The following is a 144,179-nucleotide window of genomic DNA, read 5'->3' as shown; positions in this document are numbered from 1 at the left end:
AAATGGTCAAGATGTAAACAAAGTCATTTAGCATGGTTTGGTGTAAAACCTTACGTTATGAAGAAGCTGACCGCTTCTTGAAACCCGACATCTAAAGAGTTTATTGTCTCTAAAAACTCCCTCTCGGAAAGCTGTTACACCAAAACACTTCGGTTTACCATAGGTTTGAGAAGCTTTTGGCCTATAATGGATGTACATCAATCCACGGTTTGACAAATTGCCTACAAATGGAGAAAATCCAGGATGGCTGCTACTCTCAATAGGAGCGAGCATTCTGTTAAGATCACTCCAAGAGTCCTGAATGAGGTGAGGAAACGACCCAAGGGTATCAGCCAAAGTTAAGCACAGTGACAGGAGCATCCTGGTTAGTTTAGCTAGGCTGTGTTTGTCCATAAGGCTACGTTCACATTGCAAGCCTCAGTAATCAATTCCCATGTTTAGCTCAAATCATATTTGACTATCTTGATGTCTTATATTTATAAATTTAAGTCTTATTGACATGTGATCTCTCTGTAATGTGAACGAATCTGTCCCTGAAATGACACGTTCACAACGATACCTGTGCACGTTGCTTCCGTTGCTTCCAGAGACCAGCAACCAGCTTCCCAGAACCAGCTTGCTGAAGGAGGGTGGACGTGCTGGTGAGGAAAGCCCCTATCAATGTGGAGAGCTCATTCATGAGGTTTTTCAATTTGACCTTCGGTTTAGTTTTCTGACCTTCAATTTTGGTCTCTCCCCTTTCATCAGACCCTGTCTGGTGTGACTGGTGTAGCAGGGATGGCTGCTGAGTGATCAGACTGTCCTATATAGACTTTGGCCTCCGTCAATAATCGTCCTACGCTCATACATACAGGCCATGAAGCCGCGTAAAGTTCCGATTTGACCGTTTACATTCGGATATGTATCCGATCTGGGATCTAGGATCTAGGATGGTGTTGTATCCGATCTAGGATCTAGAATGGTGTTGTATCAGATCTAGGATGATGTCGTATCCGATCTAGGATCTAGGAGGGTGTTGTATCTGATCTAGGATCTAGGATGGTGTTGTATCCGATCTAGGATCTAGAATGGTGTTGTATCCAATCTAGGATGTAGGGTGGTGTTGTATCCAATTTAGGATGATGTCGTATCCGATCTAGAAACTAGGATGGTGTTGTATCCGATCTAGGATCTAGGATGGTGTTGTATCCGATCTAGGATCTAGAATGGTGTTGTATCCGATCTAGGATCTAGGGTGGTGTTGTATCCGATCTAGGATGATGTCGTATCTGATCTAGGATCTAGGGTGGTGTTGTATCCGATCTAGGATGATGTCGTATCTGATCTAGGATCTAGAATGGTGTTGTATCCGATCTAGGATCTAGAATGGTATTGTATCCAATCTAGGATCTAGAATGGTGTTGTATCAGATCTAGGATCTAGAATGGTGTTGTATCTGATCTAGGATCTAGGATGGTGTTGTATCCGATCTAGGATCTAGAATGGTGTTGTATCCAATCTAGGATCTAGAATGGTGTTGTATCAGATCTAGGATCTAGAATGGTGTTGTATCTGATCTAGAATCTAGGATGTTGTTGTATCTGATCTAGGATCTAGGATGGTGTTGTATCTGATCTAGGATCTAGGATGGTGTTGTATCTGATCTAGGATCTAGAATGGTGTTGTATCCGATCTAGGATCTAGGATGGTGTTGTATCCGATCTAGGATCTAGGATGATGTTGGTCCACTGTGTTTTCTGAGGCCCAAGGTCAATGGAAGTTTTAGAGCCCTTCATGCTTCCTGCTGCTGACCAACTTTATGGAGATGCAGATTTCATTTTCCAACAGGACTTGGCACCTGCACACAGTGTCAAAGCTACCAGTACCTGGTTTAAGGACCATGATATCCTTGTTCTTAACTGGCCAGCAAACTCGCCTGACCTTAACCCCATAGAAAATCTATGGGATATCGTGAAGAGGAAGACGCAATACGCCAGACCCAACAATACAGAAGAGCTGAGGGCCAATATCAGAGCTACCTGGGCTCTCATAACACCTGAGCAGTGTGTCCCAGACTGATCGACTCCATGCCACGCCACATTGCTGCAGTAATCCAGGAGCCCCAACTAAGTATTGAGTGCTGTACATGCTCATACTTTTCATGTTCATATTTTTTATTTGTCCAACATTTCTAAAAATCCTTTTTTTTGTATTGGTCTTAAGTAATATTCTAATTTTCTGAGATACTGAATTTGGGGTTTTCACTAGTTGTCAGTTTTAACCATCAAAATTAAAAGAAATAAAAAACTTGAAATATATCAGTCTGTGTGTAATGAATGAATATAATATACAAGTTTCACTTTTTGAATGGAATTACTGAAAAAAATCAACATTTTCATTATATTTTAATTTTATGACAGATTCAAACCTGGACCAATTCTGAGCTTGATTGCAATCAGACCAGATTTGATTAGTAATCTAATGACATTCTGATAATTCATTTGAGTTTACCTGATTTCCTTGAGTTTATTTGCAAGCTTGTTTAGCTAAGACAGGGCCAAAGTGCCATGGGAGTGTAAAAAATGCTAAGCGCTAACGTCACTTCTTGGCAAGGCATGAGCATCTCCATCACTCATCCACTGTGTGACAAGAAGGAAAGATTTCCGTGGATATCTTTTCATATTTCGTAGGATCTTTTCATACTTTTAGGGATTTTGACATATGCTCAGAGATATCTTTCCACTTTTTCCAGAGTTTAGCGTTTCAGCGACACTGCCAGAGCAAATGACTCACAGAAGACTGAGTTTAGCGCAGAAGCACAGGAGGATTTGTAAGGAGATGCAGTTATCAACATGCTGATGTTTACCAAGCCATGACCATACATACGTGTGTGTGTGTGTGTGTGTTGGGGGTGAAAAAGTGGAAAAGAGTGTGTTATCTGTTGATCCCCCCGCAGGAGCTTCTCCCACCTGCGTCTTATCACTAAAAACTCAGCGCTATCTGGATTCCTTTTGTTTAATTGCACAAGCTTATGGATGCAAGAAGTACCACTATGACAGGCAAATCCTGTGTGTGTGTGTGTGTGTGCACTTGTGCACATTTCACAAGATCATAATCTCATTTTAGACGACTTGAGAAAATCCATCTCCATCTCTTTCGCTCTCTCTCTGTCACACACACACACACACACACACACACACACACACACATATATATATATATATAGAGAGAGAGAGAGACAACACTCTAAATGTAGGTATTGTGATATACACTGAGGTGGAGCTACAGTTTCTCATTAGGGTTGAATATTAATAACACTCTAAATGTAGGTATTGTGATATACACTGAGGTGAAGCTACAGTTTCTCATTAGGGTGAATATTAATAACACTCTAAATGTAGGTATTGTGATATACACTGAGGTGGAGCTACAGTTTCTCATTAGGGGTGAATATTAATAACACTCTAAATGTAGGTATTGTGATATACACTGAGGTGGAGCTACAGTTTCTCTTTAGGGACATGTGTGAAATGAGTGTGTGTATTTGTGTATATACATAATCTCTGCTTTATCGGTGTGTGTATGAGTATTCTATGCAGTGCTGTAATTGGATAGGTGTGTGATATATGTGCGGAGAGTGATGATAATGATCTGTGTGTACGAGTGTGTGAGGGAGATAAGTGTATGAAAGATAAAATCATTGGCTTGTATGATGTATGATGGCTTATCATATACACACACTCACACATACACATACAACACTCCTGCTACAAGATCCTCATATGTTTGTGTATAAACACCGCAAGTAAATGAAACATTTATTTATGTACATATCTAATATCTAATGTAGCAATGACAGCAAGTTTAGTTGTTTATGTTTAGTTTAAGCAGGCAAACTTTATAAGATTTACAAGATTTATAGTTACATGATTAAGTAATAACGAGCTGTTCTTGAGCTGCCATATTGTAGGTGTAACAATAATAAACACATTAATGCACATGCAGTACCTCCCAATGGCATAACAGTGCTGCACCATGGGCCATTGTAGCCAGAGGGGAACAATGACTCCAGCAATCGACGAGCCACTGTTAACCTCTATGATGGACACCTTCCATCACCCTAACACAGTCAGTCCATGCCACTACATCTCGAGCAAAGGGTGGTTATTCCCACTGTTGAGTAGGTGGTCATAATATTCTGCTATGACTCTGCATATGAACCAATAGACCAATAGAAATGCTCCAAAATGACTTGTAATCAAATCTTTTTAAACTGACTTTCACTGAAAGTTAAGAAGGTGTTCCTTGTCCTGTAAAGATGCCAATTTGGAGCTACAAGGTTTTTGCACAACAGAAACAATATACACAAATGTGTAAGTGTATGACTGAATGCCTCTTGCTCAGTTCATTATTACTGTAGGTGGCCTCAAAATAATATAGCAAATGTACTATAACACACACACACACAAACACACACACACACACACACACTTTAACGCCTTTCACCTGCTCTCTTACCCACACACACTCAGTCATTGTCTTCTTAGTACTTAGTCAAGATCTCCTGGTCATTTGCTTACATACAGACACACACACACTTGTGTATGTGCGAGTGTGTTTACCTGCTATTGTTAGGTGTCAGTGAGGCGGCTCAGGCAAAGTGAGGGTCCCTGATAGATGTGTATCGTCATCTGTGGACCACCAGAAAAGTGCCAAAAGAGAGGAGAAGGGAAAAAAAAGGGAATGACTGAAAGAAGTGTAGATAAGCCAGAACGAACGAGTCAGAGAGAGAGAGAGAGAGAGAAAGAGAGTGAGAAACCATTATAGTTCTCTGTTGTCTTTGCAATAAGTTGCCATATTAATAAAACTACATGCACTGCAGATTCATACTGGATTCAAATCACTACTCACTTTTTACAGTCAGATGATAAAATACTACACAGCATGCAGATTCATCCTGAATTAAAATCACTTCACAAATTACAGCCAAAATATATAAATGACCTTCACTGCAGATTCATACTGGATTAAAATTACTTCACAAATTACTGCCAGACTATATAAATTAACTTCACTGCAGATTCATACTGGTATGAAATTACTTCTCAATTATTACATTCAGACTATATAAACTACCTTCACTGCAGATTCATACTGGATTAAAATCACTACACAAGTATTACAGTCACACTGTATGAACTATACGCACTGCGGATTCATACTGGATTTAACTCACCCCACATTTATTACTACAAACACTGCAGATTCATACTGGATTATAACTCACCCCACAGTTATTACTACAAACACTGCAGATTCATACTGGATTAAACTCACCCCACAGTTATTACTACAAGCACTGCAGATTTATACTGGATTAAACTCTCTCCACATTTATTACTACAAGCACTGCAGATTCATACTAGATTAAACTCACCGCACATTTATTACTACAAACACTGCAGATTCATACTGGATTAAACTCACCACACATTTATTCTACAAACACTGCAGATTCATATTGGATTAAACTCACTCCACAATTATTACTACAATTATTCATACTGGATTAAACTCACTCCACAATTCCACAATTATTACTACAAACACTGCAGATTCACACTGGATTAAACTCACTTCACAATTATTACTACAAACACTGCAGATTCATACTGGATTAAACTCACTCCACAATTATTACATTCACATTGTATAAACTACATGCACTGTGGATTCTGAACACTGTGGAGGAGTAAAATGAACAATTCTAAATTAAAACAAAACATAACTACTAACAATTAGAGAGACTATAACAACTACATAGGATACAGATTCATACTGGATTAAACTCACTCCACAATTATCACAGTCAAGCTGCATGAAGTACATGCACCACAGATTCATACTGAATTGAAATCACTCCACATCTATCTACAGACTATATAAACAACATGCACCACAGATTCATACTGGATTAAAAAGTGCTTTTATAGTAAACTGTTATTACTGCAAAAACTACAGTTGCTGCTGTATGAATGAATGAAAAAGATTCATACTGGATTACAGTCCATTCACAGTCATCACTACCAGACTTTAAAAAGAAAACACATACTGCACATTCACTGTCAGACTGTGAAAACCACACACACGGCAGATTCCTACTGCAGATTCACTAAACGAACTGGTCTCGTCACTAACCACTCAAACTAATCCAGCTCCAGCAGGGCTTGTGAAGCGCTCAGGAGTCAGAAAGAGCTGCTGTAGTGTGTGTGAAGGCCAAAGCACTTTTACCCCTCTGCTACAGTGACCCTCATTCAGCAGCTTTTGAACAGGGTTGTTGAGTGTCAAATGCTCGCTAAACATTGCTAATGGATCTCTCATGCTGCTTAGAGAGGGGTCACTGCCGAAGCTCTACTTAGTGGCCACACACTTGTCTGTGTGTTATAATGACCGTCTGCGACCCGTGACCTTCGACTCTTAGGTCTAATGTGTTGGGCTATGTGCTAGCTTGACAGCTGTGTACAGTGGCAATAAAAAAATTGAAGAGAATGTCTTCTTCTGTTGATGATATGAAGGCGATGATATTCCGCCCCCTGTTAAACTTCAATGGTTTAGACACAGCTTCAGTTTTTAAAATGGTACTGATTTATTGAAAAAAAAAAAAAACAGTAATTGTAAAAAAGGGTGTGGATGGGGGGTAGTGGGAAACTCTTAATTATAAGAGCAGTGGTGAGTATCTTCTTAGATACCTGTATCAGGGTGAACGTTGGTCTGTAGAGTGACGTTAGTTTGGGATTGTTTGGGAATCTGTCATCCATGTTTGTATTTTCAGAAGTGGAGCGGCGTCAGCCCTGTTTGCTACGTTTAGGGTGAAAGACTGACCCTTAGCATACCTGAAGAAGTATGTGTGTGTGTTTACCTAAAGCCATTAAGAAGTCTAATCTGTTCTAGGAAGATCCTCTTTGCAGAAAGACAATGCTGTACCATGAAGAACAGCAACTTAAAAAAAATAAAAAAGAAACAAACATAAGCCAAAGATGTTTCAACAAACCTCTGGACAAAATGTTAGCAAACAATCTGAGTGCCGACCAATCAGATATGTTGACATGTGATGCGGAAATGGATATCGTCACACCCATAGTAAAGTTACATGGTGAAGGATTAACACTTGAACACACACCAACCATTTATTAACGAGACCTTTCTGTATTTTTAAATACAGGCCCCAAAAAGTGGCGGGCAGCGGGTGAAGGAAGTGATCCGGCTATCACTGAAATGCAGTGTTAACGTCTCTAAAACAAGCACACTCAGTTCTTTATGTTGAAATGATTAACCTGAAGTTAAACCAAACAGAAACTGGAACCCTCCTGCCAAAATCTCTCCATACTGTTCCACGTTAGTGACATAAAAAAAGAGAGAAAGGATGGGGTACAGCCAGTGCTTTCCAAAAAGGCTATAAAAGGAACAAGCTGGATGTAGTGGTGAGCAATATGATGATATTTTATTGAAATCGTAATAAATGGTGTTATCTAAGTACAAGACAGTGCATGGTGGACATTTTCAGTGCTTAAAGAACACTGATCAACTGCACTTTTCATCCCAGAGAGTGTAATTAGTGCTGTTTGATTGGATGAAATGCAGCAGATGTTGAATATAAGCCACTGTACTCAGTATAGGAGAGTATCTGAATAGCAGTTTTTAAGAATCTGCTTTTAAGAATCATTTTAAAATATCGCAACAATATATAAGAGCCAAAGAGAAGACCCAAATGTGGAAACTGAAAAAAAAAGAAGTGTGAGACGTGGAAAACCATCCAACAAGTAGTTTTTATACACTTCACAGAAGCAGGTTTCTCTTGCCTTTAACCCCCTTTCCACAGGCCCTCAAGTGACTTCCATTTCAAAGTCCTTCTGTAGTTGCTGCATTTACTTGATAAGTAGTGAATGTGTTCAGTGTCAGAAACTGAAACTCCTTTTGAACAAACATGTGGGTAGGGATGCGGGAAGCTGCATATCTTATTATTTCCTATAATAATAAAAAAGACAAAAACAATAATTATCACTGATCCAACCCCCTTCAAACTGCTCTGAATGAGTGCAGGGGAAAAAAAACACAGCGCATCCAACAAGAACAAAAGCAGACAGAGGTTAACCACCTAGAACAACCCAGAACTTTATCATGCGTGATAGACGGTTTGCTAGCTCAGTAGCTAGCATGCTAATAAAAAGACACTCCTTTTAATGAGCGAGTGACTCAGCTATTTTATGGAGCACTCATTACTGACACAGGCCGTTTACGCTTGGTTACTTCATGTGACTAGTATCTGTATTGAATCCCGATAACATACATTTTTATTTGGTAGTCAAATGTGTCTCCGGTTAGTCAGACTGCAATCCGATTGCTGTGTGGGGTTGCTGTATGCAAATTCGCTTATTATGCAGAAATTATAACTGGTGTTTCAGTTGTACTTTTAGGGGTTTTGGTTGTTAAATGTGTCTTGGAGAGACGGATGCATTTACACTGTCTTAGACCACCTCCTGAAGTGGTTTGGGTGATCAGATTTGTATCTGTATTAAAGATACAAATCACTCTTGGGTGTGTTTACTCATGCATTGTTATGTTGCCTGGCCTCATTCAGATATAATCTTGGTACTCGAAACTCATGAGGTGACCAGCTGTAAATGGGGTCTTATTTGGGCATGCACTGCTTGTTTAATGACCAGAGAAAAGCATTGCCAAAATTACAGGAGTCCATGCCCAATGTCATCCAGGGCTGTGGAGTAGTGGAACTGACTGGAGCTCCAGCTAGTATCTCTATATGTTTTAGTGTATTTAGTGTAGTGAACAAATCATCCGTCTGGAGTTGGTCATCATCATCCATTATCATGTGTAAGACTTAAAGAGGCTGTTATTGTACATTTACATTTATGGCATTTAGCTGATGCTCTTATCCAGAGCAACTTATAAGGTAACTCGTATTACAGAGGTGGGTCAATGTAGAGTTAGGAGTCTTGCCCAAGGACTCTTATTGGTATAGCGCAGCATAGTCACCCAGCCCGGGAATCGAACCCCAGTCTCCCACATGGTGTGGTAGCTCCGTGGCAGGTAGACTGGTTGTGTTATCTGTTGCACCACACCAACCACATTATTGCAGCAACGGGAAACAAACCCACTATTATTTCCCTCGATTTATAAAGCAACTCTGGAAGAGTAGATGTCTACAAACTTTTGGACAAACAGTGTATGTAATGGGAAGGGTTTTGACAGCATAAGCCTAGGAACATTAAAAGTTAACCTCTGTAAATGCTGAACTGTTAAAAATCCGCAGTCTGGCTAAGATAGCAGTCAACTCTACGAGTTTGCATAGCTATCCAAAAAGCTAACTGCATCCGCCCTTTACCAGAAATCTGTCCGAATGACACCGTGCCCTTCACATATTTTGTGCCACGTCAGGACGGAGCATAATAGGTTTTAATAGAACATGAGGAAACATTTCGAGATGGCAACAAGCATGAACAACAAAACGTGTGACCGTTACAGATAAAGGAGTGTAGACGTAGTCTTGGAGAAATACAGAAAAAAAAAGAAGACAAAGAGATAAAGAGGAAAAAGAGAGCTATCAGATGTGAGAGGTGGAAAAAGAAAGAGAGAGACAGGGACATCAGTGTGTTTCATCTCACTATCTCCTCTTTAGTGTTATGGGAAAAGATGCTTCTCTTTCTCACTCATAGACAATAACAACTTCCAAATACTGCACCGCAACAGATCCTGATAGAGAGGTGTAGTGATACTCCCTCTTATCACACAGCTGCCAGCCAGATTACAGCCATCACACTTGCAAAGGCAGGTACAGATAAAAGTAGAGAGTGCTTGTTGTGCCTAGACAAGCAAAACCGCATGCAAACGTCTCTCTTTTACAAAGCAGAACTCCTGGGAAAGTTTAATGCTGTCTGCCAGATTTGCTTGTTTTCTGTTACAAATTCAGACTGAGGGGCCTAATCCTCAGAGATAATCAGAACCTTGGTTAGAAATGTTCAGAGTTTACAGGGGAACACCACCGAATGTTCAAACATTTTGCATAATTCAGGGGTTGAGCTTCTTTGTAGAGCAAGCTACCTATTTGACATTCTTCACAGTGGTGGTGATAGGAACTAGGAAATATAGTACTATAAATTATAGTAAATTAAATTAAATGAAATTAAACTTCACTCCACCATGAATGGATTTAAAAAAATATGTTGTAGTTGTCAGCCCCTCTGTATCGTGCCCTCCCCCGGGGCGATTCCGAGCCGCCTCCCACAGGCTCACAGAAGGACTTACGTTGTGTTTCTGTTTGATTTAATAATTCGGTTCAGTGTCGTGATTCATGTTCCTGTGTTTGATTCCAGCTCTCATGTCTTGTTTAGTTAATGTGTTTCACCTGAGACGGGGGGGAGTACTTAAGGAGCTCGGTTACTGAGCTTCTCGCCGAGAATTGTAGGTTCAGAGCCTCGAGGTAGCATGTTTAGGCCAGTTTGGTTCACAGTTCAGGTCCACTAGCAAACCTTGCTTCTAGCGTCGAGTTTTGCGAGGCACCTTCGCTTGCTCCCTGGATATATCCGCGACTCTCGCTCCAGCTAGGCGACCCTCTTCGGCTTTGCGTCTCCAGGTTTGGTCGGCCTAGCCATTTAGGGTTCAGTGGCTGGTTCCCCAGCTCTCTCTCACCAGCTCACTTAGCTCAGCTCCCAGAGCCCCCCCCCCCACCCGGTCTCAGGTGTGCTTTTGTGCTCGCCCGTTTGGTTGTTGAGTTTACATTGTTTAACTATTTAGTCCCTTTAGTTGCTGCATTGTTTGCTTCATTTACCCTATGTGTTGTACCCTTTTTTGCTAATAAAAGTACTTGCATTGGATCCATCTCTGCGGTGATCCTCTCTCTCGGTGTCTGGCCTAACCAGCCATGACAGAAGTTCAAGATATTTTTCCAAAATGTTGATAAAACAATGTCTCATGCATTAAGCAGTGTATTCATAACCATTTTCATACAATAACTTTTTTAATGAATCTTTTAGAGGCATAAAACCCTTGAGACACCCTGAACAGTTCTTTAGAACAGAGAATTTCACACCAAAACCATTTACATTTAAGGAGTTTATCTGATGCTCTTGTCCAGAGCAACGTACAAGGTTACTGGTATTGAGGTGTGCCAATGCAGTGTTAGGAGTCTTGTCCAATGACTCTCATTGGTGTAGTGCAGCATAGTCACCCAGAGCGGGAATCCAACCCACATGGTGAGGTAGCTCACTGGCCATGAGTGGTGTTATCTGTTGCGACACTCCAATCACTCTGAATGTCTTTGTTTTCGGCATCTTAACTGTTTCATTATGCCAGGAATTGGTGGATTCCCCCCTAATAGAATGTGTGTGAGCAAATAGCGCAAGTAGCGCTAAGACACGTTTGCAAATGACTCATTCTAAGTTCAAGTCCTTTGAGTTCTATCTATTTCTGGTGTTCTACCCCTTTTGTCCAATCTAAATCTCCCATCTTCTCCAGATTTGCAGACATGTGGGCTTAACATGAGCTTCACTGAGAAAGTCCACATTGCTGTTGGGCATGTCTCATTCTGCCATTCATCTAGGCTAACGTACGTTTTGATGCAGACCTTAGCAGAGTTTGCTTGTGGAATCACTCAGCAATTGGAGGAATATAATAAAAAAAGGCTTCTCCAGTGTGAGTAATATACAAATCATGTGCAGATTTTTATGTCTGCCATAGAAGTCAGTTGATTTAACTCCCCTCCTATTAGCGCTTTTATATGCTCGTAGCTCTGAAGCCTCGTAGATTTGACGTAATGAAATTGATGGCCATTGTCATTGAAACTGGGTACTATGGGTCCAGAGTCCAGAGATTTACATTGGACCTAAAAATGATGGTTGTCTGGGGGTGCCCTGAGGATCAGTCTGAGAACCACTGGCCTAATTCCACCTTAAAGAGAAACTACATTGTAAACTGACTGGCTTGAATGCTTGCTTTATTGACCCAAATGCAACAGGCCCCATCAGTAACAACAGTAGCTCTGGAAAACCACAAAAGAAAGCATATATAACTAAAGAAACAAAAAAAAGACAAATCTTGGATTGTCAGTGTGCCTATTAGTAGTGTGTGCCTATTTGCACCCATACAAATTTGTTCCTGTGTTAAACAAATGAGTCTTTGTGTGTATCCTGTTGAACTGGATACATGTTGTTTTGTTAAAGGTGTGTGTTCGTCACACCTGGTCACGCTCAGAAGCGTCTGACCGCAGTCAGGAGCCTGAGTGTCTGAGGTAGAGCTCATATCTATGCAGCCATGCACAACCTTCTCTGAAACGAATGTGAACACATCTGTTACTGTCTGTCTCCCTCTGTTCCCTCTGGCAAGCTTTGACTTTTAGGTATGTTAAAGCCTACAGTCCAGTGGTCAACATCACCCTAATCTGGTGGGCTGACTGATATTATCTTTCATAGCTGATAATCTTTCATACTGAACATATACTGGTTATACTGGCAGATGAAATCATCTTAAATGTAGTTTTTCTATTTGAAAACTGTTGGAAAGTATTTTGCAGGATTCATTCATTTTTAATTAGGAAATATTTCATTTGCAGGTCATTTTATTTAGAGAAAGTGACTAACTGGAGGCCAATTAGGCTCATGTCAAGTCATAGGTTCTCAGCATAGTTTCTTAAAATATGCAAAACTGGTTTTCAGTGGAAAAAGACTAACTCCTAGGCTAGATTTAAGATAAACTGCTCTTGCAAAGATGTAGTTTTATGCAGTGTAGATAAACACTCGCCATGTACATTAAGGAATGGAAATAACATCAGAAAGCTGAGGTTACAATAGGCACAGCTAAACAGCTGAACATGTAGCATGATCTGAGGATCTTCAGTTTTTGCTGAAGCACACAGTTGGTAGGCTCAGGATTTGGTGCCAACAGCATGAATCTATTGACCCAACCTGCCGTGTGTCAACAGTCCAGGCTGGCAGAGGTGGTGTAATGTTGATAGAAATGTTTTCTTGGCACACTTTGGGCCTTCATGACCACAGTTTAGCCATCTTCTTTTGGCATTTTTCACCATAATAATGCACCATGTCACAAAGCATATGTCTCTCAAACTGGCTTCATGAACATGACAGTGAGTTCTTTTGTTTTTCAATTTTCCTCCCAGTCATCAGACCTGAATCCAATAGAAAACAAGATGTGGTAGAACGGGAGATTCATGGCATGAAAGTGTTCCAGACATTTCATGATTAAATCATGTCCACATTAGGCAAAATCTCCAAGAAATGTTCCCAAGATCTTGTAAAAATCATGCCATGAAGAACTGACTCTAGAATCTACCCAAAACTTAAGCCATGGCAACAACTTCATAAGTCGTGGCCACTACCTAGAATTTCGTTCCCACACTCTATTAAGTAGTGGCAACGACTTATTAAGTTGCTCCCGTTCCTTACTAATTTGTTGCCATGACTTAATTATCTCGACCCCATGCCTTACTAAGTTATGGCCGCAACTTGCATATCTCATTCCCACACCTTACTAAGATGTTGCCATGACTTAATTATCTCGTCTCCATGCTTTGCTAAATCATTTCCATGACTTAATTATCTTGTCTCTATGCCTTCCTAAGTTGTGGCCACAACTTAATTATTTCTTTCCCACACGTTACTAAGCAGTGGCCACAACTTAATTATCTCATTCCCATACCTTACCATACCCATACCTTACCATTAAGTTACCATGACTTAATTATCTTATTCCCACATCTTAGTATATTGTTTCCATGACTTAATGATCTCATTCCCACACTAAGTTGTTGCCATGACCTACTTTTACTTAATTATGTGGAACGTCACCAGGCTCTGTATCAGACACTTATCAAACCACATTATTTTATTACTTTACTTTAGCGCACATGAGCATGTAGTGAGTAATGCATTGGAGGTGTATAATGCATAATGCTAATTAACGCTAATTATTTCTCATTGATGTTTTAAGGACAGTTTATTTATTTATTTATTTATTGATAAGGTTTCATTAAATCCTAATCTATGAAAGGTCAGTAGCTAATGCACATTTTCACTACTTGCATCTCAACAGTAGAGCTTGAAGCATGAACACTTTTATACGTCCAGCTGAAATATTGTTATGTGTTTATTGTGTATGTATGTATGTGTGTGTGTGTGTGTGTGTGTGTGTGTGTTTTGTAGAAATACAGAAAAGAGTGTCTTCACTCAGTCGAACACCTGTAGTGTATTCAAAGCCCAAAACGTGAAAGCAGTTGTGAAGAACTGAAATAGAGATAGATAACTATGACTGGGGCTGATAACTCTGCCTGTTTTAGTCTATTGAGCTGGATGGAGTCCGCAGCGTTGGCTGATTTTGCGCTGATAAGAACTTCAGATGAATTTTGGACAGCAGCCACTGAGGACCCCCCACTCACCTGAACGAGTAGGTCCTGTTTCATCTCTGTTCTCTTTCCTCTTGCTCTCTTTCTCTTTCTCTCTCTCTCTACTTTAAGCTAGAAGAAAAACACAAGTGTTAGAAGAGCTTCTGACAGCTTTGGTAACTGTGCAAGCAAAGCTGAGTGAAATAAAACACACGCCAAACAAAGCAAAACCACTATGTGGGTGAGCTTTCATACATCAGCCAAACTTCAGACAAACACATAAAATCCCATGATCCATGTTTTTCCTGAACTCTTCCTTTGTCCACAACTTCAAAGCAAGGAAGGCTGCAGGAGCTGCATGTAATAATAACAATAATTATCATCATCATCATCATGAAATACTGCAAAAAGTCTAATCATCTTCTGTGTAGAAGTTATTCTCTAAATGGTTAAACGGTAAATGTAAAACGTAAAATGTAAAATTCAAGTAAAATGTCTTGAACAATCATTTTCACATCACAGTTTTTTAAATTCACATCAGTCCACAGCATGAAAGACATGTTCATTCTCCAAAAACACATTTTTCCACCTCAAGCATGAAATCTTTTTCAATATTAGACTTTTTATTCAGACATATGAGCCATATTTGCCACAAAATGTGATTTTGCATGACAGAGCGGCTCGGTTGAGCTCGACTGACCATGTCTAACATGAAAAATTACAATACAAACAATGTAAAGAACCACAGAACTTTTTTATTCCCATAAAAGCAACAATTCATTATTTCAACAATACAAAACAAAAGAGTGTGATGGGGTGGTGAGAACTAAGGGATGCATGCAAATCCTAATCTAATGTTCTTATGCTCTTAACAGAGCATTAGGTTAATTTAGGTTAGGTTAAGGTTAGAATTAGGTTGAGGTGATTCAAGGTTAAATTCAAAACAATGATGCTAGCCTACAAAGCCAAGAATGGACCACCCCTTACATACTTGATGCCAATGGTCAAAAAACGATCAGTACCAAAAGTCTTTTGAGCTTTAAGTATGGCTCGGCTTGACCCTTCATCCTTCAAGATCTACGGAAGACAAGCACCCAGACATTTTTGTGTCCTGGCACTGAAGTGGTGAAATGAACTATCCCTGGGTGTCCGAACAGTCTTCAAACGCTGACTGAAGACCCACCTCTTCCAAGAGTACTTGGGCGAAGTGTAGTGACGAGTATTATGGTCTCCATACTGACATTAAAATTTAGTAATATCTAAGCTTAGAAGTGTCTTTTGGATTCTAACTAGCTAACTAGCTAAGGGTATTTTTGGAGTAAACAGTGAAGCACTTTTGCAAGTCGCTCTGGATAAAAGAGTCTGCTAAATGCCCTGAATACAAATGTGAATGGTTAGGTTTAGGTTAGGTTAAGATTAGAATTAGGTTTAGGTGTAGTAGGCTACATTTAGGATTAGATGTAGGTTTAGATTAAGTTGAAGTTAGGTTAAGGTTAGAATTAGGTTAAGGTGTAGGTTAGGTTAGGGTCAGGTTAGGTTTGGGTTAGAATTAGGTTAGGGTCAGGTTAGGTTTGGGTTAGAATTAGGTTAAGGTGTAGGTTAGGTTAGGGTCAGGTTAGGTTTGGGTTAGAATTAGGTTAAGGTGTAGGTTAGGTTAGGGTCAGGTTAGGTTTGGGTTAGAATTAGGTTAGGGTCAGGTTAGGTTTGGGTTAGAATTAGGTTAAGGTGTAGGTTAGGTTAGGGTCAGGTTAGGTTTGGGTTAGAATTAGGTTAAGGTGTAGGTTAGGTTAGGGTCAGGTTAGGTTTGGGTTAGAATTAGGTTAGGGTCAGGTTAGGTTTGGGTTAGAATTAGGTTAAGGTGTAGGTTAGGTTAGGGTCAGGTTAGGTTTGGGTTAGAATTAGGTTAAGGTGTAGGTTAGGTTAGGGTCAGGTTAGGTTTGGGTTAGAATTAGGTTAAGGTGTAGGTTAGGTTAAGTTCAGCTTAGGTTTGGGTTAGATTAGATAGATTAGGTTTAGTTGTAATAGGTTAAGTTTAAAATCTAAACAGTAAAATGTTTAGAAAAGGTTTGGTTTAAAACATATTTGGTGATAATTTAGATGCAAATGTTACGCTGGTCAAAATGAAGATGTGGAAATTGTTCTGATAATGTTCTGATAAAAACTAATAACAATAATATATTACTCTTTAGGAAATAATAATTTTTTTAAAACCCTGTTAACAAGAACACGAAATAATAGCTTCAAGCTTTGGAACCACTCTTTCTTGTGCTTAATGGATCTCATTAAGTGTTATGGACATAAATGCTGAATTGCAAAAAAAAAATTCTAAAAAGGGTTCCACTGTTGTTACAAATCAAAGACCAAATTTCAGTCCCAATGATTTTTATTATAAAAATGCTGAAAGATTATTCAACATATTTCTAGTCATACGTTCATGTTTAAACTACATGACCAACAACGTAAATTACAGGAACGAGGAATGGAATTCTGGAGCTGCCGGTGGGGCAATCAGTGTAATAGTAAGAAACAAAGGTAACCAGCAACATTAAGGACATTGACCCACTAACAAAACAAACACAACATGTACGCAGACAGTACTGCCTGCAGAAGTCAGCTAGAGGAGCTACAGGAGTGTGTGAATAAAGACAGGAGGAGGAGGAGGAGGAGGAGGAGGAGGAGGAACAGGAGAACAGAGAAAAGATAAAGAAAGAAAGAACCGGAGAACATGTGGTAAGGGTTGTCATAGTTTGGCTTTGCCACAGGGCAGGATTAGCGTAAGAGGACATTTAACACACTCAAGTGTCTCCATTCAGCACACACACAAAGGGTAACCATGAGAACATGTGTATGTGTAGTAATAATATGTCCCACATGGTTTCTATATGTTGTGGCTGTCATTCAAAAAAAATTGTGAACTTTTTGACAGAATGTGAATCCTGCTGGTCCTGTCAACATTTTAGCAGATACCATTTCTAATGAATGTATACAGTCGCAGATTGTACAGATGTGCAAATGCACACACAGAGCTTGTCTAGTCCCCGTAGAGAAGTACTGCCAATAGAATAGGACACCCTGGAACAAATAGACATGAACCTATTGGCACCATGCCCAATTCCAGGTGTGGGCTAGAGGGGTATCAAAGCCACTCAGCATAGCAAGTGGAACCCTGCATCCTGACCTCACTAATGCTCTTGTTGCTGAATGCAATCAAATCCTCACAGCAATGCTCCGAAATGTGCAGTGAAGACAGTTACTCCAACATAAGCAGGATAAAGACTTTTTTATACTCTTGATTTTGGAAGAAACAATGGATTAGCAGGTCTTCATCAATATAGTGTATAACAGCAATAACACATTAATAACAGGTCCCTTGTAACAGGTCCCTTGTATACTATATATCTATGACACATTTTCATGATACTTTTTAAGTGAAAATATGTTTATATATTTCCTGCACTGCCCAATTTCTAAATTACAATTTATTGAAAAAAACAAAACAAATTTGATGTGTTACTTTTGCGCAGATAAAATAATTGTTTTGATTATTGATATTATTGAGATCTTATCACACATAATAATATATACATATCACACATTTTTTTAACCTATGTAAGTATTTATACATATAAACTAGTAATAACAATGTAACCACTAAATAATTATATATAATGCATAGTAGTCATTTTCTAACTTTAATTTTGCAGCCATTTCAGCTTTAAAATAAATAAGCAGCTTATGTAGAATACCAGGAGCCTTTCCGTTACAGATGAGGCCTGTATTAACAGATGCCAAGCAAGTGTTTGTCTCATATTCACAGTATACTATTTCAGCACAAATGTGTCAGTGTAATTTGATGATATAAAGGTGTTGTTTTGACACGTCTCTGGCGGAGATGCAGGCAGTTCTTTCACTACAGCTCAAATGTACAAACTCACAGGTGTCATATTGAGCTTGAGAAAGCTTTATACAAGCCCTGTAAACATCTTCCCACGTTCTTCACCCCTGCCTGCTCCCCCATACACTGAAACTTTTAGCCCGCAGAGTGAGCCAGCAAAGGTCAGGTCAGGGTCAGTTAGGAGCCAGAGGTCACAGCAAAATGAGAGGGCAGGAGAGTGTGGTGTTGAGGAAAAAGCGAGAAAACTAAAGGGAAAAGGCCACAAAGAAGAGATTAGCGGCGCTCTGAAGTGAGAGAACATTCGCCGGAGCCGATGTTTTCATTGTGCGTCTCTTTAAAAGCTCAGACATGTAAGAGGCTACAGGGGGCCATTAAGACTTTAGAGCTTTATTTTGTTTTTGTTAGTTTTAATTGATAGGTAGTGTGGCGATGATGCATGTCTGAAGGACTTTAACACACCGTTCTTGAGCAGGCCACTGTGTACCGAAAGTACCTTCTATAAAGAAGTGCCTTATTCAGGACATTCTCTGAGTTTCTTTACATTAAACTAGCAGTAAACAGGGGAGTTCCCAGGCTCAGTTCACGCCCAGCAAGCACTTAATAGGGGAACACTATACTAATAACAGGTAGGGTCTCCTTTAGCTCTCAAAACAGCCTCAATTCCTCATGGCATGAATTTCACAAGATGTTGGAAACATTCTTTGGGATTCTGGTCTATGTTGGCATCACTGCTCACACTAAATTCCTGCAGGTATTCAGATCTAGTGACTAGGAAGACCACTGAACTCGTGGTCATGTTCATTAAACCAGTTGCGGGAAGCAGCCGTCATGCGGGAAGCAGCCGTTAGAAGATAAGGTAAAGGTGAATTGTGGTCATGAAGGGAGGCACATGGTTAGCAACAATACTCAAATGGGCTGTGGCATTCAAGTGATGGCTGTGAGGAGTTCATGCTGTTAGTGCCAAATGTAGACCAGGCTACATTTTTTTAGTCTTCATCTGTCCAGCATTGGCAATATTTTGTCCACCGCAGCTCCAGCTTTCAGACAGAAATGGAACCCGACATGGTCTTTCTGCTGTTGTAGCCCATCTACCTCAGGGTTTGATGTGTTGTACATTCTTAGATGCAATTTCACTGCTTGTGTTTCCGTCTGCAGGGCTGCTGCTCACTGGATGATTTTCTTTATTACATTATTCTGAACTGAAACATGAATGTTTAGATGGCAAATACAACTTTTTCATTAGATTTTTGCGTTTTGTGTTTATGAATTGAAATGGCCAGTCGCTCCATCATCATCATCATCATCATTATCCATCAATATCCATCATTTACATCTAGCTCGAGTTTACTTTGAGGAGAAATTCTCATTTACAGTGTAGCCCAGAGCCACAGGGAGGATTAAAAAAATTATAAACAAATAACAACATATTACGAAAGTAGAGCTCAATAAATAAATAAACAAATAACAGAAATTATGAATAACCTGAAAACAATTACATAACAATTACATAATAATAATAAAAATAGCACACACTCTTCTCCAAAAATAGCAAACACACTTCTCTTCTGACTTACAAAAGTGCGTCACTGTTTACTCCTTAGCCAGTTTGTGTAGACTAGGATACAAAAGATACCTCCAAGCTTAGATACTACTAAGTTCAAAAGTCAGTATTTAACTAATACAGTTACAAACAGAACCAAACCATCAGGATGGATCAGCTGGGTCTCAGCAACCAGAACTTTTTAACAAATGTCAAAAGGATTAGTTTGCTTTCTGCAAAAAAAAACAAAAACAGAATGAACAGTTGGTTTAAATTTTAGTTTTAATCCAAAATGTGATGCAATAAAATTGTAATGAAATACAATAATTTTTTTTTCTTGCTGTATTTGTTGCATAATGGCCTTAACTGTTAGAATAAATAAGCTTTTCTCTATGAAATGTACAGTAGTTGCTCAATCAAGACATGTTTAGCCTCTGAATTTTGCTTCTTTCGTTTTCCACTGGAGCTACGAGGCTAACTGTATGTCTGAACAGCCACACACTCACCTCACGCATACACACTCACAAGTGTGTGGAGCTGTTCACTAGTCTCTAATAGACTTGCGTAAAGGCTTATTGACACTGTATGACACACTGTTATCTACGAACATGACTGAAGTATGGAGCAAAGCTAAAAACGGGAGTGTCATTCATCTTCAAGCCTGAAATTTGTCTGCAATTTTATTCATTTGCATCAGAAAAGCACATTTCAGACACCAAACACATCTCAGCTAAATGACTACATTTAGGGTGAGGAAGAGGATGCTCTGTAAATTTGTAAAATTTTCCACCAAAATATTTCTTGAAAGCTGCTTTTCCAGAGATTTAACTTTAGGCTAACGACAAGAGACAATAATGCTTTGTCTCTCTGATTATTTAGATCACTTTATGCAGCGGCACCTGAAAGGCTTTTGCCTGAATGAACGATTTAACCTGCTTTTGTGCTTTGTGTGTAGAGAAGGAGACAAAAACTCTGCTAGTTTGCCCCTTTGATTCAGTCTTACAGGCTGTCTAACACAAGAAACAGAGGCCAGTCCTCCAGCAGGGTTATTCTAGCCATGCTGAGTGTGTTTTTTTAGCCCCCAAATCCCAGAGAGCATGGCATTGTCCCATTAACGTGCGTGGCTAGCTCCGACTAGCAGGGTGCTTCGGACCCCTCACTGATGGAGAACAGACTGATCACCGCAGGGGTTCAATTGTACACACATCCAGAGGGAAGGAGAAGAAAAGCCTGAAAGGAAGTCCCTTTTTTTTTTTACAAACCTACATCTGACTGTCTGAATGTGAGCTGACGAACCTGTTTCCTAAATTGAAGGTTCTGCTGCAGAAATGACTGTTTATATGCCTAAAGAGAAAGAGAAGGTGAGAGATATACAGAAGGGAAAGAAACCTGTTGTTGTTGTTTTTTTAATCAGAGAGTGAAACAGGGCGTTTGTTTGGAGAAGCCTGTGGGGTTAATGGTGGTGTTGGTCAGGTAAATCACACACCTTTGAGCTCTTTGGACGTTGCAGATATTCTCCAGTGAAAGTGGGGGAAGACTCAGAACGCTGGAGGGAGACTGTGTTGGTTGTATTTAAAAACACATGCAACCCCTGCCTTACAGGACATATTAGCTTCATGTTACAATGAAAAATAAATATACTTCCAGGAGGATAATGTCGTTAGAACTGCATTTATATATATATATATATATATATATATATATATATATATATATATATATATAAATGTATACATAGGGTAGAAATTCTACACCACCTTAGATAATTAATGTAGTGGTGCTGAAAGTTACAAAATATCCAAACTTGCAGAGACCAAGGCCTCGTAACTCCCTGTTAGTGATCATGATTGGCTACAGCTTCTCTGTGCCCACATAAAAAAGGGTTAATTTGACAGTATTTATTGGATTGACCAGCACACAATACAATATCCAAGGTCCAAAGAGCTCAGCGCAGATCTGCGAAGGATGATCATAGAATTATAAAAGTCAGGAATGTCTCTGGGAGTCCAAGATCGTCAGTTCAAACAATTGTATGTAAATACACCCTCAGCTGAGTGGAAATTGGTTTGGATGGTCAAGAACAACCCAAGAATTAATAAAGGCACCAGTGTCACTGTATTTAGTCAAGTGAGTTGTCGTCATGGACTGCTACACACCAACGCTTTAGGTTTGCAGCCAACCAAGTACATGGACACAGAAAAAGCCTTGGAGGAAGGTTTTATGGTCTGCGTAGTACCGATGCATTAAAATCAGGCTGACCAATCAGAGCTCCGCTGTCATGGTTGCAGATCAAACAAATGAGCATCAAGGTGGCGGCAGAAAAGCTTATCTGGTTCTTAGCAGAACACAAAAGCTTATATGAGAAACATCAACTATACAAATATATATGTTATAGGCATGAAAAATGTGGACGTTATATAAAATATATGGTGGAAAGCAAAGCTGTAAGGTGGAGAATGGCAGTGAGAATTTTACAGTGACTTTGTGTAGCTATTTTTCAGCTGTTTGTCGAGGTGTGCCCTAGAACCGAGAACTATAGTTTCCCTTGCTTATGAACACTCATGTGAATGAGGGAAGTTAAAGAGAGCAGAAACAGGCAGAAGAAAAAGAGTGAAAAGAGAGAAAAAAAGAGTGGATGTTTATGAAACAGCAAAAACTGGTCAGAATTGGTGTGAAGGTTAAAAATCACATCCGTTTTTTAATCTGAAATAATAGTACTGGTGTAAATAGATCTTAGAGGTGAGATATTTAACCCTAAAAACACTTTTAGGGCTGTTTTACTGTCACTGGAACTGTTTACATTGCAAAAAGTGAAGGGAATGCTAAAAAAAGGAAGACTAGCTCAGAATTCTTCAGCATAACCTCAAACTATCAGCTAGATGGTTGAAACTTGAACAGAACTGGCTGTTCCAACAGGAAAATGCCAGCAAACACATCAAGGGTGGCTGTGGAATGACTAAAGCAGGCTAACATTGAGCTTTTGGACAGGCCTTCTCAACAGTCCGACCTCAACCCTATTGACAATTTGTGAACAGTGCCCTAAAAATCTGGCCTACACTGTAAAAAACAAAGCTGCTACAAAAGGTTCTTTGAGCGATGCCGTTGAAGGATCACTTTTGGTTGTAGTAGAGATGTGACCATTAAACTGATGAAGAACCTTTACATCAAGCAAGTTTTTGGGGTCTTTTAAAGGTTCCTCAAACTCTTCACACACATCTCTATGACAAACACCAAAAAGTGGTTCTTCTATGGCATCAGTCAAAGAACCATTAGTAGCATCTTTATTTTTAAGATTGTATGCCAGAATATTTTATTGAACTCTACCAATTCTGCTAAGACGAGCGTTCAAATATCCAACCAGAATTCTACCAAAAGCATGATGGTTGGCCACCACCAACAGTGTCTGGCTAAGTGACTTTTAACCAAACGTTAGAAGTACAGTATGTGGGCTTCAAGTGGCTCAGCAGAGTTGGGGTGCTCTCTCCGGGCCCCTCTCTCCTCTCATAAAGTGATGTCAGCTGCAATGCTGCGATAAGCGATGTCAGCAGCTGGCAATGACGCATCGTCAGCAGATTGAAAACAGGAGTGTCAGAGGAGCCTTCTAGTGTCGTCTTCTAGTGTCTGGAGCATTGCTAGTGCTAAAGGAAATCACGAACAGTGTGTACATTAAAAAAATCCAAACTCCAATTTCTTTTTTTTTTTCCTATTAAAACTCAATATTGACATTGCATTCATGTCCATGGTGAGTGTATGTACACTCATCATGTTAGTATACCTATATTAAGGTACAGGATTTGCCAATGTAAGATCATATAAGATCTGCTCATCATATGTCAATCCATTAATCAAACAGCACACACAGACACACACACACACACCACCCACATTTAATCTTACACATATCTATCTCTCGTTTTCTCCTGCTCCCAGCATGCTCCCACACCCTGTTGTTTATTTTAACTCTAGCATGTCTGCCCAGGCCCTGTGCACCAGCGTCAGAACACATTCTGTTTATTATTGATAATACAAATGCCCCTATGACTAGGAATCAAAATTGGAATCGTAATCTTTCCCTCACATCTCTTTGCTACAGCACTGCATGGGACACTGATGCTCGTCTAAATAGTCCAACACCACCGGAATGAGTCAAACTCTTCGAGACATTTCATTAAAACTTCATTAATGGCAGAGCTTATGGATTTTACGTTCGCAATTGTGGGCTTTTGGCCACAGTAGCAGGAGCCACTTACAGAACAACAGGATCAATTAAGAGAGGAAGAGTCTCCTCCAGATTTCTCCACTAATCCCTCCTTCCTCTCTTTTCTCTCATTGTCTCTGTACTCGTCCTCTTAAGAGGATTTCCACACGTTTGTCCCGTGCCTATTAAATCACTTCCTACTCAACACAGCGCTGGCAAATTAAACACTGACTAGCCTAAGAGTTCAATGACTAATCCAGATCTTGGCCGAAACAACATTTTTTAGTTGATTTTATGGAAGCCATCTCATGTGTGTGACATTTTCATCTCTTGATCTCAAATAAATCTTTACACTCAACCTTAAAACGTACATTTTTGAACAATTCCTCACCTACTGGAGCAAATATGGACTTCATTTTGCAAACAATTCAACATCTCACATTAATTCCAGACTTCAAATGATCTGAATCTGAGCAAATCTGTTGTGGAAGTAAAGTTTGATGCCAGAAGCTGTTAGCAGCAGCAGCAGCAGCAGCAGTTGTAAAGCCTAATCCTCACTGCTCTTCAAGTGCTAAGTAATCTGATAGCTCAAAGAGCACAGAGAGCCTTAGTAATTGGAGTGAGCTTAGCGTAATGGGCCGTGAGAAAAGCCTTTGACAAATCACTAGTATGGATCTTTAAATATCTAAGAGTTTTTGGCACTGGGTCAATAAGTGGTCAGGACAGGGCAGAGGAAAGGAGTACTTCATTATTCACACTCTACTTACCGACATTCTTAAATATAGAATTAACCACTTATAACCATAGGGGTCTCAAGGGCATAGTAAGTTTGGCATGGGGGGGGCATTTGCTACTATGAATCAAAACCGACCCCGTCCCCATGAGATATTAGGGGATACTAAAATAATTATGATAAAATCAGATGACAAAACAATTGACGTTAAGATTAACACTGGGAAAGTTCAAGCTAAAAGACATGACTAACATTGATGTTAGACAGTGAGGCTGTGTCCCAAACAACACATTTTATAAACGTAGAACTACATACTACACTACTAAAAGCACTGTTAACGGTGGGGTATTTATTTATTATTTATCTATACAATGTAGTGCAGCAGTAACAATACTCAACGTTCCAGAGCACAGTAAATGTTAAGGTTAGCAATTCCCAAACCCTTCTAGTTTGTCACCTTAACAAAGTGTTTACACAAGTCGTTTCCACAGCTATAATGAGCCATCGTTGCTATTCATTGTTCTTGTACTGAAGTTCAAAACTGGTGAAAGCTAACTTTACAAAATCCGATGCTCTGCCGAAAGCAGCTTTCCATTAAAGCTGGTGATTAGACACACGACCAAACTGCTTATTAAGGCAGATAATTAGGGTAATGAATTATTTAGTGTACATACTGAATCATTTGTTGTGTATACTGGATATGTATATACTGAACCACATGACCTCACATAGAAACGATCAAATAGATTGATTGTTTCAGTCCAAAAATACGACCTATTTGGACCTAGATGTTTTTTCATCTGTTTTTTCAACTTTTTCCTCTTTTTGGAGATTAAATAATGACTGGACTGAAATTACTGGAGAAACAGTAAGGATTTAGGTTACAGTTAGGTTTAGGTGTAGATTAAGGTGTAGGTTTAAGTGTAGATTCAGGTGCAGGTTACGATTAGGTTTAGATGTAGATTCAGGTGCAGGTTACGATTAGGTTTAGGTGTAGATTAAGGTGTAGGTTAAGGTTTGTAAGGTAAGGTTAGGTTCCTTTGAGCCTCAAGTATGGCTCGGCTTGACCCGCCATCCCTCAAAATCCACCAAAGACAAGCGTCCAGGCTTTTTTCTGTCCTGCACCAAAGTGGTGGAACAAGCTTCCCCTGGCTGTCCGAACGGCAGAGTCACTCGCTGTCTTCAAACGCAGACTGAAGACCCACCTCTTCAGAGAATACTTGGAAGAATAGCAGAGTACTATGGTCACCTTATTGTCTTGTGTTTAGTAATGTGTAAGCTTAGAGGTATCTTTGAATTATTAGTCTATTCTAACTAGCTGAGGTTTTTCTTGGGTAAATAGCAAAGCACATTTGTAAGTCGCTCTGGATAAGAGCTTCTGCTAAATACCTTAAATGTAAATGTTAGGTTTAGGTGTAGATTAAGATGTAGGTTTAGGTGTAGGTTTATGTGTAAATGAAGGTGTAGGTTAAGGTTACGTTAAGATTAGGTGTAGATGTAGATTAAGGTGTAGTTTTAGGTTTTTACTTTGTTGCAATAAATTTGAATTTTGAAGAGTAGATACTGAATAATTCCATAGTAGATACTAAATAATTCATAGTGGATACTAAATAATTCATAGTAGACACTGAATAATTCATAGTAGATACTGAATAATTCCATAGTAGATACTGAATAATTCTGTAGTAGATACTGAGTAATTCCATAGTAGATACGGAATAATTCTATAGTGTATACGAAATAATTCCATAGTAAATATTAAATAATCCATAGTAGATTCTGAATAATTCCATAGTAGATACTGAATAATTCTATAGTAGAAACTGAATAATTCTATAGTAGAAACTGAATAATTCTATAGTAAATATTAAATAATCCATAGTAGATTCTGAATAATTACATGGTAGATACAGAATAATCCATAGTAAATGTTGAATAATTAAAAGTAGATACTGAATAATTCAATAGTAGATGCTGGAAACCTGACAGTAAAAACTAAATAATTGACATTAGACATAAAAATGCATAGCAGATATGTCATCGTTTATAGTTGTTACTGAATAATTCAGAAAAAAACTGAATTATTGACCCTTGTTAAATATAAGCATGAAGAACCACATTTTTCAAAGGTCATAGTATTTCCTTGAACTAAACATCATTATAAGCTTGTAAGCTGAGTTGTTAAAAGATGAAATTCCACAAATGAGATCAGATGTGATTTCTCTGACACAGTTCCTGATAGTGGGTGATAGAGAAACTAACAATGAATACAAGATAAGATTCATAACAGTGAGTACAAAAGCTATAAGGAGAAAAATGATGAAGATCTCCTTTCTGGACTGTAGATCAGACTTTCTTTGTTCTGTCATGTGTAGAAACTGCCTGATAAGTAGCCTTCAGAGTAACATCAAACAACAGGGTATTGAAAGATAGCACTGACAGCAGTGAGGTGTAGGCTTACAGGAAGATTAAAATTGATTCAGATACCCTGGTTTTGGGATTGCAGAAACAAATGCGATTTTAATAATATTCTATAAAGTATGCACTTATATGATTAAGATTTGAAGATTATCAATTTACAGTTTAGTAGTTTTTGTTTCATTACATTATATTCGTCCCTAGAGAATCGTGTTTCCTCTAAACGTAGGTTGTTTTACAAGACGAAACAAATGAATGTGGAAGTTTTCAGTGTGAGAATAAATGATTCTCTGCAGATAGTGAGTAATCTACAGTAGATACTGAATATTTTCTAATATATGTAAAATAATAAACTGTGGTGACTGAACAGTTCATTGAGGTTACTAAATGGTCCATTGTAGATGCTGAATATTTCACTGTAATACTGAAAGATTCATTGTAGATGTTTTCTGCTCTACAGTAAAATAAAATACACCATGAGCTGCAATCACTTCCTACAGTCAGCGCCTCTTACACTAGCCCCAACAGAGCCTGTAACTGGATATGTGGAGGAAGAAAATGCCCAGAATGAGAGAGGAGGAGCACAACACTGCCATTTAATCCTAAAACAATGCAACAATTCATTCTGAATTCAGTCTTCTTCTCTTTCATTTCAGCACATTTACAGCACTTCCATTATAGATTAATTAACGTCTTTAGAGCTTCAGGATAACCATATGTCCTCGTTTTCCTGGACAATTCTTCTATTTTGGAACCTAAAAAACATGTATGACCAGGATTTCACATTGATTATTCATCAGCCCCACCAACCTGTATCTACATTAAACCACTGGTTCAAATGTTTCCCACCACAGCCTGAAAATGCAAAAAGGTAAAGGTAAATAAACCCAAATTGCCATGGTTCTAAATTTAGGCCTGTTTGAAGACACTCTAACTCTAAGATGCTTGTTTGTCTTTAGTGTCTTCTTTAGGTTTTAGCTCCAAAGTAGAGCATTTGCTGCATTTGCTCTACTTTTTAAGCCTGCTGGATCGTGATCTGTGGAGCTAGGCTCTCTATATAGGGATATAAAATAAAATAAAGATTTACACATAGGTTAAATGACATTGCAGCTGTCCTAAATGACTGATTGAGTCTGTTGCACAAGACCTTTTGAGAGCTGTGTAAAACTGCATAACCAGTGTCATGTGAGTATGAAGTCCTGTATAATTACTCCACGGCTCTATGCTTCTTTCACCTACACTTGTCAGCAAATGCACGTGCACAGCTATATTATTGCCAGCGGTGTAAAGGTGAATTGCACTCCCTAACTGTAGGTGGAGCCCATGAGCAGATATAAATACCAATTCTCACACACTGCTGCTTTAAAGACCTAAGTTGATGCAGATTGGCATGAACTTTGTCCTGTACACTGAGATTACAGCTTAGATTCTGCCCTCTTGTCTGATTTTGTGCTTCAGTTTCGTTTCACCCATAAAACTGTGGGCAGATTTTACATGCCATCTCTATCACCTAATCTATATGCTTGTCTCTGGATGTGTACAGGTTTCAGCTCATGTTGAGGTAGAGTTATCAGAGTTTATCTGTGAGTGTAGGTTAATCAGAGACCTATCTGGGTGGATGTGTGCTGTGGTGTTCTGTGCATTCTTCATCATGCTACTCGCATCCCAGATATTCAGATCCTATCTCTCTTCTGCACTTTCTGAAGGGAAAAAGGGCCTAGAAGTATTTCTGCTGAGCTTGTACACATGACTCTGATTTACAATATTATAATATACAAATTGTAATATACAATATTCAAGTGTTGTGCAAAAGTTTTGGAACCTCTGGCCAAATATTGGCTGCTGTAAATGCTTAAGCTAGTAAACGGAGACCTCATTTCCAAAAGGCATACAATTAAAGATGACACATTTCTTTAATATTATAAGCAAAAAAAAACTTCTTACAGTTCCATCTTCTACAGTTTCAAAATTATTTCAAAAAAAGGAAAAGGGCACAAATTAAAATTCTGGACTCAGTAACACTCTCTCTGGTGAGTATCTCAGTTTGTAGATGCTTTTTGTCTGAGGATTTTCAACCACTCCTTCTGCAAAAGGTTTCTAGTTCTGTGATACTATTGGACCGGCTTGCTGCACTGCTGTTTTTTATGGTTGATCCCTGGATGTTCGATGAGCTTAAGGTCAGAGGACTATGAGGGCCATGGCAAAACCTTCAGCTTTTGTCTCTTAAAGTAGTCCACTGTGGATTTTGGGAAGTGTGGATGATCATAACTGTAGAAGCTGTAGAAGCAATCCTCTTTTCATCTTCAGCATTTTCAACCCCTTACGCTCTGTGATTTTTATTATCACTAAACAGAAACTTCATGCAAAACAGTACAAACTGGCTGAGTTGTTCATAAGTTATAACCGTGGAAGAAAAAGCCAGGAGCCATCAGTTGTTCAGAGGAGTTTATGAGGTTTAAGATGGTGTGATTTTTGCTTCCTCAACTGCTGGTGTTTAACTGAATCCATTACTTCCTTTGCCAGTGAAACGTTCCCCATGTCACTGGCTGCAACACAAGCACAAAGCATGATCAATCAAACCCAGTGCTGAACAGTTGGAGAGGTGTTCTTTTCATGAAATTGTGCCCCTGTTTTTCTCCTAACATACCTTTGCTTATTGTGTCCAGAAAAGCTTGTCTAGCTATGATAACTTTATCAGTCCACAGGACATGTTTCCAAAGTTTGTAAGGGCTCGGTTCGATGTTTAGAGTTCAAATCTCGTGTGGTGCCCAAACCTTTGTATGGTGCTCCTTTTTAGTTCTAAAATTGTGCAAAACAGATATAATGCCCTAATACTGCTTAAACCATTAAAAACAATGCATCATTTTTTACTTTTTTATTTAAAATCTGTAAATCTTACATTTAAAATCATTTCATTTTCTACTCACAATTATTATCAATAACAGACATTTTGGCCACATTCTGCCCAAACATTGGATGCTAATCAGCATTGAGTTTAATGACTCCAGAATATTATGATTAATCCACAATGATTATGAACATTTTAGTTTTGTTAGAACAAGCTGATTTGCATGTGTTTCAACAGATTTGTGCAAAAAGACATTTGAAGCTAAATGTATACTTTTTTTGCATATTGCAATAATTTGCAATAAATTGTTTTCTTTAGCGTTTTCACCAAATAAGCAGCATCTGTCACCTGGTGTCCCCCAGCTTGGGAGGAGGGATTGTTCCCTTTGAGCTGAAATGATAGTCGTTTCCCCAGAGTGGTCCTTTAGTGAAGCCCTGCAGGGGTGATTAGGGGTTAACGAGCAAAACCGTGTGTTTACTGTCCTACATAACAATAAACAAAGTACAGGTAACAGTAGCAAGCTGTTCTCTTTTCATTCAAGAGTTCAACAGCAGCAAACAGGTCTTTAATTTAATGGACAACAATTTCTTCAGTAAGGACTTAAAACACTAATTGTGCCAAAACTTGCTGGAGCAGCTGTACTGAGCCTAAGGTCACCTTGGTCACTTGTCCAATGCCAAGCATGGATCTCAAGGGTATAAAGCCTCTCAACACTGGGCTTTGGAGCAGTGGAACTGCGTTTTGTAGTACCTTTGGCCCCCTGTAGTACCTTTTGGTACAGATTGGAGTGCAAGAACTAATTAACCAACATCTGACTTCAGTAATGCTTTAATGGCTGAATCCATTAAAATCCTCCTCACATCAATGTTCCAACATCCAGTGCAAAGCCTCCCCAGACAAGTTGGGGCTGTTACTGCAGCATATGGTGGGCAAATTTCTTATTAATACCCTTGATTTCAGAAGAAACGGTGTATGAGTAGGCAGCAACAAGCTTTTGAACATACAGTAGATTTATTGGTATGTATGTGTTCAGGTTTCTTGGAGTACTTAAGCTTGATGCATTAGGACATATTTTCTCATTTCTGAATTTAAAAAACAGAAAGATCTGATCTGATTCTGAGAAAACATCCAGCCCAGTTCTGGAACAGGATTCCCTGGGCACATGAAATCAAGATAGCTTAAGTATGTAAAAGCAAAGGAAGGGTTCATGATGAACATACCACATTGACTGTCAAACATAGTGGATGCACTGTTATGGCACGGGCATGTATGGCCAGTGGAACCTGGTCACTGACATTTATTGATGATTTGACTGTTTGAATGATTTGAATGCTATCACATCTCCACAATAATGTACCAGCATCTAGCACAGAGCCTTCCCAGAAGCCTTCTCATTTACTGACTTACTGCACTTAATGCAGAGATCTGGAAAGCAGGTATCAGCACTGGACTGGTTTCAGGACTGGAGCTCAGCTAAGTAAAAAAAACAATCAAACCCAAGGTAGCTGAAATTAGACACAATTTTAGCAATGAAGGGCTTCATATTTAACAACCAGCCCGTAATCAACCTGGTTCTCCAAACACACTGCTACTGTCCTATAATGTGCTTTGACACTTGTAAAGCATCCTTGCCAATAACGTTAGAGAGAGGAAAGAGAGAGAGAGGAGGGGATAAGAATGTCTTTTGTGTGCAGAGGGAACAAGTGTGTGAAAAGGCCTGAGAAAAGAGAAAGGTGTGTGTGCAGGTAGTGTGTAATTAACAGCTCACAGGTCACAGCAGGTAACCAGAGGATTACAGCTTCATTACCGTAACCACAACCACTGCAGTTACCCCTCAATAACACAGTAAAACACACAGCCCAGGGGCATAAGGCTGGTTTCAGAAGGGTGGGAGGGGGGGTAAGATAAGATAAGCTAGTGTTAAGTTAGTGTTAATGCGAGCTAATGTAAGCCAAATATGTCACCCCATTTTGCCCAGCATCAAATCCCTGCTTTCTTTTGTGCTTCATAATTTTGAATATTTTAAACTGTAATGGCACTCAGTAATTGGGTGCATATTCCTAGAACCAGTGTGACTATGGGAAAGGGGGTAGCACAATTTTGCAAGTTGATGAAGAATAATCTCAGAAATTAACTAATAAACCAGTTCACTGCTGGGTTTGGTCTGCTTCCTTATTATATTGTGGCAGGTTAAAGAGACAAAGGGTCTGGAGTTGATTCCAAGTGTTGAATTTGCATTTGTTAGCCTTCATTGGAGAGCTCATTAAGCAGTGCAAAGAGGTGTTAATTGCAAGTAAAGGAGGCCATCAATAGGCTGAAAAATCAGAACAGACAAAACTTTAGGAATGGGCAAATCATCAACTCATTCTTAAGAAGAAAAAATGCATTGGCCAGCTCAGCAACACCAAAACCCCTGGAAGAACACAGAAGACAATTAAAATATATGATTGCAGACTACTTTCTTTGGTAAAGTAAAACCACTATACAACATCTGGTCAAGCCAAAAGCTCTCTCATAGAGCTACACATGTCATGGTCAGAGATGGGAGTGGCTTTTCGATTTACGCACTGCCGTCACCTCCAAAATGTCATGATGATAAACATCTTATAACCCACTTGTAGTAATAAAGAACTTTTAGTTTGCTAATTAGTAGCTATATGTTACCACCATGTATCTGCGCTATAGGCTGATTCTGCCAGATGTGTTGCACCGCATCTGAGTCTTTTAGCTTTGGTTTGAGGTCTGAGGTTTGCCACAGACTTGAATGACCCAAGGTATCTGTGCTATGCATGACTAAACTAAACACCTCCTCGAGTAGCTCCATACTTAAAGAAAACAAAATGAAAAAATATTTTTCCCACAGGATATGACAAAAAAATTACCCACATGTCAATTTTCATGGGATTAATATAACACAAGGTTCTTTTTACGGCTCATTTTGCAGAAGGAAAAAGGCACCAGAATCTTTACTGACACAGGAGCACTGACATGGTGCATTTGTACGGGACTAAAATCACTGAGGAACTCAGGTAATAATTACAATACCTCACCTCCCCATGTAAAACGAATGCCATCCAAACAGGGCTACAATCAGGAGACACCTTCATAAATATAAAAACAGTGTTTACATTAAGATGGAAAGCACTAGTGCTCCTCAAGAACTGAAAGATCAAACCAGATTGTACTAATAGAACTCAGTTTTGGAACACAATTCTTTGGACAGATAAAACATGCCAAACATGGTGGAGGCACTGTTGTGAAATTGGCATGTAAACTAATCAGCCATAACTTTACCACCACTGACAGGAAAAGTGTAAAAACATTGACGATTTTTATCTACAGTGGCATCTGTCAAGAGATGGAATATATTAGGCAGCAAGTGAACAGTCTGTTCTTGAAGGTGATAAAGGTGTTAAAAGCAGGACAAATGGGCAAGTATCTTGGTGCCAGTTACAACAGGACGCTTTCAGAGTCCATGCCTTGAATGGTCTCGAATGGTGGTTGGTGGTGGTTGGTGTGGCACAACAGTAGCACAATAGTTAACACGCTACCTGCCAGTAAGCTACCATACCATGTGGGAGACTGGGGTTTGATTCCCGGTCTGGATGACTATGCTGCGCTACACCAATAAGAGTCCTTGGGCAAGACTCCGAACATTGTTTCACATAAATGTGAAATGTGAAAATCACTAAGATGTGGTGGCACAACAATGATCTATTGGGCAGGTGGTGCTAATGTCATGACTGATCAGTAAATGGCTGCCAATGGAACAAGTTTACCGGTGTTAATAGGTCATATAACTATTGATAGAGGCAGCGGGATGAATTCTAAAGTGCTTTCTGCTCAGATTCAGTCAAATACTGCAAAACAGGCACTTCACACTACGACCCAGGTGGATAACAACCCAAAACATACATCGAAAGCAACTCAAGAGCATTATAAGGCAAAGAAATTAAATGTTCTTAATGGTCAGAGTCACTTGACCTTCAACCCATTTGAGCAGCCCTGTAATTACTGAGGATAAAACTAAAGGCTGAAAGACCCACAAACAAGGTACAGCTGAAGGCGGCTGCAGTAAATGCCTGGCAGTACATCTCAAGAAAAAGAAACTCAGCATTGGTGATGTTCAAGACTTTGCACCACTCCTTATATTTATAATTATGTTAGTTTGTCCAATTACTTTCAAACAGTGAAAATGGAAGGACTGGGACAGGGACTAAGGCTGTAATTTGAAATGGTTAACGATGCAATACCTTTGATAACCCACTTTAATTGAAGAACAATTACAAAAGAAGCACTGTCCAAATACTTATGGACCTGGTTGTAGGCCTACATTTGAAATGGAGCTAATGTCTAATCTGGTTTAAATGGAAATGGGTGTAGCAACACCATGGAAATGGCTTATATGAGGTGACACACGTAAATGGGTGTAGTGTAAACAAGGAAATGGGTGCTGCATAAGCATGACAACTGATGTAGTGCAACCATGGAAATGAGTGTAGCGTAACCATGGAAATGAGTTTTTATCAATCAACCTATGCCATGCATTTCATTTCTATTATCATGATAGTTAGAAGAATTACATTATTCTACATGGTAGAAGAATGAGGATTGGGAAAAGAGCAGGGAAGGATGAGGTGTGTGAGGGGGGCAGAGAGGAGAGTGGTGTGTTGTGCATGGCGCCTGATGATGGTTCATTACCACACACACACACACACACATGCAGGTGTGGGCCATGCAGGTGCCTTCTTACTGCAGTGGGTGGCAGAGTGTGTGTAAGGATATAGGAGCAGCTGAGCGTGAACTTCTCCCAGCAGACCACTAAACACACCGTCAGCCAAGCTCGTATAAACAAACACACTCAGTGCTCACACACTGGAACGAGAGATGCGTTCAGTTCAGTGCTCCATTCAAACGTGTGCATCGCAATCGCTCACATTATTATAACGGGTTGCCTTTGCTGTATTTTGACAACATGTCGATGTCTTCCATTCATGCGGAAATCCATACATTTCAATTCAGTGCATTACTTTTAATTTAAATAAAAAAAAAGATGATTAATTATTCCTTAATAATACACGCCACACCAGCACAGCTGCTTTCTTTAGGCTCACTAGTATTGTGCACTAGAGCTGTGCTGACATAACACATTTGGTCCATTTTCAACCATTTGCCACATGTATAATAGCATTATGGAGAATTAGAATTTCTTGCTCTTGAGCTCCCCCTACGTAATTTGCACTTTGGTCCACCTCTACTTGCTTTACACGTTCATTTCTGGACAAGCTGAGAGATAAAGAACCTCCACTGTAGGAAGTGTGTACAGTGCCTATAGAAAGTATTCAGTAGTAATTACTTTTATAACTGAACAACATCACAAAAAAACATATATAACAATATTGCATAAATATTCACGCCCTTTAAAGTGACTGGCCTAATTGAACAGAGGTCCAGGCAATTGGTGCTAGCAGTCTCTCAGTTAGTTAAATGAAGATTGTGGTTAGAGCACCAGGCTACTGATGACAGGGTTGTGGGTTTTATATCCCCGTGCTCAGCAAACTGTCCCTGTTGAGCCCATGAACAAGGCCCTTAACCCCCCTGCCCACTGCTCCGGGCACATGCTGTAGCAACAGTAGCATCACAATGATTTTGTCACTGTGTTTGCATGTTTGATGGGTGAAAGGCAGAGGCCAAATTCCATCTGTGTCTGATACAAATGGTTAATATGGTTGTCTTGTCTTAAATGTGTCTTGACTGATAGAATAGTAGTAGTATAAAGACGCCAGTCTGAAAGGTCCAGTCACTGTTAATCAGTCTTCCTCTCTACAGATAGACCATAGAGACAAATTAACAATCCATGGAACTATGGTATAAGTATACCATATAATCAGGGGATGGATAAAAAAAAACCAAGACACTTATGATGACTCTGAAAGAGGGCCCAAAAACTGTAACGACAAGAGACCTCCTGAGATTCCTAAGAGGGGTAACCTTTATTCACATTGTAAAATCCTGCAAAATTCTGTGTTTAAGAAAGCTTCCACACAAGGATAGACTGAGTTTATAAAAACAAGGTTTCAGATATTTCACTTTTTTTTTTTTCACTTTTTCAATTTTTTTTGTTGAACTAACTGTTTCTACTTTCCAGTAAAGGCTTTCTACTAGAATTTGATGCATTGTTGTGAGGATCTGATTGCGTACAGCAACAAGAGCATTTGTGATGTCAGGATGTCGGATGTCAAACATATGTCAAAAGCACTGGATGGAGCACCATCCATCATTTTCAGAGAACACCCCACTGCTCCACAGCTCAATGCTGGGAGCTTTATACCCCTCTAGCCTTTGCCTGGCATAAGGCATGGCCAATAGGTTCATATTTATCTGTTGCTGAGAGTCCTATTTTATTGTCAATGTTTTTCTACAGAGGCCAGACAAGCTGTGTGTTTGCATTTGCATATCCGTGTCAGTAATGTGTGCTTACTTAACTTAGTAGATGAATGCTTTCATTAGAAGGGGCGTTCACAAACATTTGAACATGTAGTGAATGTACATGAAAACCAATACCATCTACATATCTTTGCAGTAGAACTCACAAAGCACTGAGCATAAAATCAGCTTTTATAGAGGAGAAATGAGCATGAGATGAAAACAGGGGAGCAGTGAACAACGCCCTCTGGTGGCTACATCCACCCAGAGCTGTGACACTATGAGTCTAATAGACTGAACTCTACAAAAGGGCTTCTTCAGCGTTATTAATTGAAGACAATGGTTTTATATAAAAGTATGACTCAGGAAAGAGTAACACTGCTGTGCCTGATACCCTGTACTGGCAGATACGTCTCTCAGAGATACGTTTAATTCCAATGTAAACCGCATACAAACTGATGTCCAGTTACTACATGTTTTTGACCAGCATAGAGTATTTAGGTATGTGTTATTATGCAGGTCTCAGTGTTCAGTGCTGGAGATTTCTTACTGGTTTGTTTGAAACTGGCCTCTAGTTGCAGCCTCACACAGATTCTTTTTTGAAGATAATAAAAGAAATTAAATTGAGTATAGAAATGGCCAGGAACTATTCAGAGTGTAAAGGGATTGCTATAAAGTAGTAATGAAAAAGTAGTGGGTTGAATTAAGTGAAATAAAAAATGTGATTAAAAAAGGGAAGACAATCTTATCCATACTGACGTCTCCCTTTCTGCTGCACTTATGGTAACAGGCTGAGGTGATAAAGCCATTATACAGATAACAGAGAAGCACAGTGACTCTTTCATCTCACACTCCGGGTCAACTCCGAACACAATCACAGAAAGGTTTATGACAGTAGTCTTGTGTAAAATGTGTCTGTCAGTAATGTTATTAAAGTTGACGAATACACACACAGAGAACACTGGAGCTCTATTATGAATAAACACATACAGCCACACTGATATAATGAATTTGAAATTGACTTTACAGTGTGTGTGAGTGTGAGGAATACAATTTATAACAATACCACCATTACTGGCAAAAGTCATTCAGTGAGAAGTCAACACTTTGGTTTGTTATTAGTATTTCTTGCTCCTGGGCTCCTCCTACCTAAAGGACACACTTTTCACATGCATTTCTGGGCAAGTTGAGAAATACAAAATAATCACTGAAAGTGTTAGAAGCGTACAGACTGAAGCACTGTCCTGCCCACTTCACCACTTCAGTTACAGTCATGTAAAAAGTTAATACACACCCTGAAAACACCCCCTTTGTCTTTTTTTATATGGTTTTTTGATCATCATTTTGAGGAGATTGAAGTAATATAACTAAACCAACAACTGAAGAAATTAGATTATTTTCCTGTGAAGAGAAAGATAGGCCATATTCATTACTACTTCAGATGCCTGCATCAGTTGCAGATGATTAGAACATGATTAGAGAGGATTGTGGGGAGCCTGTCTTATTTAAACTTCAGACATGAAGTTTGGTTTGCTCTCGATTGTTGACTTAAGTTTTATGACGATCCCCAAAGTTTTCTGCAGCCTTCAGAAAGAAAGTTGTAGATGCAGATGAGTATTTTTAAACAAGGAAGGGATTTGAAAAGATATCAGAACACTTAGAAATCTGCCGTTCCACTTTCTGTTAAATAATTTACAAGTGCAACAACTGCCAACATGACCAGGTCAGACTATCTTACCGAGTTCAGACTACAAAATGCATAAAGAAGTCTCCAACAATCCTAAAATGTCCTTAACAGAATCTACAGGTAGCTCTTGCCACAGCTGAAGTCAAAGTACAACATCTACCATCATCTACCAACCACATTTGATATCATGGGAGGTGTGCATGAAGGAAACTTTTGCTGTAAAAACAAAAACATCAGAGCATGACTAAAGCTTTCCAGAGGACACCTAGACCAAGACCAGGACATCTGGAACAATGTGCTTTGTGTGAATCCAAAGCTGAAGTATTTGGACACAGGAACAGAGGACATGTGGCGTAAACCTGACACTAAACAGCACTTGAGCTCAAGAACCCATATTAACTGTGAAGCATGGAAGTGGAAATGTCATGGTTTGGAGCTGCTTGTCTGCACTATGCTCTGGAGAGCTCTCCAATATAGAATTCACTAGGAATTCTTTACTGTATCAGACAGGGCTTCAGGATAATGTGAGGCCATCTATCTAAAAAAACTAAAGCTAAAACATCACACAGCTGCATGGAGGAGTAGGAAAACTTTCTCTCAGCTGATGTCAGAGACTGGTAGATCATTATAGGAAACATCTAAATGAAGTTATTCCAGCCAATGGGAGTAAATACTAGCCATTAAGGCATAGTGTCCTATTTTTTCCTCAGAAAGAAATTGCTTTTCCATTAATTACATATTATAAATGATTTTAGACACAACTGTACATAGTGCAGCTAGCAGCATGCAGAGCCTGGAGTGTCAAGGATAATGCCACTATTACTGTTACAGTCACTGGAGCATCACAGTGATTTTGAAGCTGCTATTTGAAGGTAAAAATGCTACATAATGTTGTTTTAAAACACAATTTTTTTTGTACATTGTTAAATTGCACTAGTTTAGTCCCTCATAGATGTAAGAAGGTAGGCTACTATTATGGCAGACATTGGTGTGTGTACCTAGTGCTTGATTATGAGTGCGTTATTGGAGCTTATAAAGATGTAGTGAGATAATGAGTAACCCGTGTCACTGTGAGTTATTTAGTAATTGTATTAGTGTTCCTATTATCATTACTTATCTTTGCAAGTTGGAAGTACTAGTAAAAAAGCTGAGCTCACCCCTATGGTTACATTGTACGGCCAAAGGTATACAATTTCCATCTCTGTTGGCGCAATGCTAAAACTGGTCTTGTCACATGCACTGCTGTCTGATTGGAGTTTTAGCATAACCTTTGAGTTTAGCAATATTCTCACTCACAGATGAATCTGTGTAATCACATGCACTTAAATGTCCTTCTATAAGTCTAAGGGTCATAGATCATGGCCCACTGCAGGTGAAAGATCTACCCCAAATCTCCTGCCATAATGGAATTAACTTATCGTAGCGGAGATCATTTGATCTCCCGTCTGTAGACACAGGAGTGCAGTGATAAGAGAGTGACCTTTCCTATTCTCTAAATGGTAAGTAAACCCGTGAGAAGCAATTAGCAGTTTATGTGCAAGGAGGTATAAAGACCCCAGCATTGAGCTGTGGAGCAGTGGAACTTTGCTCTCTGGAATAATGAGGATGGGATGAGGTGGGATGGTGATCATCCAATATCCTGACCTCACTAACGCTCTTGTCACTGAGTGCAATCAATTCTTCACAGGAATGCTTCAAAATCTTGTAGATGAGTTGTTTTTTGACCAAAATGATCCAACATTAAATATAGTATTGTTGGTAAAAGCATGTCTACCTCTCAAAGTAGTCACATACAGGGAGGGGACGTCCAGCAAGAATCACTCCAAGGGTAGTGAATGATATCACGGGGTCATCTACAGGTCTACAGTAATGTCAAGAATGGTGGAGGTAGTGTTAAGGCTTGGATGCACCGTTTTGCTTCTGGAATTAGTTGCTATGCATTACTGATGATGTAACTCATAATGGTAGAAGCAGTTTGATGATGTCAGTGGAGTCGCCGGCTTCATGCAATTATTGGTAGCAAATTTTAATTGTAATTTACTTTATTTTACAATTAGCCTATCTGCTCCAATACTTTTGCTCAACTATAAATTAGGTTGCCTGACACCAAGGCTTCCATATTCTAAGTTGTTTAAATCATCTAAATGTAAATATGATAAATTAAAATCTGAAATGATTATGTATCGTCTCATATTCTTTGTTTGACCTCAAATGCAAATGTCTTCTGTGTACAGCAAAGACAAAACAACAGGCCTTACCATTCCAATACTTTTAGACTCAGTACAGACCATTGTCCTAAATGATTCTCTTGATGTTCGAACGTCATGTAGATCATATAGATCTTTTCATTTAGATCAGTGCCCTGAAAATAACTGGCTCTCGTACAACTATCAATAGAGCATTGGGCAATGTTAGGGTTGAATCCAGGGTGTAGTTTGGCACTGTTTTATCTTTATACACTCCACCACACACTGAATGTGACCTAAGCTGAAAGTGACCACATCATCAGCTGGATAACAGACAGAGATAAAGGTCCTCACTGGGATTATAAAAGGAGGGAGAGAGATCCAACATCTTCACGAGTCAACTCTCACTCTCTCTCTCTCCATATTACACCCTGTCTCTTGCTCTAAGCCAGCAAAAATGGCGTTTAATGGCACATGGAAAATCGACCGCAGTGAGAACTACGACAAGTTCATGGAGCAAATGGGTAAGCGATGTACTTCAGGTCGAAGAACTCTATCTCTTTAATAGTCAGGCAAAAAAACAGGAAATGGTTATAATAGTCAGTTATTACATTTTCTATGGCATATTATTATTATTATTATTACTACAGAACAGTGTTCTACAATTACTAATACTACTATATATATATATATATATATATATATATATATATATATGTACATATATGAATATATAAACTTGTATGGAACCTTGGAAGGAACTAAATAGAACTATGTGTGTTTGGTTCAATATACATACAGTAGATTTGATGTTTATTTGTTTGTGTCACAAACTACCATTTTGATCAATACAGTCATCCATCTCAGTGTGGTTTTATGTTTCTTTTGATTAAACAAATCAATAAGATGTGTTTCCAAAGTAATGTGACTTCTGAATATGCCACTATCAGAGTGCATACAACAATAAAGACAGCATCAGATGCTATTATAGTGCATCCAACAATAAGGGCTGCAGTGATCTAAAACCCAGTAGCAAATAGAAAGCTTCAGTTTCATATACTGATCCATTTTACTAGGACCAACATGGACATGTCTCTCACTCCCTACTCTGAGGACAGATTTTAATCAGTTAAAGGAGACGCACGTATACATTCTAAAAGGACTGTTGGTGGAATGTTAGGTAACATTTGGAGATTACAGAGTTAAGAGCTCACATTAATTATATAAACATATGACTCATTGGGTTTGCAGGCAGGGATTTGCTAAAGGAAGAACTGTTCTGTATTGTTTTGCACTTTGTTCAGCTGCATGTATGCAGAATGAAGTTCTCACTGATCTAAACTATAGATTACAGTAAAATATGCAAGTGATGCATTGAATTTACTTGATATATTTGAAATAGATGTGTAGTTTTTAACAAGACAGGAATATGTTGCTGAGAACTGGAATTACAATTACTAATAAATACTGTATATATAGTGTATGTGTGAAATATGTACTTGTGTCACCATACTTGTGTGGACTGGAGGTGCTTGCATAAATATTTTTTTTTATTATTCTTTATTTGCTGGTTGTTAGAATGTTCTCTGTCTACATGAAGTTATCTTTAAGAAATAGTAACAAAGAAAAATCCCTATTAATAGTAGTAGCAGCAGTTCATACAAGTAATACATGTTCTATGTGTGTGTGTGTGTGTTTGTCTGTTTGTGTGTGTGTGCAGGTGTTAATATAATGAAAAGGAAGCTGGCAGAGCATGACAACCTAAAGCTTATCATCGAGCAGAACGGAGACAAGTTCACCATTAAAGAGTCCAGCACATTCAGGACTAAAGACATTGAGTTCACTCTCGGAGTCCAGTTCGAATATTCTCTCGCTGATGGAACCGAAGTGACCGTAAGTGTAACTAATCAATCATCATTACAGTCTTCTATTCAAATATGCTGCCATGAAAAAGCGATGGATTAAAAAGCACCGGCAAGATAAGATTTCTTCATAATAAAATAATAAAAGTGGTGAAACCATCTGTCCTCAAAGAGATTCAGTTTAGATATGATTCTTTATGAATTAGTTCAATGCAGGATGAATCTCATGTTGCACACCAATAGAATTTGATTGAATTATTATTAGGAAAACAAATGTAACAAATAAATTGCAAAGCAATTGGCCCAAAACAGCATTAGGGTATTATTATAAAAATAATTATTATAACTATTCTAAAACTATTCTAACTATTCTACTCTATAACTATTCTATTCTAGATGCAAATAAATCAGTCATTAAATTAGTTTGCTTAGCATTTCTTCTTCTTCTTCTTCTTCTTCTTTTATTATTATTATTAGTATTATTATGTATGTATGTGCCAAACACAGGTGTTTGTGTCCTATGTGAAGTGTACACTTAAGGTGTGTGTTTGCACCTCAGGGAACTTGGGTGACGGAGGGAGACACATTGAAGGGAACTTTCACCCGGAAGGACAATGGCAAAGTCATGACCACCACCAGAGCGATAGTGGGAGGAGAGCTGGTACAGGTGAGAGTCAAATGTGCTATATATCCAAATGTTTGTGGACACTCCTTCAAATGAATGCATTAATGTGTGGATGTGCAAGTGCACACACACACATTCATCTTGTCAGTTCCCTGTAGAGAAGTCAGGCTTCTGGATGATCCACTGATGATCCAAAATGATCCAACGTTGAATATATTACTGTTGGTGGAAGCATGTCAACCTCTAGGAATGGTCACATACAGGCAGTATAACCGCATTGCTAATTGGATGATATGTCTGATATGTCTACATTAGCTTACCCAGAGCACATAAGCTAAAGCATTTGTAATATTTATTCTGTGAATTTCTATAAGCGTTACATGAAAGTTTGTTTTAGTCTAACACTTAAAAGATATTGTTAACCCCGCACAAATGTAGCACAAATGTATCGGAAACTCACCTAAAACTATTGATTTGCCTCGCTAAGATGAACCAAAACAAGTGTCATTGCATGCACTGAATGCAACTTGCCTGAAACTGCTGCTGCCATGAAACTGCGTCTCTGCAGTCAGCTAGTATTGGTAGCTAGTAGCTAACTCCAGCTAAGTCTGCAAACTAAAAGTAGCTCATATTAGATAAGTTTTCTAATTAAAAATAGCTGCACCAGCTAAGTGTGCTAACTGAAAATAGTTAACATCTGATGACTGAATATGACTAATGCTAGCTAATTCTGATAACTGTCCCACTGTTTTGCGTTGTTCTGAGGGAATGGCTAGACTTCTTCTTGCTCTCTGTCTATGGAGTAAAAGGCTGCGACACTGCTACCATTGTAAAAAAATAAATCTATATATATATATACAAGACTGTTGAATGGCTTTGAAAATATAGAACAGCCCTGAACAGCCCTTATAAACGATTTGATTTGATTCGATTTTGATTCATCAGGAAATTATTCTGTTAATCATTTTTGCTCTTAATGCACTATTTCTTTTATTATAATAATAACGGGCAAATCTTTGACCTCGTAATCATCGCAACAATCCAATTTGATTGTGGTTCTCAAACAAGCGCTAGAGTACACCAGCCTGTCTGGACAAACTACTATATATATATATATTAAGAGTTATTATCATTATGCACATTAAAATTCATTCTTATTCGACAAACGTGTTTTACTGTAAGCACACCACATAGTATGTAGACTGTTGAATGGCTTTGTAAATATAGAACAGCTCTGTGTTATTATTGATTTATCATTATGTGGAGGAGAATTATGGACCCAACAATGACTGAAGTTCAAAATTTTAAGAAGCATCTGTGCTCCCTACTATTATATTCTCTGATTTAGCCACTTTACTAATTCTGTCAGTATAAGAATTTCTAAATGTTCCTTATTAGAGGTTTTTTTTTTTTTGTTTCCCTACACAGATGTACAACTACGAAGGAGTGGATGCCAAGAGGTTCTTCAAGAAGGCGTAAAGCAAGTGGACGTTATTGTTGTGAACTGTTGTGTTGCAAATAAATGTGTTGATATTTGACTTTATCTGGTTATTGTCCTTTTCTCACACATGTATTTTTTATATGTAAAATAGAACTATAAAGCTGTTTGAGTTTTTAGCACATGGGTTAATTTAACATTAATTAATAGTCAAGCTAAGTTTTTTAACATAAGAACCATATACTGTATATTATTAATGTATATGCTAAGAGTACATTTTACATTCTACTCTCTACCTGAAGAGGGTGCTCTATCACAAGACTTTACTGCTTTAGGAAAAGAAAACAGTTGTATGTTTTGTAAAAGTTGCCTAATTTCAGTTTGATTCAGCATAAATGAATCAAAACAGAACAGTGGTTGATTATCACCAAGTCATGAGACACTCTATTACATTTCTTACAGTTGATAACAGTGACTTTCAGACCTCTGAATTAGTCACATTGGCCTCTGAAGTGGACATAAGTCTCATACCTAAGTCAAGCACAATTCATGCATTCTATTAAAATCCTACTGTAGTGTTAAGAGGACATCCCTGGCTTTCTAGTAATGCCTCAGTTTTGGTAGCGTGACATTTTATGACAACAAGAGGGGGCAAGTGATCAGTTTTTGTAGATATTGGGATCCAGCTCATAAAGAGCAATTTGTTCAAAGTCCTCTAAACTTCAATTTAGTGAGAGCTGAGAAACATACAGTCATTTTAACCCTTTTAAACACAGCTTTTATTCAATGTCCTCTGTTATGGACAACAGGACTTACTAACTCTGATTTGTAACCAGCCTCCATACTTTAAAAAGCAGATGGCTGAGTGAGGCAGTAGGGGTTTTACTCAGAGTTGTGGACGTGGAGTCAGAGTTAGAGCTGCCAGGAGATGTGGAGGTGGAGGAGGGCTAGACAGCAGAGCACAAAGTTGAAAGGTCAGAGAAGGACCTCTTAGCTTTCTAGGAGCATGAGCAACAACAAAGTGATGACAGCCACCATGCCTTATGGATAAAATGCAATGTGCAAGCTAGAGCTCTGAGCTTTATTGGTCTGACAGTGTCCAGAAAGGGACATTAGGTCCATTTTTAGTTTGTTTTACACACACACACACACTGGAAAACTGGTGCTGATTTTTAAAGGAAATCTTTTGACGTCCAAATATGTTTTCTTCATCTAACTGGTTTTAATGTTCATAAAAAGCAAAAATCCACTTAAAAACGTATTTAATACCATTACCTCTACATTTTGAGCTCAAGCAAGGTCCAATGTTCACTGCACCTGCAACACTGACGTATAATGAAAAAATAAACAAATGACGATTTTAAAAAGAAAAAAATGCTGTAATGTTTCTTTAAACCACAATACTAATCATTTCAGCAGGTTAAGAAGAACAATGGCCATTTACAAAATACTTTGATGTTTTGTAACTACAAATGACATTATTACAGCTTGAATCAACATATATGAATCAAATTAATCAAAGTATTCAGAGAGTTAAAACAGGACTGTGTTTGGTTATCACCAAGTCATGAGATATGCTGTCACACTTCTTACTGTTGGTTACAGCGACTTTCAGACATTTGGATTCTGAGAGAATAAGAGAAAGAATCAAATTGAGAATCTTTTAAAGAGCAATTCTTTCGATATTCAGAGTTGGTTTGGTGTGAAACGATTCACTTTAGTAGTGACCTAAAGTTTAAGGGAGTAAATTAGAGGCAAATCTGAAAAAACAATATTTCTTGGCAGGCTATATTGCCTCACAATGTCATTATTCAATAAATAATAAGCATTTTAAAAATAGGGCATTAAAGTTCAACATCTGGTAACATTCCTCACCACTGTAAATAGTTCTGACTCTGTATGTTTCCAGAGAATTTCACACAAAACTCACTCTGCAATATTAATTCTAAAAGGTTTTTGGTTGTCTGTAGTTCATTTTCAAGTTGTGTATACAAAAAAAAAGCCAACATGTGTAGCTAGTTTCATACGATTACTGAGTAACTGTCTAGAAGAACCATGCAACCTAAGGCCTGCAGGGGAGGAGGTACTCATTTGAGCCATCCTCCTATCGTGCCTAAAAAGGAGAGGTAGCAAAAATTAAGCAAGTTTCACGTACTAACCAGCCAAACTTTTACATTTTTAAGATTAATACACAGTACATACTTTATACAATCAGTGTTCAGCATGCCCACTCCCGTGATGATGAATCCATGCAAAGTAACTCATGAAATACGCAGCTTTCAGAGAAAGAAAGTGGAATTTAAAACCTGCATTATCATATTTAGGCTGCTAGGCCTGTGTTTGTGGTTCTAATGATCAATGATTTGTTTCTGACTCAAATCCATTAACATTTTAAAGCATTACTAAAATATCTCATTCCAGAGACACCAGAAGAACACAATGCATACTGGTTTCCTAGTTGTAAATAGCTCTATTAAAGACAAAGAAAACATGGCCTCCCTGTGGAGTAAATCACAGCTAGAGAGGGTAATGTTTCAGCGGTGAGGTAACTCTAACACACACACACACACACACACACACACACACACACACACACACACACACACACAGATTTCTAATCTAATTTTACTTTTTCTGAAACGCCGGCGTTCTTGAGCAGCGCTGTAATGCTCTTCTGACAGATCAGGAACAAAGTGAGGCTATTTATTCTCACACAGAGAATAATAACCCAAAAAGTACAGCACAGAGTGTTTCTACAGATTACACACACACACACATACATGCATACAGTCACCCTTGTTCACAACCAAATACACACTCGGGGTTTAAATCTCAGATCTGATGAATGATTTGATTTGATTCAATTGAATTTTGATTCTTTAGGAAATGATTCTGTTCATCATTTTTCACTAAATACCAGGTCAAAATCTCTAATTTCACCATTTAAACAACATGCCACATTGAATGCAGGGGGAAAGACCAGCAAAACAATCCACTCTTAATGCACTATTTCTTTTATTATAATAATAACGGGCAAATCTTTGACCTCGTAATCATCACAACGATCCAATTTGATTGTGGTTCTCAAACAAGCGCTAGAGTACACCAGCCTGTCTGGACAAACTACTGGAATTTACACAATTAAATCATTACATTCATTCTTTTTAACCATTTGACAACAGGTGCAAGAAAATAGTAGGGATCTGAGCCAGTGTATAAGGGACTGGTCTGATCAAGGCATACTTTAATCCTTGTCTTGTCTTGTCTTGTCTTAATGGTCAAAAATGACCCGCCATCATGTTTAACAGCAGAGAAAATGCCCTAAATGATCTTTTTTTCAGACTTTTTTGACCTAGAGTGACCTAAACATTAAAGAAAGTTCAACTGGACTTTCATTAAAAGCTGTACACCACTATGGTAAATACATCGTCTTAGGGTCATTTAGGCTCTTAGATCTTTTTGAATCCTTTCTCAGTCTCATCTGCATCTACCACCTTCTTTCTAAAGGCCTCCGAGAGCTCTTTTTGGATCTGACCATACACCTTCAATATATTGCACAATGCTCTGATGCATTTACACCCCTAATACACACACACATACACACTAAGGAGATACACACATGCCAACAACACCCTTATAAATTCTCTTGTCAGAAGCACGTCTGCATTTTCAACGTGACAAAAGTTCACGCTACTTTAATTCATCCCGTAATGCTTTGCGGCATGCTGGTGGCCGGCTCCAGTGGGAGTCACATGACCAGGACATGAAGATTGTGGCTTAGGATCCCCTGTGTACGGATCTGAATGCGAGTGTGTGTGTGTGTGTGTGCACGCTCCCTCTCAACCCCTGAGGTTTTTGTCCTCCAGAGAGAGAGAGAGAGACTTATTACAGCAGAAGGGCAAGAAGAGGGCAGAGAGAGAGAGAGAGAGAGAGAGAGAGAGAGGGAAAGTGAGAAGGACAGGAGAAGAGAGGGGGAAAGGAAGGTGAAGAGAGAGAGAGAGAGAGTGAGAGATAGAGAGAAAGTGAGAAGGACAGGAGAAGAGAGGGGAAAAGGAAGGTGGAGAGAGAGAGTGTGTGTGTGTGAGAGAGAGAGAGAGGTGTGAAAGAGAGAAAGGTGTGAAAGATGGATGGATTATCACACATTCAAAAGAGGGAAAAACAGGTCCTCTGCAGCAAAACTCGCACAGGGATCTTACCTTAAAAGACTTGAATAAAAATCAGAGCGAACAGAAAAACAAATAGATGGGCATCATCTATTTTTCCAGAGCTTTCAACTGGATTTGGTTTATATAAAAAATCACTTTTATTGTTTTTTTTTTCCCTCAAAAAGACATTCCATACAGTATCTTCTGGCAAAACACACTCGAAACAAAAGTCTTACGGAAGATCAGATGTTAATATTACATTATCCACATACACTGAAGAAAACGAACAACTAAAAAAAAAAAAGAACCATGCCACAAGCATGCACCAAAAACAATGGCTTCAGTATTGAGTTCGACTCCAGCTCACACATTCTGAGGACCAGACAGCTTTTTGAAGTATTTCACTTTGTCGTCCTAACGCAAGGACCACAATAGCATCAGAAGAGGGAGAGACGTATGAAGTTATTTTTAGACTTTAAAAACACTGCATTGGATTTTTTTTCTTTTAGATCCAGAAATATATGACACCCTTCAACCTTTAAAAAGAGAATTTTTCTATAATAGGAGAAAAGGAAGGCATGCTATTAAAGATGAATCACATTCACAATACCTGGGCCATCAATATTCAGCTCTAACCCTTAGAAATCACAGTTATTACTGGCGATAACAAAACTATGCTGACATTTTTTACAAATTAATTCTGACTCGTAGCTCAGTGTGTAACGTCTGTGGCAAGTGCAGATTCGAAACTCTCCATATTCCACCATTTATGTCTGCAAGTAGAGGAGAAGATATTTTATTATCAATCTGATAAAGTTATTGGTAAACTTATTGGTGTCCTGTCTTACTTTGAAGAATGAAGAATTACACTTCACATAAGTCCAATGTTTTTCCTTTTTCTTTTTACACTGACATTGACCAAAACATCAAAATCTGCTGGAAAAACAGTACAAAACTAGACCCCTGTTTCATTCTTAGGAGAAAACTTGAGCGACTGTAACATGAAAGTATGGGCAACTAAAACAAAGGAGTTCTGTGGGGACGATTAGTTAAAGTGTGAATGTAAATTCGTGTCCAAGTAACATAAAACCTGTGTTTTTGAATGTATTTTGACATATCTGTTGCTTTTTGTTGTATCTGTTAAATACTGTACCACCAAATAGAGGCCCCACTCTATTATAAATACATTTCTACCTAATTCTATTTACAACAGAATGACCTTGATTGTTCTAGCAACTTTCCAATACCACATAGCGCTTGGCCCCCTATGATTGCGACATACAATGCAATTTGTACATGACAACTAAGCTCTCACAGCGCTACCAATAGTTCTAAAAATCTATGTGCTCGGTTGCACGTTTAAGTCTAAGTCATAACTGGACTTCTATGGTTTAAAGGAAAAATATTTCATGGTGTTTTTACAGTAGTAAAGTCTATAAATGCCTAAAGGAAAGAGAACTCTGGAATAAAAAACAGACATATACATTGGGGGTCAATAAAGTAACTTGATGAACCTCCAAAAAAAATAGCTGTCAACAACAAAATTGTCACACTTTACAACATCCAATACTATTACATAATCAGTATGATGCCATGATAAGGCCAGTAACAAACAGGTTTGATTATCAGAACCAGATAAAAAAATTGTACCATGCAGTTATTGTCTGAAAAAAAGTAAGGTTTGTTTTTACTATAATTCTCTGCTGTGCTACATTGTTCGTTTCAAAGGGTTTGGGGGCACCCTCAAATTGAAAATGTTATGAGAGAGACAACAGAGATACATTATCCATGCCCCTCCCACAGCAGGTTCTATCATAGCTATTGTTTCGAGGCTGGACAAGCTTTACAGAACACTTGTAGAAATAGTATTAAATCCTAATATGAAACTGTAGCTCCATCTCAGTGTATATCACAATACCCACATTTAGAGTCTTATTAATATTCAACCCTAATGAGAAACTGTAGCTCAACCTCAGTGTATATCACAATACCTACATTTAGAGTGTTATTAATATTCAACCTAATGAGAAACTGTAGCTCCACCTCAGTGTATATCACAATACCTACATTTAGAGTGTTATTAATATTCAACCTAATGAGAAACTGTAGCTCCACCTCAGTGTATATCACAATACCTACATTTAGAGTGTTATTAATATTCAACCCTAATGAGAAACTGTAGCTCCACCTTAGTGTATATCACAATACCTACATTTAGAGTGTTATTAATATTAAACCCTAATAAGAAATTGTAGCTCCTCCTCAGTGTATATCACAATACTTACATTTAGAGCGTTATTAATATTCACCCCTAATGACAAACTGTAGCTCCACCTCAGTTTATATACATTTAGTGTTATTAATAGTTATAGCACCACCTCACATCTTTATTAGAGTTAGGTATTGTGATATAAACTGAGGTGGACCTACAGTTTCTCATTAGGGTTGAACTGTATTATGGAAAGCCTGTCTATGAAAAGCTTGTTAGCATTCTGTAATGCTTGTCCAAACTCAGAACAGTACGTACATCAGAACACATTCGTGGACAGACGCCGGATAGCTCAATTGGGCGAAATGCCCTAACAGCAGAATAGAGTACACATTCAAAGTCATTGAAAAGAAATCCTTGCACACGCAATGGACGACATCAGCAAACACACAGCACTGAAAACATTCACTTGATTACAAAAATACTTCTGTATTTTTCTTCAAAATATCTAAAAATGTACAGCGTCATCATAATTTCTGCGAGTCATGCGTCAACTTGATCAGAAGTTTCTCGATATAATCCATCTTATCAATGTTTGGATAGCAACAACAACATTAACAATAATAATGATAATAATATTAATAATAATAATGATGATGATAAAGATAAAGATAATATGATTAATACACAACCACAACATTTCAATAAAAGGAGTCCCACATTTCATCTGCATTATTGTGGCATCGCTGCATGCTCGTTCAAGATGTCATGGTCACACGCAAACATGTATTTAGTACAAGACTGTACTAAACAGCTTCCTAAGCATGAATATTAACCCCTTAAACCCTACAGGCCTGCAAGTGGGCCTTAACTTTTATTAAAGTATCCATGCTCTGCCTACAACTGTGTACTTTCATAGCAGCTAATGCAAGTTTCAAAAGGCTTTACAGAACATTGGGGAAAATTTTGCTAAAATATTATTATATATTATTAATATATTGCTAAAATATGTGAATTACTGACTCTAAACCACTGCTACATTCATTTAAAGTCATTAAACCATGTAAAGTTTCAAGATTAAAATGCTACCCTATAAACCTGGGCTGTGTTGTGCCTATCCAAAACCACCAAGCAGTTTGGAAATGACTCAATCAATAGGAAAGTACTTCTGAAGGGAAGTCTGCACCGATTAGGAATACAGTTGTGTAAGCCAGTGTTACTGAGCAATTAGTTTTATCAACCACAGCAAAACCTCAGCTGTAGCAGAATAACAGGCTACGAGCTAAATAGCCGTCCTTGCCATTGTAGCTGCTTCAGGTACTTATTAGCTCAAGTCTCAAACCATTCTGTCCTGAAAGTGTGACACATATAAAGTAAATATTCTAAATAAATAGTGCTAATAACACTTGCACTTAAAATGTGTTTATTTTGGTAAAAGCTTGGCTGTGCACTACCCTTTCCTACCTCCTGGGTTTTTGCCAGTGCTCTGTTTAGCTTTTCAAACCTCTTAATATTTGCTGAAAAGTAATAGCTTTGTAGGCAGAGCACAAATATGTCATCTATATATTTGTCAATCTAACAACTGGATAACTTACATATGAGTTTCACAGTGGATTCGGAACAATTTGTAGTACTCACTTGATATTAACAGCTGAATAATTATTATAATTAAAGGGGTTACTTTCTGTCTAACCGTGCAAACCTGCAGTTATTTGATCATATAGTACAAATGTTTATCTCCACAGGCGGCACAGATTAAGTGATTTCAGACCATGTGTGTACTCCTTTGATTAAAATGTTAGTGGTGTAACAGTAGAAAAGAGGAGAGCAGGGCGGAGGGGGGTTGTGTGATGGAGGCAGAGGTGGTCTTGATTTGCCCTGTAGCCCAGGGGGGCATGGTGTTCACCTGAGGAAAAAGAGAGATAGTTCCCATGTCACATTTTTCTTGGGATTTAGGACACTTCAAAACAAGAATAAACAAAGGGTTTATATTTAAGGCATTTAGCAGACACTTTTATCCAGAGAGACTTACAAAAGTGCTTCACTGTTTACTGAGAAAATAGCCTTAACCTTCAAAGATGCCTTAGCTTAGATACTACTAAATACAAAAGTCAGTATGGAGACCACAATACTCGACATTACACTTCGCCCAAATACTCTCGGAAGAGGTGGGTCTTCAGTCTGTGTTTGAAGACAGTTCGGACACCCAGGGGAAGTTCGTTCCACCACTTCAATGCCAGGACAGAAAAAAGCCTGTATGTCTTCCATGGACTTTAAGGGATGGTGGGTCAAGCCGTGTCGTACTTGAAGCTCAATGGGCTCTTGGTACTGATAGACCTTTGAAAATCCATTCTTGGCTTCGTAGCCAACACCAGGCTTTTAAATTTGGTAAAGAGAACTGGCTTCCTGTTTAGTCGCGAAATGCACTAAAAGCCATCTAAATATTTATATGATTTTTCTGTGGTTTCATGTGCATATTTTGTTGTTACACATTGATTTATTTTGCTGCCGTATAAGAAAAAAAAAAGGTGCTTTGATCAACAACTATTACAAAAGTGTAATAAACAGCAGCCAAAATAGACTATATCCTTTACATTATTCTTTATGGAACCACAATGGCCTCACGTCTATGGCCTTACTCAAAGAACCCTTGGTAGCACCTTCTTTCTTAAGAGTCTATGGTTGGAGTATTTGTCACAAATACAATATATGAAGATCAGGAAACAGGATCAGTTTCTGTACTGAAACCTAAAACTGAAGGAGAAGAGTTGCAATACAAAAGAGCCCAAGAAAAACAAGACTAAATGCTCACCTGTGGTCCATGACTGAAGAAAGTGAGTCTGGAGACCCCTGGTTTGGACTTGTGGGAGGACAGGAAGAAAGAGTAAGAAAGAGAAAGACAGAGAGAAAAAGAGAGAATGTGGGAGGGGGATACAGGTGGGGGCAGCTCGATCAAGGCCATCCATGGCCACCATCACACATAAGGAACCTTAAGGAAGGAGGAAAAACAACTGTTTAATGTCTGTATTAATTGCTTCACACTTAAAAAGATGAGGTTCTTCTTCGGTTTCTGGAGAGCCATGGCAACTCATAGAAACACTTCAAATATGATGTCTATGATAAAAAACCATGGAAAACCTATTTGTACATGGTTCTTCAGAACGGGTTCCACTGTTGTTCTGAGAAAAGTAAGGGCAAATGAGATGGGAATGCTTTTTGAGAGGTTCTTTATATAAGAATATTAAACATATTCCATCAGAAACATAACACATCAACAACATGTCAGTGCAGTAGCAGCAGTGAAGCATCTGAAAACACTGAGGTAAACATCTTGAAGATGTTCTCCTGATGCATTAGTAGACTTTATGTGACTTTCATTAAACAAAAACCTAACCCTAACCCTGGTCCTAATCCCTAACCTTAACCTCAATCCAAATGTAATCCTAACCATCATCCTGGACCTAATCCTAAACCCTCATCTTAGACTTAACCTTAACCTCAACCCAAAACCTAATACTAACCCTCACCCTGGCCCATTAATCTCAACAAAATTAATACAGTTAAGCTCCAGTTCCAGACTGGTGTCAGCAGCAGCTAGTAGAGGATGTTGAGATGGTCTGTATTAGAGCTTTTAGATGATCAGTGATTTCTCAGGTGAACGTCTATAGATCTGAACTTGGACAACTGAATTCAGCAGACTTCATTTATGCAGTTAATTGAAAGTCTATTGATAGTCTACTGAATGTATTTAGATGTTTCACTGCTGCTTCATCATTGATATGTTGTTGATGTGTTCCTGAGAGTCTGATGGTTGGTGTAGCGCAACAGATAACACCGCCACTTGCCACTGAGCTACCACACCATGTGGGAGACTGGGGTTCGATTCCCGGTCTGAGTGAATATGCTGCGCTACACCAATAAGAGTCCTTGGGCAAGACTCCTAACACTACATTGACCCACCTCTGTAATATGAGTAACCTTGTAAGTCGCTCTGGATAGGAAAAAAAAGAGCCACTCAAAATAAAGTGTCACCATGAAGAGAACATATGTTAATGTTTTAATTTAATGAATTATACAACTTTCATTTGTAGCCATGGGCTGAAATGATGATCCAACTCTCCCTTTTTAACAATCAATAAAGTTCAAAGACAAAAACCCTGCAGCAGACGATCCATACAGTAAAGACAGCAGAGCTAATTTACTTTAAGCCTAAACTGTAGAGGTTCAGCAAACAGCTTTGATTTTTACACTTCAGCCAAACACTGACCTCATCACACAACTGATAATACCACAGACTGAACTTAAGGTCCCCAGGGCATCAGAACAAGTGACAACTGCTCCAGAGCCAACAGGTCTCACAACTCTTGGATGACTTTGTACAGAGCTTCCAACTTCCAGATGAAAATAGAAGCCCCTCTGCTCTGTGTTATTGGCTGTTTGGTTCCCATGGAGGAGGGAATTTCCTGTTCCCCTCCAGGGTCAGCCTAGGTTGTTCTCACACTGACTCAGAGCAGGAGGTCTACACAGATGTGCAAACAGAAATAGGACCAAATTTTACTTGGGGAAGGTCTACCAGCTCAACACGGTTTTCCAGATTCACAGATAACCTGTATAAGTTTAGCTAAGTTTAGCTTAGGCCGCAATAAATTAAGTAAGGTCATTTCAGGAGGTTTGCAGAGCATGCATGTTTAGGGTTAGTTAAACACATACAGTATATGGTTATGCACGGGGGTCAAAAATGTAGGTCCTATTTTAGACTCTTTCTTCTACAATCAAAGTATGAAAACTTTTGGTGCTGTGGTACATTTAGAAAGTACCTCACAAACAATGCACCCTGTTAATTTATCAGTAGCATTTTATGAATCTGCATTTTTACAGAATTTTGAATCTGGCAACCCCTTTGGAGCAAGAAGTGGCCAGTTATTTAGCTGTACGAGCAATTTTACTGCAATGGCTTTTCTCAAACTTGGGGTTAGGATTGCAGAGGCTTTGAAACCCCTTTCTTTCCATGACCAAATGCCTCATTTTAACAAACAAATAATATATATAAATATATATATATATGAATTTTTGTGCTATTTATTTGCCTATTTTTTAATTATTCTGCCTGTACAGACGACAGCGTGTGCATTCAAATATGACAAAGATTGATTTTTATTGATATACGCAGCCAGTGGTCAATAACATCTCTCTGTGTGAAGCTGTATATCCTGTCTGAAGTCGTCACTGACGTTTCCATGAAAAAACCCTCCAGTACGGTTCACTGGGTGCAGGGACACAACTTGTTCTGACCAACTCCACTGAGCAAAGCTAGCCTCCTCCAGCAGCACCCTCCACATTTCAGTCAATTCTGCTTCAAGCATCAGAATCAGTCAGTGCATAAACATACTCAGCTCCGGTCTCCACAGGCTTTCTGCCTCCATTGCTGGTTTAGTTCAGGTTATTTCACCAGGGTTAATATGTCACTGCCTACCTGCATCCTACAGTCTTGCTGGAGAAATGTCAACTGACTTCTGTTTCATTTGCAACATAGAAAGCACAAAAAAGCAAAGTAATTTGAAAGTAAATGTTTCAAATTGATGTATAAGAACGTGATAAAAAAGGGCAAATTATTAGGCATTTTTCTACGTTGCCTGCAGTATTTAACGTAAACAAATCATTTGACTGAAGTAGTTACTTTACAATAAGGCTCATCTCTACAGATGCTGGAAAAGATTCAGAAATAGTTCTTAAATGAATACATGAAAGCTTCATCCGCCTCAGTGTCATTAAACTATCTGCTAACTAATCTAAACACAAGAAGACTGTGCTCCACCTGCCCTCTGCCACCTGCCAGAAGACCTAAAATGATTTCTTGCCCAGAAATCTTAATGATTTGGATAATTTTCAATCAAAACATTTAATCTATCAGGTTTAAAAGATAAATAACTGTGAGAAATAACTGTTAAATTAACAGTATTCTAGCGTTGTAAAAAATATATAGATTTATGGTTTAATACTGTTTTTATAAATAAAGGATATATCTACAATCCACAATAGCAGTTTCTTCAAGTAAAGAACTAAAGGAGTCAATAACATGCCCCTCTAGGGCTACAGAGCACGCGAAGGGTGGAGCTAATCCCTTAACACTCATTGAGTTAATCAGGATCTGTTGGTGTTCAGTGTTACTTTAACACTTTCTGAGATAATTGTAATACTGGGAATTTAATTAGGGATGCACCGATCTGGCTTTTTCAGTTCCCGATACCGATATTGCATATCGGCCGATACCCGATACCAGTCCGATACCATTGCTGAATTAATAAACCATATATCTCACCACGTGGGAGAGACTTAAGGCATTGACCTAAACATTACTTTAGATAATATAACAAATTAACACATAGATTTAAATGAACTCAATTGCCATTTATCACTTTATTTACTTGCACATTTAGTGCAGTCTTACACCAACAAATTAAAGTGAAAGGATCGGTTCCATGAATCGGTCTAATTATCCAATACCCGACCCAGCTAATTGTGCTTTAACACAGTTTCTTTGCTGATGGGAAGTAAACCAAAACTAAGATAACTCTAACTAGGATTGAACAATTCAATTATTTATGAGGATGGATGAAAATCAAGAACTTGAACAGGAGTGATTGCCGAGGCAAAATTAGTTTTACTGTAGAGGGGCATTTTTTAAACAGTGTATGTAGTATTGTGTAAAAAAGAAATCCTTCAGTCTCAGTTCAGTTCAAGATGATTCGCAATTTCACTTCCTTTTTGTGTTTCTGTCTATTCAGAAAGGGGGGTTCGTTGTCGTAGTAGGGGGATTCACTGTAGCGTTCACTGCTGTAGGAGCTGAGTAGGCATGTTTACAAGAGAATTGATTACATTTTTGTTTTGGCCTTTGAAACTTTAATGGCCATTTTTGCATGAGGCACCTGATGATATCTGACAATGTTAACATGAATCTGTATATATGTAGGTAGCCAGAGCTAAGCATGAGCCGTCTTGCTCGTAAACAAGGAGGGCAGCACTAACAAAGCTATGTTAACATGAATCTGTATCTGACAATGTTAACATGAATCTGTATATATGTAGGTAGCCAGAGCTAAGCATGAGTCGTCTTGCTCGTAAACAAGGAGGGCAGCACTAACAAGGCTATTCAAGGGGAAAAAAATCCCTGGCTTTGGGCCCCAACCCCTCAAAACACACCTACATATGCACACACACTATTTTTTTCATATATTACATAGTTTTTTACTATATTACTATATTACAACACCATAGTCTTTTAGTATAGAGTAGTAGTAATCAGGAAACACTGGATTATTAAATATTCAGATATAAAATTTTATCAATACAACTCAGCACAGGTCTCTATATATTATAATACATTTATATATGATTATATATGTATCCCATATTATTTATATATACATAATATCCAACCACTCACAGCTATCTCTAGCACTGACATGGCAACAACCAAAACAACTGTCTAGTCGTGTCTCAGCACTGTCTCTGTACTGTCTGACTAATGTAAAGGATTATTTTGTCTTCCTCTTTTTATTAATGTATTATTTTACCATTTCCGGAGCCATTTGAAATTAGACTATGGGCATCCAGGAGGTGCTGGGTGATAGTAGAGCCATTTTACCTCGATTACGATTAATGAAGGATTATATATGCTGCTTGGGTTGCTCATTTGGCTTGCTTGGCTTGTTTGAGTTCTCCTCCATGTGGCTTCCATGTCGCAGACTGGACGGGGTGGCGTAACATGGCAAAAATGTATTAACGTAATTAAAAAAGAATCAAAATAATCGTCATGACCAAGATTATGTTCATTAGAGCCATATTGTACTGACAGTACTGGCAGTACTTCTCTATATGGACTAGTCAGGCTGTGTGTGTGCATTTGCATATCTGTGACAGCACCTAAAGTAACTGGATATATTCATTAGAAGTGGTGTCCACAAACATTTGAATTAAAAAAGAATCAAAATAATCGGCATGACCAAGATTACGTCAATTAGAGGTTCTGAATGCCAGCTTCAGTTCATTTTTCGATTGTACTGCCCAGCCCTACATCTACGCTCTAATGCGAAAACCTCTGAACAGAGACTTTCCATTCAGTTCTCCAAAATGGCAAGTAGCCCCCTCAGATTCACTGCCTGTTCCTTTTGACATTATACACATTTGTTTGTTTTTCCAGAGAGAAAAGATTTTCAGGTTATTTCTTTGTATCATGTTCACCGTGTAATAGCCTTAACCTCCATGTCAGGGAAAACAGTTTTGCTCTTTTTTATTTATTTATTTATTTTTTAACAAAGCACTTTACAGAATTGGGACATGCTCTGTTGGTTCTGTAGGTTAGAACTTTATTAATCTGGACATTGTTTGTTCTAAAAATGAACATAAACAAACTATCACACACAGCGGGAGGGAGAGAGCAGCTGTCTTTAGCTTAGAACATGAGACATGAAAGATTGAGAGAGAGAGAGAGAGAGAGAGCACTTCTTCCTTATTAGAGGACCTCAGCTGAGAATAATAACCCCCTGCCTACACACACAAACACCTAACCTTCCCTCTCAGTTATGGCCGATGCAGGGGTTCGGCAGGAACTGCTTGGTTACTCAGGCCATTGGCCAATAATCCCCATGGCAGAATTTACACGTGCGCACATACACACACATACACACACACACACACACACACACACATCAGATGAGAGTGTATATACTACCCTTGCATGCAGTTCAGTGGGCACGGCTCACAGTCAAAGGCTGTCTACATGTATTAAGAAGTGTGTGGGTGTGTGGACAAAAGTATTGGGACACGTGCTTATTCATTACTGGGTATTAACACATAAGCATGCATCCTGCTTTTGTTGGTGTAACTGTTTCTACTGTCTAAGAAAGTCAGTGCTCCAAAGCACAATGCAGGGGGGCTTTATACCCTTATAGTGTGTGCCTTTGCACATCAGTGACAACAGTTCAAGTAGCGGAATACATTACATTCGAGGGGGTGCCCACAAACATTTGGACATACGGTGTACTCTGACTGTTAGGGGTGTAAGAATGCAGCAGAAATTTGAGAGTGGAATTCTGATACTTATATTTTATAGAGTACAATTATAATTAATATTGGAATTATATAAACATCAAAGCAGCACCGATCAGCACCCCACTCTAGCCTCACTCCTCCTGCCTCTTTTTTTATGCAAACTGTGTTCAAAATATTGTAGGAATATTGAATTGTGGGTCAAACAGTGGCCAGTGGAGTGCATCTTCAAACCCCTACTGATTATAAGTGGACAGTAAGCCTGGGTTAAACAAGGCATTTGCAGCCAGCATTTATTGCAGGCCTGAGCTGAGCCACATATAGTGATCCATAAAGAATGGGAGTCAAATGAGTCCCAGGAACAAACTGAAATCCTTAATAATCTCAGACGTGACTGAGGCCTCTGCCCTAACACACTACAGTCAGGTTCTGAGAGTGTGCAGTCAATTAAGGGCACATTGCAATGCAATACAACCCCATCTGGCTTTTAAGTTTATTACAGATGGCACCACATGGACAGTGTTTACAGTGAGTACCTTCATAGCAAGGGTATGTAGTTCATACTAATCACTACAGTCTCCTTTAGGGACTATGAGTTCTTCATGTATGAAGAATGTTAAACAAAGCAAACTGAGTCATGATGACCTCCATAGCTCAACACTGAGTCAGATCCATTAAGCCCTATGCTACACTTGTGCCCATGTCTACCCACAGTAGTCTAAATCATCCGCCAGCTGGTTCATAATCCTTATTAGGCCCGTCGCCGCTGGCTGGCACCCCTGCTGTTAGCAACACTAGCCTATTCTCATTTCTACACACCCCGACTGCTCCCCAACGAGTAGAAACTGCTTTTTTAGACTGACACATAGCCTTGCTGTGTGATACATTGTCAATACTTTATAGACAATGCCGATTATAAATACCAAGTTGATACGAAGACTTTTTATTATATTAATAATTACAGTGTTGAATTGTCACATGCCTACTATTGATCTCAGCAGAGATACAAAAAACAAATAAATTGAAATACACAAAGTTGGTAGTCTGGTATGCTTGTCAGTAAAGTTATTGATATGTTGGTTAGAAGAACACAGAAGAACACAGGTTTGCTTGCTGACTCATGCATTTATTATAACGGTATAATAGTATTTTACACACTTTTACTGCCCCGATAAAAAGCTTTACAGTTTTTCTGTTTCTTTTGTGTAGTACTTTACATGCCATGCTATTTCAGTATTTTATGAGCATGTATTAGCCTTTTACTTATTTGCTTAATTTGACATATTTTTTGTTGTTATTTTTGTTTTATCTGTTTATTGTTACTTATTTCATCATGTTTATCCCTGTGTTGTCTTGTTTTCTGCTGTTTTTCCTGTGTTAGCTTTGGCCTCATGCATTAATCCACATGCAAGAGTATTTCTACATCTGTCAAGGGTTAGTTTCTGCCAGTTCTCAGTATAAGACGTCCTTATTTTGAATGGATGTGCTTATTGTCATTAGATTCTGTCATTAGTTTTGTTGAAACGAGGCCCTATTACTTTTGCTTGTGCCCTGCCTTCAATCCTCCTCAAACATTATGACATATTAACTATTAAATCTACTATTTATTAAGTATTTACTACGAATTGTTGTTGTCTATTTTAGAAGTGGAGATGAGGTTGGGTCTTATTAAGTCAATTGCATTACAATACTATTGCAATACTATTGTTTTCTTTTTAAAAAGGTGGTTTGTGGAGGTTTACCGTTTACAATACTGCGTAAGGTTCTCTCTGGGTCATTCCAGGAAGCATGCACCTAAATGAACTGAAATATTACATGATCCTGGGACATATTAGGAAGATAATGAGCTATTAAATTTGCAAACTGGTCGGCAATGCCCAAACCCCAGCCTTCCTATCATATAGCTGAACCAACAGGGTGGCTCTCGGGTCAGTGTGAAAATCACTCAAATCTAAACGGCCCCTCCCACCCGTCTCTAGAGAAATATCCAGTTTCAGCTTGTTTATCCCATCGACATGGCGACAAGCTGTCTCCCCCAGCGACATTTCCTGGTGCTCCCTGCAAATACGTCCTCTGTGACCACGGCCCCTGTTCCTAAAGTTTGAAGTGCTCTGAAACATGAAAGTGACCAGTCCGCTTTATAAATACAAACAAACAACAAACTGAAACAACCTTTGCTACATTTAGATTTTGAATTAAGTAACTGGAAGTCCAGGAAATGCTCAAATCTTTCCATAACGTCGTCGTGAGCGGCATTCCCCTTCTGGCTCTAAAACAGTATTCTGAATTTGGTATTCCGAACATAAACAAAAAGAGTCCAACTGGCTATTTATAAAAGCGATTGCATGCAAGGGCATGATCTTAATCTTGGAAAAGGTCAGGCATACAAACAGTCACGTTAAAACAAAGCAAGAAGAGAAACACTACAGCAAACAAGATGAAACGGTATATAAGCAGAATCAATGCTGTTTGTCCAGATGCAGGTTTATGGCTACAACAATTTAAAGCATTGTGTCTAGAATAACGAGAAATACTGCTGTAAGCGGCAATCATGGGGTTCATGCACCTCTGTTGCTATTGCAATTACTGTTATACTGCCTGCTAAACTTCCACCACCACTAATGTTTGCAAGCTGTTTAGGTAGTATACATAAGCAAATGTGCTGCAAATGAAAGTATTACTTGTATTTGTGTCTAGAGCTGTGAAATATGATGACATTTATCGTGATGAACTAAATCACAAATAATAAATTTGATATGTCTAGTACACTAACTACAGTGTGTCTTTAAAAAAAAAAGAGAGAGCATGATGTAGTGGCACTCTCCAGTGTGTGAAAAATACTCATATGGTACTTTCCAAATGTCATCACTAGTTCTTTTTTGTGTATTCCAACTTACCAGATGTCAGAAAAAAGATAGTATTGAGATTTATGCCATATCAACCACGCATATTTCAATTGATTTTGTAAAACCAGTTCTATGACAAATACCTTAATTCCTGTAGATCTTAGTTAGATGAGGTTTGACATCACTGGTGTTGCTCTTTTTTAAACAATGTAAGGGATAATGTAATTGTGGTGAATAGGGAAAGCAAGAGCTTAGAGTCTGCCTGAAGCCTCAGTGAAAGGGGCAAAGATCAGACACAGCTCTTCATGAGTGATATTTAAGGACACTAGTTTACCTGGGACTGGCAGAATGTACATTACATGTTCTGAGGCTCCAGAAAAAAACATAAGAGTGTCTTTACGTCAAAAGTAAGTTTTTTTTAACCTTGTCTATGGCATTGCACCATGTAAGAGTGTAGTGCATTTATGATGTATGTATTTATGTAATTCTAAGTGTTTCTAAGAGTTTCGGTAGAATTCTAAAAAAAAAAAAGCAGAAATTATACCAACCAAAGAATGGCTGAGGGGAAGTGTGTGGGTGTGTATGACGATTAGCCAGATTAGCCAGAGAAATGGGTGGTGTATTATCTGATAAGGGAGGCCAAACCACTCTGTCTGGACTGGCACCACTGTATTTCAAACTATGTGCACATGGCTAAGAATGTGCAGGGCTTTGGAGAGTACATCTGTATGTGTGTGTGTGTGTGTGTCTTCAAGCAGGGGACCCACACATCCAAACAAACACACACACACACACACACACACACATTCTACCAATCCTTTCCCTACAGAACCAAAGAACAAGTCTCTTCCTGTCTACTTATCCATTTCAACCCAAGGGATAAGTGGCTTAAGTGTGGGTGTGTGAGTGTGTATGAGAAAAAGCAGCACAGTACCACATCTCCTTAAGCCATGTACACCATATGGACACCCGTTTTAATGAATGCATTCAGCTACTTTAAGTTGCACCCATTGCTGACGCAGATGTGCAAATGCACACATAGTGTTTGTTTAGTCCCTATAGAGAAGTACTGCCAATAGAACAGGACTCTCTGAAAAAGATAGACAGCATTGAGCTATGGAGCAGTGGAACTGTGTTTTCTGGAATGATGGTGCTCCTCCATCTAATATTTTTGGGATGAGTTTGGGGAGAGTTGCATTCAGCTACACTCTAGTAGCTAAATGCAATCAAATCCTCACAGCAATGCTACAGAATCGAGACTAGTCAGGTCTTCCCTGGACAGTAGAGACAGTTACTCCAACAAAACCAGAATCAACTCTTTTTTTAAAAATACCCTGTATTCTAAAAGAAACAATGAATAATCAGGTGTCCCAATACTTTTGTCCATGTAGTGTAGCTGTAAACACAGGTCAACTAAAGTTCCCTAATCTCCCTAATCTAACATCCTATAAATTCCAGCTCTACCTAGTCCACATGTCTATGACAAGTCTGCACAACCCTCCACCACCCCATCACCTCCCCTTTAACCCTGTCATCTATCATTCCTGGCTCCACACACCAGAGGGAGGGGGGGGGCAGGCTTCCTATCACAAAGCAAAAGTCACTCGAACTCCAGCCCAAAATATTCTATCTTCATCTTTTTTCCTCTCTCTCTTTCTCTCTCTCGCTTTCTCTCTCTCTCTCTCTGTCTCGCTTACTAAGTGTTAGCTGGCTGTCAGGCATTGTTAGCAGTAGCAGGTATGAGTGCATTCAGCTTTGCTCTTGAATGTGTGCTTGTGTGTGTACTTGTGTGTGTGTGTGTATGTTTGGGTGTGCTATCTAGGTGCTAACTCATAGCCTGCAGTGGGCCTGGACCCTGTGTTAGATTCAAACACGCTTGATGCTCCAATACTGCCAAACAAAGACAAGAAGCACTGTCCCCCCCACCCTCAACACAGACACACGCACAAAGGCGGAAGAGCTACAACTGTATTCCAAATGTAGTGCTCCATATTCACTTAGGGAATTTACTACAGGTGTGTATGTGAACACTGTGCAGGACACATTCATCTGTGTGCATGTATGCTTGAATGTGTGTGTGTGTCTAATTCTCTTACTCACACAGATTTCAGCAGAACTGCCTGGACTTCCAGCCCTGAGCATCTGCAGGAGGGAGCCAACGGATCTGAATTCGGGACAAAAAGTGATACAATGTGTTATAATAAAAGTTCAATAATAAACTTTTACCATTTTTACATCAATAGATTTTACATCAATAGATTTTACATCAGCAGCTGATCACATATGTTCAGCAAAGCCCCACCGTACACAAGGCTGACCCAACAACAACAGATAAACATGATCATGACGAGTACAACTGATCTAGCCATGCTCTGCAGTGACTGCTGTGAGGTCGGACAAACTTTGGGCAGTCTAATGAAAAGGTGTAGCTCAGTTTTTGTAGAGTTCTGCTTGGTTCTGTTCGGTTTAGTTTCATTCAAGTCCACCGTATCAACTGTTAAGCATGGTAGGGGTAGCATCATGCTCTGTTTTGGCTGTTTTGGGAGTGTGGATGGAATAATGAAGAAGGAGAACTACCTCAGAGTTCTTCAGCATAACCTCAAACCAAGACCAAATTGACCAGGACACTGACATTTAACATTACATTTACATTTAAGGCATTTAGCAGACGCTTTTATCCAGAGTGACTTACAAAAGTGCTTTGTTATTTACCCAAGAAAAACCTTAGCTAGTTAGAATAGACTTATAATTCAAAGATACCTCTAAGTTTAATCACTACTAAACACAAGTCAGTAAGGAGACAATAATTCTCTACTCTTCGTCCAAGTACTCTCGGAAAAGGGTCTGCGTTGGAAGACAGTCAGCGACTGTCAGGGGAAGTTCGTTCCACCACTTTGGTGCAGGACAGAAAAAAGCCTGGATGGTTGTCTTCTGTGGATTTTGAGGGATGGCGGGTTGAGCCGGGCCGTACTTGAAGCTGGAAGGGCTCTTGGTGCGGATCGGCTTTTGACCATTGCCATCAAGTACGGAGGGGCTGGTCTGTTCTTGGCTTTGTAGGCCAGCGTCAGGGTTTTGATTTCAGTGCATTTCACAGCTGAATACATATATAGCACTTTTCCACCTAAGTAGAAATGCACCCACTGCGTCAGTGCTTACAGTATATTTAACTAAAACAAGTAAAATCAGGTAATATAAGATTATGAGTACAGAAAGGAAAGGGAGAATAATTGGATTACAAACTGATATCTTATACAGTCCAGAGTCCCGCTTAATTCCCCTGTGTGTATATTTATATCAGGTAGTACAGCTTCAAAGGCACTTCAGCTAATCACCATCTACAACTCAGGCTAGCCATTTTATCATCTCTGTCAAATCGAAATCGACCCCCTCGTATTTCTTTCCCCATTTTGTGATGGAAGGATCTCACATTTCTCTCCTCTCGCGCCCCCACACTCTCAGAAATATCTCACTTTTCACTCCCCCTCTGCCCCCTCTCTTCTCCCTCTCCGAGTGCAGATCGATATGAACCCACTTCAGAGTAAGTCAATTGAGTAGAGGGTTGGTGTAATATCTGGGTCATGGCTGTGTGGGGTTTTAATGGCGTAAAGCCCCGACACACAATCACTAGAAATACACTCATCTTTGGGGAAGGTGACACCACGTATGGATCATTTAGAGAATTAACCCCTTAACGCTCAACGGCTTGTTACACACAAAGGCGTATTACTCAGTAACTACAGGGACAAACAGGTGGGGCTATTCTATGTAATAACACTGGTGGTCCATAGGCTGTTTAAGGGGTTAATCTTTCTAGGTTCCACCCACAAATCTGTATTGTTATATAAACTAAGGTGGAGCTACAGTATCTCATTAGGGTTGAATATTGATAACACTCTAAATGTAGGTGTTGTGATATACACTGAGGTGGAGCTACAGTCACTCATTAGTTTTGAATAATAACGCTCTAAATGTAGGTAATATACAGCCTCTCCTTAGGGTTCATTGGGATCAGCATTATTTAAAGGTTGTCCAGTGTCACAACAGCAAATACAAAACAGCTTCTTAATCCCAATGCTATAAAGGCCTGACATTACACAGTTATGCAACTGATTCAAAAAATATTTGCGTGCTGAATCAGGTGTGTTAGATGAGGAGAAAATTCATCTAGACCACTGTAATTCATCTAGTTGACAACTCAATGCTTTAATTTATATCTTTATATCTGTGAATTAGCTTTTTTATTTTTGCAATTATGCAGTGGTTAAGACTGAGATTAAGATACATCTGCAAATGAAAGTGTGGACCATGTTGCTAATAAGTCTGTCTTCTATTAAGTCTCTCTATAAGTCTTTTTTCTATTATTCATGTGGACCAGTCCTACAAAGCACTAGATAATGAGCAGTAAGGTAGATACAACATGGAAGAAGTCAATTTGTCAACTTTTTAACCTTGTCCTAGCAGCAAGCACAGCACATGCTACAACACTGCAGTTATAATCAACTGGCGTTTACCCCAGCTGTGAGCGTTAAAGAGCCATGCACTACACAACGTTTTGCTGATGTCCCCTCTTAACTAGATGGACAAGAAGTATCTTATCAATGAGGTGGAGAAAAAAGGGACCTCTTTAACTCTTCGTTAACAGTAGAGTACTTTATAGTAGAAAATATAAAGTACTGTGAAAATCAAAATCAAAGCTCCCTATCTGGGCATGTGTTTATTTGCTATTTGCTGTTTAATGAACATTAATGAACAACCCTGTGTTCATTAAAACATCTTTTCTGTTCTTATTTATAAATACCTCACAAGATCTAAACTACTATCTTCAAAATGAGAAATTCTTGTTATTGTTTTTACTGTATTTATGTTTACTTGCATCTGTTCTATGGTAATATACTGTTTTCACAACAGACACACTCTGATTGCTTGGAAATATGATTTTAAATAATTAGTTAAGATGCCTTAAACATCTGCATAGTATTCAACATAGTATACCATACCATAAAATTGCACAATACTGCAAAAAATCATTTATATTGAACATAATGTTGCCACTCATTTTGTAGTGGAAATCTTGTAAACAAATCTATAAATTGACTGGATAGGTGATTGGTTACGTGACAGACTGGATGTGCCTAGTATATATATCCTGAAAGCTTGCTGTGATGTTTGTTGTAAACGTCAGACCTTTTGCTTCACTAAGCACATTTCTCAGCCTAGAAAGCACAACAACATGTAGTTCATGGGGCGCGAAAGACGTAGGAAATAAAGGTTTAAGGTCTGAACATCTGCCATTGAAGGTTCCCAATAAGTAAATCGGTACATCAGGGTGGAGTGTGGGTTGCAATATTCCAAAAAGGTGTGCCAGTGAGTTCAAGGTGGGGTTAAGTGCACCTGGGGTAGTATATGTGCAGATGAGATATGGTGGGGGAGGGGATCAGTGTTTCTAGAAGGGCGAGAGGCATTTGCAACAGAGGAGATGTGAAGGTGAGTTATGAGGAGGGTGCCTAGTGTGGATTACCAGTGAAAGATATGCATTAGTGTGTCCGAAGGCCTAGCCCCGCTACCCTTGGGAAACATGCGCAAGTGACAGTACATTCATTTAAATCACAATGGCAATGGATAACCATGAAAAGAATTTCACATGAGAAACTTTGTTTCAACGCAACTTTGACATGCAAATCCAACAGCAGGACTGTTTTAGCTGTGCTGACCTCTGAAGAGGCAGGGTCTTATAGCAGCGCTGAAGTTCTAATTTTAGCAGCATGTAGACGTTTTATATAATTCAAGCACAGCATGCAGTCAGTTAGGAAGTGGATCAGAAGGTATAATTATCTTGTCTTTTGTTAGTAGTTATCTGCTTATTGTAGGTGAGTTTGTCTGCTAGCCTGCTCTCATACAAATTACATGCATACTATATAAAAATGCTAAAGCTAGCAGTGTACGTCAAACCACGAAACAAACCAACTTACACACTGTTTCACTCAGCGCCTATGTGCAATGAGGTAGGCAACCAGTGGGGAGGTCTTCGAACAAATGCTACAGTGATTAGGACCAATCGCGAACAGGGGGAGGTCTCAGAACACAGTGATACAGTAATTAGGACCAATCACAATAAGGGAGTGGTCAACAAACAAATATTGCAGTGTTTAAGACCAATCACGGTCAGTGGGAGGTCTCCGAACAAATGCTAAAATGATTAGGACCAATCACGGTCAAGGGGAGGTCTCAGAACAAATGCTACAGTGATTAGGACCAATCGCGATCAGGGGGAGGTCTCAGAACACAGAGCTACAGTGATTAGGAACCAATCACAATCAGGGGGTGGTCAACGAACAAATATTGCAGTGTTTAAAACCAATCACGGTCAGGGGGAGGTATCTGAACAAATGCTACAGTGATTAGGACCAATTGCGGTCAGGTGGAGGTCTCTGAACAAATGCTGCAGTGAGGTATGCAACCAGTGGGGAGGTCTCCGAACAAATGCTACAGTGATTAGGACCAATCGCGAACAGGGGGAGGTCTTCAAACACAGTGATACAGTAATTAGGACCAATCATAATCAGGGGGTGGTCAACGAACAAATATTGCAGTGTTTAAGACCAATCACGGTCAGGGGGAGGTCTCCGAACAAATGCTAAAATGATTAGGACCAATCACGGTCAAGGGGAGGTCTCTGAACAAATGCTGCCGTGATTAGGACTAATTGCAATCAGGGGGAGGTCTCAGAACACAGAGCTACAGTGATTAGGACCAATTGTGGTCAGGGGGAGGTCTCAGAACAAATTCTACAGTGATTAGGACCAATTGCGGTCAGGGGGAGGTCTCTGAACAAATGCTACAGTGATTAGGACCAATCACGATCAGGGGAGGTCTCAGAACAAATATTACAGTGATACAGTGATAAGGCCTACTCACAAGGAGAACAGCACAACTGTAGCGTGACTTTGGTTTCGGGGAGTGCAGAGGGAAGAGGAGTGAGGTGAGGGAACCTGCACATGAGGTGAGAGAGGAGTGTGTATGCTCAGGTGTGTGTTACCTGAGCGTGCAGAGAGGAGGGATAGGTGAAAGCGGGTGGTAGAGCGGGTGACAGCTCTGCGGGGTACAGTGGGTACGATGCCCACACGTCAGGGCTGCTGGGATACAGACCAGGCACTGTCAGCTCATCTGGAAACACAACATAACAGAAACAACACTAAGACACACACACACTAGAACACATACACACATATATATATATATATATATATATATATATATATATATACACACTGCACAGAGTGTCCTTGTGCTAGAAGAGAAGAAACTGCCTACTTGCTTAGTTTCAAATTATTTGATCACACAAATGACGACCTGGAGAGTCCTGGGGATATGGCGCATATCATGATTCAGGGGTCACAATTCAGTATATTGCATACAATTCAATTAAATTAAATTAGCAATGCTCGGGTATATAAAACACTTCTTCTGCATAAAATCTGAGTAAAATAAAAGTTTATTTTTTATGCATCAGATCAGTGAGATCTGAAGACAGAGTGAACCATTGTCTGCCAACGATCTTTACAAGTAAACCAACCCAACAAAATGAAAATGAATCAATTAAACCTAAACTGAGGGGCATTTTTTTAATGAAACTGAGGAAACAGTAGGTTCCCATCCTACAGAGTAAAAACGTACAAATCCATCAATTAAAATGTACGAGATGCGTTACTGGCAGAATGCTTTAAAAAGACAGAAAGCTTTAGATTTGACTGATACCTGAAGCTAATATCTCAATATATTTTTACAGAATTTTTTCATTTTCATGTACATGAAAGAAATCAGATTTCAGCATCGGCCCACTATTCCCATATCGCTGCATCCCCACTTCCAACTTCTGCTTAAATCTCTAAATTAGGTTACACACAGGTAGCTTGATTTCAGAAGAAACAATGAATGAGCAAGTGTCCCAAAACTTCTGTCCATAGTGCGTGCATTATGTACTATTATACATGTCATTAAGGATCCTCTTGCAAAGCATTCTTATCTGAAATAATTACCAGGAAATAAAATACACAGATTACAAGGATCTCCCTGTAATCACTGGCACGTTAATCTCTCAGATTGGTCTCTTATTACGTCATGCTCTTCAGTAATGGTTTCCTTCCATAGATTCGCACTGGGACCATGAGGGGCGTTTTTCTTTGCAGAGGCAGATTTAAGATAAGACAGGTTTGGTCACTTAACAGGAATGCATACCCAGCACAATCCACAGCAGGAATGTGTGTCTGTCAGCGGACAGCGAACGTAACCCGCACTCGAGACTAACAAACACCCTGCTTTCAAATGTTTGGTGAAGCATTCAGATCTCCGTCTAAAACATAAAGAGCAGGCCCTCGCATTCCACACCGTCACATGTGCCGTGCTCAGGAGAAAATTGCTGGAAAGATTAGACTATTTCACAACTTCTGGACAACGGTGTCAGTTACTAAGAAAACATCTGGTAAGAAACGTTTACATTTGTGGCATCTGGCTGACCCTTTTATCCAGAGAGACTTACATTAGAATCATGTTACACAGAAACATTAACTAGAACCCAATCTAGAACTTCATCTTTCCTAATATTTACAAAAATAAAGGTGCAAAAAGAACTCTTTGGAGCAATGAGAGGAAAGAACCACCTTCGGTTCCCTAAAAAATCTTCACAGTCCAACTTCATGTATGTGTACATGTATGTGCATAAAACTTCATCAATAGATATTCATTTAATTTATACAAAATATCATTGCTGTCACGCGAAAACCTTGTATTTAAAAAAGCCAACTTTTTAAAAATCATTTTGCAGCATTTCTATTGGTCAATTCATCATGAAATTTGAGCACAATATAAAGAACAGCTGCCAGATTCACATTATGTTAAAAAGTGAAGAAATGGAAATACAAGATTTTTTGTCAGACAATGATGATATTGTAGGTGAGTAGTAGGGATGCACTGATTTGAAAACTGTGGGCCGATCATGTGCATATCTGTGTATGCCGATACATAACCATTAATAAAATGTAGAAATCGGGACTAAATCCACCTTTGTAGAGAGTTTCAGTAAGCGCAGTTCGAAAATACCTCTTCAAATGTCCGCTTCCGGTCTCAGACAAATCTAAACATCTGTTAGTTGACACACATCTGCTGAAAGGTCCTTTAGTAAACCAAAAGTGGTTCATCAATCAATCAATCCAACATGCATAAATCCAAAGGATACAAATATAACAACCATGTTTGTAACAGAGATGTGTGTGTGTCATTTCTTCTATTAGGGCTGTATATTTGCAAGAACCTGGCAATACAATATGTACAGGAATTACGATTTAATATATTGTGATACTGTAAGCAAGACGATATATTGCTTTTATCAATATATTGCTGCTATCGAGCGGCCTGGGTTTAAACACAGTGGCACTGACAGTGGCGCACCTGTGTTTTCTGTTGCCAAGATAGCGATACACCAGATATTTACCTGAACACACCTCTTTTTGAGACCACCACGCCCATCGTTGTAGATGTATTTGCAAGCACCGCTGCTATTTAAACGACACAGGCGGAAGGCGTGAAAATAGGCGGTTGGCGGGGTGTAAGATAGCAATTAGCATCGCAACGCGTTATTTTTTAAACTGGTATAAAATTTGTTAGTTGTAAAAGATATAATATGAAACATATATTAAACCCATAACGCAGCAAGTCGTATTACACACTGAGGTGTATTATTTAGTAACTACACCTCTGGGGTCTGGGATTCTTTGAGATTCTTTGTCGAAGTTTATTATAACACTTTCAGCCTGCTGGTGGGCCATAGGCTTTTTTTTTAATGTGCAGTGAAGAACCTTTTGTTCTATCTCATTATAAAGTTACTATTTTGGAGATACGTAGGTTAAGTGATATAAAACAGTCAGTGCAGTGATGCTTTTGTACAAGCGACCTCATACAAAATACAGAGAGTCTTCCTTACAATCAGTACCCACATCTCTGCCAAATCCAACAGACCAGTAACACTAATACGCTGATTATGGGGCCCTACACAGGACGCTTTGTGGGGTCCACTGACGCACACACCCACATGGTGGATGTTATCAGTGATACTGGAGGTGCTTGTTTTTCTGTGCTTGTAACTCACAGGGGTCCCTGCTGATGAAGGGTGGTCCAGGGCTCTGTTGAGAGGGAGGGGGGTTGGGTGTCCCCACCAGTTTGTTCTTGGCCATCTTGGTGTTGGCCTTGGCGAACTCCAGCCGCAAAGTCTGTGGGATTTCCGGGTCGAAGCGAACTCCCTACAGAAGAAGAAGAAAAACTCTCTTGAGCGAAAATAACATGATCCACAGATGCTCATTTTCTCAGCAGTTAAAAAAAATCAAGACTACTTATATAATACTAGGCAATTACATCACTCAGCTGAGTTAAGTCAATCCTTTAATCTGTTAATTCATTTTATTTAACTCAAAACTGTGTACTGTATGTTACTTGTGAAATTAAATTAAGCATAACTACACTACAAATGTGACAATATGTTATTCACCCTTTGTTAAATGTTTGCAAACCTTTAGTATAGTTGTGTCTGAATATTTCACATTTCTGTGCAATTTATTTGCTTTGAGATCAGTGTGAAACTGCATTAAGAGCCAAATTTTATTAAAATGACCACTTAACAACAACTCTGGACTCCATAAGACTTTTGTTAGGTATATGACACCTCTGAAGAAATTTGAGTCCTGTATATTGCAAGGTCGTATTCCTTGAACCACTTGGTAGGAGAACTTGGTAGGTGCTAACCATGCATACTGGAAACACCCCACAAGACCTGCCCGAGAGAAGACATCTACTTAACTTAAAATCTCAAGAACTGACTGTTGACTTGACAGGTGTCTTTGTAATAGTGGTGCCCAAATGTTATTCACTTCACCTGTCAGTTTTAATGTTATGGCTGATCATTGTATGCGAAATAAAAAAGTCAATAAGTAATGACATACTAATACTAAAGTTCTACTACTTAGAATTGTATTGAGAGACTTGTCCAACTAAGTAAGATAATACAGCTCCAGAAAAAAATAAGAGACCAGTCTACATTATCAGTTTCTCTGGTTTTACTAGTTATAGGCAGTGTGTTTAAGGGAAATTAACGTGTGTGTTGAATTTCATAAACCAAGGAAAACATTTCCCCTAAATTCCAAATAAAAATATTGCTATTTAGAGCATTTATTTTGCAGAAATGACAACTGCTCAAAAACAACTGCTCAAACAATGCAAAGAAATGATCGTGATAATTATAATGTAGAAAAGCTATTATTCAAATTTAAACAGCACAGTATTAATATTTGAACTTTGAGAGCATTCAGAAATCACTATGGTGAAATAACCTTGACTGCAAATCACAGCTTTCATGTCTTGACAAGCTCTCCACTAGTCTTTCATATTGCTGTTGGGTGACTTTATGCAAATCCAGGTAATAGCATAAAATGACTGCCAAAGAAAAAAAAGTGGTCTCTTATTTTTTTCCAGGGCTGTATATTGTCACTGTCTGAACAAATTTTTAAATAATTTTGACATTATCTGGCATCACCAGCTGCCCTTTAGACATATCAGCATGTCACCAAGAAATGGTGTTACTTCAAATCAGTGACTTCAAAGTTACTTCAAATAAAAAAACTTCTAATACCTTACATTAAACATTAATATTGTGAAGAAACAAGGTCCTCAACGTGTAGCAGGTGTGCTCTGACAGTAGCCTTTACTGCTGCCCACATGTAACACAAAACTCTAGAAGCAAGAATAATAATCCCGCTAGTTGTAAAACTGTGTGGATTTTGTAATTGGCCATTTAGCTATGTTAGTAAGTAACTTGCTCTTAATCTGAGACAGCAGGGTTTAAATCCAGTGCATGAAAAGATACGTTCTGGCAATCTGATTATTTCACTTTATGTGCAGTGTAATGTGATCCGTTCTGTCACTGCAGGTCTTAACAATGTGTTTATCGCATGTATGAGAAAAATATGATTATTCCAGTAGCACTAATAGTAAAAACATGCCCATAGAAATGTTAATTTAAGCATAATACAGTGATTTCCAAACAACACTGTGCATTACCCTTGACACAAATCTCTTGAGCAACATGACATGAACCAGAGATGCGGTCCATGCTCTTTTCATCAGCAGTTCCTAGAAGGCAAAGCCGTTCATGTAACATGAGGAGTTCAAGGAAGTCACTCAACAACAATGCGTTGGCCAAGAAGCAGCAGTTTTTACACTTGGCAGATTACAACCTGCTGGTCAAAAGGCCAAATACATGTTGTGTCAAAACTTTCAAATGTTAGCAACGACACACAGAATTCTTTGTGTTAAAACTACACTGACAGCCTCTCCAGGGATAGTGTTGCAGCACTGAAGAAGGCAACAGGTTTTAATCATTTGTCACTTGTACATGACCACACTGGACACGTCTTGACCTAACAAAACTGAAGGCTGAACATTCTCAGCTTGCTGGTCCTTGAGCCAGGCGCTCTTTAACTTTTAGCTGTAAGCTGGACATGCCTGCATCGCTGTCATACTCCTGGATGAAAGCTAAATAAAATATTCAGTGGCATCAGGCAGTTGTTTAAGACAGTGGTCACTTCTTTAGAACCTTGAAATGTCACGTCTTGTGATTGCACTTTGGAGGAAGACAGGAAAGCTCCAGTTGCAGACAGACATAAAACACTGTAGACGGGTTCTACAAACACTGAGCAAGAATCTTGGCTTGAGTCTGCCGCCAACTGAGGTTACCAGCATGCTCAAAATCAATATTAGAAGTGTCTTCCATGTCCAGACGCACTTAAAACGAATTACTTCATGTTTTCCTGTGTCTGAATTCTAAAAATAAAAAGGCCAAACTGCGTGTAGCATAAACAACAGGCTACTTCAAGTAGAACAAAAACATGGTTTAGGAAGAAAGAACGTTGCCTCAGGCGCTTCCCCCATAAAATCAACTCAATATGAGAGGATTCCTCTCACTTTCTTTCTCTATTTCCCTCTATCTCTCTCTCTATCTCTCTCTCTCTCACACACACACACACACACACACACCCTTCCTATCTCTCCCCTATTCCCTTTTCCTCAACCTTCCCTCCCCACCAAGTGAAAACAGAATGATCGAGATCAATGAAGAAGAGCGGCTCGCATTGCGTCTGTTGCGTGGAGTTCCACAGGGGTGGGTTCTAGGCCCTACTGCAAAGGTGCAGCGGTGAAAGTGGAGCAGCGTCCTGGTTCTCATGGACAAAGGGGTATTAAGTGGGATTGTCTGGGCTCTAGCATTTCGGCGCTTGAGCGATTGAAGATCCGTGGGTGAACTACTCCACGGCGATGTAATGAGATCCAACGCTGCTTTAATTTAGCCTTGCTCCCTGCTGCATTCGCACTGTTGCCTTACGCTTTCAAACATATTTCATGCTCAACCACCTATCATATCACAGACTTGGATTTTTTGTTGGTCTTGAAATATACATGTGCAGAATCTTTGGTAGGGAATCCACACATATTTTCTTTGCAGATTTCTGTTCAAGTTCTATATGTGTGAATAACTCACCGAGCTTTTTTAGAGAGTGAGTCACACGTTATTTTGCAAAACACTGAAGCAAACAAACCTACCAGTCTATAACTGGAAGCACGGTGTAATCATTCAATATGTTCCCAGTGTTATTCATATCTGGCTGTCCTTGCAAAGAACAGCAAGAAAACCTCATCTTCAACTATTCTGAATCATTGATAATTTGCCTGCAAAATGAGTGTGTACAGGGTAATACTGTGCATCAGTCTGTGGCTAATAGAACAGTATTCATTTGCTCTTACACTGTTACATAATCAGCCATAACATTCAGATAAGGTAAATATACATTACAGAGGCAGCTGTAATGGTCAGTCCTTAAAAATGGCAAAAACGTATGGCAGAGCTTCTCCAAACCATCAGGCAGGTCTTGTGGGGTACCTATCAAAAGTGTTCCAAGGAAGGACAACCTATGAAAGAGCAACAGCTTATGGGCACTCAAGACTTATTAATGCAATAACTTGAATTATGCAGCGTTTACAGTTATGACTGCTTCACCAAAGCTACAAAGTAAAGTTTCTGGCATGCTGATCATGCTGAGTATCAATGATAAAGGTGCTACTCTTCCTATTACAGTCAGTGGAGCTTAAACATGATTTCAAAGCTTTAAATGCTTCACAATGTTGCTTTAAAGGATCTGCTGCTAGGTCTTGGTACCAGATACCACAGGAAACCTTCAGAGGTCTTGTGGAGTTCAGGTCTTAATAAACCTGAGCAGTTTTGGACGGTTTAAGGGGACTATATTCAATATGTGGTTTAATGTTATGGCTGATCAGTGTAATTAAATAGACAAAACAACATTTTAACTAGGAAACACATATTAGAGTAATAATTCTATACAGTTACATGTACTAAATCATCTTTAGCAACATTTTTTGTTCATTAGTGTAGTTTGACCTTTGACAAACAAGCATTTAGAGGGAAAGTTCTGGTCTTCTGATGAATTCAAGTGTTTGCATTTTAAGAAAAGTAGCAACTGACTATTTCCACTAATTATTAGCATGCAATGCAGCCCTCCACACGGTCAACCGTCATAACCTCTATTATGAAACCAGTCTTTACAGTGGTTACCAGAACAAAGAGCAAAATGAGCAACACAACTTAGAGGAAATCAATTCTAAAGACCAGAAGCCGGTGCCCATTAATGATCCTTCTTTAATTCAATGTTTGTCTTATTGACATTTCCGTCTACCATCGCCAGCTGCCTGGTTTTGCCGACATGCTCGATCTTGCGTGACTTCACCTGCTGCAGAGCTCAAAGGCTTTTGGAGAGCAAGGTCAAACCCCTGCTCCAGCTAAGTGAGATTAAAACTAAATCCTGGATCGATGTGAGAATGAGAGAAAGAGAGAGAGAGAGAGAGAGAAAGAAAGAGAGGGAGAGAGAGAGACTTGAGGGAGACTTTAATCTTGTTAAAATTCTGCCATCTTCAATGATATATCGCATATAAGAATTTGTATGATTTCTGAACCAAGCAATATTACGAACAGCCCTGGCAACTTACCTCAAACCTCACAAGAGATATCAATGCACTTAAAACAACAAGAAATTCCTGAACTACTGAACTCTACCACACTTGATACAATGCCAAACCATGGATGGAATGAAACATTAAACATTAATGAAACACTAAAGACTATCTTCAACATCAAAGTCCACATTTGACACCTTTGAAGAGGTGCAAAAAATCTACTTACGACTCGACTCACCAGGTATGGCAATGGCAAAATGAGGACCAGAAACCGAGGAAAAAGGGCTTATAGGACAAATCAGCTTGACATCACAATACAATCATTTTGGGTGGATCGGGTTGTTAGCACTGCATTAATACAACAGAATTCCATAGCGAGAGTTATTTACAAAATGGTGTGATTTTGATAGTAAATAATTATAATGTACTGAGATAGTATGTGCATCCGGATATTCACATTCTGACCAAAAACATGCTCCTTGTGTGAACCTGGTGCTTTTGCTATCTCTCACTGGGTGCAGCTGTACAGTAGTTCTACTGCTTTTATGAAAATGGAATAAGGGAAAAATTTAACCCAATCCATTCCACTCAGGAGTAATTATGCCAATACAGTCCCAAACAGTCCCAAGAATTAACCATTTGCGCCAGTGTTATGTTGTATCCGTGAGCATGGATTTCCCTCCTTGGATAAGTCGTGACAAGGACGATTTAGAGCAATTCCAAAATGGCAAGTCTTACAGGGAGATCAGGTATACAGAGGTTAGAACCTACGAAAAGTGGTTCAAGGATAGACAACCAGTGAACTGGGTCGTGGGTGCCTAAAGGCTTACTAAAGCAATACATAGAGGCCCCACCTCGAAACTTACAAGGACTTAAAGAAACTACTGCTAACGTTTTGGTCCCAAATCCCACAGAATACCTTCAGAGGTCTTGTGGAGTCCATGAGTTCTTTTTTACTGATTTTGGAAGTACTGTAAAGAAGGTCCTGTTTGCTTTCTTTCACCGCTACATTAACAGTCTGCCCAGACGTTTGGCAAACCTGTATGTTTACAAACATTCAGATTTGGTCAACAGTAAGAGACATGTGATCAATGATATATCTGATTTTAAAGCAATGTGAATGAGGATAATCTGAAGACATTCTCGTTCCATCCTGTAATGTATTTCTGAGCGAACCAGGGTGTCATGGAGAGTTTGTGAGTTGGCTGAGCATTAAATCTACATAAAAGGTGGGGTTGGTGGGAAGGGCAGGTGAAACATGCTATCATTGGTTAGTACTGCTTTCCCCTGCATATAATTATGTGCACGACTGCAGAGCACGATATATACCACTGCCCCAACCTCGTTCTCATTTCCAAAGCAAAGGACATGTTATTTTTACTGTTTCTGTAAGTTTGTAATCTTTTTAGAGTATCTTTAAGCATATCACAAAATAAGAGGATATTATAGAAGAGGAATGAGGGCTTTGCTTTGTGGTAGAAAGGCCAGACCCCCCTCTAAAAAAGTGAAGCTAGGAATGAGGTATATGACTTATAGGGAGGCGACGGGGTGTTGCTGGGTTAAAAAACTTAGTTGTGGATATAATAACAAGACAGAGATGGAATTGATAGGATGTCAGATTGGAGAAGGGGCTTCAGGCACGTTTCTCCTTCCGAGATTCAGTTATTTCATAACTCTACTTTAAGCTAATTGCTCACACGAGCACGTTAAAGCCAACTACTACTATAAGTCACTAAACAACTAGGGCTAACTATGCATATATTATACAGCTAAAGCTAAACCTTCTGCCCCAAGGCTCTTAGAGATGTTGTATGTATTTAAAAAAGTACTTCTCTGGGACTAGCAGACAGTCCTCATTTTTGCAGCATATAGGGAAACACATGAGGGCCAATGATTTAAAATATTCAGTGACAATATTAACCAATTTGTTGATTTAAAAAGAGGCAATTGCAAAATGTAGTAGAAATGAGCTGCCAAAAAAAAGAAATTAATGACAAGATGCCTTTGGCATGATGAGAATGTGGTGTTTGTCAAAATGCCCACATGCACAAACTTGCAGATCACTGGTCAAGGATGAGGTGTGTTTGCGTATGTGTGTGTGTGTGTGTGTGTGTGTGTGTGTGTGTGTGTATCTATCAATATTAAAGTCACCGCAGCACGGCAACCTTTTTGGTCAGACTCAGCAGTAAAATTACATTCAGACGTTGTTAAACTTACGTTCAGGGCATTCTTGGCCGCCTCTGCTTCTGATCTGCTGTCAAAGCTCACAAACCCCACCGGCTACAGTAGAACAAGGAGAAACAGAGACAGAGAGAGCACAGAGTTAGAGGGGAAAGTCCTTCACACTCCATCAACTCGTGCATATTCTGCCTTCACTGTGTGTGTGATGAAACAAAGACAGAAATGTGCAGGGAGGGAGGGGGCATTCAGAGTTCATTCACCAGCACTGGAATTCTGGAATTAGGAAAGAGAGAACGGGCGAGAGAGAGAATAAGAGAGAGAGAGAGAGAGAGAGAGAGAGAGAGAGAGAGAGACAGAGGTGATGGTCTGAAAGAAAGAGGAGCACTCCTGCTCCACTTTCTTTGCGTCGGCATGTTGAAGAGTCGCACTCAGCATTTTTAAAGATGAGCAGATGGGATGAGATCGCGAGGGTGAGGAGGGTTTGTTGATCAGGATAAGAGACAGTAAAATTCCAGCTTTAAGATACATGAAAACACTATTTTCACACTATTCAGTTTGTTAAAAGTTTAAAGTGAAGCTAAACAGTAGTTCTTCCTTTAAAGCCGACTGTGGAAATGATGAGCACTGGAGGTGCACAATGATAAGATAATACAGATAATTGCATTAAAAAATGTTTGGCTTTGGACAGATGTTTAGCTAGGATTTTTGAAGCTGATATTAATTGTATTTATTAAATTCCAGAGGAGCAGAATATCTTAGAATGTTTCGTTAACACTGAAGGAGACTCTTGCAATAAAGTACTACCATTTAATTAATTTAATTACATTGTACATACAGTCATATATCATATTTCCTCCAACAATTTTTAGAAAAAACATCCATAATTCAGTGTTTTTAAAAAGTGGGTTAAACAGTGATTAGTAAAAGAACAATAAATTAACAAAACAAGATAATTGCATAATCAGCTGCTATCAAATCTAAGCTATGCTTTCAGAGCATGTGTGTTTGTCCCCTGATTAAAATCTGTAGTGGGTGGTCTGCATGTCCTACTTGGTCATCAGCACATGTAACTGGGGCTTTCAGTGTTCCACCATGTTTCCATCACTGTAAAAAAATAAGCCCCATGCTGCCCTTATTGTTAGATGCACTGCAATTCAAACACGTTTAGAAGGCAAAGGAATCGCAACGGCAAAAGCCACTTAAAGTATTGTTCAGGTAAGTGGTGTAAAACGTTGTTCTGTACATGCTTAGTTTGATTAAACCATTTCCTTTACACATCAGACACAGCAGAGAAAAATTGTCATGTTGGCAGGTTAAATAGCGGGAATACACTATTTTGCACATGCATTATGCAGTGGGTTAACTTGACCTATCTAGGCAAATTTGGTGTTACTTTCAGAGGTGTCTGGAACAGCTTTCACTTACATCTTAGTTTTACTAAGATTTACTTTTATTAGAGAAAATAAATGAGGATAAATATTTACTCTAATAAATATTTATATATACAGTATATATATATATAAGAGTGAATAAATGAGGATAAATATTTACTCTAATAAATATTTATACTCATTTAATTACTCTAATAAATATTTATACTCATTTAATTACTCTAATAAATACTTATACTCATTTAATTACTCTAATAAATACTTATACTTATTTAATTACTTATTAATAAATATTTATATTCGAATAAAAGTAAAACAACTTTAGTAAAAAAACAAATAAATGTAGCATCTCCAAGTGTAGCAAATTTAGCACTGAGCAGCGGCTAGAACTTCAGTGGAGCGTCTCAGTGAACCCAGCATCTCTAAGGATAGGAACTTAAGTGTGTTAGATCATTCACGTTAGATCATTCTGGCCCAAAATAAAATGCTAAATGAGATGAGACTGATTATAGCGTTGCACAGAATAAATTTAAACCCCAAAAAAAGTTTATAAAAAATGATTATCATTTGAAATGATTAGGTAAATATATCTAGTTTGCGCACCTTGCTTACTTTTAACCAATATTATTTAACATAATATGATACAACATGAGTCGAATAGAGAACCAAGAAAATGTTTTATGAACTAACAATACTCTTTCTCTCTCTTGCTCTCTCTCAGACACACACACACACACACACACACACCCGCTCACTTACTCACTCACTCTAAAGAGTGAGCACAGGGCAGTTATAAATAGCAGCTCCGAAGCCTACTGCTATATATGGAGATGGCTTTGCCTCTCTGGAGAGGGCTGGAATCAATTGATTTACATTATTGTTGTCATCTCTCCTGCTCTGTGCCATAACCCTGCTGCCAACAGGAGACAAAACACAAATGGCGCGGGCCGAGCAAACAGCCGGCCACAGACACACTCCATTCCTCTCTGACTGACTCTCCACTAAAAGACTCTCGCATTCCAGAGGGACGTTTTTATCCCCCACAGGAAGTGAGACCTGCTCCTACTTCCTGGTGCTCTTGGGTTGATAAGGGGCATTTCTGAAGCAAAAATAGACGCTGTCACTCTATTAGCGATGAACTGTGAGAGAGGCACTCGACGCAAATGTAAAAATAGCTCAGGAGATGATGGATTTTTGTAGGCGTCCAATTCCTTCAGTGATTAACCCCTTGCACTCTGCCCTATTCGGACAGGATTAAATTTACATGGGGTCCTGGGGTAATTCCCTTTTCCACGGGGGGTTCTTCTGTGATTTTATTTTTGTCTAGATCGGCCATGCCTGTGTTTTTCTCTCTTGTCCTCTTATATAAATTACAAACAGAATTACCTGCTGTTTTTCACTAAACTCAGCGGTGGTCTGATCATTTTAATCCCGCCCGGATTCACATCTCCTGTGTTTTTCCACACAAATGTCGCATCATGTTGGAAAAAAGGGTTTTTGACTGCTGCTACGTGACGTATTTAGTCTCTTCTGGTAGCTATTAAAGACGTTCTGAATCACAAAACAAAAAAAAACAAAAAAAAAAAAATATGTTAAAAGAAACTGTTATTGGAACTTGTTATTGAAATTATTGCAGCCTCTTTCAGCCTCTTTTTGCTCATTTGGTTGCCACTGTTTTGAATGTAATCATGTGACAACGTGATGCAAACATTCAGGCTTCAGGCCTTCAGGAGAAGTCTTAATTACAGGCGTTCCCCAGCCAAACTGACCCAAAACAGATAAGCTTTTAAAGAACTTTTATAACTACAGAAACGACACATTCTTTTCATTGTATATATATTAAAGCGCTGTACCTTTAATATTTGTTTACTTGATTAAACTGTGTACAGTGTTGTTTTCAGTTGTTTCACTTAGACAGTAATAACTGTGCTGATGTAATATATTTTATAGAGCTGAATGATAAAACTGGCAGTATCAGCATAGCTCAGTTAAAAACAATTATCAGCTTCAGAAAGACATGGCTGATATTTAATATAAGCCAATATTTAATGAATTTACTGAGCCCCAGAGGAGCCGAATGTTTTGGTGATGGACATGTGGGCAACCATTGCAGAGACGGTGAAGGGCCTTGCTCAAGGGCCCAACAGTGGCAGCTTGCTGAGCCTGGGTATCAAACCCTGGCTCTAACCGCTGAGCCACCACTGCCAAAACCCATTTAAGAGCATTTGTAGCCGACTGCAAACAAATTCTAAAGACATTTTCCCAATGCACAATATTAATCACCATATACACGATCGCAGACAACTGACAACGACAGATTCTTAAAAACTACCAGTTCCTTACTGAGTACAGTGATTTTTATTCAGAATGATGATATATTATATATAGTATATTGTGTATCACCATAACAACATTGATCACACTACGATAAAATGATCATACAGTCATCCTGCCCACTCCTAGTCGCAGTTTTTACATTTTATAAATATTAATGTATCTTCATCTGCCATCGGTGCAACATTCATGTAGAAATGATGTCACCTCTTAAGTTTCATATACTTATATTCATATATTCCAGTCTAGCAACACTTCACCCAGCAGTCGAGATCAACATGGATAGGGTGACTGCTGTCACTATTAACTGATCACACTTAATTATTAAGTTTGCTTTCCTAATAAATCAGCATTAATTAATTAATTAATTACATTCGTTTATATTCCTCTGCTGCTTTTCTCTTACAGTATAAAATTCCTATACATTTCTATACATTTTTCTGGCCATGCAGTATATCTATCACATTTTTTCCTTTGTAAAAAGCTAAGATTTTTTAAAAATAATTAGAATAACATAGTTTGTCATGTTCCAGTATTTGTCATGGTTTGTTATTGTTTAGTTCAGTCCATTAACAGTCAAAATAACCAGTAAATCATTCGATTACAAATATAATCAACAGCGACAGCCTTAAATGGCACAAAGCGTCTAAATTGACTGAATGTCACTCAAAGGTGACACATGTGTGGCATGCTCATTTCCCCTCGGCCCTGAGACAGCATCACCCTGTCACTGAGATGTTCTTGTAAAAATAGTTTGTGGAGAAGCTCTTGTTTGCCTCCAGCTCTATGTGTGTGTATGTCAGTGTGTGAATACAGAACAAACATGAGACTGAGGCTGTGTTACCAAATTGGATCCCTACTGCACTAAATAGGGGTGGACTGTTCTGTTTACTAAACAGCAGGACAAATGTATAAATCTAGAAATGAATTTAGACACTTTCTCATCATCAGCCTACGTCAGCCTTCACCAGGCACATAAACACACCGGCATTCGTGTTTGATCGAGACAGAAGTGTGTTATTAGAAGACACAGCGTAATGTTTTGAAAAGTGCAGGAAATATTAAGGGGAAAATGTCAATAATTGCCTAGGCAACATATTTATTCCTTTGATCTGCAGTTACCGTTTCTGTCGTAGCATGAACTGCAGTAAACATGTTTAACTGTCCTGTTTCTCCAGAGAGGCCGCCATTAATGCAACCTCTGACCTACAGTGTTCGCTAGAAATCATGGCTGGATTGTGGGAGATTGTGGCAGAGCCCTCAGAATCACTGTGGAATCCAGTGTTATGATTCAGACACTCATTAAAAACGCAAACAGCGGTAATTACTTACATAATAATAAAGGCAATAAACTGGTTTGAACCAGTTCTTGCTTACGTAATTGTTACGTTATTAAGTCTTTAGTTGCAATAGTTCATTTCTAACACTGTATTTTCTAAATTTATCGGCACCACAGAGCCGTACGTCTTTACAAAGCTTGACAACACACTGTCATGGAAATGTGACGCTGGCTTGCGCTGACTTCTTACATTCCGTTAAAAAAATGCAGTAGTGCAAAGCACTGTTTGAGCACTGTTTGTCCTTACAACTGAACTGAATAACAACGTCTAGTTACTGTTTATGTATTTGTTAACTTATTTTAAACGACAGTTTCAGATCATTAGTCTAGAGGTTTCTTCTTCTCCTGAGTCTCTCTGAACTGGAGCTTTAAACCAGCGTCATGATTCCAGCTGAATGTAAAACCCAAGCACAAAGACTTAGGTACTGTTAGGAGCTGGGCTGTGTATTGGCAAGAACCTAAGATATGATACATATCATGATACAGGTGTTATGATTCAATATATTGCGATATATTGCAATACTGTAAGCAATATGATATATATTGCAGGGTTTTTTAGCAAATTGTAGGAAAACTGTCATAGTAGAGGTGTGTAATATGATGATATTTTATAGAAATTGTGATATAAGCAAGCATACCGTGGATATCGTTAATGCTAACACTGACATAACATTGACCACATTTCATTACAGGAAGTTGGTAGAGAACTACTGACGCATTTTCTCAAAACATTGCGATAATTATTTTGTATTATGAAACTGTAATATTACTGAAATATTATACAGAAATATTGTGATATAATATTTTTACTTTATTGACTATATAATATTTTATCACCATACGAATGAATTAACCATGGCCTGCCACCAATCTTCGCATGTAAACTATTCATTAAGAAATGATACTGATACTTCTGAGAATCGACACAATATTGCAAACTATTAGATTTTATAGATATTTATAGATTTTCTTACAGCCCTAGTTATTAGCTAAGCGGAAAAAAGTTATAGATGTCTTGAACATGCACTTAAAGAGGATTCTTCTGGTCTTCTGAGTGCTATCTGTGTGGTTTCTGTTGGTTTACTATATTTAAACCTACTAAACTTGCTACACTTGCACAATACCGTTTTATGATGTATGTTAAATAGATATTTTAAACATGTTGGCTATATCACACACTGGAGCTGGGCAATTTGACAAGATTTATTGTTATAGCCTTAAAAAGCAAGTTAAAAACCCTGTCACTGGGGTACATCTCCGGTACCCTTAGTTTGGGAGCATAACAGTGCCATATTCCTTTGCAGCTGTTTTTTATAAAGCTGCATTAACTCCATAACCTCTGTTTGACTCCAGGCTTTTTTACTTTAGTTTCCTGTTTAAAAACAGCTCAGTTATGAAATAGTACAAATATTTCTCCCGGGGTATCTGGGATATATATCTCTCACACACACTACACACACACTTATTCACACAGCATTCTATCACCCATTACTCTGGCTATAGAACAACATACTCACACACACACAGACACAAACACACACTCTATACACACACTACCCATCTCTTGTCCCCATTGTTCCTGCACGCAGTCTGTTAATTCTCACATCTGAAGTGTGTGTGGCACTGCTGTCTAAATGTGATGCTCTACAGCAGCTACAGAAGTGCAGATAAACAAGCACACCAGCGACAACCGAAAAGGAAACTTTCCATCTACAGTACAGCAGGACATGGCACATTCTGTCAATCCAACAATTCCCAATAGGGATTTATCAGTCAAAACAGAGACAGACAAGCAGCAGCGGTACAAACACACAGAGCTGAGTTGAAATGCAGTGGCAAAATCCAGAGAAAACTGCCATGTTAGTGTAAAGCAAGACAGCTGCCACCAGCTGCACTAAAAAAAATTAAAAAGTGCTGCACTAAAGTTTCTCGATTCAAATGCGAATATTTTACACTATGTCCAAATGTTTGTGAACACCCCTTCTAAAAAAATGCATTCAGCTACTTTAAGTTGTACCCATGGCTGACACAAGATGTGCAAATGCACATACACAGCTTGTCTAATCCACGTAGATAAGTACTGTCAATAGAATAGGACTCTCTGGAGCAGATAAATATGTGTTCTCTGGACTGAGAATGGGATGAGTTGGTGAGTAGTAGGGATGAAGTGGAGTGATGGAGTGGTGATCATCCAACATCCTTACCTCACTAATGCTCTTGTTGCTGAAAGCAATCAAATTCTCACAGCAATGCTAGTAAAAAGACAGCAATACTAGCAGAAAGCCTTCCCTGGACAGTACAGACAGTTACCCCAACTCTAATAACCTTGATTTCGGAAGATATCAATAAATGAGCATGTGACCAAATACTTTTGTCCATATAGTGTATTTATTGAATATTTTATACATGCTTTAAAGAACACTAGACTCATCCAGGATAATAAAAGTGGGAGTTACAAATCACTCTTAACACTGAGCTTCCAGACTGAAATATTGCACTACCAAGCTGCACTAAGTTGGCGTTGGCTGATCAAAACTATGCGAGTTGGAGACATTAACATTTATGGCATTTAGCAGATACTGCAGAGCTGTCCAGAGCGACTTGCAGACATTCTTAGATGACCACTCAGCTAATGTGAATAGACTAGAATACAAAGATACTTTCTAGCTTACTACTAAACACAAGTCAGTGCATGTATTGTAAAACCTAACAACTGGATATAAACTAAATACAAGGCTGATTCCTAAATACAATTTAAATGTCTGCAGAAATAACACATTTAAGTGCTATCACAAGTCTATAAGTACTGAAGGATTAGTGCTCTTGAAAGAGATCGTCAAGAGTCTCCAGTCAGTGTTTGAAGATAGCGAACGCGAAACTCAGCTGACACCCAGGGGAAACTGTTCCACCACTTTGGTGCAGAGACAGAGAACAGTGTAGATGCTTCTATTCTATGCATCCTAAAAGATGTTGGGTCAAACTAAGCTGTACTTGAGCCTCTAAAGGTTTATGGATCAGGCTTTGGCCATTCTCCTCAGTTAGGGAGAGGCTGGTCCGTTTTTTGGCTCTGTAGGCCAGTGTCAGGATTTTAAATCTGATGTGAGCGGCTCTAGAAACCTAGGGTCCCCTTTTATGCAGTAAAAGAGTGACATAACTGAACTTAGGAGAAACAAATGAGCCACAAATGAGATATTTAAATAACAAATTAATAACTAACAATAAATAAAATTATCAATTAATAACTCTAAATGTAGGTATTGTGATATACACTGAGGTGGAGCTACAGTTTCTCATTAGGGTTGAATATTAATAACACTCTAAATGTAGGTGTTGTGATATACACTGAGGTGGAGCTACAGTCTCTCATTAGGGTTGAATATTAATAACACTCTAAATGTAGGTATTGTGATATACACTGAGGAGGAGCTACAGTTTCTCATTAGGGTTGAATATTAATAACACTCTAAATGTAGGTATTGTGATATACACTGAGGAGGAGCTACAGTTTCTCATTAGGGTTGAATATTAATAACACTCTAAATGAAGGTATTGTGATATACACTGAGGTGGAGCTACAGTCTCTCATTAGGGTTGAATATTAATAACACTCTAAATGTAGGTATTGTGATATACACTGAGGTGGAGCTACAGTTTCTCATTAGGGTTGAATATTAATAACACTCTAAATGTAGGTATTGTGATATACACTGAGGTGGAGCTACAGTCTCTCATTAGGGTTGAATATTAATAACACTCTAAATGTAGGTATTGTGATATAAACTGAGGTGGAGCTACAGTTTCTCAATAAAGTGAATTAGATTTTAACCAGCAATCTGTTCACTCTCATGGGCAGAAAAGTTACTGTAAATAGCCAAAACTAAAAGAGAAAGCTAAGTTGATGTAATATAAATGATGTACACTGAATCAAATAAATTTAATGTATTACTTTTTCATACGAAGACTGTCAATCTACATAATCTAACACACCTGACCCTGCTAAGCAAGGTTTTTTTGAAAGTAGTATTATTAGCATTAAGTGTGTCAGTCTTGCACTGGAACTGAACTTTGTAAAAATGCACATCTCAAATAAAAGCAAATCCTCAGTGATGCACTTTCAGAGCATTTGTTGTGCCCAGGTGGAGTACTGGTGTTAATGAACACCGCAAATGTTTTGTTAGACAAGTTACCTCACAATATCTCACCTGTTTTGAGGTAAGTTTAATCAATGAGCCTTCGTAGCCCTAAGACAGGAAACAAAAAACAAAATTACGTGTTACACTTAATTAGTATTAGGAGATACAATACAGACAATTACGATAAAGTACATGTAAACATTCATTTTAAAGATTTATTTCTATAAAGCCATGAGAAATACTGCAAATGTCTGGGCACACAGTTAATACACAATTACTCTGTCTTTCATCGCATGAAGAAATATGAAATATAAAAATCTGAGTAGTCTGTGCAAATGTTTGGACATGTTACAGAGTACTTAGTAACACCCCCTTTGTTAGAAATCACAGCCCACAAGCTAAAAGTCATTTTTAAAGACATTTTTCCAAACATCTTAGCAGAAGGCCTTTAGTTTGATATATTTTAGCATGCATCATACCATCTGTTTAAAGTCTAGCCACAAATTTTCCAAAAGCATTAGTTATTGTCTATTCATGTAGTCCATGGTGGCTTTGAGGTATATTTTATTTCATGGTTCTGTTGTAGAAGCCATCCCCTTTTTAGCTTCTGTCTTTTAACAAATGGTCTGACATTTGCATCCAGGATTTGTTCGTATTTTGCTGGATCTGTTCCGCCCTCTCGCAGCGCTGGCAGCAACACAACCTCAAAGCATGATTTACATGATGTTTCACAGTTGACATGGTGTTCTTTTAATTAAATGTGGTTTCTTTTTTCCCCCTTCAAACATATTTATGCTGATTGTGGCCTAAGAGTACTATTTTGACTTAACACTTAACACAAGAACTGTGCACCACCACCACTCTTAACTTAGCTACACCTGCCTGCAGGTTCTTGGCAGTAGTAACAGATTGTGGTGTGCCTCTTTTACTAGCATATGAGCAACTTTCTTCCAGATTCCATCTTGACCTTCACAGTTCCCCTGATCTGCCACTTCATAAAGGCATCCACCGTAGAAAGTGCAAGCTGAAAATGCTTGGGTATCTTCTTACAGCCTTCCACTGCCTGCTGGGCATCATTTACCCACGGAGCCCATGGTTGCTGAGTGTTAGCGCAAGGTTTGAGGAGTCACCGAATTTATGAAGCTTGGATATTTGATCCAGCTAACAGTTCCTAATTAAAATTGATAACATGCCTCAGGCTTTGCAATGCTTGAGGTGCCCAAACATTTTAACAGGCCACATTGGTAAATGTTTTTTTTTTACACATTAATTTTAGCACTGTATTACTGAAAGATCATTGATCATTGAGGAGAGAAGAGAAGACCAGCATGAGTATTGACTGTTTAAAGTTCTGGAGATTCTGGAAAGATTATTTAGATCGATAGGAGAAAACCCAAAGATTGTTTCTCAGGAACTGAATTTTAGAAACAGGTGGAAACCACTGAAGTCTCTGGCCTCTTTTCTGCTGCAGGGCCGAATGGTTCTGAGCACGGAGGGTAACCGTTGGGGTCCCTTTTCCACATGGACACGGTTCTCCACACAGTTAACTGTACTTGGGGCCACAGAACCGTCCAGGGGGAGGGCTTAATGACGTAGGGATCCACTGATTGGCTCCCTATTTGCATTACCTTTGTGCCGCAAGATCTTGGGTGTTTATATTTCCAGTACAAAAAATGGTAGAGCATACTTGAGGCAGCTAAGGGCCTCATCCAACATCGCTAGCAGGCCGTTAGCACGGACCAGCCACCAGGCTCATCCAACAGCCCTAGCACAGAGTTAGCATAGTGCTGACTGCATGGCAAAGTCATCAAACGACTCAAACCTCACCGAGTTAATTTCAAACAGACATTTTTCAGTGGATTCCATCATTACTTGGCATACTACTCCTCTAAAACGGCCTTTTTGGCGAGGTTTGAGACAAGCGTAATTTCTGTATGCAGATGCATAATGCTAACAGATGAGTGATGGCTTCAATAAGTGTTAGGTAGCTACATTAGTCTTGTAGTTGTAGTGAAAGACTGAAGAACGAAACTTCTGCATAATTATTACGATTATGTACGTCCTGGTCCTGATTTAGACAGAACCGGTCTAATGGGATGGTACAGCGCTGCCTTAGTAACCATTTGGTACTACAGTGGAAAAGAGGCATCTGATTTCAGCCTTCATATTTCAGTACTTAACCATGTCCAGGTGAATTGAATGAGATGTATATTACTTTCCTCTGAGATCTCAATTTGCCAGTGATGCCCAAACATTTGCATGTAACTATATATAAATATATATATATATATATATAAATGGGAAAGTTCAGCAGGTTATTCAGGTATTAAATTTCAAGTAAGTGGCATCTTTTGTTGCTAAGATACTTCTTAAACATCTTACTGCAGTGATAATTAACTGACAACCAATAATTTAACAGACATTTCCTTTGTGGGCCTGGACAAAGGATCAACTGTTTCAGTTACGTCAAACTGATGAAGACCACTGATTCATAAGCTTACTGCAGGGTAAATGGTGTGGAGAAACAGCAATGTGTTGAGAAAGGCATGTAACTTACTTTAAACGGCCTGAACAAGAGGTAGAGCTCACGTGGCTTTATGTCCAAGGGCAATCCGCTAACAAACAGAGTCCGGACCTGAAAATGGAAAAAGCATTATGTGAGCGGTTCTTGGCACGAGATGTCAATTTAAAAATAAACCTGCTTTAAGGTCCTGAGAACATAAACTCTGGAACTGCACTCTTATAAGCAAACACGATACAAAGTGTGAATGTTCCCACATCAAGTCATACAGAACCTTTAAAGGTTCTGCACCCTCATGTATCTCATATACAAAAATGGCTCTTACCTATTATGGCAGTAACTCAGTTATAAAGATGAAGATGTTTGGGCTTATATGAGGGGTTTAATGGGCTAAAGAACCACCACAAGGTTCTTCTATGAAATAGCTCCAAAGAAGTCTTAATTTATAGGAGAGTGTGTATAATTTTCTCTTTGAAACTTGGCCGGAACTCTATAAACATAAATGCAGTCATTTGTTAAAAAACACAGTGGATGATCTCACTGTAATCTGCCTCCAGGCTTTAAAAAAAGGGAAAAAGCTTTGTAATAAAAATGTCAAGAATTGATTTTTAACAGATAGTATTCACACAGCAATTCAGATTACACTCTGTACGAGCGTGTGGTCATGTGACACCTGTCTGAAGTCAGTCACCAAAAATTCCATCAAAACAAACATAGGTAACTTAGCAACCTGGCCACTTTTCTGCTTGTATCACCTCGTCTGCTCCCTTATCTTATGTGAGTTGGAGCCAGAGGAATCTAACAGGCACAGGGGGGTCTTAGCACTTGGCTGGATGGCTGTGAACTCACAACTCCCGGGTGCTGCAGAGGTGTTTGTCCATTAGAGATGACCAGTGACATTTTTGATACAGTGTGGAAAAATAGAAGAAAAAAAAGATTTGTATGGAAATGAACTACCACTGAAAATACCCTTCGATCTCTTTTTCAAGCGTTTCATTGAAACCATTGTCAATAACCAAAACAAGATATGTGGGTGCAGCCTATCAGAGTAAAGTGGACAAAGAGGCTCAAGCCCAAATATCTAACCTGTTTTCTGAAAAGATTATAAGATACGGGTATTGTTTTAAGAGGATGGTGAGGCAGCTGTTCTACTGGAACTCTACTGGATTGTGTGTGGAATATAATTAGAGCTCTGCAAAATCTATGGTGAAACTATGTGGATAAAAACTATGTGGACAAACTACATAGATTGTTAGGTAGTATGCTACTATGAGTGAGACTTAAACAAACATTATGCATATTTAAGTATGCATAGTATTTAACACTGGTGAAATGCAATTTGGAGAAGCAAAAGATACATATGCAAGAGACAGCAGTTGTTTTCCTGCATTTGCACTGACTACTTATGAGGTACCTCCCGAATTCTGCATTCTGTTCAGTCAGTGTGGAGTCTTAACAGTACTGCACCTACTTACAGTATGTGTGAGATGAAACATTTACGTATGCAAGAATCACTTATCATACTAGAGATGGAAGGATCAGCAAAATTACTAGGATTGCCTGGAAATATCATCCTCTGCAAATTGGCTAAAATTTCTAGCCAATCCTGAGAGCTGGTAAGAGCATTTGATCTATATTTTGCTGAGCCAGTCTGTCGTTTTTCCCTATGGTTTTACAGTGTCTGGCTCAAACTCAAATATTTTTTAAATGTGCAAAATTAACTCCACGTAAAGCAGGAAAAAATATTTAACACAATTAACCGGATACCCCAGTGTCACTTATCACAGCCCAGTACAGTGAGTATTAGAACACAGCAGAGCTAGCTGTTCAAATGCTGTGCTAGCTGTTTTATGTGGTTGATTCAAAACAGCAATGTACATTTTAAGAAAAATGCACAGAGCATTACAAAAGATCAGCCAATCAAGCTGAAAGACAAACCGTCTTTACATTTAACATTACCTCCATTTGCACCAATCGGATCATGAGGTACTACAGGATATTAGAGTTAATATTTTGTTCAGTGAAGATAAAGGTTGTTGGATTATTATGTTTAAGGAAGTATTTAGAGGCCATAACAAACTGGGTGAAACATTATATGAGAGTTAGTGACTTTTCTGTGTTCCTGAAACTTCCTGACTGGGCCTGTAAAAAGTTCATAAAACCTTTACAAGACTTCAGATCCTTTACGTGTAAAATAGACATACTGGTGCAACGTTAACAGAGAACACAGTTCCACTGCTGCACAACTCTATGCTGGGGGTCTTTATTCCCCTCTAGTCCACACCTGCCATTAGGCATGTTGTCAATAGGTTCGCTTATCTGCCTCAGAAAGTCCTGTTCTATTGCCAGTACTTCTCTTCAGTACTCTACAGACAGTCTAATGAAAGTACGTCCCTACAGTCCTCTACAGCTGTGTGTGTGTGCATTAGCACATCTGTTTTAGCAATGGGTGCAACTTAAAGTAGCTGAATACATTCATTAGAAGGGGTGTCCACAAACATTTGGACATACAGTTTACTGTAGTATGTTGCTTGCACATGTTTATAATACATTGGCTTTGGATAAATGAGAGCAGCAAGGGTACTTTGCCTTTCTAGAAATGCTCCACCCCTTTTTGGGTTAAAAGCAGCCCCTCCATGTGACTAGTGGTAAATACAAACGGTAAGGTTCCAACCAAACAGCGAGCCAGTTGTTAGCTAACTTAACTATTTTGTTGCAGGCTTAACCCACTGTTGTTTTTTTAGATAGAAATATTTTTTGTGATTTTGATTTAATATTTTAATCCTCTCTGCGGACAGCCTGGAGCCACAGATCTCACAGGTCTTTTGGCTGTCCTTGGCACTTTGGGGAAGAAAATTGTAAAAGGGCTACTAAGGGCCTCTGCATTTACTTTTATGGCGTTTAGTAGATGCTCTTATCCAACTTACAAAAGTGCTTCACTGTTTAGAAAATATCCCTAGCTGGTGTGAATAGGCTAGGGTCCAAAGATACCTCAAGCTTGGATACTGCCAAATACAAAAGTCAGAACTGATACGCAGAAACAAAAGACGCATAATACTAAACAGCTTGAGTGCGAGACATGAGTGCAATCACAAGCCTTTAAGTGCAGGATTAACGCTGTAAGTGCTCTTGAAAGAGATGAATCTTTATCTTGGCGTTTGAAGACAGCACCTCTAGCATTCAGACTCCAGAGAAATGTGTTTTCACCACCTTGGTGCCAGGACAGAGAAAAGTCTAGATTCTATGTCTTCCATACAACCTGATGATGGTGGGTCAAGCGAGCCATACTTGAAGCTCAATTTTAGTTCAAATTGATAACAGGGTTGACTTCAGAAACAGACGCTGGGTTGAGATTGAGCTCCAACAATCGACAAACGTTGAATTTTGGTTATGAATGTCACATCGAGTGGACGGTAAGATTATGAGGTTGGCCAGACATTGCGTTTTAAGCCTTAAGCACATTAAACATCATTGAAAGTCGTAGCAGACCATAAAACACTGGGTAGCTCACACTTTCCTGTTTAGTTTTGCTGATTTTTATGGCAAATAAAAAAGATGTTCATCGCAGACTTAATAACTAAGGATCATCACACTACACAACTTCAACCTGTAGCTGAACCGAACCGAACACGCCCCAAAACACATGTGCCTTGCGATACCTAGGAGACAGGTATTAACACTGCAGTAGCAGCAATTTGCTGATGTCAGTATCCTATCCTATATACCATTGTGCTGACCCAAAAACGTCCTTTGGGGGAGGTTGCTGTTGGGAAGACGTGGTCTATACAGACTGCAGAGGGAGATGGAGAAGAGTAGCACAGCACATATAGGAGGCTACCCTACATACAAGGCAAAGGTTTCTTATCCGAATTTCTGTTCCACCTAAATGTTGCATACTTGCGCCAGAATGTAGCTGCTGCATCATTTAAGGTGGAACGTAGAATTGAAATGAATTGAAACAACTGCCCAAAGATGGCACTTTCCGTGCTCAGCTTTCAGTGGCTATTGACAGGACCATTTCAGATTAAGTCGCTGACTGGTAAACACTACTCGATTCTCTCTTCAACTGTCCAACTGACATAACGTCTGCAGACCAATCAGAAGAGACTCAGCCAGACTGAGAACTGGAGGGAAATACTAGCATAGTGTAACCTTTTAGTCACCATTCACCTCGACCAAATGTCAATATTCTATGCCAGTAGGATACTAGAATAAAGAAAATTAGGAATCAACGTCAAAATATCACTGTCTAATGATGTTTAAGAGGACGTTAAGATTATCAGGCTGAGCAGACGTTGGATTTTTGGTCACCATACCTCATGACAAAAAGTCAAAAAGCATTCATAGCAATGTCAGCTGTTGTTAGCATTCTGTGTCAAATCGACAGTGTCAGTAAGTCACTGTTGGCCCTGAAATTGCATTTCACAACCTACATTAAGCCTGGATGTCGGTGGCCAGCTGGGTTGTTCATTATGATTAAGCAAACCTGCCTTAAGAAAGTACTGCTTTACAAACTTGACCTAATACAAATGTGTGCACTATTTCCATACAAAGAAAATATATTACACCAAACATATCAACTTCGAATATCGAATATCAAATTTTACTTCCTTCTGGTAGCAACTGTGCTGATACATTTTATTCCTGGGGTAACTACGTACACATCATCATCAAGTCATTAGGATTCAAACGCATCCCGTTTTCCGGTGGACTGTAGTTATGAGACCTTTGCCTCATGTTTGACCTCAAAGTTAGTGGTTACTGTGTGTGATTCCCTCCTCCCCCCCCCCCCCCCCCCCCCCTCTCTGGCTCTGGTAAGCCTCTTTTGTTGCTGACAGTCTTTGTGGGTAATGGGTGTGGGCCAAAAGGTTAACTGAACAAACTTGCAGTTTACTGCTTGGATGAACACACATACAATGAGGCACACTCACCTGACTGACACACTCCTAAAGCTCAGCTGAGTAGTCAGGCCGAGTCTCATGTCTCGTTTTGTTCTCTCTCTCTCTCTCTCTCTCTCTCTCTCTCTCTCTCTCTCTCTCTCTCTCTCTCTCTCGCTCACTCTTTATGACTCATGACCATAAAAGGGGCTTTTTGTTGCTGAGGTCATGCTCACTCTTGTAGTACAAACCCAGAGTAAAGACAAAGAGGGATGACGAGAGGAGGAAGGATTAAAATGTATGAACACTGAAAAGTGAAGGAATTAAATTAAATCACTAAACTCCACACAGACTTAGAGAATAAAGAATAACACACTTTGTTAACCGACGACTTCAAAGAAATATAACTACTCACACAAAAATAGGTGAAAACCATATTTAAGCTTCATCTTTTTATGCTCTTAGCTGTAGGGTTCTGCGGGAATGTGAACTACCTGCTGCCAAATAAGGAACAATGTTTTCGACTGAGATTTTGGAAGCACTTTGTATAAATATCTGTATAATAGTATAATCACTGTCAAAAGCTTGTGTAATTGCTCATAAACACTTGTGGCGACATACATAACACTCTAAAAAAGTCGAGTTTCATAATGCATTGTAATATCTGTTCATAAGAACATTGTACATACCACTGTGGCAATGCACTATAGCACAGGTTTGATATATAGTTAGTTGTTACAAGTTGTAATATGCAACTTCCCAAAGAACATCTCAAGATTATTAAATGGGAGCACTGGTGTAGGTAGAATGCACGGGAATGGAATCCTCAGACGACTTTTTCGTGACATTAAAAAGTTTACCCGCAATTCATATTAGTACTAGCAACAGAAAAGTTAATGTTCTATGTGCACACTTTTAAAAAATATGAATAAATATTTGTAAAAACTTGTACATTATTGAAGTACTAAGTTGTATGTGATTTTTTACTTCACTTAAAACTACTAAAAAGCACTAAAAAATGCTTTGTAGCATTTTATGTACTAAAACAAACGATTCAACGCTTCTAATGTAATGGCCTTACTAAAACACTCACACTCACTTACAGCCAGTAAAAAGCACTTACAATGTACTATAGGGCGTTATATATTACAGAGAAATTTCCTTAACATTTAAAAGTCATTTAAAAACTCACCTCACTTATTGTCTGCCATAGCCTTGCATGATGCTTTACGTGTTACATACTTTTATAAATACTTAAATTGAGAAATCACAGCTGTATGTTACAATGCATCGCAGCTTGTAACAATGCACTATATGCAACCTGAGTATAGTGCATTACAACAAAGCATTACAAGCTTATGACAGGGAATTATGGTCAAAGTATTATGAATGCCATGATGCATTATGAATACTGGGTTCAAAGGAAGTGATTCTAAAATTTCCGTCCTTCTCTGTTTCCTCTAGTGGATTTTTGCAAGACTAATTCGGAAAAGACTGACGTTAAGTGACCCCTTAAACCATTCAGAATTAAGGTAATGTTTTTGTCAGCAGCTCGTCACCATAGCCCTGCCCCTAACACGCCACAGCCCTGCCCACACATTACAGCCCTGCCCACACACACAAAAGCTCCTTTATAAAAGCTGATATACATGTGATCTAGACAGCATTCTAAAATCACTGCTACACACAATTACAATTTTAAAAACGTTGGTCTAAGCTTTACAGTTTGTATAGCTGTTTATTTTCACCTTTAGTACAAAAAATCCCATTGAATATTTGCATTAAAACTTTGTAAGAAAAGTTTGCAGCGTGTCTTGTTAGCAATAGAAAATGCTTTACCTAATAATGTCACTTCCTGCAAAAGACTGTTGACATTTTGGTTTATCAAAAAAAAGGTAATTCCATCTCTAATTTCATGTGTGTTGTAAATCCCGTACAACTGGTTTCCCTGAGGTCCCCAGAAAGACATTTTGTTCACTTTATTTGATTAAATTTTGTTTTTTTCCCATCATAACCAGGCAAGAGAGGCTGCAAGTCACAACAGCTTCATAACAGCAATTTGCTAGCACTCGTTTCATTTAGAAAGACTGTAGTCTATTGGCCTCATTCACCAACATCTTCCTAAGAGGTTTCTTAAACTTGTTCTTGAGAAATTTCTGACCAAAAGGTCTGCATCAGTTCACAGCTATGGTCTAATAGAAGGATCGATCAGCTATGTGTTGCTATCGGTCAAACTAGAGCTGGTCATATCATGTGATCCATATTTTGAGAGTTGCTGTAGCACAAGGTCACAAGATGCTGCAGTTTCTCAATCTCTTGCCAGATGGCAATACAGACCTCACTGACAGCTGCAGAACCCCAGCAAAGCCGATGTAGAAATGCGAGGGGTGGTTTTGGTTATGGACTTTCACAGCAGAGTTCGACAAAGTTTGAAATGTGGCCGATCCCAAAAAGCAAAGCTGGTTTTATCTTGAGAGAGGATGCACAGAACGAGCTGTGCACAATGACAAAGTGTGCCTGAAAAAGGTAAATGTGGCATCCAGCCCTGCCCTCGATTGATCCTGGCAATCGGTCAATCAAGCTAAAAGACAATCAGGGATTAGTATCAGGCCTCAAAAACACTGGTCCATCTCCTAAAATACTTATAATGATGGAGCCCAGTGTCCTTTGTATATTGAACACATCCCAAATAAGAAAACATTGGCGAATGTCAGAATCTTCATGAAAAAGAGTTTTTAAAAGAAATTTCTTCTTAATATCGGCTGGTGAATGAGGCTCCAAATTTCTCCAAACTTTGGCACAGTTATAGTTCAACATGAATGAACTAAAATGTCATTATATTACAGTAAAAAATGGGAGAGTAACAGTAATATACCTTCTGCATCATATATCAAATCTAAAAATCCACAACAATTCTTCTATGCTTTTTTAATATTTATATGACAGTGAATTACAATATTTAAATTTAACAGTGAGCCATACAGAGCTGATTGGTCATTTCGCATATCAGTCAAATGGCCTCTTCCTACATAGGTCTGATCCTCGCTAGGTCGGTCCAGCCTGTGAGACTCGAGTTCAGGTTTTTTTTTAACTGCGTGATGATGGACGGTCCTCGCCAGCATGGTTCCATAACTCTGCATGTCTAAGGAAAGCTAATTTACTGACCTTTGAGTATAAAGCCATAAAGCCATCTTCTGTTTGGTTACCAGAAACATATGAAGGGTGTTTAGACTCTATTACTACTAGCCTTAAACACACTCAGTCCATGTTCTGCAGCGGCAGCACCAGCAGCAGCCTGGACGCTTATTAAGTTAATGAAAAGATTCGTTATTCATTGTTTTTGCATTAAATGACCTGCACTGTCCCGCAGAAAATTCCCTCCAGGAAAATGATGTTGAAAATGAAATGAATGCTGTCATGGTATTTAAATCAACTGCTGCTGATGTCATTTTATCAGCCAGTTTGGTGAGGGAAGAGAGAGAGAGAGAGAGAGAGAGAGAGGAGAAACAAAGTTCAGCTGTATCAAGACACAGTGAGAGTACGACCCTAAAAGAATAAATTCAGATATCATGACAATAAAATATCGACAAGGACAATGAATTACAGAACAAAGGGACAGTCGATGTGTTTATTTCCTGCCACTGCTTAAGCCGTAGCGTGAGATAAGACAGATGCAACACGGGCCTTTCAACACTCGCAGCACTTTGTCTTTCTGTCAGTAAGACACTTCTGAAGATTCTGAGCAATAAAAGCAGCTTGTTTCAGACTCTCGCTCGCACTCGCGCTCTCTCTCTCTCTCTCGTTCTCTCTAGCGACACTTTCTCCAACAGCCGTTTTTGACGCTAAGCCTTGTTGTCTTTTCAAATACCTCTTGTCGTCGGGCTGACAAATGGCCAAGATAAGATGACAATTCCCCTAGCAGTTTTAAAAATAAACCTGGGACATCTGAGGGGTGGAGAGGCAAAGAGCAGTTTAGCGGAGACACATTATAAATGCAGAGCAGCATCTGTCCCCTTGCTGACATGTATAGTGACACAGAGGGATACACACACACACACACACACACACATTCATACACACATGCTTAACAGATGACAGCTTACAGAGTGATTTGCACGTTAACTACCTTTACGCATCTGCTCCTTTGTCTCCCCTCCTCTGGGTGGCTAATATGGCCAGAATGTCATAATTGTACACCCAACTACAAGCCTCGCTCTTCACCTGCCATTGCCGATTCACCACCTTTCTCTTACCCTAACCCTAACCTCAAACACTGCTGTTCCTCTTTCAAAAGAAAATCCGGCCTAACCAAAACAGAGACGTAATACAGGCCAGTTCCAAAACCTTCAAACCACTACATAACAGTCTTGGTTTGCATACATTTATGCCCCCCAAAATGGACATAAACCCAGCCCACTAGCAAAGGCCAAGTTAACAAAGCAGTAAAACTCAGCGGTGACTTCAGGAGAATATGGCGTTGTTGATATTGGAGAGCAGCACATCACCTCCAGACTAGAGTTGCTACATAAACTAGGCCTCGTGACCGCATGCTTTTCCTGTGCCAGTGTCTGCAGAAAGATAACTCAAACCTGGCATGTGACAAAGCAGAAGCCACGGAGGCAAAAGTGGATTCGTGCTAGGCTAGAAAATGAAAAATGACCAGCTCTTCTCTCTAGAGTCAGCGTGTTTTTATACTGAGACAAAATAACAAGGTTGTAAAAGGCTTGTAACATCACGTCTGAGCATTATTCACTCCATACTAGGTCACATACTTACTATTTATGCTTCAAAGAACAACTTAAAATGCTCTATAAATGCATAAAAGTGTCTGGATCCAGCCTTTCAGAGGAAAGTGGTTGGGGAAAGGTGAGGTTTCTAGGAACACCCATGCTCAAACAGCTGGGCTTATAAGAGCTTAGAAACTGTCTAGGGGTTGTGATGTTTGGAGTGGCAGGCACTGGAAATATTCTACTAATTACATCTAATTTATAATGATTTTAGCAGAATCAGAATTAGAGCTCTGTAGAATTTTAGAGACATTTTAACACATAAAATATCAAAAATCATATTCACAATTTCAAAGTACCAAAAAGAACACAAACGGATGGATAATAATGAACATAATATCATAGTGGGCTAATATTCAACCTGCTCTTTACTATAAATGACTATGTTCCAATATATTTTTAATCTAGCAGTTAATATATAACAATATATAAAGACATTTTCACAATACACAACATTTATATTTATATCATTATTATAATTTTTTCACACAGATAAACTGCACCAGTAGCAGCAGAATGCTACTAGAATACTCCTGCACACTTAATACAATAATTGTCACTCAAAATGTGCTGCATCCTTTCCCGTTAAACAAGCCTGATTACTGTCTCTGGGTTGCAGCTCCCTCATAGGGTTGTAGTGGTATACCGTTTTTAGGTATACCATGGTAGAAAAATGGACGGTTATCATCCCTTAATACTGTATGCTGTAAAACTGTAAAGCTGTGCTATTTTTGAGGCAGTTTTCATACAGCGGAAATCTCATACCATTGCATCCTTATTTGGTTAGTGTTCTTTAGATAGATAGATAGATAGATAGATAGATAGGAGATTTTAATTACTCTAGATTGCGTTAACTATTGTAGATGATAGCAACACCACAATTATTACATAAATGTAAGTCTACAGCCATGCATTAGTTTAGACTGAAGTCTATTTTTGAACATCGTTACGCCCCCAGCAATTAACCAAATATCAAAATCAGTCAGTCAGAGCTTATTAATACTATTTCTGAAAAAGAACAACAGTGCAAATGTGCCCCATACAATGGTGCCGCAGTGCTGTGGTGCTCTTTCAGGCCAACATACATATATATATATATATAGATAGATAGATATATGTGTGTGTGTGTGTGTGTGTGTTAAAAATTAGTATGCATTTCAGATTTTCTTGAGTTACACACTGTAAGGTGTTTGCTCGAATGTCTGATCCCTGGCTGGCCACCGTAGCAGCTAGAGTAACATGAACACTGCTGTAGAAGATGAGTTACAGAGATATACACACTTTCACTACAATTAAGCTCAAGATCTGCTCTCCCATTCATCCCTCCTCCCCCACAAATTCATGTCTAGTTGCACAGAGGGGATCAAAACCACCAAGTACAGGAAGATACACACATACACACACATATACACCCCCCCCCCTCACCCAACACACACACACACACACATTCTCACAGTGCGAAACACAAACAATCTCTGCCGGATCAACTTCGTCCTGCCCTGTCCAATGGCCGTCAAAGATCTTTTCCCCAGCTAGAGAAAAAAACTCTCGTAAAGGTCAGCGTGGTCACATGGCCCTCCATCGTCAGAGGAGACGCTAGAATCACGATTCAATTTCAACTCGGATGAGAGAGAGAGAGAACATTATTTTCTGTGTGACATTTTGGGGAAGATTCCCACAGAGTTGTTAAGTCCCCTGAACCTATGGTGTGTTGCGTTGCTCGTTTCCCCTAATTTTTTATGTTATGTACTATTCAAAAGCCCAAGACTTGCTTCATCTACCAGTCCAGAGTGTTTAAAATATTATTGGAAAAGCGTCCAGCAAGCCTCAAACCTCCAGCCGTAGCTCTAAACAAAAGCCCACACTCCAGTTGAAAATACTGTTTGACGGTATGGAATTGTTTGACGGTATCGCCTCGTTTGGAACTGGATCTACATGGTTGTTTTGATTCCGGTTGTCCTGTGTTCCTGGAAACAAAGCAATCAGTGGCTGCAATTGCCTGGAAATTGGGGCGAGGAAAGTAATTACTGTGATACCAAACACATTGCTACTTAGCATAACTCTGCGATCAAAGTGATCAACAGAAACAAAAGTCATTTCAAACCCAAGCTCAACAAGAAGACCAGACACAACCATTCAACACAGATTTATATACGTAATCAAGGGTATTTACCTGCCTCAGATGTTCTGGACAATGAAACACACCCACAGTTAAATGGTTGTAAACTTCTTATAAAACAGGACCTGTCACTATTGATAATCACATGCATTTTTAAGGCATATTTAAACTATTTACAATTATGGTTCAATAACTAATTTGTCTAATCAAACCTTCACATCCGATCACTGTGTGGCTAAAAGTGCATAGAAAGGAATGAGTCTCTTTTCCCTGCTGTGAGAGAAAGTAGTAGGAAATACCCCTAACATTTAGCAAACAATGCCAACGTTTCACTGGTGATACAGTCCGAGATTTCATCTTTGCTCCCTTTGAGTTATTACAACCTGCCCCCGGAGCAGGGGGCGAGCTACATGACCACTCAGTAGTGTGCTACTATGTTTTATATCACTGCATTTTCCATGAACAGAGCTCCATACTGCCTTTGTTGTTGGATGCACCACTCATTCAGAACGGAATTCACATCTCTACAGAAATGCTTATTATTGAGTCATGAGAGTAACAATAAAATGCACTTGGAGTTAGGGTTAGAGTATGTTCCTGCTTATGTTCCTGCATCTTGCTGAAGAATTTAGTTTGTAACACAAAATGATCATGTGAGCAACAATGAGCAACAGCAATGGAACATCGTGTTATTAACCATGAAGAACAGATTAAACATCAGAAAAGGACAGTTTACTATGTTTAAGCTGACATATTAGACCTTTTCCACAAGTTGACACAGTTCTCTAGGGCCTTAATGTATTGTCTGTGACATGCTTTATCAGGACATGCTAAATTAGGACCAGCGTCTTGTAATAATAACGCGACAGTTTCGCTCTTTAATCTTGCACTACACGTACAAGTAGAGCTGGGCAATGTGACAATTTTATCGTATAGTGATCATTTTTGTTATGGTGGTACACAATACGCTTTTGCTATACAACGATAAACTGCACGTTTCCTTACGAAGAGTGTAATCAGTCTTATTTAATTCAGTAGAGTGAAGCATATTTTGAGTAAAAATAGTACAGCACAGTACTCAGAATGGGAGAGTATTTAGATAGCAGTTTTTAATAAAATGTTATGCTTTAGGTGCATTTTGTCTACATGTCAAAATTTTGAGATAAATATCGTATATCGTAAAAAATGTCTTCAAATATCGCAATTTAAAATTTTTCCATATCGTCCAGATCTAAGTACAAGGCTAATGTAGCTGGACGAGAAGCACTTCCATTGAATGGTTAGCCTTGATGTTCAGAACCGCTCTGCCTTACAGTGGAAAAGAGGCCTTTGTCTTTCTCTCTTTTACAGTTGTAGTCTGCTGTACTTGCCTTTTCTACACATAAGGTTCCATCTACTCATATTAAGATTGATATACACCCATGATGCAGATTTTCGCAGTAAAACCACAAAAAATCTCACCCACATCCTGACAACTTAGACTAGCAGCTGCCTTTTGATTTCAACTCTGCCCTCACAAAGGTAGTGGATGGAGGTACTCAGATGAGGGGCGGTATGATTCTAATGAGGCTGGATGTGATGTAGGAAGCTGAGCCGGCAAATTAAATTCCTTGTTGTCTGCTTTTGCATGACTCTGAATACCCAAATGTACGTGCACAAGCACTGTGAGTTTTCCATAGAAAAACATAGAAAGACGTCCCATAAAAGTCCCTCTTGAATACATCATTTAAACTATGAGTGTTTTTTTTTATTTTGGACCACATTTAGTTAATATATAATAACATCAGCTAGATAATATCAGCTATGAGAAGTTACATGTCCTTAAAATCTATATCAATCCTTACACAAACTTACACATACACCAAACATGAAGAGAGCTGACGAATCGAACACAGAACATGATGAATCAATTGGCTTTAAATGAGCACAGACAAGGCATCCCCACGTATGAAACCGTCGACCAGTCAATCAGCCGAGCTTACGCAAACTGATCCTAATCCCAAAGTAAATAGCTTGCAAATGAATGCCATCTAACTCCACTGACACATGCAGTATCTCTTGGCTCTGGAGAGGAGATGAGGATATTGTAGGAAACACAGAGCCCCAGCCAAAGTAAATGACTAGGAGCTGATTGGCTCTTGGCTCTTAATTGGGATATCTGATGCAGTGTTTGATTGCAAAACTCCTTCTACAAAGATTTTTAATATGAACACCAGGCAAACGGCCAAGGATCCTCCTTACAGCTTAGCTGAAGGAAGAGCAACTTCAACATGGATACTCAAATAAACACCCAACTGGATTTTTAATGACTAACATCTGAGCAATCTGCCCTTGCCTCACTCTTGGTGCAACTTTTCCCCAGTGTGTAGCTTTGTCACCCACGTAGTTGCATGAATCTTTTATATGGAGGGTTATCCATTACTGGATGGACTTGCATGTCAGTCACATTTTACGGCCATTGGGTCACAGGTATACCACAATGAACCACTTCAACTGGACATGAGAGGGGACTGAGGTGGAACTTTAGCTTAAATGTTGTCTCTAATGAAGTCCCTGGTGTTGATACCACAGTTAGCTCTTCCTTCCTATTGAGATTATTAAAGAAATTGGGAAATTGTGTGTTTTATTAGGTGTATTATTCAGTAACTATAGCGACTTCTGTACAAACCGGTGGGTTTTGTACAGGGTTTTGGTAATAGACACTTTCGGGCCACCGACGGCCCATAGGCTGTTTAAGGGTTTAAGGGTGTGAATGAGGGTAAGCTTAAGTGATGCTATTTCTAATTCAGTTACTGATTTTAACATCTTTACTGGGGCTTTCTGCCTCAATTGAGGCAACAAAGCAATGTAGATGATGGACAAAAGCAAAAACCCACTATTTAGGGTCATTTCATTACCATTCACAACTATAAACCACGTTAGCCAGACTTAAAACCTTATGAAAGACAACCGTTGTGAAGTTTTAGCATTTTTAAAATGCTAATGCAGAGATCATGTTCTTGTTCTGTCTCTGTCTGCAATGACCACCCCACTGTTTATGGCCTTTTACTTCTCAGTTAAAATCAACGACACGTTTCAGCTGTAGAAGAAACTTCTAATTGTGTTATTTCTTGGACTGGAGCACTGATTTGATGACTTTCTGACCCAAGCACAATGACGAAGGACAGGCAAAGCTACTAAGAATGACTAAGGATGACATCTCAACTGGGGCATTTCCCACCCAGCGGAGATGACAAAAGAAAGATGTCTGTTTCCGACAATAATATTCTAATCCATGTACCAATGTTAACACCTCATTCGGATGCGATTTTGAGACATTATGAGTGTCGCTGAAAATGAGACTCAGGTCAAATTTGAAAGTTTTTTAAAGTTCAATAAAAACCCATTCATGCTGATAACTCTGCTTGGACTTCCTGGCCTAATGTAGACAATGAACAAAAGCACGGGCCACTGTTTATGGTCATTTATTCACCTTTCTACAACTTGTAGAAAGCTAAACCACTTTAGCCACTTTAACCACTTTAAAACCTTATGAAAGACGACTGTGGTGAAGTTTTAGCATTTTTAAAATGCTAATGCAGAGATCATGCTCTTTTTTACCTAATGCAGATAAAGGAGGGCAGGCCAGCCACTGTTTAGTCCCGTTTAGTCAAAGGTTTTCGGAATAAACCAGTTAAAGTAGACATACAAATGTCTGAGATGAACTTTGTCTTACTCACTGTTATTTATGGCTAATTTCCTAATGCTGAAGATGTCATTTGGGAGTTCCTACCCTAAGGAAGATGACAAAGGAAAGGCAAAGACAATGATTCACACCAAGTATTCAGTTCTGCTGTGCCAGAAACTGTACTGACACTAACACTGAGGTGCAACTGTATGATTTATGGCCTGGTAATGTTGAAATCTCAGTTGGGGGCTTTCTCCTTCTTTGGGAATCTGAAAGGACAGGACAGGCAAAGGCAGTGTTTGAGTCATGTGGGCGCAGGAAACTTTAGGAAAGGGTATTTCTCATTCATTTACTGATGCTGACAGCTCACTTGGGACTTTCTGAGAGAGAGAGAGAGAGAGAGAGAGACAGAGAGTGAGAGAGAGACACAGACACACAGTGGAAGTCAGACTCTGCACTCACCTCTTCCTCGTGGCTGCTGTATTCACTGCTTTCGTTTTCTTTCTCCATGTCGTTGGTGATCTTCTTCAATCCTCCACCGCTGTCAAAAGGCTGAAAAGGTGACCGTTTTAACCGTTACAGCGACTCATCCAACTGATCTCAAACCGTCGACAAATACAGCGATACTTTTCCACTCATTCGACAATTTTTAATACTCCGTTGGGATTTTCTGAGCAGATTTTCTGCTGTTTTTTTGGGGGGGGGCAGCTTCAGTCTCGGACCACTCGCGAGTGATGAACTCTCTCCTGCCGTAACGGTTTTCCCCCCCTGTTCCCTCGCCCGTATTCCGGACAGCTCCCGCCCCTCGCACGCTGCGATTGGTCGGAGGCACCCGCTCGCGCTCCTCCTCCGACGCTGCGATTGGCTGTGAGCTCAGACTCACAATAACAAGGGGGTGGGAACTACTATAGCAATCTATCCAATCACAACGCAGGAGGAGGGACGGGAGGGAAAGCGTGCGGCTCTCTGCTCTTGCTGGAGGTGAAAAGAAAAGAGCCACAAAAAAAATCTCTCAAAGGTTTATGTCTTTAGTTACTGTTCAACTCGTCCACTGGAGCTTTGTATAAATTCTGTTGCTGCAGGATTATGCATTAACCAACTTTCCAGCTCTTGAAGCTTTGTTGGAGGCGTAGTCTGTGAAGTCTTACACACGGCTAGCAATGTAAAGGTGTTTGGGCACGGCGGTTAAATATTGGTTTAAGAGGTTTTAAACATTATGGGGTTCTTTTTCCTGGTTCATTCACCCACTGTTCACACCCAATTTCCCAAAGGTGAGCAAAAGGGTCGCTGGGTTTGGGGTCATTGTCCTGTAGCATGATTCAGAGTTCCTCTCGGTTAGATATCTACATGTAAATCAGCAGTAATTGTGATCCACTGCCTCATATTCAGGCTATGCTTCCATGGGTCAAGCCTTCTTCGATCCAGTTTTGGTGAGCCTGTGCCCACTGCAGCCTCAGCTTTCTGTTCTTGGCTGACAAAAGTGGGATCTGGCACGGTCTTCTGCGACTGTAGCCTATAAGGTCTGATATGTCGTGCATCAGGTATACTGGCAAAAAAACGTGTCTTGGCTTTTTTCTTATTTGGTCAACATTTAGGAATGGACCAATAGAAATGCCCCTGAATTTATTGGACTAAAATAATGTTTCATTGACTTCCATTGAAAGGCAAAGTTTGTTTTTCTACTCCTGTAAAGTTGCCATTTTTGACAGTTTTGCCAACATATATATATATATATATATGTGTGTGTGTGTGTGTGTGTGTGTGTATGTATAAATAATCTGTACACTCAAGTTACATCTACTTAGAACATGATCAATCCATGTATACACTTCAAAGGAAGACATAAAGGCACATAGGCAGGGCTACAACTAGCAAGGGAGCAAGGGAGGCTAGTATACACACACACCTTTCGGTGGCCCCTCTTCATGCAGACGAGTGGACATGGAGATACTCCAGCTGCTCGTGACACACAAACCCGATCCAGTGCCTCTGAACTGCCTTTATTCACTGATACAGAGGCTCATACCACACACACACACACATATATACATATACACAGATTCAAGAACAGTGAGGTCAGTTTGTACGTCATTACCTCTAGTGCTGTTTTACAGCTTCATTAAAGTTTATATGTGGGAGACAGAGAGACAGAGAGAGAGAGAGATAAGCTACAATATATAAGCCCTGCTCAGTTATTGTGTTATTGCATTGGGGTGCATTGTTTATGTAAAACTGATGCACAGCGCAGCAGAGCATTTATAATAATATATAAGTCGCCTAATAGCTTCCTCTGAAACGATCCCTAATGAGCGTCCCTAATACCCCAGTGAACTACATGCTCGCTATGCATGATTTCTGCTCCACGTGACACAGTTAGTGACCCTTATCTGTGGCTAATTCTAGCAAATGTCAACATCCGCCCTTATATGGAGGATCCAGGACCTGTTCTCCTTTTATAGTATCAGTGTATCAGTGCTGTAGTATTTTCCCGTATAAATATATACTGAAATCGAGTATCTCTGAAATCCCAGGCTAAATAAAGGAGTGCATGACTGTAGATGTTGTGTACTTTTAAGACCTAAAGCAGAGGGTGCCAAAATCTTTGCACACCACACTTTCCAAGCAATTTATTAAGAACACTATCCCAGTACTGAGTAGAGCCTCAGCTTCAGTTCTTCGGTCCATGGATTCCACAAGATGTTGGACACATCCCTTTGAGATTGTGGTCCATTGCTGGTCAATTCCTGCAAAATGCTGAGAATCTCCCGTTCGGACACACCCAGAATATTCAGATCCGGTGATTGGGAAGGCCACTGAAGAACACCGTAGTCATCGTCGCCATGTTCATGAGTACATGAGTGCATCATCATAGTGGAAGTAGCCAGTAGAAGATGGGCAAACTGTGACCATGAAAGGATGCACATGGGCAAAAACAATACTCCTGATAGGCTGTGGCATTCAAGCAATGGTTGACCAGCACCTCCTCCTCATGCTGGTCACCAGCCTGGTCACACACTGCTGTGGGATGGCATCTTGTTCTTTAGCCAGCACGAACAGCATGCCCAAGATCCCTCAAGTGTTCAATGGGGTTGAGGTCTGGACTGCTGGCAGGCCATTCAAGTTCCAGTGCATGTGTTGCCGACACCAGCGTAAACAGGCCTGCCGGTAAAGGGCAGTCATGGCAGGCCTCCTGGCAGCCCGATGAGACCGGAGATTGAGAATTTCACTATTGGCCACTATTGGTCTACATGTGCCTGCATCTACATCAACCATTGGTGAAACTTAAGTCCCGCCTTCTTACCTCCACTAATTACATTTACATTTAAGGCATTTAGCAGATGCTCTTATCCAGAGCGACTTACAAAAGTGCTTTGCTATTTACCCAAGGAAAACCTCAGCTAGTTAGAATAAGCAAAAAATTTCAATGTCAGTAAGGAGACCACTCTGCTAGTCGCCCAAGTATTCTCAGAAGAGGTGGGTCTTCAGTCTGTGTTTGAAGACAGCACCCAGGAAAGCTTATTCCACCACTTTGGTTCAGGACAGAAAAAAGCCTGGACGCTTGTCCTCTGTGGATTTTGAGGGATGGCGGGTCAAGCCGAGCCGTACTTGAAGCTTGAAGGGCTCTTGGTGCGGATCGGCTTTTGATCATTGCCATCAAGTACGGAGGGGCTAGTCCATTCTTGGCTTTGTAGGCCAGAGTCAGGGTTTTGAATCTGATGCGGGAAGCAGCTACAGGAAGCCAGTGAAGAGAACGCAGCAGTGGAGAGACATGGCTGAATTTAGAAACGTTGAAGACGACCCGTGCCGCTGCATTCAGGATAAGTCTACACTAATGGTCTACATGTACCTGCAGCTACATCAACCATTGGTCAAACTGCTTAAGTCCTGCCTTTTTATTGCCACTATTGGTCTACATGTACCTGCATCTATATTAACCTTTGGTGGTCAAACTGCTACCCACCAAAGCCTATTGGCCACAGACTAGAAATACCTGAACGCAAATGCAAATAAACATAAATCTGTTTAACATTATTAGAATTTCTATTGTATTTATGTATTTGTTAATGTTTATTTTACATTGGCATGAAAATAAAATGTAATATGAAAGGTGGTAACAGTAATACTACGCTCATTCAAGTGAACCGAAAAGAGATGATTTGACTTTTCTCCATTTGAACTGGTTGAACATTTCTATATTCATTTCTATATCTGTCAGAAATACAAATTTAAGAAGCATCACATGCTCCAGTTTCAAAAGGTGCCCTTAATTTTGTCCAGTCCATTTGTGGCGTTCTGTGTGGAATGGTACCATATTTGACCTTTTTTCAGCTTTATTGTGTTGTTCAGATGCAAACTAAAGAACATGAGGTGAATACCAAAGCATTTGTAATTGCAACTATCAGGGTGAAGTGGTGCATTTTCTGAAAGAAGTGCAGGGATGCCAATATTTTGGCCATGATTATGTGATTTTATATGGTTGTACTTTAGCAGTCCCTTCTAATAATATTAAAAAACAAAAAAGTTCATGCAGACATTGAATTCCCTGATTAGATTTGGTCCCACCTACTGTTCAATTCATGATTATGGCCTTGATGAAGTATATATATATTGCAGTATTAACCTCAGGGCAGTGTACTGAGTCCTCTGCTGTTCACCCTGCTGACTCATGACTGTGTTGCGAAACACAGTTCTAACAGCATCATAAAGTTCGCCGATGATACAACTGTGCTGGGTCTCATCAGCAAAGGCGACGAGTCAGCATACAGAGAGGAGGTGCAGCAGCTGACAGACTGGTGTACAGTCAACAACCTTCACTGGAATGTAGAGAAGACCAAGGAAATGGTTGTTGACTTCAGGAAATCAAGACCGGACCACTCTCCGCTTAACATCAACGGCTCCTCTGTGGAGATCGTTAAGAGCACCAAGATCCTTGGTGTCCACCTAGCGGAGAACCTCACCTGGTCCCTGAACACCAGCTCTACAGCCAAGAAAGCCCAACAGCGTCTCTACTTCCTCCGGAAGCTGAGAAAGGCCCGTCTCCCTCCACCCATCCTCACCCTCTTCTATAGGGGAACCATAGAGAGCATCCTAAGCAGCTGCATCACTGCCTGGTTTGGGACCTGCACAGCCTCTGACCGCAAGTCCCTCCAACGCATTGTGAGGACAGCTGAGAAGATCATTGGAGTCTCTCTCCCCTCCGTCATGGACATTTACACCACCCGCTGCATCCGCAAAGCAACCAGCATTGTGGATGACTCCACCCACCCTTCACACAGTCTGTTCTCCCTCCTGCCATCAGGAAGAAGGTACCGCAGCATCCGGTCCAACACGACCAGACTCTGCAACAGCTTCTTCCCCCAAGCCATCAGACTCCTCAACACAACTCAACTCCTGAACTGATATCTTACACTCTCCCTCTCTCTCTCTCTCTCTCTCTCTCCCTCTCTCTCTCTTTCCAACCATTTATCCCAGATAACATGGGAAGCATTTTTTGCACAAGCATTTGCACTGATAACTTTACTACCTCACTGGACTCTATTTATCGCACATTGCACAACTTGCACACTACAGTCATTATTTATTATCCTCTGTCTGTACTGTGTTGTCTGTCCGCACTTGTTTGTTTGTGTTGCACTTGTGTCTTGTATGCACTGTCTATGTTGCACCATGGTCCGGGAGGAACGTTGTTTCGTTTCACTGTGTACTCTGTATGTAGTTGAAATGACAATAAACCCACTTGACTTGACTTGACTTGACTTGACTAGTGTGCAGCTGGGACGCAGTCAGAAAAAAAGAAGGAGAAGGGGAGAGAGAGAAAGGCCGGCTGTAAGTGTATATTTGTAATGCAGTAACGGTTAAAAGCAAGGTTAAGCTTTAACAGGTCAGTGAGTGAAATGGGAAGGGGAAGGGGGCAGGACAGACAGAAATTGAAGAAGAAAGGAGGGAAAAAAGTAAGTGTGAAGGGACGAGAATAAAAGAAATCTATATAGAAATGTATATAATAATTATATATACTGTATGTATACACACTCTCTCTTAAGGTATGGCATTTAAATATAATTATGGAATTTTTCTTTTTGGGTCACTCAGACATAAATTATAAATGAACACGTCAGTCTGGGTAAACTTCAAACTGACTGTAGTCTTTCAGGCATGAGAGACCATGAATGGATCAATAAAGCAGAAACCCGCAGATGAAATGCTTGAACTGTGTTTAAACGCTGCTTTCTGTGCTGAACACTTTGTTTTGACTGGAAGATGCAATTTCTGCTCCACTGCCATCTCACTCTAATGAATATTGGCATTTAGGAGAAATTAAGTTTTCCTATTGGGAGATATGTCACTTTCCATACACATCTTTCCATTATTCTTCAGTGCAGATCCACACAGTTATCTGAAGCCTATTTTGGAAGCATAAAAGGAGTGAAAGATACATTGTACTTTCACCGGCTGGCCACTTTATTGGAAACGCTTACATTGTACTTCCACCCACTGGCCACTTTATTGGAAACACCTACCTTGGGGTTCCACTCACTGGCCACTTTATTGGAAACCCCAACCTTACACCTCTACTTATTGGCCACTTTATTGGAATCGCTTACATTGTATTTCCACCCACTGGCCACTTTATTGGAAACACTTACTTTGTGCTTCCACCCACTGGCCAGTTTATAGGAAACACCTAACTTGGGGTTCCACTCACTAGCCACTTTATTACGAAAACCCTACCTTTGTACTTCCCATTGGCCACTTTATTGGAAGCGCTTACTTTGTATTTCCACCCACTGGCCACTTTATTGGAAACCCATATCTTACACCTCTACTTATTGGCCACTTTATTGAAAACCCTTCCCTTGTACTTCCCATTGGCCACTTTATTGGAAACGTTTACTTTGTGCTTTCACTCACTGGCCACTTTATTACAAAAACCCTACCTTTGTACATGCCATTGGCCACTTTATTAGAAACTCCCACCTTCCACCTTTAGTTGAACGGTTCTGGGTTTCTATAGAGAGGATCTGAAGTTCATTATTGCCACTGAGACTCGGTGGGGGCCACAGTTGCCTGTAGGTCACACATCAGCTCTGCAGCAGGAGAGAGGCCACGATCCAAAGGTCATCTGTCACAACGCCTTTATAACACACGCCACTAAATAGCTGACCTTTCTTAAATATAACACACAGAGCAAGTGTGGGCTATACAGCAAAACAGAACATCATAATACTTGGAAGACAGATTTCTTTTTCTGAGGTTTGTGAACAATCTGGGCCAAACATTCAGCAGCAAAACAGTAGAACCACATTTACAATATGAAAACCTTGGAGCATGAATGTGGAGAACAACTCAATATAGGGTAAATGTACCTTTTTGTGTATGTATGTTATAGTACAATGTGCTCCTGGTCATGGCGCACCACGTATTACCATAGCATCATCATCTCTGAATTTACACAGCAGCACCTATTTGAGCTGGGTTAGTTTTACCAGAGGACGTCCTGTAACATCATTAGTTGGTGATTTGACTGGTTAGTCGATTAGCATGGAATACACTATGATATACCCCAGATATTAAAATTACTCCAGTAGTCCAGTAGTCCATCTCTATTACAGCGTCCAGCTGTAGGTTAGTAGGTTGTGTCAATTAGAGAATGTAGCATACTTTCATACTGGATTCATACTGGATTCATACTGGATTCATATCTTGCTGGTAATCACTTAAAACAAATCCAGCTCCAGTTTTAAATCTGACCTGCTTCATGGTGGTTGTATTATAGCACTATTTAAAAGCACAAACAACTAACAGTAACGACTAGCCAGACTAAAGTACAGCCTCCACCTGCAGGGTTAGCTAAACACACTGTTTCAACCAAGACACCCAAAATAAACTCAAGAGAACGTCATATCTCAGACAATATACATTCACAGCAGCTTGTTTTTGGGACGTTTTTACTCACAGAGTGATCAGAAAGTGATGTAAATGAAGATGTAAATGGAATCTAGATGGGTTTGATGGTGCTGATATTTGCTGTTCTACTTTTCACTAACTATAGCTGTTCAGAACACAAAGTAAAACAGCAGATTTGGGCTAGAAACGTTTGGCTGGTGCAAACAATATTGAACTGGGTTAAACTGACTTTCATTTGACTAGATTTTCTCAACCACTGTTTGTTACAGACTGTTACTTCACTAGTGAGGTACGTTACAACACTTCCACTTACATCACTTTTAGCTGAATTGCAGAGCAGGTGCTGAACGTAAAGTTTACATTCGACTGTGGAAGACAAGCAGGCGGCTTCTAGAAAAACAATGAATTACTAATCTTGTTGACCGTTTTTTAAAATTGGTACTGATGACCAATGACCGTTTTCTATGTGAACATTTGGAAAAGTAAACCATTTCAAAATGAATAAGAAGGAACAATATGACCACTAAGTTACTAAGTTATGATAAATGGGCTTCGGGTTGTTGGGTGGGCTGCTATTCAATTCAGTGTCTGTTACCCAGGGTGGAAAATACTTCAATAACTGTGCATCAATACAGTACCTTAGTGTTTTTTGGGGGAATTTGTACTTTACCCAAGTATTAGTGTAAAAACTGCACACTTGCACCTTTACTCACTTACATCTCTAAGAGACAAATGCATAATTTGCACATTTGCATAATTTTACATTTTCATTTAGACCTTCACAGAACTACCATTAGTGCGTGATTTGAGTTCTGCCAGGATGGTCCATCCTTTGAAAGGTACGTCCATCCCCACAAGGAAACGCTGGAGCTCTTTCAAAATTACCCCTGACCAAGGCCTGTCTTTTTCGATCGTTCTAGGTCTAGGAAGATTCTTAGTGGCTCCATGAATCTTGATGGTGGCCACTGTGGTCTTTGGGACCTGTAAAGGTGCAGCAATTATTTCTGTACCCTGATCTATGATCTATGCCTTGCCACAATGCCTTGATCTTGTTTTTGAAGTCTGCAGATAATTCCTTTGATCTGGCATGGAGTTTGCTCTGACATGCACTGTAATCTGTGGGACCTTATAAAGGCAGGTGTTGGCTATCCCCAATCATGTCCAATCAAGTTACCACAGACGGACTCTGAAGTTGCAGAAACATCTCCCATCATTTGCTTGTTTCCACTGAGAGGCATCAGTGGAAACAAAATGCACCTCTTGAAAGCCTTGTTGATGAGAGAGGTCAACGAAGAAGGATCAGACAGGTTGAAACAGACAGAATGGCTTTGCTAAGTCAGAAAAAGCATCTCAGCATGCACATGTCAAACCTTGACGCAGATGAGCTACAACAGGAGACCATTTTGGGTTCCACTGCTGTCAGCTAAGAACAGAAAAGTAAGGCTGCAGTGGACACATGCTCACCAAAACTGGACAGTTAAAGACTGTAGGAACACAGCCTGGTCTGAGGAACTATAATTTCTGCTAGGTCAAAATTATCACCAACATGAATCCACCCTGCCTTGTGTCAACAGTCCAGGCTGGTGCAGGTGGTCTAATGATGTGGGGACAGTTTTCTTGAGACACTCTGGGCCTGTTAATACCAATCAACCATCGCTTGAAGGCCACAGCCTATTTAAGCATTACTGCTGCCCATGTGTATCCTTGTATGGTTGGTGTGTGGTGAGCTACCACACAGCTACATGTTCGAGACTGGGGTTTGATTCCTGGTCTGGGTGACTATGCTGTGCTGCACCAATATAAGTCCTTGGGCAAGACTCCTAACACTAAATTGGCCCACCTCTGTAATACGAGTAACCTTGTAAGTTGCTCTAAATAAGAGTGTCAGCTAAATGCCTTCGAACGGCTGCTTCCAGCATTATAGTGCACCATGCCACAAAGCATATGTCTCTTGGCATTGATTTCAGTGTTCTTCAGTGGCCTTCCCAGTCACCTGGGATGTGGTAGAACAGGATCACCTGTGCACCTGAATGTCAATATTGACCAGACTCTCAAAGTTATGTTTACAACTTGCAGAATCCATGATATAAGGAATTGAGTAAAAGATACTTTTATATACTCAGATAGTTTTGATGGTGATACTTTCACCATAGTACAGTTTCTGATTGTGATAGTGTTACATTGTGCAGCGTAACAACAGAGCGCTGATAACACGGGACAAAGCAATCGCTTATAGAATCCCAAATATTCTCAACATTAACCTTATCAGTTGTCTAAAGACCAGATCATAAAATATTCTAATATGGCTAACAATAAATAGAAGTTAGCATATCATCTTCATAATAACAGCGAGTGGCCATTTGCAGCATTTATGTACCTTTATGTCTGAAGATATCCTCCAAAGCCTTGCACTCACATGTCTATAGTGTTCATCACAACAGGCTTGGCTCTGCAGGCTTTTACTATGGCACCATCTGGTGGACAACACACAAAACTGCAAACTGGAGTACCTGGATGGAAAGCCTTTAATAACAGGCAACAATAAATAGAAAGAAATATTTGACAGTTCATAATGAATAATTATTTAACTGTAGTGACCAAGCAACAAAATTACTGGTAGAGCCAAGCATGGGCTATCTGTGGTGCAGTGAATACTGAGCAATGAATAAGACAAATAAAGAAAATGCTAGATCCAAACAGGAGCCATTGTTTGTGTTACACTAAAATTAGCAATTTTGAGGGACAGCTCAAGGGTAAAAGGTACTGATTTCAGCTTCTGGCAGGAGTGGCATTCCCCTTCACCGTTTTCTTCAGATGGTGGTAGTTGGGTAAAATCTTCATCAGGAAGTCCAGCTGCAGTGTCTGAGGCTGTTTGAGAATAAAAACAGAATGGCAGAAAGACAATTAGTTAGTAAGACCATTTCTAAAATAAGAAAGATCAATAGACAAAAGCAGACAGACAAAAAGGACAAAAGTATTGGGACACACCTCAATCATTGAACTGAGAAGTTTCATTCAGTCCCATTTGGCCACAGGTGTATAAAATCAAGCACCAAGCCATGCAGTCTGCTTTTACACACATTAGTTAGAGAATGGGAGGTTCTAAACAGCTCACTGAATTCCAGTGTGGATGCCACCATTGCAACAAGTCAGTTAGCGAAATTTCTTCCCTCCTAGATATTCCATCATTAAATGTGATATTTTTGTCCATATAGTGTATGAGGTCCAAAACTACATCATCAGCATTTTGGTAATGCTCTGTATGTGTGTAAATGCATGTATGTATGTGTAAATGTGTGTTGATTAGATTTTTCACTAAAAGCATTAATGTATGTGTTCAACTTTGTGTCCATTGCAGGCCTCACCTGTGGTCTCTCTGTCTGAACACGCCGCATGCAGCCGGAGCCGTAGATAACTGTGTTCTCCGGAATCACTTCACAGGTGTTGACCTGACAGCACGCTCCGATTATACACCCGCTCGTCAGAATCACGTTCCTCCCCACATCAGCTATAAAGGGCAGAAAAACAGTATGCAACCATTTAAGTTCATTCCGGACCATCACTGGAGATTACAGGAGTACACCACCACTGCCATAAGAAAACCTTACATCTCCATAATGAAATCTTTTTCATTCAAACATTTTCATTTTAATAATCGTCACTGTAACACAAACAAAACTGTATCTCAATTTGTGTAATTTTTTCACTTGAATCTGGGTCGTTCTTTATATCGTGTCAAGATTTCAAGATGAATGGACCAATAGAAACACTCCGAAATGACTTAATAAAATCTTTTTTGTTGTTTTTATCGTTTTGACAATGTAAATCTGGCAGATGGATGATGACCAATAGAAATGATCCAAAATTACTTAATATTTAAAATCTTACACTGATTTTCATTGAAAATTAAGGAGGTTTTTACCTTCTCCTGTAAAGTTATCATTCTGAGGATACAAGGTTACATGACAGTGATCATAAATTAATGAGAGAACTTTATGCGTAGCAATTTTGAACAATTTCAATCATTGTTGGCAATGATATACACCCTGAATGCGGAAGTGCTCGGTCATCCATCATTACCCAACATCTGCACAAATTCTGGGTAACTTTATTTTACTGTAAAATCTTCCATTGCACAGAGTTCATATCAGATAAAACAATTATAATATTACTGAAAATCTACCAGCACCACTGATCCATGAATGCACCAACTGCAAGAGGCTACATTACCTTTAGATTCAATGACGTTGTTGTCTCCGATTTTCAGTGCCTGGGAAACTGTCAACGTAAAAGAATGATTAAGTATTTCTGAAATGATACACCTTAGCGTTAACTTACAGTCTATAATTATTATAAACATACCACAGCCGACTTCAAACACATTGTTAACGCCTATCGTCATTGTCTTGGGTTCAACACCCTCTGTGTCAGGCATGATGTTTTCAGGATAGCTGTACAAAAACATATTAAAAAGGGGGGGGGGGGGGAAGAAGAAAAAAAAAGCTGAACAGAAAGTGACCACTATTGAAAGGCTGGAGAATATCTAACACCAACTGTACAAAAAGGGAGGGGGAAGGTGACAGGAAGCGTAGGCCCTATTTATAAACCTAGTTCATTCTCCAGATTCAGAAGGTGAAGCAAGGACACCTCCGCAGAGTGATATCTCCTGCAGGCTGAGGAGCTTTTGCTCTACCTGTTAATGATGAGAGCCTGCTCCTCTATCAGGTTGCCCTCTCCAATGATGATGGGACCAGCTTCTGCGATAATCCGAGCTTTGGGGTGAACCACAGTCCTTGGGCCTGCAATAAAAACACGCAAACTGTTGGAAAAATTTGTTTGTGTTAACACTAAAGGCCAAGTTATGGTTCGACAGTGTAGACACCATGTACCCTACTGTAGCCCGACATGCACCTCCCCAGCAACTGTGATTGGTCCTCTTGGTACCACTGTATTCTCGCCTTCCGGACATTTTTAAATTCAGAAAGAAGTGAATTGATTCAAGGGCCATATGGACCATCTCCCAATGCTGTCTTCTCAGCAATTTGAGTAAACGTATGCAGCTCCAACTCCAGCATAACCCGCTAAGTTTCAGCTGCTATCGTTTGATGTACGCCAAGGAAGTCAACACTGCCATCTAATGTTTTGGAGTGTAATTGAATGACTCCTTTTTGTGTGATGGATCTCCTTTAAATGACAAATATATTTGGAAATGTTTTCTCGAATTAAAGCTTAAATAGCTTCAGACGGAGGCATTTCATTCATGCTTCAGATTGCTTCCGATTTAACAGAATAAATACCAGCACATTATCTAGTCTACATCTGCTTACAGAGTTAAAACATTACAAAATGTCAGAAATGCCCAAATACAGGTATTTTATTTAATAATGTACCTTTAACACCACACCATCACTTGTGGCATATGAACTAACACTTGTAACAGACTCTATAATGAGTCTCCCTACAGTAAGGGCGGTATTCCCGCTGACCGATCCGTGCTGACGTACACAGCACAGTGTTAACAGTATCTAGACTTGCACTGTGATACATGTCCTAACCTGCTACTGTCAAGACAGTTCCACTGCTGATGCTCACTTTCATTATACACTTTTTTTTTATTATAGACTAAGATTACGGCTGCTACACCTAATAATAATAATAATAATAATAATAATAATAATAATAATTACTGCAATTTCAAGTAACTGGGACACCAGTGATCTCAGGGGTCAGTCAGACTGGATTATAACATATTAAACAAACAGTAAACAAGTCTATACAAGAAACATCAATGCAGCCTGACTTTATTTTAATTAATTAATTAATTAATTAATTCTGAAGCATTTCATTACGTTAATTCCTCATATTGATCAGATACAGTGTTTTGTGCGACAGTGATGATATCTAAGCAACATTATCTGTCTGTTTTATCCATTAAATCACGAAGTGGATCCTGAACCCTGACGGGATGCTTACCTATAGTGACATCTCCTCTTATTTCGCTCTCCACGCACACCACTGCTCCTGCAGCTATCTTAACACTGCACACACACACACACACACACACACACACACACACACACACACACACACACACACACACACACACGATACTGTTAAAATCACCTGTTTTACTCGAGTATAATAAAAACAACAACCGGACAAACACTCGCCAAAGACGCGCGGCTAACAGGTTAGCATTACTGCTAGCCGGGTGTGGCACTTTTACATATTTAATATCACTCGATTAAAACAGTGAGCGAGTTGTAGAAGATAAATAACAGCACGTTATAAGACAAGTGAATTCAATACAGGAGACACTGACGAGAAAAGGCGAATAAGAGCTTCAGACCTTTTCTGGTTGGGTTGTTTTGCGCTCGGGTCCGCCATGTTGATGGAATGAACGGTGCAGTGCTCGACTGCAGGGCCTGTGTTTACTGAGCCCGGACAAGATCGATTGAGGATGCCTGAGACATGAGTGAGTTGTTTGTTTTGTGGACCTCTGCTGGACAGAGGGACGGTCATTAACACTGTAAAAAAATCTTTTAAATTATTTCTTTATTTTGTTTTCTATTGTGTGAATGTCTTGCTTGACTGTAGTTTTCTTGTTTTGTTAAATTATTTATTTTTAATATTATTATCTGACAAATTATTAGTCTTTTGGGTTTTTTTTTCGATTTATGTGTATTTTTACCCTCTATTTACTCTTTACTTTCTTCCTTTGTAAAAGCAATCTTGTAAAAAAAATACCCTTTATTATAATTAATAATATAATAAATAATTTATTATTGTTGTTGTTGTTGTTGTTGTTGTTGTTTGGGACATCAGAATAAAAATGATTAATAAACACATTATACTGCATGAACATTTCATTAATTTCAATTCAATTCAGCTTTATTGTCTTTATACAATCTGTATTGTATCTGTATTATATATACTAATACAGGCTTGTACAGTACATCTAACCACAGTTAGGCTAAGTCTCCGGTGCAGAATAGGTTGGACATACAATAGTGTAAGGACAATAGGCGAAACACGAGACAGGGTGCATAGACAATAAGTAAAAAGACAATACACACAATAAATACAAAAATATACAAATACAAATAGGTGCATGTGCAAATGTGTGTGTGAAAGCTGTGTTATTTAGGTTCAAGTTACTACACTAACAGTAAATGCAATAAATAAATATGTAAAGAACAGATGTGCTGTGCATCTTAATCAAGAATAACACAGGGAGTTTAGGAGGGTAGACCAGTCTAGACCAGTTGGCCAGTATTAATTGATTCATTTTCTTTAGCCCGCCTGGAATCACTGGGCTGGGGCAGGAACACGCCCTGGACAGGGTGCCAGTTCATTGCAGGATGTGTGCACATGTATATATATATATTTAATTTAATAAATAATTAAAATATTCATAATGTCATATACAGCAAATTTAAACGACTGTGTATATATGGATATATGCAGTCAGTTGTGGGTAACCTTATCATAACCGATAAACAGGGGCACTCTGACATTTACAGTGTTAGCACTGACTGAGTGGCCTGCTGCATGATTCTGCATGAGGCTGTATGAGAGAGAGAGAGAGAGAGAGAGAGAGAGAGAGAGAGAGAGAGAGAGAGAGAGAGAGGAGAGAGAGAGAGGTGGTTGGGGGGGCACTGCAGAGCACACACCCAAACTCACTGTACATTCATAGGAACACGAGGGAGCGTGTGTTTGAGAGAGATGAGGGGGGTGTACTTGCTGAGTCAGTTAAACTGTAGAATGGTCAGAGAGAGAGAGAGAGACAGAGAGAGAGAGGGAGAGAGAGAGAGAGAGGGAGAGAGAGGGAGGGAGGGAAACAGGGTAACTGCAGCAGAGCAAAGGTAAAAAAAAAAAAAAACAGTAAAAAATAGTAAGTAGAAAGTGGACATCCAGTACACACACAGTTAGCAAACTTCCTTCAGCTGAGTCAGTTCAGCAGTGATGTAGCGGTGTGTGTATGCGGATCTGTTAGAGCTCAGGTCTTAAGGTCACAGTTCAGAGTCTATTTAGACTGAGAGGATTGGGATCGTGTGTGAATGATGGACAGAGAAAGACAATCACATCTCAGGAATAAGGTAAGACTTTACTTAACTGATCAAAACTGTTATCATGTATAGAAACATCCCATTACCATTATGTATGAATCTCAAAATGCAGCTTATAACTACACATTATATGTCAGCATGTACTTAATAGTATATGTTAACATGTAAACATACTGCTGTTGCATACAATGGCATTACTAATATTATATATATATATATATATATATATATATATAGGTGTGATGTCAGGTGGAACGTCGGGGGTAATGCACATGTGTGATGTCAGGTGGAATGTCAGGGGTAATGTAAGGATGTGATGCACAGGTGTGATGTTAGGTGGAACGTCAAGGGTAAAGTATAGGTGTGATGTCAGGTGGAACGTCAGGGGTAATGTATTGGTGTGATTCAGGTGGAATGTCAGGGGTAATGTATAGGTGTGATGTCAGGTGGAACGTCAGGGGTAATGCACAGGTGTGATGTTAGGTGGAACGTCAGGGGTAATGTATTGGTGTGATGTCAGGTGGAATGTCAGGGGTAATGTATAGGTGTGATTCAGGTGGAATGTCAGGGGTAATGTAAGGATGTGATGCACATGTGTGATGTCAGATGGATTGTCAGGGGTAATGTAAGGGTGCGATGCACAGGTGTGATGTCAGGTGGAACGTCAAGGGTAAAGTATAGGTGTGATGTCAGGTGGAACGTCAGGGGTAATGTATAGCTGTGATGTCAGGTGGAATGTCAGGGGTAATGTATTGGTGTGATGTCAGGTGGAATGTCAGGGGTAATGTATAGGTGTGATGTCAGGTGGAATGTCAGGGGTAATGTATAGGTGTGATTCAGGTGGAACGTCAGGGGTAATGTATAGGTGTGATTCAGGTGGAATGTCAGGGGTAATGCACAGGTGTGATGTCAGGTGGAACGTCAAGGGTAAAGTATAGGTGTGATGTCAGGTGGAACGTCAGGGGTAATGTTTGGTGTGATGTCAGGTGGAACGTCAGGGGTAATGCACAGGTGTGATGTTAGGTGGAACGTCAGGGGTAATGTATTGGTGTGATGTCAGGTGGAACGTCAGGGGTAATGTATAGGTGTGATTCAGGTGGAATGTCAGGGGTAATGTAAGGATGTGATGCACATGTGTGATGTCAGATGGATTGTCAGGGGTAATGTAAGGGTGCGATGCACAGGTGTGATGTCAAGTGGAGTGTCAGGGGTAATGTAAGGATATGATGCACAGGTGTGATGTCAGGTGTATTTTTGTCTGTGATGGCAACTGTGACCGTGATTTCTTCTGTCAGTTGTGATTTAATCTGTGACATCAATTATGACATCAGGAAAGATGTATAGGCGCAATGTATTGGCATGATTTCATCTGTGATGTCAACTGTGACATACAAGTGTGACATCAGGTGTGATGTACAGGTGCACAGGTGTGATGTCATGTAGTGCTCGCTGACCTCAGATATGGTGTACAGCTTTGAAGTCAGGTGTGATGTCTTGTGACACAGGAGGACATGGTAAGGTTGCCAGCATTGGCAAGAGTGGCAGTGTGTGGCGGCACCCATGGCAACGAGCTGTCGGGGGTCTACCTGGTGCGCGAGAAGCTGAAAACGAAGAGGAAAAGTGAGATGATGGAGCCGGTTACCGTGGTAACAGTGATGTCAAACCCACGCGCTGTGCAGCGGTGTGTACGATACACAGAGACAGACCTGAACCGTTGCTTCACAGAAGCCATGCTAAGGTGACACACACACACACACACACACACACTCCACTCAAACACAATATTCATTATTAATTAAAAGACAGAATAGACACTAAATAAACCCGTCTCTCTATTTTCCTTCTTCCTCACCTTATCTCTCTCTACCTCTTCCTCTCCCCACCCCTCCCTCTCTCTCTCAGTTTCTCTCTCTCTGAGCAGACTCCGTATGAAATCGTCCGTTCTCAGGAGTTGAACACTCAGCTCGGCCCTAAAGGCTCTCCTCAGGCTACGGATCTGATCTGTGATCTACACAACACCACTGCCAACATGGGCCTGTGCCTCATCACATATTCAGACAGTGATTGGATATGCCTGCACATCTGCAAACACCTGCAGGCAAGAACATATGAACTTTAAACACCAGATATCCACATTATTAGAAACCCCTACCTTGTTCCTCCACTCACTGGCCATTTTATTAGAAACCCCTGACCTGTGCTTTCACTCAGTGGCTACTTTATTAGAAACCCCTGTCCTGTGCTTCCACTCACTGGCCACTTTATTAGAAACCCCTACCTGCTGCTTCCACTCACTGACCACTTTATTAGAAAACCCTAACCTGTGCTTTCACTCAGTGGCCACTTTATTAGAAACCCAAACCGTGTACTTCCACTCACTGGCCACTTTATTAGAAACCCCTACCTGCTGCTTCCACTCACTGACCACTTTATTAGAAACCCCTGACCTGTGCTGTCACTCAGTGGCCACTTTATTAGAAATCCCTGACCTGTGTTTTTTACTCACTGTCCACTTTATTAGAAATCCCTGTCCTGTGCTTACACTCACTGGCCACTTTATTAGAAACCCCTGTCCTGTGCTTCCACTCACTGCATACTTTATGAGGTCCATCTGCTTTTTAGGTCCACTTGGTGTCTTAAGTTTTATGATACTTGTACAGATTCTACACATTAGTAGGGTTATATCGAGGGATGTTAGTTATGTGTGTGTATGATTGCAGAGGGAGATGGCCACTATACCAGTGAGATACATCCACTATGACTTCCCGCCCAGTGAAGCCTACTCACTGGACTCTGTGGGGAAACATGGCTTTGGTGAGTATAAAGATGACAATCATTTATTAAAAACTGGTCTAAGGCGCTGGGGTGAGTGGACGCAGAAGGTAGGTGTTTCCAATAAAGTGGCCAGTGATTGTAAGCACAATGTAGTTTATTTCTAATAAAGTGGCCAGTGGGTGCATACATGAGGTAGGTGTTTCTAATAAAGTGGCCAGTGAGTGGAAGCACAAGGTAGGGGTTTCTAATAAAGTGGCCAGTGCAAGCACAGTCTTTATGCATGCCTAAAAGAACAGCTTGATCCAGCTTTATCCAGACTGGGCAAATGGTCTTCACGCAGATGAACTGCATTCAATTGGACATCTCAAACGAGGCGAGGAATGTCATTATGGCTTGAAAATGCCCGACTGCAGATTTATTGAGCTATGGCATCCTCAACACATTAGTCTGCTAAAGCCTTTTCTGAAGACTTTTCTGCTGCGGAACGTTCCTGCTGCAGCTCAGCTGCGTTTATACCCTATATCACCTTTTGTGCATCTAAATGCAGCCCACAGTGCTTTCTTTACAGTGGAAGAACAGAGAATGAACCTTTATTCCACTGGAGGATCAGCAAGTAATTCATGCCTTAGCCTAATGCTTTCTTCCCTCTGTTCCAGTAGAATGATTGTTTCCTCTGGAGGTCCACATTCAGTATTACATGGCATGTGCATGTGGCCATGTGGTTTTGTTTACTTTGAGAGCTGGAGAAGGAACACATTATGACTGTTCTAATGTTACATGGCAGCTACTAGCAGTCAGTCATTATCACTATCGTCTGCAGGTTTGGCTGAATTGCTGCTTTTTTCCACTTACTGCCTCCCTCTGTAGTGCACAGTGTATGAGTGCTGACTAAAAACGTCTCCCCATCAGAGTGATTCATACTGGAATACCAAGCTGACTCAAGCTTTCTGTGGATTTATGCAGATTTCTTAATTTATGGACTTTACTTCATTTCATCTGGACTTTACTTGTGCTGGAGATTAATTTGAAAGGCCTCGGTGTGTTTATTTTTTTGCACTGTGTGCAGAAATGAAGTCAAAGTAACAGCTATTCTTGAAATGTAAATCAGAACGAACGCTCTGGATAACGTGATCTTCAAATCTCAATTTTTACAAGGAGACTTCATTGTTTCTTGAAGAGGAAAGTGAACAGTCAGTTCTTAAAGGTGATGTGTTAAAAGCTGGGGAAATGGGCAAGGATTAGGATCTGAGCCACTTTTTCCAAAACATCAGGCAGGTCTGGGCTGTTCCCAATATGCATACCAAAAGTGGTGACAGAGTCATGGGCCCCCAAGGCTCATTGATGTTATTTATGGAGACCCCACCTCACTCAACCTACTGTTTACCTAAAGGATCTGCTGCTAACATAATGGTGGTTCCAGATACCACAGGATGCATCAAATGCTCAGATCTGTTGTGGAGGCACAAGGGGACCTACTGAATATTAGGCAGGTGGTGCTATGTACTCTCTGCCAGGAAGAGGTTGAGCATGATTGGACAATCAAGAGGAGCAGGGGTGGTTTTTGTAGTGCATGATAATGAAGAGGTTAGGGCTTGGTCTAATTGTTAGAATGGCCAATAATGTTAAAATGCACCAGTGTTTGGACATTTATGGCCTAATGATCATGGATCATGGTGTTTCTTCCTGTTAGTTAAAAGTGTTTGAATAGTTTGAGAGACGTAATTTTAGATGGCCATCTTAACGGAAGTGCTTCCATCAAAAAAAAAACTAGTAATTTACCATCATCAACATATCCATAGTTATCTACAGTATCAAAACAAATGCTATCAAGTCTCTACAGTTTAATATTACAGCTGAAAAATGTTGTGTCCCACAGCGATGGAGATCGGACCTCAGCCTCACGGTCTGATCAGGTCCAACATCTTCATTGCCATGCAGGAGGCAGTTCAGCTGATGCTGGAATGGGTTCGTCTCTTCAACTCAGGTACCAGTTTGACTACACTACCCAGCATGCTTTGCCAAGCACAAGCTTATTCCAAAAACTTAAGCTGTGTCCAAAACTGTGCCCTATTCATTATTATGCAAAAATCCAGATCACTATAGATGGGATTGTTACAGGTCACTGTTTTCAGACACCATCACAAAACGATGGAACCCTAAAGTAGTGCACTATATAGTGAACAGGGCACAGTTCCAGTGCTCTCAATTATGTAGAGCCCCTAAGGTGACATGGTGGATGTTTTTTAATAAGGTGTGGCCATGCGATAATATATGAAGGCCACAAAAAAATATACTTCATGGCTTCATTATCATTTCATACATTATTTCATGGCTTCAGCATAGTTATTGTGTTATGTTGTGGCCACTAGGAACTAAGATGTGGCCTTCAGATATTATCTTGTGGCCACACCATAATTATACATCCACCATAGAATTCCACACAAAACGCTCATTCTGTTTTAGAGCATTATTATATTTATAAGGGCTAATGTTGAATACATAAATGCAAAATACATTATACATTTATGTTCATTATAAAATCCAACTTGCAGAGAAGGGTTCTTTTTTTGTTGTTGTTGATAAAAATAGTTTTGCTTTCTCCTGCTCTTTTCATATCAATAATTTCCCTTTTTCCCCTTTCCGTTATCAGGGGCTCAGTTTGAAGGCGGTTCAGTGGATGTTTATACCTTGGTGAAGAATATTGATTATCCTCGAGACCCCCACAATCACACCATCACCGCCGCAGTTCATCCTGACCTACAGGTTTATCCTCATCCCTTTAGTCCTACGCTGTGTTGCTAACAGTGTAAACTGGATTATGCTTGCTGTGCTGTGTGTGGTGGTTGGTGTGGTGCAACAGATAACACCACTACCTGCGGTGTTCGATTCCCGTTCTGGGTGAATATGCTGAGCTACACCAATAAGAGTCCTTGGGCAAGACTCCTAACACTACACTGACACATCTCTGTAATATGAGTAAGTCGCTCTGGATAAGAGTGTCAGCTAAATGCCATAAATGTAAATAACACAATAAATACTGGTTTATAATGATGAGCAGGGTGATCGGCCTATCAGCTTAAACTGCTAGTGACCAAGTCAAGTCAAGTGGGTTTATTGTCATTTCAACTACATACAGAGTACACAGTGAAACGAAACAACGTTCCTCCAGGACCATGGTGCAACATAGACAGTGCATACAAAACACAAGTGCAACACAAACAAACAAACAAGTGCGGACAGACAACACAGTACAGACAGAGGATAATAAATAATGACTGTAGTGTGCAAGTTGTGCAATGTGCGATAAATAGAGTCCAGTGAGGTAGTAAAGTTATTAGTGCAAATGCTTGTGCAAAAAATGCTTCCCATGTTATCTGGGGTAAATGGTTGGAAAGAGAGAGAGAGGGAGAGTGTACATGTACCAGAAAGATGTCAGTTCAGAAGTTGAGTTGTGTTGAGGAGTCTGATGGCTTGGGGGAAGAAGCTATTGCAGAGTCTGGTCGTGTTGGACCGGGTGCTGCGGTACCTTCTTCCTGATGGCAGGAGGGAGAACAGTCTGTGTGAAGGGTGGGTGGAGTCATCCACAATGCTGGTTGCTTTGCGGATGCAGCGGGTGGTGTAAATGTCCATGACGGAGGGGAGAGAGACTCCGATGATCTTCTCAGCTGTCCTCACAATGCGTTGGAGGGACTTGCGGTCAGAGGCTGTGCAGGTCCCAAACCAGGCAGTGATGCAGCTGCTTAGGATGCTCTCTATGGTTCCCCTATAGAAGAGGGTGAGGATGGGTGGAGGGAGACGGGCCTTTCTCAGCTTCCGGAGGAAGTAGAGACGCTGTTGGGCTTTCTTGGCTGTAGAGCTGGTGTTCAGGGACCAGGTGAGGTTCTCCGCTAGGTGGACACCAAGGAACTTGGTGCTCTTAACGATCTCCACAGAGGAGCCGTTGATGTTAAGCGGAGAGTGGTCCGGTCTTGATTTCCTGAAGTCAACAACCATTTCCTTGGTCTTCTCTACATTCCAGCGAAGGTTGTTGACTGTACACCAGTCTGTCAGCTGCTGAACCTCCTCTCTGTATGCTGACTCGTCGCCTTTGCTGATGAGACCCAGCACAGTTGTATCATCGGCGAACTTTATGATGCTGTTAGAACTGTGTTTCGCAACACAGTCATGAGTCAGCAGGGTGAACAGCAGAGGACTCAGTACACTGCCCTGAGGTGCCCCAGTGTTCATGGTGATGGTGCTGGAGCTGCTGTCCCCGAACCGGACTAACTGGGGCCTTCCTGTCAGGAAGTCCAGGATCCAGTTGCAGAGGGGGGTGTTGAGGCCCAGCAGGCTTAACTTCCTCGTGAGGTTCTGTGGGATGATGGTGTTGAATGCTGAACTGAAGTCTATGAACAGCATTCTGACCAGCATACCAGCATTCAAAACACAACACATGCTAGTTTTACTGGTGACCAATGAATGTAGAAAAACCTTTTTCTTTTACAGTCATTGCTGATGACTAGACATGCTGATACATGCATTTTTGTTGTGTTAAAAAATTTTTTAAGCAAAGATTTCACTCTTTGATTCTTTTTACAGCAAGAGTTTGGATCCCAAAAATGAATTATACATTCATAATTAATAATTATTTAATAATTTATGTAAAACCGCCATCTCTCTCAAATGTATTCAGTCAACCAAGGTATGTTTGGTGTCTAACGTTTTTTTACTCTTTAGCTACATGGCTAATGTAGGTACTCCCATTAGTAGCAAGTAATAGGGACAGTATACCAGCCCCTAAGATGACATGGTGGGTGTTTTTAATAAGGTGGGGCCATGAGATAATATATAAAGACGTTTCATTTCATACATTATTTCATGGCTTCAGCATAGTTATTGTGTTATGTTGTGGCCACTGGGAACTAAGATGTGGCCTTCAGATATTATCTTGTGGTCACACCATATTAATACATCCACCATAGAATTCCACACATTCATTTTTTTAATGTGTGGAACATGATCCTAACTCTATACCTAAATGGTCATAAACTGTGTGGAGGTGTTCAGTACCTCTAAAACATTTACATTACATTTACATTCAGGGCATTTAGCAGACGCTCTTATCCAGAGTGCCTTACAAATGTGCTTCACTGTTTACTCAGAAAATACCCTTAGCTAATTTATATAGACTACAGCCCGAAAGACACCTCTAAGCTTAGATACTACTAAATACTAAAGTCAGTATGGAGACCATAATACTCAACATGCACTTCGCCCAAGTACTCTTGGAGTAGTTAAAAAGGACGTAATTGTGTGGTTTCTAATACTGTATGATACACTGTTATATAGAAATATGGAATAAAATACCTCATAGAGCCAAAAACCTTGGCTGTTTGACTACAGCCTTTTGAGAAAGGGTGGAAAACTGCAATACTGTAATTGTAAATTTTGGTCAGGCTGTGTTTCAATCTCAAGCTCCATCAGTTAACAGTACATAAATCACTCACAATTTCAGAAGCTATATTCTAGAGGAGTTGCTCAGAATTCCTGGCATATCGTCTCTGTCCAATAAAAAACAAGCATCTCCAAAATGGTGACTTTACAGAAGAAGGCAAAAACGTCCTTAACTTTGAATGGACGTCAATGGAAAATAAGAGTTTACTCCAAGTCATTTGGAGCATTTCTATTGGTCCATTCATCTGGAGTTACGGCTACAGGGTTCAAACCATGGAGAAAACAAAAAAATGGAGATACATATTTTTATTGGACAGAAGCGATATATAAATTAATCATTATTGGACAGAATGAAAAGTCAGCAATTCACATTTTACTAATCATTTCTCTCTCTCTTTCTCAGGACAGGGACTTCTGCCTCCTTCATCCAGGTGACCCCATGTTCCTTTCCTTCTCTGGAGAGACTGTGAGATATAAAGGGAAAGAGCCACTCTACCCTTTCTTTGTGAACGAGTCTTCATACTATGAGAAGGGTGTTGCGCTCTCTCTGGCCCGAAGGAGAAAAGTGGAAATACCCGCCATCCAGTGCAGCAGGACATGATAGAGGAGTCAGATGAGTCAGAGATTAGGAGGGATTCAATACAGAAAATATATGTACAATCACAAACAAAATAAGGTCACTTTTGAGTGACCTGAAGAAACTGGTGCTGAGGAGCCAGGTTAAAGGGAGTGAGCACACTTCCTAGTCATTTTAATAACATATCCAAATCTCCAAAACACTAGAGGGTGCTACATCCCTCAACGAATGGAGCTAAATGGCTAAAAAGGATAATTAACTATGATATTTGTGAATATTAAGTCTTTCACACAGGGGCTTTCTGGAATTTAGGACAAATAGAAGCATGTATTACATATAAAATGAAGCCTTAGCAGTGTCTCACCAATTTTCCACAGCAGCATGTTGGCATTACTGATCAATTCATAAGATAAACTGCTAACAATATTAGTCAGATGTTCTTAGTCCTTCACACAATAACTATTTCATGTTTCATTTAGACAAAGTAAAAGAATGCATTACTGCCACTGTCTGTCGGTTTTTCCAGCAAGTATTACTGCTACTGAGTGAATGAGTGTTGAAAATATGACACTAGTGTTGCTACAGAGCTCTGAAACCCTGCACCGCCCTGCAGTCTCGTTCGGCGTCTTGTAAAAGCTAGGAACTCCAGATCTAAGCTGGATTTCTCCTAGACAGATAAGAACCATGTGTTTAACACACTCTAGGATCTAATGGCCTCATACACTCATGGCTGAGGTGCCTGTGAGCCAACCCACCCAACCCCCAACTGTCCCCCAGGTGCTGATGTGGCTGTCCACTGCTCTGTAAGTGTGTTCACTGCCACACATGGGTTAACTGCAGAGGTTAATGTAACGTGTGATGCTTTGTCCTGACACCAGAGGTCCTCTGCCCCAGAGTACTAGTTGTTGCCCAGGAACGATTTCCTTCACTCACACCTGACAGCAATACCCTACTCCGTCCCTCTACAAATACCACCACTCGACCTGCAGCTCCTCCATATTTGTCTGGAATGGCCAGACTAGGAGGGACAGACAGGACATCTTGGGAAGGTCAGCCATAGGAGGCGGATTAGGTTGGCGCAGTCAGGTGTGAGTGATCGAGACCATTACTGGGCAACGGCCAGTATTCTGGGATCAAGGGTCTCTGGTGGCCAAACGGAGGATCACACGTTACAGCTAAACTCTCAAGTCAGCGTCAGATCAATCTAGGGAACTCCAGGTTTTGAAATGACACCGACTGTAGAATGACAACCCAACTCTGTAGGAATCGTAGAAATGATCTGGTGCTACACTGGTCCCATCTGATTTCTCACGCAATCTCGAGGATGCAATTGGAGGCAAAATAAGGCATGAAATCAACACGCGACAGACTCCGAATAAGAAAAACAAAACAAAACTGTTTACTGATGTTAAAATATTTTTTCCCTCCTCATTCACCACTCAGTACAAATATAGGTTCAGGCAACAGCACCACTATATAAGCTGGATCCAAGACTGGGTCCCACACTCAGGGAAAAAAAAAAAAGCTCACAAAGGGAAAAAACGAACATCGCTTTGCATATTAACGCCATACATTCAAAATGCTGGATTAACCACATACATTTAAACACAAGGAACCTTACTGTCATTTCCACCAGCCTGCAGCAACACCATTCTCACCGATTGTCACCACAATGCAACGCGAAGTGCGTGAGGTATTGCTACGGATAAGGGCGTTATTTGGTGTTACAAATCAAATGCTTAAACCATCACATGAACATGAATACGTAAATCAACAAAAAGTAGACAAAAATGTCTAAGTTCAAAGAAAATGAGTAAGCAAACATAAATATATAATAAATAGGGGAATACAATAGCGAAAAACTGCAGTAAAAAAAATATAAATAAATAAAAGCGTTACTGGCATTGTGTTACTATCTGACGTAACTGAATATGTGTCTAATGCTAATACAAGACAAAGTGATTAATGATGTACAATGCATAACAATATTAATAAACACAGTGATGGATGCTGATCTTCTCTTTGATTTCTCCATATATCGTGTCAGGCTCTACCTTTTGCTCTGCTCTGCTTCTTTTGTACATTGTGTCACTGAATTAAACACACTCAGTACTTTACAGTTTACAGTAAAGAAATGCCTGGGAGCAAAATCGCTAAACAAATTCACACCTGGCTGACAGTTAATCAGTTAAGGAGGGATTAAACACTATATATATTTTTTAATCTACAAACATTTGCACACCCATGCTGCTCGTCTAACAAAAGTCATTCCAAAACTGGCTTAGTGCACCCCCTAGTGCTGCATCTGTAACCTTTGAATTCTCCCATTGGTCGCAGCGGTGACACGTGAGGCAAAAAAAAAAAACTTCCACCCGCCCCTAAGCAACCCGCCTCGGCACATGGTTATCCACCCCCTAACATTAGCATTTTTCCAAATGTGCTGAGGGGGTGGGACACCACAAAACATTGAGGGTGGATGTACTCTTTAAAGGAACAGGCTGGGGAAGGGTGTAATGATTTTTAGTACAGTACTGAAAACTGGTGTGACTGAGTGTGAAAGGCTGTGACCCAAATGAATCCCTAACCCTCATTAGAGGGATTATCTAGTGTACTAAGTAGCAGTAGGAACACGAATGAATTTGGACACTTTCTCACTATCATTATGTTGCTTAGCAACCTAAGCCCACTGTTAACGAACTACAATGGGGGAAAAAATGAATCTGAAACCCACGGCATCCAGTGGTTCATAACGTCAGCTCCTTTTCGTAACAATTTCGAGACTTGCCGTGCAATCTGGTCCACTTTCAGCTCATGCATTGAGCTACATTGTGCACTAGAAATCACAAGTGCATTGTGGAAGATTGTAGTGCCCTAAAAATCACGCTCGAATTCCACTTTATGATTCAGACACTCAAAGCAAAATGGCAAACATACACAATAGTACACAATAGAGTAAATAGGGAGCAATTTCCGCCACAGTCAGCGAGTGTGTTTACATACATTATAATCTGATAAATGCAGAAAAACAATTGTTTATGGCCCCACAGTGGTCATTTATCAATACTTCTACGTTCTAGAGTTGAAATAAGTGCCTAGTAAGGTATTACTAGGTATTATTAGTATTGGTGTGCATGTAAATGTAAAACTGTATAGCCAATAACCCACCCACTCTCTTTCAACCACGTCTCTTTTGACGTCTTTTACTGAAACCACTGTCAGTCATCGAAGCTAGTCAGATGGGTGCGGCCTATCAGGGTAAAGAGGGCAAGGGGCTTTCAGCTATGGACACACCCACACTCAAATGACTGGGCTTTCCTACCCACCCCAGAGGTGTTAGAACTTCTAGAGGTTGTGATTTTTAAAGTTTGAGGTTTTATTAGAGGGCTATTTGTAGTTTGTGCACTTTTACTTATATATTTATTGGTAACTAACCAAGAAGGGGTTCAGTGTGAACACAGACCAAGTGGAAATCCTGGTAATGTACGTGCAGGAGAGCCAGTAGGCTTCCTGGGCCATTCCAGTGAGGTTCATGTGTGAACAGAAGATGAAACATTAGTGGAAGGGTTTATTCTAGACTCTAATCTAAATTTAACTGGACTTTCATGGTGAGTGTGAACGCACGCACGTGAACGCACGCATTCCAAAAAAATAGTGTTTAAGGCGATTTAGCCACATTCACACGATTTTGGATCATAAAGGGAGAGAAACCTCAGCACAAGGACGCAGCAAACGGCCATGCGGTTCAAGCATTCTGAGCTCATAGACCTGGAAAGAGTATTACTGACTGATTTAAGGACTGTTCCTAAGCAACTCACCAACCCAACACACACACACAGAAAGCAGCTAGGAAGCAATAATTCTCACAATAGCTAGCAGGTTTAGCCTCTGAGCACGATCATCTTGGACGATGAGTAAGGATCTGTATACACAAACTTTTTCTAGAGTGAGACAGAGGAAATCCAGGATTGTAGCGAAATTAGGGCAGCAACTATTAGTCGAACAATTTGATCGTTTGTTGATGATGTTAAACATCAAAAACACTGATGTGTTGTCTTAAGACAGTGTTAATAGGAATCACACTGTCACCCAGACAGACTGTAATATCCTACAGTTAGTATTTGGAGCGATATGGTTTCTATTGTTTTAGCATTTTAAAGTGCTCTAAAATGCTTTACAATGTGACAGATTGTAATTAGAATAATTAAGATGCGTATAGTTTAGTTTACGCAACAGATCCAAGAGGCCTAAAAAATTATTAAAGCTCAGCTCCATGGTATGGAAAATGCCCCACTACATTTAGCGCAGTGTTAGCCAACCTGGGAAGATGTTACACTAGATGTAACACTGTTGGAATTGGCATTAGTGTCCAACTGTGTTAAGCTCAGGAGTGTACGTGTGTTCCCAAGTACTCTATGAACTGTTTGAGGTGTCAGTGTTCAAATGCCGTCTAATATTATTAGTACACTTCAGCAAAATGAAGAAGATTTAACTGTCTCTTGTGCAGGTTTTTTTTTTTTTTGCTAACTAGGCTAACTGATGTTAGCTAGGTCCAGAAACAGTGAAAATATATTTCTCTCATAAACTAATATTTTGGCACGTCGCCCACTGAGGAGAAAAGATCTTGTGTAGATGATTAGGATAATGAGGACGAGTACTCATTAGCATCCAGTGATTCATCGGTTAGAGGTAGCTCAAGGGCTTTTTTGTTTTTTTTAACCCTAAACCCCATCTCACCCCCAGATCTCCTGTGCCATCATCTAGCTTTAAAGCAGCTTTGTTGATTCAAAATGTTTTTGCTTTTTTTCTTCCTGCAAGTTGGAGGTAAAAATCCATAATAGGCTCTAATAATTATGACCTTTATAATTGTGACAGGTCTAATTGTAATACACTAAAGAACATGCAGAGGGTGATGTGCGATCTAGAGTTCCATCAAAATAAACAAAACAAAACCCTAAAACAGATGGAAGCAACAAAGTAAGAGGATCCGAAGGCGGCAGAAAGTAACATTGGATGATAGTCGAATAATATTTGATACATTACCAGATCAGAACAGAAATGAATGTCAGTTGCGCCGCTAACTGAAACACGTGAACAGAGCTCTAGAAAGCTCTCGTGATTACAGAATTCTATGTACACTAAGCCTGGACTTCCCATTGATTAACTGGTTGATGGTTCGGTTCTAGGCCACCCGGTATGCGGTCATGCGGTAGTAACTCTTGCTGTGGCTTCGTGCAGCCCACACCAGCAGGGCGGCAGCCATCATGTGTAAAGGAGAGGAGATGAGGGCCAGGTAGAGTGACCAGCCCAGAGAGCCATCTACACGATCAGGGAGCATCGAGACACGGTGGAGCAAGTCCATCCCCGCTAGGAAACAGCATACAGTGGCTAGAGAACACATCCCTGAGAGAGAGAGAGGGGAAAAAAGAGGGAGTGAGCACAGAGCAAGTGTATCAGTGCTAATAAATGCAAATAATATTAATAAATGATAATAACAATAATAATAATAATCTACTGGAAGCATTACAGGTAAAGGTGTTGAGCAGTGGGGATTGCTGTTGTTTGGTAGAGGGCACTGACCTGCGAGCAGATGGATCAGCCCAATGCCGAGTGTGGGGCTGAGACTTCGACACACACAGGCACAGAAACCCACCAACCCTCCCAGCACCACCAACCCCAGAGAGACCAGTGGCAGGAGGAACTGACACCTCCACAGATCTACAAAGTGAAGGAGACAGAGGTTGAGAAAACTGCATTAGTATTACTGCAGAATGTACTGATCAATTCAGATTTCCCACTCTTTTTCATGTGATCGGACAGCCATTAAAGCATTTCACTGCTGTACCATGTAAAAGTATTGGACACTTTTTACATATTGTAGTTCTTTAGGTCTGTTGTTTTCAGGGTGCTGACATGATGCTATAATGATTTGCAACTTTTTTTTTGTCCATTTTTGGGTCCATTGTATTTGCATCTATATGCATGTATGAACATGTGATTCTAATATTAGTTAGGTTGTGGCTTATGTCAGTCTGTGGGTAAAGCCACATTCACACTATTACAGCAACATGGCTTTTGTGCATCTTGGCAATTCACTGTTAATGGAGCTGTCCTTTACCATGCCGCATGTATCTTCACAGAGCTACTGAACTGTGACCTGGCTCTGTGCTTAGCTTTAAATCGATCTCAATAACAGTAAAGGCTATTTATGTACAAGGCCATTGTGTCATTGTAAAAACATCAAAAATGCAGTTTTTGAGGTGTCTCCAATGGGTGGTGTGCTGCCTCGAGACGACTGAAATCACATACAACAAGGGTTTGGTGTGATAGTGTGCAGGTTGCTGAAGAATGTGCATCACCGAGTTGTTCTGCACAGTAGAGTCAAGTGGATGTAGGTGGTTCTGACAGTGTTTTGCAACAGTTGCATGATGTTACACACTCTGTATGTGGGACACTCACAGGTACGTATCAGGTCCTCTCCGCTGTTGTGGTTGCCTGGCTCCTTGTACTTGGGTGTGAACTGCTGAGAGAGGGTGAAGCTCACACACTCCATGGCCATCTTAGGATCTACAAAAACACATATAAATACAGAGAGAAAGAGAGAGAGAGAGACAGAGGGGGTTAGCAAATAAGGTCACTGTAGAAATTCTCACAGACACATTAACCTCCATGTGGAGATTTAGTGCATTTGGCTTTATGATGTTTGAGTCATAATCCACAATTAATTACATATTTTGTAATCCTAACAATTAGCCGCTTGGTCAGGCAGGGGTTTCACGTGTGAAAAGTGCAGAAATGGAGAGATTTTGATCATGGATAACTCTGACAGAGCAAATAAAAAACCAACTAGAGGATTTTATACTCTAGATCTACTTAGAGAGCTAACAGCGACATGATGAAGATGAAATGGATGGAGCTCACGAAAGGAAAAGGTTGAGATAAGCAGATTTAGTGGCTGAGGTGAGATGGTGTGGGAGGCAGGCCACATGCTGAGGGCAGTCATGAAGGAACAGTCAGAAGTAGCTGAAAGACCTAGTCAGTGGTTGTGGCGGGTTGAGACGGGCTGAGGTTCTTCTTCCAGACTTTACTGCTGAGGCTTCCAGAGGTGTCGTGGGCTTAATTCAGCGAAACACTGAAGAAGTGGAGGTGCCGACCTAATGACCCCTATGAGAAGCTTGCGGTGTATTGGGTGATTAGAGTATGGGTGAAGGAAATGGGCTGGGCCCTATGTAGAAGCTTAAGTGTTATCTTCTTGTATTATTTTACTTTAAACAGCTAAATATTCAACAGCAGATGATAACTGAGGTTTCCAAGTTCAGCCACGTCACTCCTCTGCTGCGTTCTCTTCACTGGCTTCCTGTAGCTGCTGCCAGCATCACCTTCAAAACCCTGCCACTAGCCTACAAAGACAAGAATGGACCAGCCCCTCCGTACTTGATGCAATGGTCAAAAGCCGATCCGCACCAAGAGCCCTTCCAGCTTCAAGTACGGCAACAATATGAGAGCTTTTTCGTTTCAAAATTCATAAAGTGTCAAATATCTAGCTGAGATACCACCACAGAGTTCAGCGAAAACCAGCAGGTAATTCACTCTGTGATTTTCTCAGATAAAGAAGGAGAGAAGCACAGACAATGGCCAATGGCCAATCCGGACAGCAATAAAAGCACAGAGGAACTCCTGTAAAACAGCAAATTACCCCAAGACCCCATGGAAACTGAATTCTGTCCAAATATGACAAGACAGCCTATTATAGATGACATGGTATGGTATGTTACTGCATGTCAAAGATACAAAAACTTATAACATATCCCATCTTTACATCATGTTTGCAATTAGGATTACGCGTCAAATAACTGTCCTGTGCACAACTGAACACACGGTCATGCCCCACAGGGAGTGAATATTACATTTCTTCTCTGGCGGTCTGGAACAAAACGTTAATATTGAAGCCACAGACTGAACTTAAAGACCAAAGCTTGTACATCTTAATCCAGATGTGTACATTCAACTCAGATTAGGGCTGAACACCATGGATAAAAAATATCCCATTGGGATTGCTACATACTATGATTACAGTGCCTCACAAACAACATATTCAGATACACACAGATCACAGAATGACTGATGTATCCTAATTAAAGATCCTGCATTCCTATTAAATAAAATTACACTTGGTAGGTTGTGTGAATGTCTTGAGTTATCTAAGCATCCACAGAAACACTCACAGCACACCTTAAATGCTCAGTACATTAGCGGCTTTCCTTTATCGCTAACACTATGGCTTTTTATTGTTGTCACTGCAGCCCTGAAACAGAATTCTACTGAAATGTGAATGTTTTACAGTCATGGACAAAATACACTCTCTGCTTTACCCACTGCACTGCTCTGCTTTTGCACAGATGCCACTGGCTACTCTGTAATAGGGTTTTAATGTTGTGCGCAAACATTCAGAAAAACTCAATCTAGTTAAAGCAACAGTATGCAACAAAATCATCTTAAAAATAGTAGTTGCAATATAATTTTCCTGCACTGACTTGTAATCGGGAGAATGCCGTCTTCGTCACTGCCATTCCAGACCAATGAGCAAAATAATAAAATAAAATAAAAAAATTGTACACAGCTGCTTTAATCTATGTATCCAGCCTTTCCCCATTCCTTTTGAAGTTACGAGGAGTGTTTCACCCCAAACTGCATTTCTGAACAATGAGAACTACGCTTATTTACATAAATCACACTAGGCTGCAAATACTCATTAGCTAAATTATATTCAATTCAGCAATCGAGGCAATGCTAATGATAGCAATGTCTAAGCCCGGCCAATTCTTCCCCACTTGCTCTAAATAAAGTAATAAGTGTAATAATCTGCATTTAGTGAGAGCTGCAGCAAACACAGTCAGTCAAGAGATTGTATTATAATCCTTTTGTGATTTAACTGCTAATTGTAAGTTAAAGGTAGCCAGCATCCTAATCGCTAAGTAAGCTCCTCAGCTGAACATAACCCATAGCCTCAACCATTCCAGTTATATAATAAATCTCAATGTGCTGCAATGTACTGTAGCAAGTATGTAATAATGTGCCATAATTATGTTCACTGATGTGTTTTACTGTTTGTGGTAATCAGGTTAGCTAGCATGCTAATCACTAAGTTAGCAATAGCACCTCCTGCCCCAACAACAGCTGTTATACATAATTTTATACTAAATCAGTGTGTGGTATTATACGGTGGTGAGTTTCTGATGACCTGCCGTTATGATTATTGTGTTTTACTGTTAACGCGAGTTATGTTCATGCAAGCTAAGCGCAGCACCACACCGGGATCCAACACTTTTTACTCTTAATAGTGGGCAGGCCAGCTAACATCACCAAACAACACCAAACCAGAGGATGTTTTGGATTTATCGCTGCAGCCCTACTTCAATGTTATTTTTCCGAGTGCAACTTCGTGGCTGATGTGGTAATACAGTAGTGAAGCAGAATCTCACCAGGCTCCTTGTACCAGTTTGCGTTGGTGGGCACCTGCAGGCACCTCCACCACAGGCCCAGCGTGCCATTGAGTCGGAAGAGAGGGTCACTGTAGGTTTTCTCATCAAACTCTCCATTTATGAACTCGTCGCGCAGCGAGCGGAGCTCAGAAGCATTCGGCTCGCCATACACTGGGGGGCTGGTGTACTGGTACCAGTGCTGAGTGCCCACTGCCACTGACAGATACACAGTGGCCAGAGCGCTCAGCACACATGCTATCACCAGAGCTGTCGCGTAACGATTATCCACCATACCTGCAGAAAAGACACAAACACACAATCACCAGAGCTGTAATGCTTTATATGCTTTAATGCTAATACAAAGGGTAAGTGAAATGCCCTCTTCTAGGCCGGCCTGCTAGGCACTTCTTTAAAATATTAAAGGAATCTTCACATGTATGGTAATTATTTCATGACACTGTGTGTAAATACACCTCAACCCCCAAAACATTCATGTTTACCTGCTCCAGAGAGTCCTGTTCTTTTGGCAGTACTTCCCTACAGGGACTAGACCAGCAGTGTGTGCATGCATTTGTTCAGATGTCAATGGGCGCAACTTAAAGTAGCTGAATGCATTCATTACAAGGGTTGTCCACAAACATTTGGACAAATTGTGTACATTTTACATGCAGTCTGTGGCTGATTCACTTCTAGTCATGTCTAAGAACACCCATTATGCTTAATTAACGCCCACTAAACAATGCCTGAGAGTCTAATTGCTTTTATAAATCGACATACACATGAATTAGGTATTGACTATGTGTACTGTATTGTATTGTACGTTATTAATAACAAGATTAGTAATACATAACTCTTGAGATGGGGAGGAGAAGAATTCATTCATTTGTCACATAATAATAAAAATATCATACTATACAGGCATGTGAAATGCACCAGGATGGCTTATTAAATATTCAGCTCTTCATAAAGAAATACTGACTTTTCAATATTTGCTCTCTATTCTAATAGTTGGGATTAACCAACCTCCTATAACCTTCGACCAGTCTGTGAAATCAGCTGGAAGGAAGCTTTTCCACTCCTCTATGCAGAATTCTTTCAGCTGTGTGATGTGTAAAGGGGTTGCTTGCATGCACAACCTGTTTCAAATCACCCCACAGCGTCTCAATAGGATTAAGGTTCGGCCGTTGACTTGGCCATTCCAGAACTAGAGTTTTAGGACACTGAAATGTTGCATGGTCTACTGACGCATCAGCTACAGTTTTCGGACATATTGCCTCTTTTGGACAAATCCCACTCACTCACAAACCAAACTAGAGTCTGCAGCTGATGTGCTGCACCTGATTTAAATTTAGTTGTAAAAAAAAAAAAAGGGCCATAACTTTTTCCTCACAAGAAAACTGCACTTCTGTTAATTACAAATTATATATTTAAATATTTCTTCAGTTGTATATATTTAGTTACATTTTCAAAAATCAGCACCATCACAATTATGTTCACCAAATTAACACCACAATAAAAGAGCTAGCGACTTTCCACTGCATTAAGATAACAGTGTGGTATGTCTCAAAATCTCAATATACAGGTTCTAATTAGGTCTCTAATTAAAGCAACAGTCTGTATGTTTTGGGGATTCAGAGATTGATCAGCATTAAAATGTGCATTGTTGCCACTTTTCAGAGCGAATGAATCCAAACATTACATTTAGTCTGTTTGTTTGGTTTGACAGTGGGTGAATAAACAGATGAAGACTGAGTAGCAACATGGCCAGGAAAACTCCCAACAAAAACCTACCAGACCACTGTGTTGTTAGAATGAATATATTAGGCTTTTGCAGGGATGGACATGCAGCACACTGGCACCTTTTATATAATATTTTGTCTCTCCAAACGCAGACAAACCACTGCTTTTAATTAAAATAAAAAAAAATATTAAGGACTGCTGCTTTAAAGTATAAGGCATACCTGCAGAAACATCCCCCAAAAACCATCCAGACATCATAACACACATCAAGTAGGTCTCTCCTTCACATAGCTGTAAACTGAGACAGCAGTAAATATAGCCAGCAGCTCAGATGCTCTCACCTCCTCTCCTGCTGGACACTCCTGACCTCTGGATGAAGTCCCCTGACTGGGTCAGAGATCCTGCTTGATTAAACGCGCCTTCTGCTTAAAACCGACCACAGAAGGAGAAGCCACGGCGGCAGAGAGCAGCCAGGCTGGGCTGATCAGGCTGAGGACAGGGGAGCTCAGTTTACTGGTCCACGGTGCCACCGGCCATCCTGGGATTAATCCAGCCGGGCGTGTCCTACTTTCTCGGGCGTGCAGAAGCCCATCTGTCGCTCTCCATCTGCTCCCCGCAGCGCCGATTTACCGCCTAAAACGCCGACAAGAAACCCACAAATATACGATTAAAGCTGAGTTTAGAGGCGTCCAAAGCTGAATTATCAGGTTTAGACACATTACATATCCTACATTAGTATAAAACGCTGTTTTCCAGAGCTGAAACTGCTGCGATGTGAGGTTTTGTAAATAAATCCATGTGCTTTCCTCCTCCGGTCAGCAGGAAGCAGCGAGGGATGCTGGGTAATGTAGTCTTTGTTTGAGTGTTAGTGCAGTATTCCTCATCCCTGGTCCTGGAAGCCCACTGTCCTGCAATTATTAGTGTTTTCCCTGCTCCCAGAAACACCAGATCCTAATTCTTAACCAACCAACAGCCCATTTTCTGAGGTTAAGTTGGTGTGTTGATGCAGGAATAGCACTACAATTTAATAAATACTGAAGTCCTGAGATTAATAAATACTCTGTTGAAGTCCTGAGTTTTAATAAATACTCTTTTGAAGTCCTGAGATTAATAAATACTCTGTTGAAGTCTTGAGTTTTAATAAATACTCTGTTGAAGTCTTGAGTTTTAATAAATACTCTGTTGAAGTCCTGAGATCAATAAATACTCTGTTGAAGTCCTGAGATTAGTAAATACTCTGTTGAAATCCTGAGATTAATAAATACTCTGTTGAAGTCTTGAGATTTAATACATACTCTG

At 39.7% G+C, this 144,179-nt stretch overlaps 5 protein-coding genes across 6 annotated transcripts; 2 read left to right on the top strand and 3 right to left on the bottom strand.

Moving 5' to 3' along the window:
- Positions 1-40,774: 40,774 nt before the first annotated feature.
- Positions 40,775-44,283, top strand: LOC140546801 (fatty acid-binding protein, intestinal-like). Its single transcript, XM_072670203.1, has 4 exons — positions 40,775-40,841; positions 42,038-42,210; positions 42,739-42,846; positions 44,233-44,283. The coding sequence occupies exons 1-4, from the start codon at positions 40,775-40,777 to the stop codon at positions 44,281-44,283; spliced, it is 399 nt and encodes a 132-aa protein (XP_072526304.1).
- A 4,198-nt stretch (positions 44,284-48,481) lies between these two features.
- LOC140546768 (RNA-binding protein with multiple splicing-like) lies at positions 48,482-107,681 on the bottom strand. The gene is made up of 9 exons (XM_072670166.1): positions 107,365-107,681; positions 91,489-91,566; positions 89,001-89,039; positions 79,771-79,833; positions 72,632-72,782; positions 69,527-69,654; positions 64,591-64,654; positions 53,409-53,585; positions 48,482-52,502 (listed from the first exon to the last, which is right to left on the bottom strand). The coding sequence occupies exons 1-7, from the start codon at positions 107,410-107,412 to the stop codon at positions 64,598-64,600; spliced, it is 564 nt and encodes a 187-aa protein (XP_072526267.1). The 5' UTR covers positions 107,413-107,681; the 3' UTR covers positions 48,482-52,502; positions 53,409-53,585; positions 64,591-64,597.
- A 9,633-nt stretch (positions 107,682-117,314) lies between these two features.
- Positions 117,315-121,261, bottom strand: dctn6 (dynactin subunit 6). The gene is made up of 7 exons (XM_072670167.1): positions 121,157-121,261; positions 120,781-120,845; positions 119,501-119,606; positions 119,170-119,258; positions 119,038-119,085; positions 118,173-118,315; positions 117,315-117,675 (listed from the first exon to the last, which is right to left on the bottom strand). Exons 1-7 carry the CDS (start codon positions 121,192-121,194, stop codon positions 117,577-117,579), a joined length of 588 nt encoding a protein of 195 aa, XP_072526268.1. The 5' UTR covers positions 121,195-121,261; the 3' UTR covers positions 117,315-117,576.
- A 1,606-nt stretch (positions 121,262-122,867) lies between these two features.
- On the top strand, positions 122,868-131,798 carry LOC140546535 (N-acyl-aromatic-L-amino acid amidohydrolase (carboxylate-forming) B-like). The gene is made up of 7 exons (XM_072669891.1): positions 122,868-122,906; positions 124,382-124,614; positions 124,779-124,974; positions 125,597-125,690; positions 127,528-127,635; positions 128,302-128,414; positions 131,488-131,798. Exons 1-7 carry the CDS (start codon positions 122,868-122,870, stop codon positions 131,683-131,685), a joined length of 981 nt encoding a protein of 326 aa, XP_072525992.1. The 3' UTR covers positions 131,686-131,798.
- A 5,032-nt stretch (positions 131,799-136,830) lies between these two features.
- Positions 136,831-143,694, bottom strand: cldnd1a (claudin domain containing 1a). 2 transcript variants are annotated; one of them, XM_072669892.1, is made up of 6 exons: positions 143,612-143,694; positions 143,222-143,513; positions 141,141-141,434; positions 138,118-138,225; positions 137,239-137,376; positions 136,831-137,061 (listed from the first exon to the last, which is right to left on the bottom strand). In XM_072669892.1, exons 3-6 carry the CDS (start codon positions 141,430-141,432, stop codon positions 136,841-136,843), a joined length of 759 nt encoding a protein of 252 aa, XP_072525993.1. In that variant the 5' UTR covers positions 141,433-141,434; positions 143,222-143,513; positions 143,612-143,694; the 3' UTR covers positions 136,831-136,840. The 2 variants fall into 2 exon arrangements, with proteins under 2 accessions (XP_072525993.1, XP_072525994.1); XM_072669893.1 differs by lacking the exon at positions 143,612-143,694 and having other exon boundaries at positions 143,222-143,601.
- Positions 143,695-144,179: the final 485 nt, after the last annotated feature.

Source organism: Salminus brasiliensis, chromosome 24 (assembly GCF_030463535.1).
Source record: "Salminus brasiliensis chromosome 24, fSalBra1.hap2, whole genome shotgun sequence".
Lineage (NCBI taxonomy): Eukaryota > Metazoa > Chordata > Actinopteri > Characiformes > Bryconidae > Salminus > Salminus brasiliensis.
Note: the sequence above shows the minus strand (reverse complement) of the source record. Positions and strands in the feature narration are given on the sequence as shown.

Coding starts and splice junctions, on each gene's coding strand:
- LOC140546801 (XM_072670203.1), top strand. CDS start 40,775: ATGGCGTTTAATGGCACATGGAAAATCGACCGCAGTGAGAACTACGAC. Junction 40,842..42,037: donor CAAGTTCATGGAGCAAATGG/GTAAGCGATGTA, acceptor GTGTGTGTGCAG/GTGTTAATATAATGAAAAGG. Junction 42,211..42,738: donor CTGATGGAACCGAAGTGACC/GTAAGTGTAACT, acceptor TTTGCACCTCAG/GGAACTTGGGTGACGGAGGG.
- LOC140546768 (XM_072670166.1), bottom strand. CDS start 107,412: ATGGAGAAAGAAAACGAAAGCAGTGAATACAGCAGCCACGAGGAAGAG. Junction 89,040..91,488: donor TCTTGTTCAGGCCGTTTAAA/GTAAGTTACATG, acceptor TTCCTGTCTTAG/GGCTACGAAGGCTCATTGAT. Junction 72,783..79,770: donor CGGCCAAGAATGCCCTGAAC/GTAAGTTTAACA, acceptor CTTCTTCTGTAG/GGAGTTCGCTTCGACCCGGA.
- dctn6 (XM_072670167.1), bottom strand. CDS start 121,194: ATGGCGGACCCGAGCGCAAAACAACCCAACCAGAAAAG. Junction 120,846..121,156: donor AAACAACCCAACCAGAAAAG/GTCTGAAGCTCT, acceptor GTGTGTGTGCAG/TGTTAAGATAGCTGCAGGAG. Junction 118,316..119,037: donor CAACGTCATTGAATCTAAAG/GTAATGTAGCCT, acceptor TGCCCTTTATAG/CTGATGTGGGGAGGAACGTG.
- LOC140546535 (XM_072669891.1), top strand. CDS start 122,868: ATGATGGACAGAGAAAGACAATCACATCTCAGGAATAAG. Junction 122,907..124,381: donor AATCACATCTCAGGAATAAG/GTAAGACTTTAC, acceptor CTTGTGACACAG/GAGGACATGGTAAGGTTGCC. Junction 124,615..124,778: donor TTCACAGAAGCCATGCTAAG/GTGACACACACA, acceptor TCTCTCTCTCAG/TTTCTCTCTCTCTGAGCAGA.
- cldnd1a (XM_072669892.1), bottom strand. CDS start 141,432: ATGGTGGATAATCGTTACGCGACAGCTCTGGTGATAGCATGTGTGCTG. Junction 137,377..138,117: donor AGAGGACCTGATACGTACCT/GTGAGTGTCCCA, acceptor TTCACTTTGTAG/ATCTGTGGAGGTGTCAGTTC. Junction 137,062..137,238: donor GCTGATCCATCTGCTCGCAG/GTCAGTGCCCTC, acceptor TCTCTCTCTCAG/GGATGTGTTCTCTAGCCACT.